Raw genomic sequence first — 142,714 nt, 5'->3', positions numbered from 1 at the left:
TGTCCTATATTCTATATTATTCCCGAAAAGCCTCCTTTATTTGATGGGTTAAATTTTATTTATTATCTATTTGTCTTTTTTATTACAGATTTGATGTTCTCAAACTCGAAACTTCCTCCAGTTTAATTCTAGTTTATTTTTTTACCTTATCGGACTTAGAAATCGCTTTACAGTACGTCATCCAAGGGTTATTCTGCTTTTTCTGATTATGGAGCTGAGTTATTTCATGACCTCTTTATTTAAGAGAACTCAACTTCTCAGGCTTCTTATTTATTTATTTGGAGGCCCGTTTCCTTTTGTTTCTTTTTATTTAAGATTGTGCAATAATACAAGAGAGGATTATTAGTTTGCAGTGGGTCAGGTGAAAAAAAGAGGGGTTGCAAAGTACAAGGAGATAAAAAAAAAATGTGTAATGATACCAAGCTAACGTTGTGCTGAATGTCTGCGGTGTTACAAGAAGGACTTCTGCTTTGCAGAAAAGCGTCAAACTTAATGCAAAAGCTCCTTTGGCACCTCTGTTACAGATTATGTTCAAGTCCTCACAAGGCCCTGTGCCACTCCAATGTTGTCTTTGCTGCATGCTGAGGGTCTCTGTCCTACTGGAAAGTGAACCTTTGGCCCAGTCGGAGGTCCAGAGCACTGTTCAGCAGGTTTTCTTTAAGGATATCCCTGGACTTTCTTTCATTCAGCTTTCCCTCAACCCTGACTAATATCACTGACTGCTACCGAAAAACAACCCCATGGCGTGATGCTGCCACCACCATGCTTCAAGGCTGGAATGGTATTGCACTGGCTTCCTCCAGACATGATGTAGCACTAGGGTGTTGTACCGTGTTAGCCATTATGGATGCTGTGAGACGTCAAGCAAAATGACTCCTTTTATTGGCTAACTAAAAAGATTAAAATTTGCAAGCTTTCGAGGCAACCCAGGCCCCTTCTTCAGGCTGCCTACCGTTTTCATTTGTACATATCCTACTGTAAATCTTCTTCTTCTTCTTTTTCTTCTTTTGGCTGCTCCCATTAGGGTTTGCCACAGCGGATCATCTTCTTCCAATTCTTTCTGTTCTCTCCATCTTGTTGTTAACCCCATCACTTTCATGTCCTCGCTCACCACATCCATAAACCTTTTCTTAGGCCTTCGTCTGTTCCTCTAACCTGGCAGCTCTATCCTTAGCACCCTTCTCTCATTATACCCAGCATCTCTCCTCTGTACATGTCCAAACCAACACAATCTCAACTCTCTGACTTTGTCTCCCAACCTTCCAACTTGAGCTGACCCTCTAATGTCCTCATTTCTAATCCTATCCATCCTCGTCACACCCAATGCAAATCTTAGCATCTTTAACTCTGCCACCTCCAGCTCTGTCTCCTGCTTTCTGGTCAGTGCCACCATCTCCAACCCATATAACATAGCTGGTCTCACTACTGTCCTGTAGACCTTCCTTTTCACTCTTGCTGATACCTGTCTGTCACAGATTACTCCTGACACTCTTCTCCAACCATTCCACCCTGCTTGCACTCTCTTTTTCACCTCTCTTCCACAATCCCCATTACTCTGTACTGTTGATCCCAAGTATTTAATCCACTTTTGTCAACTCTACTCTCCTCATCCTAACCATTCCACTGACCTCACTCTCATTCACACACATGTATTCTGCCTTGTTCCTACTGACCTTCATTCCTCTCCTCTCTAGAGCAGATCTCCACCTCTCCGGGGTCTCCTCACACTGCTCCCTACTATCGCTACAGATCACAATGTCATCAGCAAACAACATAGTCCACGGGGACTCCTGTCTAATCTCATCTGTCAACCTGTCCATCGCCATTGCAAATAAGAAAGGGCTCAGAGCCGATCCCTGACGTAATCCCACCTCCGTCACTCTCTACCGCAGACCTCACCACGGTCACACTTCCCTTGTACAAATCCTGCACCACTCTTACGTACTTCTCTGCTACTCCCGACTTCCTCATACAATACCACAACTTCTCTCGAAGCACCAAAATGATGCAATGCAATTCCTTCTGGCCTTCTCTATCTACGTATCATACTGTAAATAAAAGCATAAATATAGCATTCTGGAGTTTGCTCCTTGTTTCAGTTTAGAAAAGTTCATCTATTTCAAACTAGGTCGGGATGGGTCTTGGGGGCATCTGAGACTAACTAGCCAGACAGGGGTGGTAAGCTAAAGTTTTTTAAAGACATGGAGTTGGAGGGTACAATGCCTCAGCTATATAAGCTACTGTCTTTAGTGACAGCCATTGGCGCTACATCAGCAGCTGCAGAGAGGAGCTTCTCCTGCTTAAAACAAGTCAAGTCGTACAGCTGCAACACAATGGGCCAAAACCTTACTCTGCTGGCCATTAATAACAATAATAATACATTTTATTTATATAGCGCCTTTCCCATGCTCAAGGCACTTCACAGAGTCTCATAAAGAAACAGCGGGTATATGTAACATTGGATACAGATGTTTCCTGGGCAGCATGGTGTCGCAGTGGTAGCGCTGCTGCCTCGCAGTTAGGAGACCTGGGTTCACTTCCCGGGTCCTCCCTGCATGGAGTTTGCATGTTCTCCCCATGTCTGCGTGGGTTTCCTCCCACAGTCCAAAGACATGCAGGTTAGATGGATTGGCGAATCTAAATTGGCCCTAGTGTGTGCTTGGTGTGTGGGTGTGTTTGTGTGTGTCCTGCGGTGGGTTGGCACCCTGCCCTTGTGCCCTGTGTTGGCTGGGATTGGCTCTAGCAGACTCCCGTGACCCTTTGTTCAGATTCAGCGGGTTGGAAAATGGATGGATGAATGGATGTTTCCTGAATAGAACATTAAAGCAGACAGATACAGGATATGCAAGGGCATTAAACAGAATAAAAGACAATAAACCAGAGTAAAATATTACAGTCAATACTAAAAGAAATCCTAGTAAATAACATCATTTATGATATAACGCACACACAAATTATGCAATTAAAAAAGCGAAAGAAGTGTAAGAAGTGCAAATTTTAACACAAAAAGTGTAGCGGCCGCAACATGCGTGCGCTAGCATCCCCTCCGGAAACTGGTCAAGACTTTGAATAAGACTCCCAGTGGGTATGTCAGGGTCACAGGCCATTTTCTACAAAAAAGAAAAGGAGGGCAGAATTTGCATAGAAATAACATGGTGCAATAATTGACTCATTTTATGACGTAGGCCTAAAATGTGTTTCCCCTGTTTGAAAGACCACCAGCCCCTACCGGTTTGTCCTCATTTGCCCGGCTCATCCTCGGATACGTTATCGGTGGTTCTGGGTTCAAGGGGCACCCAGAAGCAATTAGTGATTGTGGAGCAGACCAGGACGGTCACACTGCAAAAATTTCTAAACTCCTGTGTTCACGTTGTCATCCTGTGATATTGAGTGTTGCTTGATTTTGTTTGGGGATTGAATTTAAATGATTTTTAGCACAACGTGATGGGGTCGGAATGCTTTCTGAATCGTCAAATTTACTTGTAATCAGAAAAAAAAAATTAAATCTGCGTTACAAAAAACAATCCAATTGTTTTTTTTGTGTGTGGCAGGTGTTGGTCAATGTTGCCCACCGTTACTTGGGCATGCTAATCTTTTGGATATTTCAGTATCTTTTCATTACTTCATATTAAAGCCTCTTTTTTCTTTTCCCTTTACATACAGGGTGGCGCATGAAAAACCGAACCATCTCCACTCTAACGTCGACGTACGTTTCTTAGCCCGTACATGAAATGAGCAATGGGGCCTGATTCTTTTTGCAGTTTATGACTGACCCAGTCTTACGCCACTTCTTCACCAACTCGTGAATACTGCTCTTTGCTAGTAGGTTTACGCCAGGAAACTTGTGTGTGAAAATGTCCCGCGTTTCCTTAAAAGAACCGGTAGACACAAACGCCTCCACTATTTCAAATCTCTGTTGCAGAGAATACATCTTCCGGATCTCTTTCACGCACATGTGTACCCACTGGCTCACAGCTTCCTTACTAGTGCACAGTTGGGGCTGCTGACCCCGTTGCAACAACGGGGCTCCATGTATAATAGTTCGAGCTAGCCGGTCGGAGACAGTTCGGTTTTCGTGTGCCACCCTTTATTTAGAGGATGGGGTGTCTAATGGGAATAAGGAGTAGTAAACCATGTTAATGTAAGTCTTACTGATCTTTCAAAATACTGTCAGCCACAGCATCTGACCGTGGCATCATTGGGGCAGCTCTCAGATGGTCTGAGTCTAACATCTCAGGCAGATCCTACATTTTATCCTGGGGCCTCATGTATAAACGATGCGTACGCACAGAAATGTTGCGTATGAACATTTCCACGCTCAAAACCTAAGCTTGGCGTAAGGCCACGCACATTTCCACGGTACCTCATACCCTGGCGTACGCAATTATTTCTCCACTCAGTTTTGCAGACTGGCAGCACCCAGCGTCAAAGCAGTGCTACTGTTCCTGTGTGGTCACCCTTTCTTTCTTAGATCCACATTCCTGACGTGGCTTTATAAACTAACTGCATATTGTTTATTAGTGTAATGCATCTGATTGCAATTAACCTGCAGCAATATAATGGTCCAGGGAATAGCCATAGTATTCCAAATGCCATAACTGCTTTAGTGTTGTTACTCTCACTGCATCTTCTTCTTCTTCTTTCAGCTGCTCCCATTAAGGGTTGCCACAGCAGATCACCTTTTTCCATATTACTTTCACTGCACCACTCGGAGTATTTATATCACTGTATCTGAGTGGGGAATCACAGCAGCAGCTGATTAGAAAGAGAATTATCGGTATACAGCATGAAGCAGACGCTGCCTGAGCCACAGAAATATGCTTCAGAGAATTTCCTGTACGGACTTCGCGGTTTACAAAAAGTTTCATCCCAAGAACTCTAAATGCACTCAATCAGTCCATCAAGTGCTCCTTGTAGAACTGTTTACTTATAAGTACAATTACCTCACTGTAAACTTGCACTACAGTTATAATATTGTACAATCTGTGCCACTTTATAAAGCGCGTATTTACATATGATGACAATATCATTTTTAAGATGAAATGCAGCAAAATATGTTGATTATATTATACAGATAAAACTTTAACTTCATTTAAATAATCTGTATTGTTAATAATTAAACATGTGAGGACACGGTGCCGCAGCGCTAGCAAGTTCAGGGATTGTTCCTGCATTGCGTTGTATTCTTGCTGGTGCTGACACGACACTGGAAGGATAGACGGATAGAATAATTAAACATGTACTACGAAGATATTTCAATGTTCCTTAAAAGTTTTGAAGAATCTGCGTTCTAAGCTTACAGATGGCTTGATTGTGTGGCGATTGGGTATTTGGAGAAAGAAAAGTAAGGACAGGAATTGGAGGTTAGTACGTTTGAAAGAGACAGTACTTCTGTAATAAATTATTTCATCGAAGGTCGCACATGGCGCAGCAAGCCTCTTGCGTGAGACATGAACAATCACTGCGCCACCGTGTTCCCATGTTTAATAACATGCTTTCATTCCTATCATCATGAAAAAGATATCACGTATACATCTCAGTATTTTAATTATTCAGAGAGCTGTAATATCACGAATGTAATGGATTATGTGTCCTGTTGGAGAAAGAGAAAGAACAGAAGCACGTAGTGATTCACACACAGAGCACATAGAAGATCAAATACAAAATAAAGCATTTAATGTGCTACTTTAGTTACAATGGGATTTGAGAAACTAGTAAAATAAACGATTTTAAGATGAAGTTTATGATGTTCTACTTTAATGGCAAAATAAACTACGTGATTAAAGTGGAAATTTCGAGATTAAAGTTGACATTTTGTGCTTTTTTCCCAGTGTGTGCCTATTTTTTTTGTCTGTACCCTAATAAGCTTTCATATGACACTCAGACGGTGGGCTACGACTCGCCTTTTCACGGAGACTTTGATATGTGATTTCTTTTTTATTTCGGGCACTGTGCGACTTTGTGAACTTGAGCTTTCGAGTTTCTCCGACACTCTGTCACTCGATCAACTTCCTTTTGTTGATTATCCCACTGTTTAAACCAACAAATAGTACGTTTTTCCTTTGCCTCCACTTGGTATTCGCTGAAATTGTTATATTTTCCCCTGTGCTTTTCCCATTGTCTTTTCACAGAAGGTTATTTATATTGATTTGCATATTCAAAGAGGCATAATTCTGGGAGGAGTTGGGGCGGGACAGCAGGCGCATGCACGTGCGTTACTTTTCACGCTGATCGGGATTTATGTAGCGGAAGAACGTGGAAGTTTGCGTGCGCACAGATTCCTGCATCTGGATTTTTCTGTGCATACGCACATTCCCGCTTTTGTGCTTACGCCATGTTATAGTGTGAATTCTACACACGAGGCCCCTGGTGAGGTGAGCTGTCAAGGCACACCAGACATGCACAGGCGTACCCCAAGGATCGGTGCTGGGTCCTCTACTTTTTGCTCTGTGCACCACCTCGCTGGGCTCCATCATCCAATCCCATGGTTTCTCTTATCAGTGCTATGCCGGGGATACACAGCTGTGAGGACTCTCTGCATGTCTTACTGACATGTCAACCTGGATGAAGGACCAACATCTACAGCTCAACCCATAATTTGGGTGTCATCTTTGATCAGCTTCTTACTTTTCAACCACACATTAGCTCAATATTACAGAAAGCTTTTTGTCATCTTTGTAACATTGCTCATCTGCATTCTTTCCTCAGTGTGAAGGACACTGAAACACCGATTCACGCTTTCATCATCACCCATCTGGACTATCGCAATGCATTGTTTTATGGCTTCCAGACTAAATATATCAATAGATTACAGTATGTTCAGAATTCTGCTGCCCGTCTACTTACACACACTAAAATATCTGGTCCCATCACTCCTGTCCTCTATGATTTATATTGGTTACCATTCTTTTTTAATCAAATGTAAAATTATTCTTCTCACCTTGAAATCCCTTCATGGTTTAAACCCTCATTATTTGTCGTAGCTGCTACTTCCTTAAACTCCTGCCCGTGCACTGAGATCATCAGACGCTAACTTACTCTCACTGTACCTAAATAAAGGTTAGTAACTATGGGTGGCAGAGCTACCCGCATGTGCTATGAGGCCGCTTCACATGGTCTTGTATTTAACCAGCCGAGACGGGCACATGTCACTCCTCTCATCAGGTCGCCACATTGGCTCCCTGTAGCATCACGCATTTAGTTCAAATCCCTGATGCTCGCCTACAGAGTAGTCAATGGGCCAGCACCTCTGTATATGATGACAGTGATGAGGTGAGATAGATAGATAGATAGATAGATAGATAGATAGATAGATAGATAGATAGATAGATAGATAGATAGATAGATAGATAGATAGATAGATAGATAGATAGATAGATAGATAGATAGATAGATTTTACTTTTAGCGTAGTAGGCAGGACAAGATAGATAGATAGATAGATAGATAGATAGATAGATAGATAGATAGATAGATAGATAGATAGATAGATAGATAGATAGATAGATAGATAGATAGATAGATAGATAGATAGATAGATACTTTATTAATCCCCAAGGGGAAATTCACATATTCCAGCAGCAGCATACTGAAAAAGAAACAATATTAAATTAAAGAGTGATAACAATTCAGGTATAACACAATAACTTTGTATAATGTTAACGTTTACCCCCCCCCCCGGTGGAACTGAAGAGTCGCATAGGAGGAGGAACGATCTCCTCAGTCTGTCAGTGGAGCAGGACGGTGACAGCAGTCTGTCGCTGAAGCTGCTCTTCTGTCTGGAGATGATCCTGTTCAGTGGATGCAGTGGATTCTCCATGATTGACAGGAGTCTGCTCAGCGCCCGTCGCTCTGCCACGGATGTCAAACTGTCCAGCTCCGTACCTACAATAGAGCCTGCCTTCCTCACCAGTTTGTCCAGTCGTGAGGCATCTCTCTTCTTTATGCTGCCTCCCCAGCACACCACTGCGTAGAAGAGGGTACTCGCCACAACCATCTTATAGAACATCTGCAGCATCTTATTGCAGATGTTGAAGGACGTCAGCCTTCTAAGGAAGTATAGTCGGCTTTGTCCTTTCTTACACAGAGAATCAGTATTGGCAGTCCAGTCTAATTTATCATCAAGTTGCACTCCCAGGTATTTATAGGTCTGCACCATCTGCACACAGTCACCTCTGATGATCACAGGGTCCATGAGGGGTCTGGGCCTCCTGAAATCCACCACCAGCTCCTTGGTTTTGCTGGTGTTCAGTTGTAGGTGGTTTGAGTCGCACCATTTAACAAAGTCCTTGATGAGGTTCCTGTACTCCTCCTCCTGCCCAGTCCTGATGCAGCCCACGATAGCAGCCCACGATAGCAGTGTCGTCAGCAAACTTTTGCACGTGGCAGGACTCTGAGTTGTATTGGAAGTCTGATGTATGTTGGCTGAACAGGACCGGAGAAAGTACAGTCCCCTGCGGCGCTCCTGTGTTGCTGACCACAATGTCAGACTTGCAGTTCCCAAGACGCACATACTGAGGTTTCTCTGTAAGATAGTCCACGATCCATGCCACCAGGTGTGAATCTACTCTCATCTCTGTCAGTTTGTCCCTAAGGAGCAGAGGTTGGATGGTGTTGAAGGCGCTAGTGAAGTCCAGAAACAATTCTTACAGCACCACTGCCACTGTCCAAGTGGGAGAGAGATTGGTGTAGCATGTAGATGATGGCATCTTCCGCTCCCACCTTCTCCTGGTATGCGAACTGCAGAGGGTCGAGGGCGTGGCGGACCTGTGGCCTCAGGTGGTGAAGCAGCAGCCGCTCCATAGTCTTCATCACATGTGACATCAGGGCGACAGGCCTGAAGTCATTCAGCTCACCAGGATGTGATACCTTTAAGGCCTGGGGTGATGCAAGATGTTTTCCAAAGCCTCTCCCCTGTTCCAGGCTGAGGTTGAAGATGCGCTGTAGAGGACTCCCCAGCTCCAACGCACAGGCCTTTAGCAGTGCTGTGTTCCTTTTCACCCACTCTTGTTTGCCAGGGATGCCGCCTCTGTGTGGTATCAACTCTCTATCCAGACGCTTTTCCTGTGCGTAGTTCCTAGTTGGTGGAACGAGCCGCCCACCTCCATCCGAATCTGCTGACTCCCTCAGTGTATTTAAGAAGCAATTGAAGACCCATCTGCTCTGTGAGTATCTGTCGAATTGATTAGAAAAATCCTTTGCTCTGTGATCCTTTATATTGTTGGCTAATTTGTTGTTTAAGTTTAATTGCTTTATCGATTATAATATATGGTTGTAACTTATCAGTTATCACATCTTTTCACATGTGGCAATCAACTTTTGTTAACTGTTGTAGGAGGAGAACGGGCATCCCGCCTGGAAAAGAGGATGTGTTGTTACCCAGATGGGAGGCCAAAACAGAAGGAAAGATGGGATGGCCGGCTGGACAAGGAAATGACTTTATGCCCGGCCGGACCAACATGTTGGACGGAGCAGCGGAAGCTGAGATTTGACAGAGGTTCCATTCCCCATATGCCAGGTGGCAGCGGTCCTCATATGTCAAAGTCAAAGTCAGAATCAAAGCGGACTTTATTGTCATCTCAACCATATACAAGTATACAGATAGACGAAATTGCGAAGCTCAGGGTCCACAGGGTAACAACACGAAGTGCAAATAAAAATAAAAAATTAAAACTACAATTACAATTACAATTTCAAATTAAACCTTACAATTTCAAATTAAAATTAAACCACAAACAAGACAAGACCACAGGGGTGCTTGGGAATTGGAGTCCGGAAGTGCAGCCCTGTTGGGGTCACTGGACCTCTCAACTTCCTTTATGGCCCGGAAGTGCATCCTGGAAGACATGGCCTGACCCCAGAAGCATTCCTGGGTTCGGCATAAACGGAAACCCGCTGCCACACATGAACGAGTCAGAGTTGGGACGCAACGGGTGAACCTCAATGGAGGTAGAGAAGGAGAGAGAATTGTTAATTTATTGGTCATTTATTGTATAATTGTGGCTTACAGCAGGAGAGGATTGTGGAAAATGGCTGGGAGAAGAATAGAAATCCTTTATTCTTATAACGTGTGGTGTATTGCTGGGTCTGTGGTTTGGGGCCCTCTAGCACCCCCTTGTGGTTACACTGTCCTATTACAGTTGCTTAACAAACTGACCCTAACCTAATATTACTTACTCGATTATGTTAACCTGTTTTGTAAGTCGCTTTGGATAACAGCATCTGCCAAACCAATAAATGTAAATGTAAAATGAAGGTTCAGGGTAAATGAGACAAGAATGGATGGATGGACAGGTGGGTGGACAGGCGAATAAATAACTGAAGAGATAGGAAAACAGCCAAAAATGAACCACCTGCCCTCTAACTCCAATAACCTCATTTTTTAGGAAATGTAAATGAAAGAGCATTTGCAACAAAGAGAAATTCAAATAAACAGCAAGCCATGCTGCTGACGGACTGGACGTGTTCCAAGTGTAGTTTTGGTTTCGTGAGCGCCATGAATGACAGATGCAGACGTAAATTAGAAAAAGCAAATTTACATAACGTACTGTACCGTTAAAATGTCCGACCGCTGAATCCTTCATAATGGACTCTGACAGACTCCAGATATTCTTCACGTAGACAGCTGCCTTAGACGGCAGGGCTTACATGGCGAGAAAGGATTTTATCAGTTGTGACTCGAGGAGCTCTAACACGTTTTCTAATTCTACATTTTATCCTTCAATAAGATAATTTCAGTCTGTATTTTGTCAGAGCGGATGACAGCAACACATTCTTCTGATTGAATATCTGTTTTACTTTTCCATTCCTGTCAGTTTGAATTATCCATTCTACGGCACGTTTTAAAGGAAGAAGAGCTGTAACTGTTTAACGCTTTGCTTATGATGGAATTGCAATGTCACAACAAAGCTGGGCTCCCACTGAGAATGGCTCCAACTCCCCCTTGACCTTTTCAGCAATACAGCAGCTATTCAAAATGGACGCCTGAAAACATTTATCATCATTTATATCTGTAACAGCTGTGGCAACACGCTGAGTAGGGCACACCAGACTTCCCTTTCCCCGGGGGCCATTTCCAGCTTCTCTTATGGAATATGACCACAACAGGGCCATCTTACTAGTATCATAGGCTCCCGGGCAAAGTAGTGTGCTGGGACCCCTGTTATTAATAGCAAAACAGGAACAGCCAAAGGCATCAGAACCATCGTGGGCCAATATGCTCCTATCCAGTGCCCATTGTGCCCATATGTTAAGACGGCCCTGAAGGGGAGCTTATTTCAGTTCCATTTCTCCTTTCATAGGGTAGTACTGATCCTGATTTTATGTTAGTATTGATCTTTTTTTATTAATATATTTTTCAGTTGATAATTATAGGATACCAGGGCTGTCTTAACAGCATCATAGGCCCCCCATGCAAAGTACTGCGCTGGTGCCCCTGATTTTAATAGCAAAACAGAAACATACGTACATAGGCATCAGAAACACCATGGGTCCCTAGCCTGTGCCCACATGTTAAATCGACCCTGGTCAGGAAGTGGGGTCTTCAGTATGTGGCAAGCGGCTGGGGGCGGTACCCAGTCAGGACACCCGGAAGGACCGAAGGAGGGAGTACGCCTCCTCCGGACCACGAGGGGGCAACCACCCTGGTGGCTATGGGGACCATGAAAAAGGAGCATGGAAGCTCAACCCTATAGGGTTCAGTGCCAGGGGGCACCCAGATGCCTGGACAGCCCTGGTCCTCAGCACTTCTGCCACACCGGGGAGTGCCAGCAGAAGCTCATTGGGAGGCACTTGAAGCACGTCCGGGTGAACATAAAAGGGGCCGCCTCCCACCATTCGAGGGCTGGAGTCGGGTGGAAGAGGACGGAGATGGGAGGAGAGGAGTGGAGGCGGTCACAAAGAGAGAGAAAGGCATTGAGAAGAGGCCAGGACTTGAAGGGTGATTGGTGCAGGGGCACTGGGTTGTGTGTACTGTACATAGGAAAATGTATAATAAACGTGTGTTGGTGGTTGAACCTTCGGTGTCTGCCAATTTGCATTGGGTGTGACGAGGATGGACAGGATTAGAAATGAGGACATTAGAGGGTCAGCTCAAGTTGGACAGTTGGGAGACAAAGTCAGAGAGGCGAGATGGCATTGGTTTGGACATGTGCAGAGGAGAGATGAGGGGTATATTGAGGGAAGGGTGCTAAGGATAGAGCTGCCAGGCAAGAGGAGAAGAGGAAGGCCTAAGAGAAGGTTTATGGATGTAGTGAGAGAGAACATGCAGGTGATGGGGGTAACGGAACAAGATGACGAGGACAGGAGGATATGGAAGAAGATGATCCACTGTGGCAACCCCTAACAGGAGCATCCGAAAGAAGAAGAAGAAGAAATGAAAAAAGAAAAGAAATTCATTCATGTTTAATATACGTTAAAAAAAGCATGCGCACCATTAACAGGACGTGCGGGCAACTGAATTTTTCTGCTGTGTGACACAAGATTTCGTCGACTTAAGGAGCTCACATTTCACAGTTCAATTATTTACTTAGCAACTCCCTAGTCGCATGGTGAAAATGTCGATTTGGGTTCTTTCCTTGTATCTTTCCTGAAGAGCCTTGCAGGCTTGGTTCCAAAGCCAACAAGCAAAATGAGCTACGGATGCCTCTCTGGGATTTCATACAAGAGCCCATCGAGCGCGGGGTTATTCTCGAACATGTGTAACACGTTAGCATGGACGCACTATCTTAACCAGAAATCTGCATTCGTCTAATTGTCTCCAGGTGGACGGCGTTCAGGCTTAATGTGAAGCTGAACAAACGACCCATTTACCCCCCTTTGGAACGCTGATCTTCTTCCAGGAATATGGAGCACTCAAACCAGTTCATTATTCAGGAGGGTGTGAGCCTAATTGGCTTTGTTAGAAGTATTACTGCTTTATCATTTACGTTTGTCACCGATTTATGCTCATCTTCTTGCTTTCATTATTTATGGTCTCATTACTTCCTGATTCTTTCTGCCTATGGCAGCTTACTGACTCTAATCTTTCTTTACTATTTTTCTTTTATTATCAATGGAAAATTAAATATATCTTTCAATTTTATTTTGTCACTCCTGACAGTGTTAGCTTATACAGTATGTCAATCCTTCAAACCCTTTTCTGATCTCGTCTATTTCCGTTACAGGCTTCTACACAGTCTGGTCTATGCTGCCATTCGGCATTAAATACCAAGTTCTGAACAGTCGATTGCAGGGAGCAGAAGAGCGGAGTTTGACATTTGAGCTTGGAGGTGGGCACAGGCAAACCACAAAGAGACAATTGCATTTTGTGAGGTTGCAACCATTGTGGTAAAAATAAGGCAGCAGACAAGAAAAAGGTTTGGGGATGGCCACCCCGTATACTGAGAAATCAGCAAAATAAAACAAGCGCGTCTTTACAGATCGCAGTTCACACCTGAAATGAACTAGCAGGATGAATCTGTTCTATAAAATATGGTGGATGGGAGGAACTGATGTGGCAGGAAGATGAATTCTGGGTACCAGAAGTGATGTCATCAGGGTGGCAGGAAGGCCGATTCTGGGTACCGGAAGTGATGTCATCAGGGTGGCAGGAAGGCCGATTCTGGGTAACGGAAGTGATGTTATCAGGGTTGGCTGGAAATGATGTTAGTGGGTGGACCGGTAGTGATGTCACTGAGAGGCAGGGCCTTCGGCTGAACTGCAGGGAAACAAGAGGAGAGAGGATCAGTTGTGAGCGCCAACCCCAGGTCTGGCTGATAAATAACACTACACCGTACTGTTACATTTTTTCGTCATATCCCAAGTCACGTGGCATATGTTTTTCATAACTTGAAGTTACATTATAAACTACTGTGGTCCACCAGCAGACATACAGCTCCCTCAACTCCAACACAGCACACATGGCACACACGTTTATTCTTCAGTGGGGAAGCGTTTTTCCTTCGCTCCCCACTACACAGCACAGTACAAAACACCAATATATATATATATATAAACACAATCATTTCTTCTTCTTCTCTTTATCTCTCACTTTTTCTCTATCTCTTCCTTGCCTCCAATCCTCCTCACAAGCTTTGTCCTCCACCACCCGACTCTGGCTCCCTGATTGGTGGTGAGGTGCCTCCTTTTATAGCACACTCAGAAGTGCTGCAGGTTTTTCTCAACCTTCTTCCGGCTGCACTTCCGGGTGGTTCCTCCAATGTCCCAGCAGCACCTGCAGAACCCCCTGGCAGCACCCAAGGAGCCCAACAGAGCTGTTCCAAACTAAAAGTCCTGACATGCCTTGTGGGGATCCGTGGTGTTATTGCAACCCAGGGGGGATGCCCTCTAGTGTCTTGAGGGAGATAAAGTCTTGAACACGATCTCTTCCTCAGTCTTTCCACCCAGCCAGTGTCCCAGCCGGGTAATGCTCCTGGCCATCCATCACACTACATTAAAATTTATTGGCTTGTTGTCCAAAGCGACTTACAGAAGAGGTCAACATAATCGAGGAACATTAAGATAATGGGCCTGTTTGTTCAGCAAGTGTAGTAGGACTAGTAACAAAAGTAGATTGCCACAAGTGAAAAGATGGACTACAATCGTACATGAACAATTGATAAAGCAGTTTAACTTGGTGTAACAATAAATCAACCAACAGATCACAATGGTTTTTGATTTTTTCTAGTCAATTAGACAAATATTCAGATATCCATTGAGGGTGTCAGCAGTTTCGGATGGAGGTGAGCAGCTTGTACCACCAACTGGGAACTACACACAGGAAAAGAGTCCTGATTGAGACTTGATGCCACGTAGAGGTGGCATCACCAGACATTGATCCCCTACAGACCTGAGTGGGTGAGAAGGAGCAGAGCACCTCACCAGTGTCATCATATACACAGGCATTGACCCCTTGACTACTCTGTAGATAAGCATCAGGGATTTGAAATTATTGAGTGCTGTTTACAGGGAGACAGTGCAGTGACCTGAAGAGAGAAGTGACATGTGCCCATCTCCGTTGGTAAAATGCAAGACAGGTTGCTGCATTCTGAATCATCTGCAGTGGCTTGATAGCACATACGGGTACGGAGCGAGTTGCAGCAGTCCAGACGCGACAAGACCAAAGCCTGGACCACAAGTTGTGCTGCTTATCCCATCAGATAAGGTCTGATCTTGGGGATGTTGTACAGTGTGAACCTGCATGGACAGTAGAAATGTGGGCAGACAATGATAGTTGATACTGACTTGGCAGGGGTTAGCGACATCGGCCTAACAAAGCTCGCCAGTCCTATCCACTTCATCTGGTACATTGTAGGACTTCATGAACCTTCATATCTCAACTTGATGTTATTTTGGAGGAATGAAGTGGATAGGACTGGCAAGTTTTGTTGGGCTGATCTCCCTGCTTTATTATCCCAGCAGGGACAAGGGTTGCAAGATGTCCCAGCTGGGTCACATCTCCAACTGTTCTTCCATTACAGCCCCATCAAGTTGAGTCGTGAAGGTCCCTAAAGTCCTACTGTCCACCACACTACTTGGCCACTAATTCCATGTGTCTCTGGTTCTCCGTATAGTGAAAAACTTCCTGTTTGTGCAAAATTTCAACTTAACATGTTTCCAACTGTGTCCCTGTGTTCTTGGTGAACTCATTTTAAAGTCACCGTCTTGATCCACTGGACTAATACCTTCATCATTTTAAACACTTCAGTCATGTCTCCTCTTAATCTTCATTTGCTTAAACTGAAAATGCTCAGCTCTTTCAATCTCTCTTCATAATTTTTCCCCTGTAGCCCTGAATCAGCTTAGTTGCTCTTCTATGGACCTTTTCTTGTGCTGCTATGTCCTTTTTGTAGCCTGGAGACCAAAACTGCACCCCGGACTCCAGATGAGGCCTCACCAGTGATTTATAAAACTTGAGCAGAACCTCCTGTGACTTGTACTCCACACATCAAGGGGCTATATAACCTGACATTCTGTTAGCCTCCTTAATGGCTTCTGAACTCTCTTTGCCAGTTGATCGTGTCCAGTCCACTGCGACTCCTAATTCCTTCTCATAAGGTGTATTTCGATTTTCAGACTTCCCATTGTGTATTCAAACCTCACATTTTTACTTCCTACGTGTAACACTTTATATTTACTGCCACAAATCTGCCCAAGCCTGTCTGCTGTCCAAGTCTCTCTGTGATGATACAATGGATCCTCAATAATCTGCCAATCCATCGGTCTTGGTATCATCTACAAACTTAACCAGAATGCTACTTATATTAAGGTAAGGTAGGAGAAAAGGTTTTTCTTCACACAGAGACCCATAGACAAATGGAATGAGTGATCAAGTCGTGTGGTGGACAGGAGGACTTTAAGGACCTTCAAAAGTCAACTTGATGTTATTTTAGAAGAAGTAAGTCGACAGGACTGCTGAGCTATGTCGAGTTCTCATCCAGGTTGTGCTAGTGTCCTAATGTTCTCACACTGGTCTCTCTGAAAGCTGTAATAATAAAGATGCCCTAAGTTATTTTTGAGGTTGGATGATCCCTCTGCCTTTGCCGGGACTTTCAATGTTCCACCGTCTTCTCTCTAGAACTGGAAGAACTGGAAAAACTGAGGTTTATTTAGGACTCAAATCCTAAACGGTAGGTCATCTGATGCTCTGCTTAACTTTAGGACTTGGAGGAGGAGGTGGTTAGGAGCAGGCGCTGAAGCAGCACGTTGCTACACCCACCATGTGACAAACCACCTCAGGATCCCAGATTAGGTCCCGAGTGCAGCTCTGCGATGGGTGACACCTCAGCACCCCGCTAGTTCTGATGGAATGGAACAGTGTGAGGCTTTTTATGGTGGCTGAGGTGCCAGTTCTACCACCAACCCCCAAGTTCTTGCAGGTCTGGATGTAGGTTATCGTCAACATTTAGGGCTTGGGTAGGTGAACATTACGTCTGGCACCTGTGACATTCAGCACCCGCTGTACAGCAGAGACACGTTAGCATCATTAAATGTGACCTTTCAGAATACTCTTTTTAAGCAAATCGACAAGTTTATTTTCATATCATTCTGCTGTGTTTTTGTTAGCTCCACTTTATCTAGCTCCTCCATCAGACTGCCATATCTGTCTCTGGCTTTCTTGTTCAGATTTTCCTCCTTTTCTCCCAAATCTGAACTGTGCATAAGATAACATCCCCATTCAAGTAAGCACTCTGGTGACAGGCTGACCTTCATGGCTGCTGCTGATAAGGTGCGAGAGAAACTCGCCCGCTACCTGGTTATTGACGCAGAGGTTTTGCAGACGTCGCTTCTGTGCTGTTAAGGTGCAAAATGGTATCTTGTGTGGCATCCGTGAAGGTTTCCTGCATTTGTTTTATAAAATGTCTTGCAACAGTCCAATAAAAATGAAAGATCGACAGATTAAACATTGCTGGACTTGGCAATTATTTATTTAATGCTTATGGGTTATAAAACGAGTTTTAATTTCCTTTCTGTTAATACAACATGCAGTTATTTCTAAACTACCTAAATGATAAGTCACAGTCTCGATTTATTGGACCAATTCCCTTCATAATTTTAAAAACTACAATCTTCTTTGCTTAAACTGTAAAGGCTCAGCTCTTTTAATCTTTCCTCCTAACTCACCCTCTGTAGTCCTGGAGTCAGCCTACTCGCTCTTCTCTGGACTTATGCTAACTACAGTAATTACCTTTTATTCTTATCATAACTAATAACTGAACCAGCTGACTTGATGCAGAAGTGGGATTTTTCCCATTTTATTTAGTTAAGCAATGGATTATTTTTCAATGATAGGACCCAATAAGACCCCAGTGTGGAAAGATGTGACCTCTACGTGTGTCAAAAGCCACTGAACAGACAAGGACTGGCCATTCAGTTGCTAGACACAAAGATGTGGCCTGGGCACCAGCATGTGGCATTTGCACATGACACAGAGAGTAGGCCCGATTACATGACCAGAACTCACAGGATATGTCAAATTAAATGGCCGCCTGATGACTTTCCAGCACAGTTCAGTCTCTGACAGCCAGTAATATGCTTCTTGACAGAGCCAGTGAGTACTCGACACCGTAGGTATGATCACACACGTGCTCATTTACAGGCTCAAATGTACGTGATTCTCCACTGCACCAGGGGTTGGTGCTGTCCTCTGATGCTTCTCTCTTTTCTCCCTCTGCAGAGCAGCAGAAGAACTCACTCATACAGTATATTAGCGGCCATGTGAGGGAATGACAGACAGATATATAATGATTTTGGGCGCCAACCGGGTTGCCCCTTTTAATCTTAGGGCAAAATAAAGAAAAATAACGCTTGTCATGCTGGGAAAACTAGCTCTGGGCCTTGGGATTTTAAAAGAAAAGAATAGCAGGCAGTCACTATTAGAGGTTCCGTCTGGCAGTAGCTTCCTGCAATCAATGACACTTCCTCCAATGGCTTTATTCTCATGGGACAGAAAGGGGCGGAGTCAGGTGCCCTCACTGGGTGGTTTCCCAGTGCTCCAGGGAGAGAAGGAGAAGATAATATTAGCGGCAATGCCCCTTTGTAGTTCGGCAGGTTGTTATGTACCTTAACAGAGCCCGTGAGGAGATCCACAGATGCACATGTATGACTGTATATATACACACACACACACACATATATATATATATATATATATATATATATATATATATATATAGTAAAAAGCCCCATTTAGGCGCCTGACCTGACACAGACTCACATCGGAGACACTTGTAAAACCCAAGAACTTTTTCTTCACCCGTGGGGCACGTCTTCCCCGTGACCCCCACAGGCACAACACAGTCCCAAGTACACAAATAAACACACAAGAACACTCTTCTTTGGCACCACCACTCCTCATCTAAGCTTTGTCCTTCTCTTCCTCCTGACTCTGGCTATTGAATGGTGGTTGCTGGCCCCTTTTATAGTCCACCCAGAAATGCTTCAGGTGGTTGACTGCCGAGTTGCGGCTGGGGCAAATACACTGCCCATATGGGCTCAGGAGTCCCAGCTGCAGCACCCCTGGCAGCACCTGTGGGCCCCAAAACGGCTGCACCCAACTCCAATTCCCATGGATCCCTGCGGGAAACCAAGGCACCGCTCCAACTCAGGGGGGCAGCCATCTAGCGTCCAAGGGTAGGTATTGCACACTCCATGGCTGCTCCCCCTGAACATATAACGAAGGGGCATCCTGGCCGGGCATGGACCCTGGCTGCCTGCCACAATATATATATATGTGGTTGAAATAGTTTTACTGTCAAATAATGCAAAGAGTACGCAAAACGTGTTTCACCCTAATTTTGGGCTCATCAGGCATACACCCTCACTGCACCCCCTCTTGGGAATCGAACCTCTAACGTCAGTGCCAAAGGCGAAGCCCCTAACGCTGTGCTTCGGTGTGTGGTTCGTTCATTTGACAGCATGTAGATTGGGGTAATTACATTCATGGCATTCGTAGTCTGAATCACAATCTGATTGTTTGGGTTTTACTGAAAGAGGGCACCGTGGCGGATGTTAGCCAACTTGCTGACCAACCACAAGCGTTACCTGGTAGGTAAACACCCATACAATCAGATTGTGATTCAGACTACGAATGCCATGAATATATATATATATATATATATTGTCACACACATGTGCATGGGAGCCAGTCACAGGGACCAAAAGAAGGGAATTCCATGCCCAGTCAGGGGGTGGTGGGGTGCATTTAACCCTCTTATTTTGTCCCCGCAGACCAGACACATCAAATTCCACCTGAATACGAAGACATCACTTCCGCCTCAGCTCTGAGGACATCATGTCCTGTCCCGGCCCTGAGGACGACATCACTTCCGCAAACCTCCCTATAAAACCCCACTCCCTTCCTCTGTTGATCAGTTCTGTTTTGGACTCCATTCTGTACAGTATTGTGCTGAATATTTTGCTTATTTTATATAAACATAGATTGTGTGGTGGGTGCAGTAACACACTGTGATCAGTTCCTGTTCCAAACCTCTTCCTCTTTCTTCTCCTCGGCTGTGGTGAAGACTGACGTCTATAACACCAGTGACGTCACTTTTGGTGTATACAGTGAAAGAAAACAGTTGTTTTGGACTGTGCAGACACAACAGAGACTCATCTGTCTGATGTCTCGTGTTTATCATCAAACGGCAGAATGGAAAACGGGAAAAAGAAAGATGCCGAGACTGTGGCTCAACTTGCTGTAACTGGAAAACATTGACAAAGACATGAGCCGTCACCACCGTCATACAGCACTTGAACTGGCTGTCAGAATGCGTCGAGCTGATGGAAAATTGAAACTGCGCTGAAAAGCCTCACACTGTCGTGTAAGTTCCCCAGCAATTTCAAATTGTGTAATCTGACTTTCTCAGGGTGATGAGATACCTGCAGTCCACAAGTGTTACATATACTCTGTGACTAGAAGTCATGCAACCGATGAATGAAGTTTGAGCAGCTGAGAGGGGGACGTGGCAGATTCCTAAGCAAACACCACAGGGTAATGTTGTAGTCTTCCATTTCTGAGTTTACGTGTCTATTTTTACTTTCTCGTATACAAAGTGTAGGGAAAGTATTAGAATCATTCAAAAATTTGATTTCGAGATTTTGATGAATCTAGACGTTTTAGACCTCCTTGAGTCCAATTTACTTTCTCATAAGATAAGTATTGTAATTGTTTAAAAATTCATCCATCCATCCATCCATTGTCTCCCGCTTATCCGTGGTCGGGTGGCGGGGGCAGCAGCTTGAGCAGAGATGCCCAGACTTCCCTCTCCCCGGCCACTTCTTCTAGCTCTTCTGGGAGAATCCCAAGGCGTTCCCAGGCCAGTCGAGAGACATAGTCCCTCCAGCATGTCCTGGGTCTTCCCCGGGGCCTCCTCCCGGTTAGACGTGCCCGGAACGCCTCACCAGGGAGGCGTCCAGGAGGCATCCTGATCAGATGCCCGAGCCACCTCATCTGACTCCTCTCGATGCGGAGGAACAGCGGCTCTACTCTGAGCCCCTCCCGGATGACTGAGCTTCTCACCCAATCTTTAAGGGAAAGCCCAGACACCCTGCGGAGGAAACTCATTTCAGCCGCTTGTATTCGCGATCTCGTTCTTTCGATCACTACCCATAGTTCATGACCATAGGTGAGGGTAGGAACATAGATCGACTGGTAAATTGAGAGCTTTGCCTTGCGGCTCAGCTCCTTTTTCACCACGACAGACCGATGCAGCGCCCGCATTACTGCGGATGCCGCACCGATCCGCCTGTCGATCTCACGCTCCATTCTTCCCTCACTCGTGAACAAGACCCCGAGATACTTGAACTCCTCCACTTGGGGCAGGATCTCGCTACCAACCCTGAGAGGGCACTCCACCCTTTTCCGGCTGAGGACCATGGTCTCGGATTTGGAGGTGCTGATTCTCATCCCAGCCGCTTCACACTCAGCTGCGAACCGATCCAGAGAGAGCTGAAGATCACGGCCTGATGAAGCAAACAGGACAACATCATCTGCAAAAAGCAGTGACCCAATCCTGAGCCCACCAAACCGGACCCCCTCAACGCCCTGGCTGCGCCTAGAAATTCTGTCCATAAAAGTTATGAACAGAATCGGTGACAAAGGGCAGCCCTGGCGGAGTCCAACTCTCACTGGAAACGGGTTCGACTTACTGCCGGCAATGCGGACCAAGCTCTGGCACCGATTGTACAGGGACTGAACAGCCCTTATCAGGGGGACCGGTACCCCATACTCTCGGAGTACCCCCCACAGGATTCCCCGAGGGACACGGTCGAATGCCTTTTCCAAGTCCACAAAACACATGTAGACTGGTTGGGCAAACTCCCATGCACCCTCCAGGACTCTGCTAAGGGTACAGAGCTGGTCCACTGTTTTCCAGGGAGGCTGAGGAGTGTGATTAATTTTAAAAATTCAATTTTGAGATTTTGATGAATCTCAACAATTTAGCCCTCTTTTAGTCCGATTTACTTTCTCATAGGGAAACTATTGTAATTGTCCAAAATTCAATTTTGAGAGTTTGATGAATCTCAACGTTTTAGACCTCCTTGAGTCCGATTTACTTTCTCATAAGATAAGTATTGTAATTGTTTAAAAATTCAATTTTGAGATTTTGATGAATCTCAACAATTTAGCCCTCTTTTAGTCCGATTTACTTTCTCATAGGGAAACTATTGTAATTGTCCAAAAATTCAATTTTGAGAGTTTGATGAATCTCAACGTTTTAGACCTCCCTGAGTCTGAAAATACCATTTTTGGAATTATGTCTGTGTGTGTGTGTGTGTGTGTGTGTAAACACGACAACTTGAGTACGCATTCACTTAGGTCAACCAAATTTTGCATACAAGTATTAGGTATAAAACATAGATTTCTATCAACTTTTGAGCTATTTCTGCTAACTGGAAGTAGTACTTTACCTGAAACGTCTCCCCAAAAATTTGGATCATTTCACATCATATTATGGTAAAGCACCACATTCTAAGCATTTTTCGACTCTTTGCATTTTTCGAAAAACAAGCAGTTTTCGAGATAATCGCAGTTTTCCATTTGATGATCAAATGGTAATACGTACATATTTGAGAACGTTCTTGTTTTAAGTAATCAAAATTTTGTGAACAAGTATTACATTACACACATTACTAAAGTCTCTTGCAACTTTTGACCCACTCCCACTTACTTACTGAAAGTGGTATGGTAATTTACCGGAATTGTTTGCCACAATAAAATTATCATGGCAAATTTTTTATTCATGCAGTTGCAGAGTCCGATTTATTCAAATTTATTTTATGATAATTGTTCAATATATTATTAATTTGATTTGATTAGTTGTTGATGGTTCTTCAAAGTACATAATTTAAAAATATAATCATTGTCTTGTGGTTTGCTCCTCAAATATCCATCCCCATATCTGAGTATATGAGAAAGTTGAGGGGAGACCACTCCCGATGTTTTTTTTTATATCAAGAAACACTGACATCCTCTAAATCAAATCACTGCAGAATCTGGAAATTCTTTGTTTCGTTTATATGACTGGAGACAAAAATCCAATCTGGACCATTGAAATCACTGAAGAAGTGATAAGTCAGAACAAGCCTAACTCTTTCCAGCACGATCACCACTATCCAGAACTGTTTGATGTGTCGGCCGTCTCTCTTTTCACATCACCTGCTTGTCCAACTCGGGGTCACGTGGAGCTGAAGCTCATTTACCGGCAGTTCTGCCAGCTGAATTCCATTAGTTCTCTCCTAGCCAGCAGATGTCACCAGACATTTGCAAAGATGACTCACAGTCTTGGCAGCAGGGCTTCGGCAGATTAATTTTTCATCATGTCAATGGTATAGTGATAAAAAAAAAAAAAAAAAAACAAATGATTAAAAATACGTTGTGCTCCCTAATTACATTTTTTCAGGTAGAAGTATTATAATAGACAGTCAGTGTGACCACAAATGACGAAAGTATTTGATAAATCACAAAGGAGACATAATAGGTAGGCATAAAAATAAAGAGATAATCAGGACTTAAAAACAACATCCACAGAAGCTCATTCTCTAGGCCTCAGGTGCCATCCTCCAAAGGCGGGGGCAAAAACGTCTAAGCCCTCGTTGAAAGCAGAGAGGGCGGTCATCTGAAAAATGTCTGCATCCTCGCCAAGGCAGGCGGTCATCTAGCACTGATTTTTTTTTTTGTTTCTCTTTTTCCAAATCCCTGCAATAGCAGGGAATCATCTAGAGAGAAGACGGTGGAACATGGAGGGTCCCGGCAAAAGCAGAGGGGTCATCCAACCTGAATTTTTCCAGTTCGTCCAATTCTAGAGAGAAGACGGTGAAACATGGAGGGTCTTGGCAAAAGCAGAGGGATCATCCAACCTGAATTTTTCCAGTTCTTCCAATTCTAGAGAGAAGATGGTGAAACATTGAGGGTCCTGGCAAAGGCAGAGGGCTCATCCAACCTGAATTTTTCCAGTTCGTCCAATTCTAGAGAGAAGACGGTGAAACATGGAGGGTCTTGGCAAAAGCAGAGGGATCATCCAACCTGAATTTTTCCAGTTCTTCCAATTCTAGAGAGAAGATGGTGAAACATTGAGGGTCCCGGCAAAGGCAGAGGGGTCATCCAACCTCAAATATTTTGGATTCCTGCAAAAGCAGATGGTAATCTCCCTCAGTTTTTTCCGTTTTCCAGAAAAGTCAGAGGGTCTTTCAGCAAACAGAGGCTGAAAAATGTCATAAGTCTCCAGAAAAGCAGAGGGTCATCTGAACTTCCCACTTTCTAAGCCCCTGTAAACGTAGAGGGTCACCTATTTTTAATTTTTCTAAGTCCCCACAAAGGCAGATGGTCATCCAGCCTCAGATTTTCCAAGTACTTGTCATGGAAACCAGGCATGGGCTGGGATTGTTCAAGATTACTTACCCAGCCTGGATGCCAGTTTAACAGAAGAGAAAGACTAATCACATGGACTATTTGTTCCCCCAGTACAATAGGTGGCAGTCTTCCTGGACTACGGTGCCTACATGGATACCCGCAGGGCAGGCTGGGAATTGCAGTCCCATGAGACAGCCCTGTTGTGGTCCATGGGTGCCACCAGAGGGAGCTGCAGGAAACAGACCATCCCCACTTTACAGAACTTCCTCGTGGATGTGATGTGGCAGCACCGGAGGTACTCAGGTCTAAAAGAAGCAGAGTTTCCAGGATGGGTAGTCAGAAATCGGGGGAGAGTGGAGGTGTGGAAGGAGACCAGAAGATTTGTATTACTGGAAGGAGATGTGAAGATTTTGTATTGTTCTGGTGTGCAAAGAATTTAGAGGTTCTAAAAAATAAAAAATATATATTTTCTGTTTGAACCCAGGACTGTGTTGTGTAGTTGTGTTTGGGAATTTGGGGCACTGCTATGCCCCCTACTTGTCACATCCCTGTAAAGGCAAAGGATTATGTATCAAAAAAAATGGAGAAGAGCGTGACCGGGCACCATTTCAGCCATGCTAAGGATCGGGGTCCTTCCAGCACTAAATTTGACTCTGAATATGTCTCATCCCTCACCTCAGAACTGGAATTAATTTGGGACATTCATGGCCACTTTTATCCTAGATGCCAAGCCCAGAGCGGGTAGGAGTCATTTCTGTTTCGCACCAAATCTGATTCTGGACAAGCCCCCCGAAACCAAAACCCCCCCCCCAACCCCTTTTATTTGGACACATACAGTGCATCCGGAAAGTATTCACAGCGCATCACTTTTTCCACACTTTGTTATGTTACAGCCTTATTCCAAAATGGATTAAATTCATTTTTTCCTCAGAATTCTACACACAACACCCCATAATGACAACGTGAAAAAAGTTTACTTGAGATTTTTGCAAATTTATTAAAAATAAAAAAATTGAGAAAGCACATGTACATAAGTATTCACAGCCTTTGCCATGAAGTTCGAAATTGAGCTCAGGTGCATCCTGACTCCCCTGATCATCTTTGAGATGTTTCTGCAGCTTCATTGGAGTCCACCTGTGGTAAATTCAGTTGACTGGACATGATTTGGAAAGGCACACACCTGTCTATATAAGGTCCCACAGTTGACAGTTCATGTCAGAGCACAAACCAAGCATGAAGTCAAAGGAATTGTCTGTAGATCTCCGACACAGGATTGTCTCGAGGCACAAATCTGGGGAAGGTTACAGAAACATTTCTGCTGCTTTGAAGGTCCCAATGAGCACAGTGGCCTCCATCATCCATAAGTGGAAGAAGTTCGAAACCACCAGGACTCTTCCTAGAGTTGGCCGACCATCTAAACTGAGTGATCGGGGGGGGGAAGGGCCTTAGTCAGGGAGGTGACCAAGAACCCGATGGTCACTCTGTCAGAGCTCCAGAGGTCCTCTGTGGAGAGAGGAGAACCTTCCAGAAGGACAACCATCTCTGCAGCAAGCCACCAATCAGGCCTGTATGGTAGAGTGGCCAGACGGAAGCCACTCCTTAGTAAAAGGCCAATACCATCCCTACAGTGAAGCATGGTGGTGGCAGCTTCATGCTGTGGGGATGTTTTTCAGCGGCAGGGACTGGGAGACTAGTCAGGATAAAGGGAAAGATGACTGCAGCAATGTACAGAGACTTCCTGGATGAAAACCTGCTCCAGAGCGCTCTTGACCTCAGACTGGGGCGACAGTTCATCTTTCAGCAGGACAACGACCCTAAGCACACAGCCAAGATATCAAAGGAGTGGCTTCAGGACAACTCTGTGAATGTCCTTGAGTGGCCCAGCCAGAGCCCAGACTTGAATCCGATTGAACATCTCTGGAGAGATCTTAAAATGGCTGTGCACCGACGCTTCCCATCCAACCTGATGGAGCTTGAGAGGTGCTGCAAAGAGGAATGGGCGAAACTGGCCAAGGATAGGTGTGCCAAGCTTGTGGCATCATATTCAACAAGACTTGAGGCTGTAATTGGTGCCAAAGGTGCATCGACAAAGTATTGAGCAAAGGCTGTGAATACTTATGGACATGGGATTTCTCAGTTTTTTTTATTTTTAATAAATTTGCAAAAACCTCAAGTAAACTTTTTTCACGTTGTCATTATGGGGTATTGTGTGTAGAATTCTGAGGAAAAAAATGAATTTAATCCATTTTGGAATAAGGCTGTAACATAACAAAATGTGGAAAAAGTGAATACTTTCCGGATGCACTCTAATTGTGATGCCCCATCTATTGGATTGACAAACTTATAAATATATATTTTCTTCTGATCCGACCAATTGACACGTTTTTGAGATCAATAAAAAGTTTTAAACACTGCCAACTCGTTTTTCTGGGGCCAGCTTCATCTTTACGTCCAGTCTCATGCTAACTGCACCTTGTGAAGTGCCGGTGTGCAGCGCCACTCCAGCAGTTTCTATCCGTATTGCGTCTTCCACCGAGTCTTTATCTCATGGCTCTCAGTTACCTGCATGAGTGATGCTGAATAGTTTGTCTTGTTTATAGTCTTGTTTCATGCATTTAAACACCTTTATTAATCCCACATCATCCATTTTCTTCACACTGGACATTAAAAGTCTGTCTTGCCTGAACTGATATCTTAATGTAGACTTGGTATCCGAGGAGAATGAGTGGAGCTTTTCTATGTAAATACTTTATCATGCATAAAGTCCATTTGAATTCTGCAGTCTGTGCAGGGTTTCCAGTTGATCTCTACAAAGCCACCCCATGTTAGAATAAATATCCATATTAGAGAACACACTTCAGACAAACAGTACAGTTCATAGTATTCGCCTTCTCATTTCTTCTGTTCTCGATTTGACTAAAGTCAATAACTCAGGTCTACAAAATGGATCTCCTAACAGTTGGTTTAACTGTGAATAGTTATTTTGATTTGCATTCATGATCACAATAAAAATATTATTCAAATATCTCCATCATGTCACATTTAAGCACAAAACTAAAAAGATGTCTAATTCAAATGTAACAAATGACACAATTTATTTCAGGGTGGCACTGCGTGGAGTTTTGCATGTTCTCCCCGTGTCTGCATGGGCTCCATTTTCCTCCTACTGTCCAAAGATGTGCAGGTCAGGTGACTTGATGATGTTTAATGGGCCCCAGTGTGTGTGTGTGTGTGTGTGTGTGTTTGACTTGTGATGGACTGGCACCCTGACCAGGGTTTCTTCCTGCCTTGTGCCCTATGCCCTGCCAGCAAACCCCACAGCCCTGGTCTGGATTAAGCGGGTTAGAAAATGACATGACATGACAATTTATTCATGTGTACAATATCGTTCAGAATCAATATAACATGGAAATATTTAGTCAATGAAGTCCATGGAAAGAATACAACAATACATATTTATTGACTTTTTGTCACTTCTCAAGGGTGGCATGGTGGCACAGTGGGTAGTGCTGCTGCTTCGCAGTAAGGAGTTCGCTTCCCAGGTCCTCCCTGCGTGGAGTTTGCATGTTCTCCCTGTGTCTGCGTGGGTATCCTCCCACAGTCCAAAGACATGCAGGGTAGGTGCATTGGCAATCTTAAATTGTCCCTAGTGTGGGTGTGTGTGCCCTGTGGTGGGCTGGCGCCCTGCCTGGGATTTGTTCCTGCCTTGCACCCTGTGCTGGCTGGGATTGACTCCATGACCCTGTGTTAGGATATAGCAGGTTGGAAAATGACTGACTGACTGACTCTCACTACTCATTTGTCCATTATTTGTCCACTTCTCCTTTCACATCGCTATGAATCATTCAGCAATAGGTCACCACCACACTGGCGCTTAGGAGTGGCAGGTTTTTGTTTTCATGATTTTCTTGAGGAGAAAGAAAAGATGGGATCACTGCTCTTGAGGGTACCTACCTTTCAATGCAAGGGGCTGCACTCAGCCCCATAACGGTGTCCTGACTCAGGAGTCTCAAAAGCACAGGTTAACAAAAGCACTTTCAATAATTGCCCACTAGAGGGGGGCAAAACAATGTCGAAAACTCCAACTAGACACTCAAAGGGCCAAGAAAAATCATTTTAAAAATGAAAGGTTTATTTCCACAAAAGGCTCTTGTTGTGGTTGGAAATTTTGCATACAAGTTGATAAATATTTTGTATGTCGTTATTTATAACTTAGGGCAAAGCAAATGTAATATTAGTGTTACATTAGTGAGAAGCATTCATGTTTACCCCCTTAGGACTAAGTCAGGATAGTGAATTTGATGACAGGGTTGGGTGAAGTGACTCAGACAAGTTTGGCTAATATTTCTCTGCTGGAGTCTCTCGGTCAACCCCCACAGGAAAGCCAGGCTGCCCAGCTGGCAAACTTCAGCTCAACAAATGGTTTTAGGGGGTGGCAGGCGTGAAGGTTTGTTCAGCTTAAAACTTTCACATCCCAACCCACCGCTGTTACTTCAGGTGGTCTCTGTCCTGGGGCCTGTCCTTTTCATTATTTACCTCCTTCCCCTTTATTATCTTTCGTAAATATAACATTAGCTTCCACTGTTATGCTGATGACACCCAGCTCTATTTCACTAGCAAACCCACTGCTTCCTTTCCACCCTCCTCACTTATTGATTGCATAGCAGAAATCAAATCCTGGTTTTCTTCAAATTTTCTTAAATTAAATAACAACAAGTGACAAAACAGAGGTTCTCCTCATTGGTACAAAATCAACATTATCCAAAAACTGATCATCTTTCATTTGTTATTGATGATTCCTCTGTCTCCCCTTCCCCACAGGTGTCATCCTTGACAGTATTTTATCGTTTCAGTCCCACATCAGTAACATCTCCCAGTGTGCGTAACATTAATCGTATTAATTCCCCTCTCCATCACTCCCCACACCACTGCTATCCTTGTTCATAGCCTTGTCACTTCTCGTCTGGATTATTGCAATTCCCCTTTTCTTTGGTCTTTCTCGCAAATCTCTTTATAAACTTCAACTGGTCCAGAATTCAGCTGCCTGCATCATTACTAGAACTCCCTCTATTCACCATATCATGCACGTTTTGCAGCAGCTTCATTGGCTTCCAGTTCAGTTCAGCATTCAATTCAAAATTCTCCTACTAACTTTTAAGGCTCTCCACAACCTCGCCCCTCCATATCTGTCTGACCTCCTCCATGTTGCCATTCCCTCCCACACTCTTAGATCCTCTTCCTCCATCCACTTGACTGTCCACTTCGTCCGTCTTACCATCATGGCATTCAGTTGCTCTGCTCCCCAGCTCTGGAACTCACTACCATCTGAGCTTAGAAATACTGAATCATTTTCACTTTTCAAATCTAAACTTAAAACTCATTTGTTTAAGACTGCTTTTTCTGTTTGATTTCAATTGCTCTGTCTGATTTTAATTTTTGTATTTTAGTTTTGTTTATAATCTGTGTTTCATCTATTGTTCGGTGTCCTTGAGTGTTTAGAAAGGTGCCTACAAATAAATAAAATGTATTATTATCTCTTATATATATTTCTCTTCTGGTTTGTCCTGCTTCCACTTCAAAACCGGTCCCGCCCACATGCAGCTGACACAGCATTTCTCGATTCCTATTCGTCCTCTTCCAAACCCTTCCCCACGCTACCTGCTTCTCCTCTTCAAAATCGGTCCCGCCCACACGCAGCCGACATGGCATTTCTCGATTCCTATTCGTCGTCTTCCTTGTCATGCACTATACTGGCCTGCTGAGCGTAATACATCCAACAAGTACTCGAGGTGCCACCACAATGGTAAAGTAGCTTTACCACCCTTGCGGGAGCCACCTGTGTCTTTACAACAGCTTCTTACACAGCAAACATCAGAAGCTAAAAATTATCGTGAACACATTCGAGAATACAACTCTTCTCTAGCGTTTGCTTCCATGGGTGAACAGATAACTCAACCTCATGACCACGGACCATACTGTTTTAAAATACACGGGCAAATTTATCACCAAACCTCTCCACTACACGCTAACACTTCTACCTCTCCAGGATATGGACAGTTGTATGTTTTTGACACAGTGCAAGCTACTGAAGTATGCTAACAAAATAAAGCAAGCTCTGCATGCAGCGAAAATGTACTTCTCCAGCTAGATTCCATGCTCAGAACCATCAACCCCTTCGCTAAGAAATGTCATGAAATCACTCAGTCCAATCCAACAGCATCTGTACGAATGTTTTTCAAGGAAAACCCTAAGCAGGATTTACGACGATACAATGCCCTGACATGTCACATAGATGTTGTAGCGATTTTCGTCGGAGAAGACAGCGAAACGCTTGCCGAAAGGGACATTTGCATCTATCCCATAGGCAACTCCTGTAAACAGATTTCCACGCTCAATATGAATTGCGATCCTATGGTTTATCCACTTTTATTCCCTTACAGAGACATTGGCCGGCACAAAGATTTAAAACATGTTCCCGATAAAAGAACCGCCAAGCGAATAAGGCTTACTCAATGTCAATTTTATGCGTACAGATTAGCAATGAGGAATACATTTAGTATTTTGCACTCCAGCGGCAAACTATTCCAACAGTACGTCGTAGATGCGTATGTTAAAACAGAGGGCGCGCGTCTCAACTATCTCAGATTACATCAACAAGATTTGCACGTGGAACTATCAGACGCACTGCAAGCAAACGCTGAAAATAACAACGTACGTGTAGGCAAAATGATCATATTACCGTCCACATTTCCAGGAAGTCCAAGATACATGCAACAAAACTATCAGGATGCCACGGCCATAATACGTAAATTTGGAAAGCCTAATTTATTTATCACTTTCACATGTAATCCTGCTTGGCCAGAAATTCTACACGCACACTGCGTCTTTCAAGAAGTATTTATTTCTTCTTGAATTCTGAATTGCTTTCTCACCGTTTTCCGTTTCTATTCTTACACCACCGTATGCTATGGCAGGCGTTGGCTAGTTATTATTATTAAGGTATTCTGTGCCCCATTGGTCTGAAGTATGGCTGTTTGGAATTGGCTTGTATCAGAGCCTTTCATGTACCATGACACCCTATTGGCTGTAGGGGCTGGACAGAAAACCCATAAACTTGCTTGCTTTATCTCACACTCTCTCTTTCTTACCAACTGATGAAGGAGCAGCTCACACACCATGAACAGAAAAGGACAACACAATGAAGAGCACAGCTCTGCAGCCATATTGAGACAGGCATGTGCGGCCTTTTCTGAAGAAAGCTAAACACAAAATGAGGACTGTCACACACGTGCGATTAGGAAGCAGCCATCAAGTCCAAAGGTGAGTGGTACTTCGCAAGGTAGAGGGTTGGTTATGTGCACTGATATCTCCTTCTCTTTGCCGACAGAAATAAAAAATAAAAATAAAAATGCTCTTACCTTTACTTCCGGGTCCACAAAATGGCTGCAACATCAACCCATGTAACTTCTGTGATGTCACTTCCTGGTTCCTGCACAGTGATGTCACTTCCGGCCACCTTTGATGACATCACTTTTGGCGCTACCATATGATATTAGACCTTAAGTCAACCAGTGCAATTTGTATATATAACATGTGCAATTTGTATATTTACTTTTATAAGTACTTTTATTACTATTTGGTTTGTTATTATTTTCTCTCTTCTTATCTTTTTAACTCTTATGCCTCACACTGAGTCGACTGCACCTTCAATTTCATTGTTCCTTTGTAAACGTGACAATGACAATAAAGATCTATCTATCTATCTATCTATGATGTCACTTTCCGGCCACCTTTGATGACATCACTTATCTCTCCAGATGACATCATTTCCTCATTGTCATTTCCGTCCACCATTTTCTATATAAACGCCTTGAACTAAATACTCAATGTCTTGTATGATCAATTTTGATTCAGTTTTGACTGTTTGACATTCCCCGACTCTTTTTGAGCTTTCAACAATTATTTCATCACAGGACATAACTGGAGACATTAAGTAACAAACAAGTCTGTGTGCCGCCTGAAACCACACATCACCATTTATCAGGTTGTATGGTTGCCAATATTCAAATGTACTTTGCATATTGTTATTATTTATGAATATTATCAATAATACATTATTTAAAGTGTAACTTAACTCCTGCTTGTCTTTTACTACACCTAATTGCCTGAAGTTATTGATGTAGAAGGGAAAGTGGGGAGAAGTTATAAAGTATAATTCCTTATAGACAGTGGTGAGTCTGTGAGATTTGAGGCATTCTGACAAAGGCTACATTATTAATAATACAAAAGGGGAAAGCAGAGTAATAATAATAATAATTCATATTATTTATAAGGCACTTTACATTTGTAGTAAATCTCCAAGTCAGTCATTCTCCAACCTGCTGTATCCTAACTACAGGGTCACGGGGGTCTGCTGGTGCCAATCCCAGCTAACACAGGGTGCAAGGCAAGAAACAAACCCGGGCAGGGCGCCAGCCCACCGCAAGGCTAAATCTCAAAGTGCTACATAAAAATAGTTACAATACATTACAATAGTCCAACCTGGAGGAGACAAAGGCATGAACCAGCTTTTCAGCATCACAAAGGGAGAGGCAAGGATGGAGTTTGGCTATATTTCGGAGATGAAGGAATGCAATTTTACAGAGGTGATGGACATGTGTATCAAATGACAGATGGGAGTCTAATTTGGCACCCAAATTTGTAACAGAGGGGAAGAGGGTAATGGTATGACCAGAAAAGGAAATACAATTTACAGAGGAACGAAGCTGATGAGGGGTACCAAATTTAAAGAGCTTCAGTTTTGGTGCTGTTCAGCTTGAGGAAGTTCTTGGACATCCAGGCCTCAATCTCATCCAAGAAAGAGGAAAGGGTTGATGGAGATGTAAGAGAAGTCGAATCCAGTCTTACATAGAGCCGCGGATCATCAGCATAGCAATGGAATGAAACTCCATGCTTGCTGATGATGTGACCCAGGGGTAGCGTATAGATGTTAAAAAGGTATTGGCCAAAGGACTGATCCTTGTGGGACCCCACAGGTGACAATGTGGGTACGAGATTTAGCATCCCCCAAGGTCAGATACTCTACCAAGACAAAACACGCTATGTAAGTGTAGCCATCCCACCCTTGAACTGGCATGTTACCTATGACCTAGGATGACAGTTCACTGGTGAGATCCAACATTAAACACATCCCAATAAATTTTAATAACCAATGGGTCCAATGAAACAATTACATTTATCCCTGCTGTTACAATATTTCAAAGTAATGATTTGTAAACACTCGCTCCTTTTATTAATTATTTGAATGCAACCACCAGGTAAGCACTCCACAGAGTCATGAATAGGAAACAACAAAACAAACAAACAAAAAATAATAATAAAACACATTTATTAAACACACCACAATTATTGCAGTATAACTTAACTCAATTAATTTGTCCGAGTTGCAGCACAGGTAAGGTTCACACATAGAAATCAACAAAAATATATATATTGTCATGCACGAGCGTTTAGGGAGCAGCTTCAGGACCCGACGAGCAGCACGAAATCGCAAGTCAGTGTACTAACCACTCTCTCTTTGTTTCGACAGGAAAGACGAGAAAACGGCACCATGAATACGGCCCGAAAACCCTAGCCAACAGGCCGAGCCACTTCCAGGTTCCTTCATTCCCTCTGGTCCCCCAATGATGACGTCACTACACCCCATGTTCCTCAGTGCCTCTTTTCCCAGCATTCCCCTTCCATTTCCGTCTCCACTCCATAAAATGTCCGTGTGTCAATGTATCTTTGTCTGTACCTGAGCTTTCATGTCTGACCGTTATTTGAGAAATCAATATTTCCACTATACGGGGACGGATTCCCCAACTCTTAAACTTTGGTTCCAGCAAACCTCTGTGACCCTGTAGTTAGGATATAGCGGGCTGGATAACGGATGCAAGGATGTGATGGATGGCCGGCAGCTCAACCTGGCCGGGACACATCTCCCTGAAGTGGAAGGATAGGATAAGGCAGCTTTTTCAGGACATTGCCTCCCCCAAAACGCTAGATGGCAGCTCCCCTGGAGTGTAGCTGTGCCCCAGATTCCCGCAGGGCATCCTGGGACTTGGAGTCCGGTTTCTCAGACCTGTTGGGTGCCGCCAGGGTGAGCTATTAAAGGACCTGGGGAGTCATGCTTCCCTTACAGCCCGGAAGTGCTTGGAAGTCATGAGGACGGAAGCCCCATAGTACTTCTGGGCTGATTAAAGACTCGGGATTCTCCATCTGACCCAGAAGTGCTGGCAAGTCACATGGGAGGAAGAGTAGGAGCACTTCTGGGTCAAGAACTATATAAAGGACTGGTGGAGACCCAGCAAGCAATCCGGAAGTAGTTGAGCTTGATGGGAGGTGTGGAAGAGAAAATTGTATTAATTGTGATTGGTTTATTTGTGTATGGTGGCTGTGGTGCTTTGAAGGAAGACAAATAATTAAAAGATCGTCTTTTTGCTTTTACCCTGTGTCTGCGTATCTGTCTGTTGGGTTCACAGGGCAACAGCACCCTGCAGCGTTCTTACAATATATATATGTATATATATATATAAAAGTGTTGGTGCACTTAGGTGGAGCTCATATGCAGTACACAACTTCACAGGTACTCACAGTGTCCTTACAGAACTTTCGCCTCACTTCACATCTACCTTCGTGGTGAAAGGAATCTCACAGCTCCGTCTTGAGATGACGCCAGTAGCTTTGTCTTGATGCGGGATTTATTTGTGTTCCCTTTTCATATAGCAAGGTATATTTATGTAAAGTAGGCCTCCGACTCTTCGTTTGTTTGTCCCTTATTTTTTTCAAAGCTGAGCTCTCATTTTCATCCACGTTTCAATGAGCAAAACCCGCTCAATGCCTCTCACGCTTAACACTCACCACCAAAAAAAAACTTTTCGTCTCATTTTTTTCTCGCTCTTGTGCTCTCCACAACCTTAGTACCCGGCTTTCTCTTTTCTTTTCTTTTTTGTTCTTACACACTCGTTCAACACTCTTCTCCCACCTCGCTCTGTCTCCACACACTCTTCCTCTCACCTCCCCAAGAAAAACAAAACTCCTTGGAGTACTAAGGCTGCGCTATACCTTGATTGGTCGTAAATAGCACCAATCACATCTCTCTCTGTTCCTGCTTTCCCCAAAGCAAAGAACAAAAAAAAACTTGTGCCACTGAGGGTTACTTCTAAGTTTACTATTACACCCAATGTTGTGAGGTACAAAATCCATACATTTTGGTTTATATTTCCATTATATTTTGTTCAAGACAAGACAACAGATGAACTACATTCAGGACAAATCAAAGCTTGTCTTCTTCCCAGTCATACCTCACTTTTAAAACAGCTGTCCCAACAAAGAAAGGAAGACATGCTGGTGGCTCAATTACTTTATAACCTGAGAAAGGATGGACATCTAATTATTTTACAGCCTGAGAAAGGAAGATCTGCCGATACCTCAGAGAACATAAAGTTTAATTGTTTGGGAAAACGGACAGGGAATTCATTCATCATATTGACAGCCAGCCAATCAGAATATCTAACTATCACATCTTGCAAAACCCCCAGTAGAATTTTACAATAAATATGGCGATATAGTAAGGAAGTAAGGAAGGAGGGAGGAGGAAGAAGGGATGAAGACGTCAGAGGAGGACAGAGCGACGTCAACGTGAAGCCGTTTCCATCTGATCGACAGAAAAGCATCATGAACAGCTACAAATGCTCGATCACAAGCTGCCTGCGACACTCATTCTAGTCATCTTTACTTGTTTGTAAGCTTTTTCTAAAGACTATATACTGTATATCTAGACTTTTCTATCAGTCCTATTTTCTATTATTTTTTGTTCCAGTGGTGTTATTATTAGTCCTATAATAAATACCATGCCACTTTTAACTTTCTATGCTTTGTCTTAATATCTATAAAGTGATTGAAGTAATAAGGTAGATGTCTTTGAGCACCCGGTGCAACCGGAGGTTTGCCATTACCTCTGTGCTGCGAGGTTTATTAAGGCTGAGGGTGAGAGCTCCACTCAATAGTAGGGAACAGTACATAAAGTAAGGCATTCTTGGCTGATAAATGCTGAGCCTTTGCAAATTTAAATGTATTCTTGGAGACCACAAGTATCATTAAAACATTGTATGTTGTTCATGCCGATAATAAGTAAGTCTCTTGAAGTGCTGAGAGCGTGACAGGCTGTGTTATTCCTAAGGCGCATGTGTGGTTTAATGTGCCAGAAGTTAACCAGCTGTGTGTTTGTCATTCATGGGGCAATGATGTGATTAGGTTCTGTGTGTCTGCGTATAGCTATGTATGTGTGTGTTAATCTTAAAGTGCAACAGTAGACCAACCCTGTAACGAACTTGACGAGTACACTTACCATTGAAGAAAAACAGGTAAAGGGTAAGTAGAGGGAAATACTATGATAATACACCCAACCAGGAGGGTGCTACATAAGCACCAAAGCTCCAAAGAGCACAAGCAATAACCTGAAAGGCAGGGTAATACAGTAAACAAAGTCCCAATAAAGAATCCAATAATTGCAGTCAAAAACAGAGCAGAGGCTCAAACAAACAAACAAAAAAAGAATCAATAAACACAGTCCCAAAACAGAATCCAAAGACGCAGTGAAAAAACAGAGCACAGGGTCGAAAATACCAGAAAATCAATAATCAAGGCGCAGAAAACACAAGAAAACACTCCGCTCCCTAGGGTGTGTGAAATGAATGGCCAGGAACTACGACAGGCCCTCCCATAAATAGGGTTGGAGGGCTGTTCCTGGGAGTGATTGGCAGGTGGGCCCGCCCACTGGGGGGAACCACCCACAAAGCAGATGGGACATCACCGAGGCCATTCCCCTTTTCCAACACACACAATGAAAAATGTACATAATAAACAAAATAAACATGAATACAAAGAAATGGCATCAAATGCAATACAATAAACAAGAAACACACCACGAAAACACCAGCCAGGCTAAAATGAGACACAGTCTCTTGCGGGTTCATTCGAATTCACTTCGGAGTAGTGATTTTTTTTGTTTCATGATTTTCTTGAAGAGTAAAGAAGAGCTGGGCAGGTAACCCCAAGAGGAGGTGGGGACCACCGGCCCATCACCGGAAGGGACTGCCCTCAGCCTGTGTAATAGTGGGGGTAACCCACAGTCCCTTGCGGTTCATTCGAAGGCGCTTTAGTGTGACGGGTTTTTGGTTTCAAAATTTTCTTTTGCTTTGTTAATTGCTGGATTTGTGACTTCTGTTCAGGGCCGGATTTTCCTATAGGCTAACTAGGCTTCAGCCTAGGGTCTCAAGATCAAGAGGGGCCTACATTCAAATTGTTAGCAAAATTAAAATTACACTATTCTAAAAACAGTGAACACTAAAACACTGAACCGAAAATAAGGAGAAATTCTACGCATATGACTAATAAACAAACATAAAAATGTATTGGTTAATCACAGTAATGATGTATTTTATTATCTCTCATGTAATTTACAAACTTAAAAATGGAAGGTGAAAGGGCCTCATAAGTGGAATAGCCTAGGGCCTCTTTTCATATAATTTCAACTATTCTTTGCATTTCATATTGGGACTTGATTCCCCTTAGATTGCCTGTGTGCTTTCTCAGAGCTGGTTCTTGTGTTACGAAACGTCTTTTCTTATATATGTATAAACATCTACGCATGGAAGTGTGTGTGTCTGTCCAGCCCAGAAGTGAGAGGTGGAGTCGGGGTAAGAGCTCCGCATCCAAGGAAACAGAAAACTCACTTAGCCGCTAATAACACAAGTGAGGCAAGTACATCAGCAAAACGAATTCTCCTAGGAGAGAGATGCCAGGAGTAGTTCCTTTCAAATACCTGACATCTCATAGCTTCTAGGACCCCGGGCGTTTTATAGCACGGGCTTACACGGTTAGTTATTTATAAAGATTCTATGTGGCCCTCTGCGTTACTTGCCGGGGTTTTTTTGGTGATGTTTCTCCCTCTAGTGTGCGTTTTTGGAACTGTTCGGGACTTCCATGCTTGGGAAATCTCACGCTCATAACACTGAGTATCTGAGCATGCTCAGAAGAATTTGATGTTTTTTTTTTGGATTGCTTTCTGATCTGCTGCTACACTTTTTGGAATTGTCATATTTATAAAATGATTTGTTCTGATATTTCTATGTTTTCATTACAAAAAGAATGCACAACTTTTTATTGTGTTTCATAGATAGGGAAGCAGGCCATAACCGTCTATTACTACAGCTTTCTCTGAAGTTCACGCCATTTTGGATGGACATCATAATCTGAATGTTGGACACCAGCCCAGACAGACCAGCCCTGAGTTTTCGAGTTGGAAATCTGACTAACGGGGGCATTCCAATTGAAAAACAGTTGTGTCTGATGGTGACGTATCTTTGTGACTGATAAAAAGCTCAGTTCTGCTGCACTGAAACATTTCTTTGTTTAAGTGCTTACATAGCCACCACATGCCATTAACAGGAAGACACCGCTTAAGCTTTATTCCCAGCTATGTGCAATAAAGCATACCAGGTCGGAAATGGATTGTGATTACAATGCCAAGCACTGATTGAGTAGTTTGAAAACACGGTGCGTGCTGAATGTGACGCTGGAACGCAAGTTCCCATAGTGACTAATATACTCGGCTGAGGAGCACTCATTAAACCCTGATTTCTGATTGATTCATTTCTCAGTGAAGCAGTAGAAGCAGGTTCTTCAGAAGAACAGTCCATTTGTGAAGCCTTTTTTATCGTAGCCTACTTATTCCATTACAAAGTCGCAAAGTGCTAAAACTTAATGCCAGCAGGATGACAGGAGCAAATTCTGGATGGGACGCCAGTCCATTGTAAGGCACTGTATTTGTGAGACTTACCTGAAATGTTTACTGCGTTCATCTACTCCCACCCTTGTAGATTAACACACACACACACAGATCCTCATGAGTGCACACACAAGTGTGCTGCACACCCAGACTCTGGAGCTGTCCAGGTGCCCCCTGGTGATGGCCACAGACCCCCAGCGGGTTGAGCTTCTGAGCTCCAAATCCGTGGCCCAGATGTAAACCTAGGGGGCTGCCCTCTCGTGTCCCGGGGGAGATACTCCTGGTAGTACGCCCGTACCCCCGGTCTTCTCTTATAAAGGGCATCCCGTCCGGGCAGGATCCCTGGCCATCCATCACAACGGATATATTGTAAATTGAAAAGACAAACAAATATTCAATAATATCTATGTGTGTGCACAAAATATAACTATCCAAACAACACCAGTGACTAATTACTGTATAAGATATTTGCCCAGATGCCATCAGACAGACACCACATCTTTATAAACGACATGCTTCTTTATTTTCTTCCAGTTAACACAACACAACTCAATCCCGCACAACTCACAGTGCCTCTATCCCCAGTCACCTTTCTCCTGGGCCTTTCTCTCTCTTAACGTCCCTGGGCCACCTGTCTTCTCTCTCCAGGAGCTTCGTCCTGCTCCTGCTCCCGAATCCAGCTCCCTGATAGGAGGCCCCATTTATCCTCACCCGGATGAGCTCCAGGTGCTGTACCTGACGTCACGTTCTGGTGTGGCGGAAGTGCCAGGAGAGCACCCAGAAGCACTCCGGGTGACCCTGGAAGGATCGTCCTCCATGGGTGTGGCAGAAGTAAATAAGTCCCGGGCTCCATGAGGCTCGGGGCGCCCCCTGGCGGTGGATACGGAACTCCACGGACTTAAGCCTCCCTGCTCCCCTTCTGTGGCCCTCTTCTGCTCCAGGGCGGTTGCCCCCTCGTGGCCCGGAGGACAAATATGCCACCTCTTGGGCCCTCCAGGCGTCCCGGCCGGGTCTGACCCCCAGCCATGTACGACAACACGAATATACAAATATTTACATTGAACCCTCCCTCACCCCTAAACGATTAATAGAAACACGTCACACAAATACAAACACGGATTAGGTAAACACAGCGATTGAAATGTGGTGAAAAATGAGTCCAAGTCTGGCGGTATTTAAACTGGCTGTAGTGTTATTGTGCTCCTTCCCGAAAACAAAAGGACCTCCCTGTGAAAAGTCCTGGCAATGGCTGGTATGAATCCAAACCCCTGGGTTTTTTCGGTTCTGACTATCATGATGTTGAAACGGTTGTTGAAAACGCAAGCAGTGATGAGATGAGTTTGTAAATGATCGGGTAAATTGTCTCCTTTCTCCTCCCTCTTTCTCCTCCTTCCCTCTCGCCTTCGCTCCTCTTATTTAAATACAGAATGTCCCGGATGTAACTGGTGGATCCAACAGGTGATTTCTGTCTCGGGGCTGCGGTCTCTCTCCATCACTCTTCTCTTCTTCACTTATGGGGACAACATTTACTGACGGACAGTAAAGGGGACGATGAAAACAAAGCGCACTCAGCACAGACAAAAACAAATACTTATTATTATGTAGCCCCGCTACAAACTAATTCTGCAATGCCTAGTCCTACGTCATTATAAATTGCCTTCTTTTCTCTCCCCCAATTAATAGCGACTAGCACAACACGGGAAAAATGTACAAGAAGGGACACCTGCAAATGCCTGTAATTAAAGGCCTGTAGAATCCCAGTTCATTAGAGCTAAATAATTCAACTTTCATATAAATGGTGTGCAGTTCAAAAATTGAAGATCTTTCGCTCCAGGACAGCATCCATCCACTGGCGTTTGAGCGAGTGTTCAGAAACAAATGTTAATTCAGTCTTTAATTGATTACTGTAAGGAGATTTTTGGATGGTGGGAGAAAATCGGAGACGCTGAAGAAAATGTCCACATACACAAGTAGAATGAATTGACGCCACACAGGCAGACCCCGGGTTTCGATTTATCTGTAGGTCTCCAAAGCTGAGAAGCAGCAGGAATTCAAATGATATTTTAGCTGAGCAATTTACTTCCCATTTCTGTTCATTTCTCTTGATGGATTGAGAAAGGTAACAGCAGCACCAGCAGCTCTTTTAGCTTTGCTCGGAATGATGGGCCTTCATGTCTGAACAGCTGCACTGATGGGTATGAATACTCAGCGGTAGATTATCATCATTAATTTGGACTCGGTTGTAAGTTTTATTCGACTCGATTGTTATTGTTATTTACTTTTTTAAAACTCATACCAGCTGACAACTGACAAGAAGCACAAACAGGCCAGAGTGGCGTAGGTTGTTGGCATTGTGTGCAGTTGATGAAATGCTACATTGAAGGACTCCATTTCCCAGCAGTCCCAAAGGGGATTGCCCTCATTGGATGTCTGAAATGGGTGCAGGGGTTCCTGGGGACAAGAAGGGCCAGCAGGAAACTTGAAAAGGGGTCAGGAAGCAGGAAGGGGAGGTTGGTGTTTCTGTGTATCCCATCCAGTGTAACCACTGTGAAGTCGTTTGTACGCTTTGATCATTTCTCGCAAGGATGAATAGACTGTCCTGTGCCTGCCTGTCATGTGAATAGTGGTGGATTAGTCGTTGTGCGTCTTCGGAGGGAGCGCTCCTGCAGATCCCACCCCTCGCCGCTCAGGACTACCGGTAGGACTGTCTGATTTATTTATTACAGAAGCTGTTCCAGGGATCGTCATCATCATCTTCACTCCATACCATTTCGTCCATTTCTGCCACGTTGGAACTGTGATGAGGACATTGTCATGAGCGTTTATTGTCGTTTTTGATTGTTGTGTTAATATTTGTATCGCTGAAAGGGAAGAGGAGGGTTGTCTGAATTTTTGTGGTTGTTAATTGATTTTCACTCAATATATTTCACAGATTTGTTTGATTCGTGTCTCTATCTGTGAGTGGGTGCGGGTTGGGCCAAGGCTGGGTGCGTTCCTGGAATCCCCACCAAAAAAATAAATAAATCACCATCCTATCGACGGAGTGAATCTGAGCGGAACCGGATCACTGCAACATGCGTTTAGTAGGTTTGGACGGTGTTATAATTAAATTAATTATTAGGATATACACTGTGATAGTTGCCCGGACACCACCAGTCGGAGACCACATCTTTATAAAAGACACATGTTTATTTTCCATTAAATAAACACAGTTCTTCACTAACACACAATGCACTCAGCAATAATCACCACTATTTCAGTCCTTTGCCGCCTCTACTCCTCCAGGGAGCTTCGTCCTTCTCCCACTCCCGACTCTGGCTCCCTGACTGCAAGGAGTCGGCCCCTTTTATCCCTGCCCGGATGTGCTCCAGGTGGCTGATGACGTCCATCTTGCAGCACTTCCTGGTGTAGCGGAAGTGCTGCCCTTTGACCCGGAAACACTCCGGGCGTCCCTGGCCGATCCCTCCGCCATCTTGCAGAGTGTGGCGGAAGTAACAACATCCGGGTCCCACGAGGTGTAAAGCGCCCCCAGGCGGTGGCCACGGGTCCCAACAAGTCCGACAGTTCGTTCTCCTTTTCCGTGGTCCTCTCCTGCTCCATGGCAGTTGTGTCCTCGTGGCCCGGAAGTTATTCTTGCCACCTTCCGGTCCTTTCTGGCGTCCCGGCCAGGTAATAATCCTGGCCACCTGCGACAACACATAGATGTACTGACAAGAAAACAGGATCGAGTAGCACTTGAAAGTAGGTTTCATAGTTTTATAATTATGGTTGTGCTGAGCAGATGTAACCGAAAGCCAAATACACGCTCAAGTTTATGATGAGTAGAGAACTTCTCCTCGGATCCACCATGATGAGCACCATTGACTTGATAATTGATGTTGCTGTAGGACCTTAAGGAACGTTTATATTCCAAAACTGAATGGATGCAAAGAGCTGCAGATGCAATTGCGGACAAAGGATCATGCGTGGGTGGCACCATACAAAAGCTTGTCTTCCATGTTTTGTTATCCAGATAGGCTGATTAGATTTTTATTCTTCCATAACAGGACACAATTCTTTATTGCTAGTAGGTGAGTGTGATAAACATCGAGACGCAGATCAGATTGAAAAGCTTTGAGTTTCGTATGCCTTGTAAAAGAGGATGTTGAAACAAATAGCCTTTGTTTCCCCTTCGAGCTCCCAACTAAAGTGATAAATTTTTTAAAATTTTGCCAGTTGTCCGTGGACGCCACTGTACAAAGCTTATCTTCCATGTTTATTTGTCCAGCTAGTCTGATCAGATTTTATTGTTCCTAAACAGGACACAATTATTTATTCCTGCGAATGAGTGTGGTAGACCTAGGGACACAGATCAGATCGAAGATCTCAAAGGTGCATTATTACATTATTAAGAGCGCAAAAGACACAAAAAACAAAAATGTGCTATCTATCTATCTATCTATCTATCTATCTATCTATCTATCTATCTATCTATCTATCTATCTATCTATCTATCTATCTATCTATCTATCTATCTATCTATCTATCTATCTATCTATCTATCTATCTATCTATCTATCTATCTAATTAACCTGCCATGTTTTTCTTCAGATGTAGTAGCCACATTGTCTAACAAAACAAGTATTAGCAGATCTTGCAGGAGAAGAAGGCTATCACATAATAATGGATCCCAAGCTATAATTCTGAGTGTGAACTTATTAAGGAGAAGGAGGTTTCAAAACTTAGGAGCTCTGCATTTCAAGGCTTTTGTTTTTTTATGAAACAAGGCAACCTGTGATCAGAGAATATTTTTTGTTATACACGTTCATCACAAGCTTTAGCAAACCAGGCTTTCTTCAAAGTAGTAAGAATCAAGAGCCAATGGAGTCCAAATTGATTCCAAGTTTACAAGCTCAGAGGCATTGGTGTCAGCATCCAGATTTATGAAGTGGTTGTGTCATCTTCATCAGGACGCCGTGTAAATGTGCCTGATCATGTGACGGCAATGAATGAGGAGGTTAGCATGACAGATGGGCCTGCCATGTGTGCATAAGAAGGTGTCCTTGAAGAAAATCAAAGTTGTCTTGTGTGTTGCTTTTTGAATCAGTTCAATTTATTTATTTATTGATTGATTGATATAAAGTATGGTGTGATAAAGATTTCAAAAAATGCAGAGCAATGTTCCACTGGTAGCCTTGACCTTGTGAATATTATAGAAGGGGGGTTTCTCTGGAGATCTTCTATAGAAGTACATAAAACTGACAATGCAAATGATGAGATGCCCAGCGTCTTAAATAAAATGGTCAGCTGAGGACCAATCTGTTGGATACAGAAATTCAAATGAAGTGATCACGCACTAGATGATGATAAGCATATTATCTTATTTATATGACCATCTTGAAGACATGACTCACATTTGACAGGTCGTTTTCTTTCAGTAATCAGATTTCGTCATGTATGCGTTTGTTGTTTCAGTTGTTTTTCCTCGGACTGCGGTTAACAGCCTAAGGAAGAGTGTCAGTCGATCACAGCCAACGCTGCATTGTCAAAACCCCATTAACGTGTTGTCCTGATTCATTATGTTTAAATTCTTGCATTGTTTCAGTGCTATTTTTGCCGCTGTTTGACAGGAGAAAATTAGGAGAAGTCGCGTTTTGTTCACTTTTTTCAATTTTTTGCTTTGTTTTGCAACCTTGTGCTAAAATTGTCTCTCTATTATAAAAGGAAATCCTGAGACAAGATAATTTCAACTTCCGCGAGAGATCATTTCAGGTCCTGCGAGTCGAGACTTTTTGCCAAGAGATTTTGACAAGTCCCGCCCTCTTCTCAAACATTTACACCCACACCCACGGTCCACTCACTTCTCATTTGTGTGAATGCTATTGTCAGTCTCAGTTCCTGCGCTCTCAGCTCCAAGTTGGGTCGGAAATAAAAGACAAAGAGTAGAAGACAAAGTAGAACGTCGTAAAGAGGTTCAAAAACGTTGGCGCAATACACATGGAGAGCAGGTTAGAGATTATGAAAGTAGGAAAATTCGAAACTCTCAAAAAACTGATATTAAAGATCGCATTAGCGCTAACAAATGAAAATTATTACTCTGTGAAATAACGGAATAGCGAAAAGAGATTGAAAATATGGACAAAGGTGATATGACAGAAGTATGTAGGTATTGTTTGGGTTTAAACTTTAAGTCGGAGACCTGTAGATCGTCTAATTCGTGTTGCCATCAGGGAAATGTAGTGTTTCTTCCCAATGAAGAGGCGTATCCGCGAGAATTAAAAGATTGGTTCTTTGTTGAAAGTGAAATCCCACGAGAGAAAATTTCAAGCCCCGCGAGATGAGACTTTATGCAAAGAGATTTTGACAAGTCCCGCCCACATCTAAAACATTTACAACCACGCACACGGTTCAATCATTTCTATTTGTGTGAATGCTGTTGTCAGACCCAGTTCCTGCGCTCTCAGCTCCAAGCGGGGTCGGAAATAAAAGACAAAAAGTAGAAGACAAAGTAGAACGTCGTAAAGAGGTTCAAAATCATTGCCACGATACACAATGAGAGCAGGTTAGAGATTATGAAATTATGAAAATTCGAAAGTCTCAAAAAACTGATAGTAAAGATCGCATTAGCGCTAACAAACAGAAATTATTACTCTGTGAAATAACGGAACAGCGAAAAGAGATTGAAAATATGGACAAAGGTGACATGACAGAAGTACAGTGGACCCTTGACTTAAGAACTCAATTCGTTCGCGAGCGCTGGTTGTAACTCAAGTTGGTTGTAAGTCAAGACTATTTTCCCATAAGAAATAATGGAAATACCCATAATGCGTTCCGAACCTCCAACAGCAACACTTACTTAACCTTTTCATAATAAAAAAGGGTTGTATAATGTGCATAATTTACCAAAACACCAATATTTTTTCTAATGTACTAACCAAAAAGTTATAAAAAGTGCCTAGCCTACCAGAAACAACAATTTCATACTGTACTCACCATTTAATTTGACATCTTTGGGCTGCAGGAAGGGAGGAGGAGGAGAATGAAATGGAAGGTGATTATTATTTGGAAGGAGCCTCCTTATACAAATATTTTCTTTGTAAAATTGTCGAGATGGTGGATTTCGACATGCTGTACATATTAGCGAGATCAGTCACACGGACACCACTCTCATATTTCCGCACAATTTCCTTCTTCGTTTCGATTGTGATCGCTTTCTTTACCTTCATTACCTTCTCTTCCTTCCTTAGCAATTATCGAAATAAATTATATAAATCACTGCACTGACCGAAATTACGTCCACAAACACGTGTCTGGGCTCCGACTGACGCTTACAAACGCTCTTTTGCTGTTTGTTTACAATCGCACAAACGGATACATGTGATCGCATCCGGGTCGTAAATCAATAATAAAATTTTGTTCATAAATCAAGTTGTTCGCATGTCAGGCCGGTCGTATATCAAGGGTCGACTGTATGTAGATATTGTTTGGCTTTAAACTTTAAGTCGGAGACCTGTTGATCGTCTAATTCGTGTTGCCATCAGGGAAATGTAGTGTTTCTTCCCAATGAAGAGGCGTATCCGCGAGAATTAAAAGATCGGTTCTTTGTTGAAAGTGAAATCCCGCGAGAGAACATTTCAAGCCCCGCGAGACGAGACTTTATGCAAAGAGATTTTGACAAGTCCTGCCCACATCTAAAACATTTACAACCACACACACGGTTCAATCATCTCTATTTGTGTGAATGCTATTGTTAAACACAGTTCACGTAGAGAGAAAGAAACGATATCCACTCACGGGCAGTTATACGTTGCATTGTCACGATGGAATTCCAAACACAGAAACAAAATTCAATGCGATATCGACGAAAAGCTAAAAGCGAAAAAAGAAATCGAATATATGGACACAGATGATATGACAGAAGTATGTAGATATTATTTGGCTTTAAACTTTAAGTCGGAGACCTGTAGATCGACTAATTCGTGTTGCCATCAGGGAAAAGTAGGGTTTCTTCCCAATGAAGAGGCGTATCCACGAGAATTTAAAGATTTGTTGTTTGGTGAAAGTGAAATCCACATACGTGAGTGGCAGAGACGTGAAGGGAGCAGGGGGCGGAGCTACTTGGACTTAATTAATTTCTTTCCTCATCAACCAAAACTCAATACCCCCCATAATAACAAAGCAAAAAACGGGATTTTAGAAATTTTTGCAAAATTAAAAAACTAAAAAAATGAAATATTAAATATTAGATAAGATTAGATAAAACTCGATTAATCCCACGGAGAAATTCAAATGCATACAGCAGCAGAAACATGAAAAAAAAAAAAAACAAGAATGCAGACTCACAGGAGAGATAATACAGCCGATCAATCAATAAACTGATCGATAAGTAAATAAATAAAAACAAACTTAACGAGTTTATCGAGTGGAGGCATTGAATTGCCTGATAGCAGTGAGCAGGAAAGACCCCCCAGAGGTGCTACTTAACACAGCGTGGTGGAATGAGCCTGTGGCTTAAAGTGCTCCAAGACAGCACCTCCTGGTGGGGATTTTCCATGATGGCATCCAATTTTGCCACCATCTGCTTTTCCACAACAGCTTCCAGTGTGTCCAGGGTTCACCCTTTGATGGAATAGGCTTTCTTTGTAAGTTTGTTCAGTCATTTCAGCTTCCCCCGTAGACCGTCACAGTGGCTACTATGACCTGGTAGAACATTTCCAGCAGCTCACTGCACACAACAAAAGACTCAAGTCTCCTTAGCAAGTCGAGTCTGCTCTGGGCCTCCTTGTGTTGTCAGACCTGTCCAGTTTACTGGTACTTGTAGCTCCACACCACTTCCCCCTGAATGTCGACTGGTCCCAGGGGCTTCTTGGCATGTCAGAAGTCCACTACCAGATCTTTTGTCTTGCTGATTTTGAAATGCAGGCCGTTGCTCCCTACGCCTCAAGATGTCCTCCACTAACTTTCCTGGACTCCGACTCATCTCCATTATTAATGCAGCATATGATGGATGAGTCATCTGAAAATTTCTGTAGATGGCAAGCACTGGGATTGTGCTGGACGTCAGTTGTGTGGACGGTCAACAGGGAAGGGTGGACAGGACAGTCCCAGTATGGGACTATACAGTATGGGTGTATACACACCACCATTTCTGACCCTCGGTCCCAAAAAACTGCTGTCTGTTGGTCAGGTAGTCCACGATCCATTAGATATCACATCGACAACAAATATTGAGACCCTTGTTGAAGCCCCCTTGGCCGCGATTACAGCTTGGAGCGTCATGGGTTTGATGTGACAGCCTTCACATACCTGGATTTGGATGATTTTCTGCCATTCTTCTCTCTGTGGATTCAATCAGGGCCAATCAGACACCTTCTACAATTATGAAGGACACATAATAAAATGGCGTGGACAGTTGCACAACAATTGAAGCAGAAACTTTGACAACCTGGATGGATGAGACATCGGGACAGCTAATGGACTGAATGGTCTCCTCTCGTTTGCCAGATTTCTTCTGTTCCTTATGTCACACCCACCCCATATCCAAATTCTGATAATAATTACACTGCGGTTTTCGAAATAAAATCTTCCAGGAAGAAGCTGGTTAATTGCATTTTGTGTATTAAGCCATCTTAAGATGCATTTACAAAGATAAGACACTGCCGACATTTCAGGATTAAAAACCATACTATATATACAAGCAATAGATAATCTGTGTTCTTCCTCTGATCCCCTCAATACTTGAAGATTGTGTCTCACGTCAGTCAAGTCCCCCTTTAGCGATTCCAGCAGACATTTTCTACGACGGCATATTTTGTTTTATTTCGCATTAATGTAGAACTCAAAATCAAAGCTGACTGATGGACTCTCTAATATTTAGATCTGTCAGGCGTGAGACTTCACTGAAATCAGGAGCGCAGTTTAGAGATAAGAGGGAAGATTATGATGAAAAGCTGGAACTGCCTATTTATAGGGTAAGAATTAATTTTAAAAATGTTCCTCTTTCAGGTTTAATCAGCTGCTCTCCACTGCCTGTTAAGTCCTGCGTATCATTTTACAATTCAATTTATGTGTTTCAGTTTCAGCCACCACCATTTAGTATTCAGCTTTGTGTGTAAGAAAACAGCACTAAAAGCTTCTTGCCTTTGATTTATTGTTCTGGAAGATTCCAAAGCATTCCGAAGGGACTTTTCAGTTTTCACGCTGTCCCTCCATTGGGTAAAGGAGTAGAGGTTTGCATAAATGATTTCTAATTCTTTACTGTAATTGCAGGCTCATTTCGTCTTTCCCCTTGTTCAGTGTGCCTAGCTGAAGTCACACTGTCCTTCCCTTACACTTCCGAGTGGTTCTGTACACAGACAAAAAAACACAAGCAGGCATAACAAAAACCAGCAATGGGGATGATCACAGGGAAATATATTGGTGAAGAAAAGTCCACCTTAAGTGGGGAGACGGTTGTCAGTCGAACAGTTGCATAATTAGATCTGGACCACCCTGTATTTTCCTGCCAGCTGCATTGTAAGACGATGCCAGCTCTACTACATGATCAGTTATTTAAACATTATGGTGCCCTTAAATGGGGAGGGGAGTGCAAAGTATTGTATGCAAAATGTATGCAAATCCCCTTAAATGAAAGTCTGCCATGTGAAGTTTAACCACGATGACTGAATTGTCAGTCAGTCATTGTCCAACTCGCTATATCCTAACACAGGGTCACCTGTTATATCCTAACACAGCACAGGACGCAAGGCAGGAACAAATCCCGGGCAGGGCACCAGCCCGCCACAGGGCACACACTAGGAACAATTTTATGCACCTAACCAGTGCAGGATTTACGTATAAGCTACACAAGCTATAGCTTAGGGCCCCTGCCTTCTTGGGGGCCCCCAAAACAAATTGTCCAAGTGAGCAATTGTCATATATACTTAAATATACTACAGCATTATTTGTCCCAATCAGGCCCGGCCTTAGGCATAGGCGAAGTAGGCGACCGCCTAGGGCCCCGGCATCCGGGGGGGCACCGGATCGACTCCTTGGTCTAATTTTCACGCATTTCACAGAGCTTCCAGGGGGGCTCCACCCCCCTCAGGGGGCCCCTGGACCCCCCTTTCGCCTAGGGCCCCATAATACCTAAGACCGGGCCTGCACCTAGCCTGCATGTCTTTGGACTGTGAGAGGAAACCCACGCAGACACGGGGAGAACATGCAAACTCCACGCAGAGAGGACCCGGGAAGCGAACCACAGGTCTCCTAACTGTGAGGCAGCAGCGCTACCCACTGCGCCACCCTGTCTGAATTGTTTGATTTGTAATTTTAAACTGTGGAGCAGAGGGCTAAATCAAGAGACAATGAGTCTTTGTCCTAAATGTTACGGGGGGCACTGTTTGTGTGTTATGTAAGTGTTACTTCATCTATATAAGCTTAGCACTCCTTGCATTAGTCAGCCTCAGCTGTTATGAACTGAGCTGTTCAGATGCCAGGCTCCCTCTGACCCTTTGAACTACAAGGATTTATTCAGAACCATTGCAGGGTGAAAATGCACGACAGCTTAAAGGATTTTTATTTAATATTGTGAATGTGTGGGGGTGCTCAGCATACCACGATGACACCATTTAAAACCGGTTTATTAAAGCTTGTCAATCACTGTATCAGCCTCTACGGCTTTAATAACAATATATTTGGCCTTCAGACTCATTTATTTTTAAGACTTTTGGCCAGTCTTTCCTGATCCTGCTTTGCAAAGGTTGACCCAAAACTGTGGAACCCTTCTTCTAGTTCTCCCTTCCCAGGAGGCCACAGGCGGATTCAAAAAGCATTCCGACCCCTTCGTTTTCTGCACACTTTATTGTGTTATAGATGTCTTTACAAATGGATACGTTTGCCATGTTTGCTCATCAATCTACACTCAATAATCCGTAATGACAAAGTGAACGCATGTTTTCAGAAAGGCTTGCAAGTTGAATCAAAGTCAAACAATAAAATCTGTCATTCATAGAAGTATTCAGAACATTATTTCTGTACATTGTAAAAGATCCTTTGGCAGCAATTCCAGCTTTGAGTCTTCTTGGTAAGTCTCTACAAGTTTGGCACACCTGTATTTGGGCAGTTTATTCCATTCTTCCTGGCAGAAACTCTCAAGCACCATTAGACTAGATGGAAAGCAACTGTAAACTGTCATCTTCAGGTCTCTCCACACATATTCTATGGGATTTAAGTCTGGACTTTGGATGGGCCATTCAACAGTCAGGACTCTTAAAAGAAATAAGAGATCTGAAGACAGCCGTTTACAGACACTTCCCGATTAATCTTAACGGAGACTTGAGAGGATCTGCCAGGAAGAATGGGATAAAATGCCCAAACACAGGTGTGCCAAGTTTGTAGAGACGTACCCAAGAAGACTGAGAGCTGGACTGGCTGCCAGATATAGATAGATAGATAGATAGATAGATAGATAGATAGATAGATAGATAGATAGATAGATAGATAGATAGATAGATAGATAGATAGATAGATAGATAGATAGATAGATAGATAGATAGATAGATAGATAGATAGATAGATAGATAGATAGATAGATAGATAGATAGATAGGAAAGGCACTATATAATAGATAGATAGATACACACACATACTCCAGCAGCAGCATACTGATAAAAACAATATTAATTAAAGAGTGATAAAAACACAGTGCAAGTTAAAAAATGCAAGATGGAGAGTGTGAAGCAGGTATAACAGACAGTAACTTTGTATAATGTTAACGTTAACCCCCCGGTGGAATCGAAGAGTCGCATAGTGTGGGAGATGAATGATCTCCTCAGTCTGTCAGTGGAGCAGGACGGTGACAGCAGTCTGTCACTGAAGCTGCTCCTCTGTCTGGAGATGATCCTGTTCAGTGGATTCTCCATGATTGACAGGAGTCTGCTCAGCGCCCGTCGCTCTGCCACAGATGTCAAACTGTCCAGCTCCGTGCCAACAATAGAGCCTGCCTTCCTCACCAGTTTGTCCAGGCGTGAGGCGTCTTTCTTCTTAATGCTGCCTCCCCAGCACACCACTGCGTAGAAGAGGGCGCTCGCCACAACCGTCTGATAGAACATCTGCAGCATCTTATTGCAGATGTTGAAGGACGCCAGCCTTCTAAGGAAGTATAGTCGGCTCTGTCCTCTCTTACACAGAGCATCAGTATTGGCAGTCCAGTCCAGTTTATCATCCAGCTGCACTCCCAGGTATTTATAGGTCTGCACCCTCTGCACACAGTCACCTCTGATGATCACGGGCTCCATGAGGGGCCTGGTCCTCCTAAAATCCACCACCAGCTCCTTGGTTTTGCTGGTGTTCAGGTGTAGGTGGTTTGAGTCGCACCATTTAACAAAGTCCCTGATTAGGTTTCTATACTCCTGATGCAGCCCATGGTAGCAGTGTCATCAGCGAACTTTTGCACGTGGCAGGACTCCAAGTTGTATTGGAAGTCCGATGTATATAGGCTGAACAGGACCAGAGAAAGTACAGTCCCCTGTGGTGCTCCTGTGCTGCTGATCACAATGTCAGACCTGCAGTTCCCAAGACGCACATACTGAGGTTTCTCTTTAAGATAGTCCACGATCCATGCCACTAGGTATGAATCTACTCCCATCTCTGTCAGCTTGTCCCTAAGGAGCAGAGGTTGGATTGTGTTGAAGGCGCTAGAGAAGTCCAGAAACATAATTCTTACAGCACCACTGCCTCTGTCCAAGTGGGAGAGGGATCGGTGTAGCATGTAGATGATGGCATCCTCCGCTCCCACCTTCTCCTGGTATGCGAACTGCAGCGGGTCGAGGTCGTGGTGGACCTGTGGCCTCAGGTGGTGAAGCAGCAGCCGCTCCAAAGTTCTGAACTAAGGGTCTGAATACTCATCTTCTTCTTCTCACTTCTTTCGGCTGCTCTCGTTAGGGGGTCACCACAGTGGACCATTTTCCTGTCCTTCTGTATGACTTTGACTTTCCAGTTTTTGATTTTTAATACATTTCTTCCTGAAGGAATGTTTTCATTTTATCATTATGAGATATTGAGTATAGCTTGCAGAATAATATAGAAAATATTCACTGCAGAAGGATATACTTCACCTAGAGATTCAATATTGAAAACAAAACGGATTATATTAGCACGAGAATCTTTTTTCCTACATGTTGTGATGTGGCCAAGCACGTATTGAAACAGAGCCGTGACAAGCGAAGTAGATTTCGGATGCCAGCCGGGTCGTCCCTTTTAATCCCTGACTTTTCTTCTTTAAACTTAAACAAGTGTCTTCTGGCAACAATCAGCATAAGCCCAGAAGCTCTGGTCAGCCTTCTTAACAAATAGCAGATAGATACCCGCCAGGCATCGGTCCCAAAAGACATCTTAGTGGAGGCAGTCGGGCTTCTTATAATGGGAGAACCAGAAGGGGCGGAGCTAATTTTCCTCACTATGTGGAGCACAGTGAGCGACAGCGCCCCCTCCCGCCCTGGCAGGTTACCACCTACCTCGAGTAAACCAGCAGGGAGATCCCCCCGATACACACACGTGACAAGGTACAAACACCTTCATTCAAATTATCGGCCAATAAAAAGTGAAGAATTGAATTGTGCACTGCACTATATGAGAGCAGGTGTCTCATAGTGGTTATGGCTTCGGACTGGTTCAAATCCCCCATGAGCAAGTCACTTCACCTGTTTGAGTTTAAAGTGGGGAAATAGAAATGGAACCAATTGTATTATAGATTTTCTTGCATGGACTGGTGCCCTCTCCGGGGTTTGTTCCTGCCTTTCCCCCTTTGCCAGCTGGAATAGGCTCCAGGATCCCCCAGTGCCCCTGTTCAGGACTGAGCGGGTTTACTATACTTTATCTCGATACACTTAATTTGGTAAAATTTGCCTTACTTCAGTGGTGGATGCCAAAGACATTCATTATGTTACTTTTAATTTTCCTACACTCCTAATTGATAGTTAGCAATCAATAATATTGATTTGTAAATCTGGCTCCGTTTCCTCTGAAACGTGTTATAAATAAGCTGGTTTCTACACAATCATGACCTTGAGTAGCATTTATTTGTCTTCTCTCTTTATGATGACACAAAAACATTTGACAAGTCAGCAACTGTACTCCATATTGATTGCAAATTGAAAGCACATCTGCTCAGCCAGCATGGCCTGTGGGTGTCTTTCCTTTTCCCTTTTCTCTCTCCATTCTCTCTTTGGTGTCATTTGGGCAACTGGTCTGCCCTCACACTCCTGCCTGCAATCAATCAGTCTCAGCAGAATTCACTTTTTCTGCGTTACCCTATTTGGCAAACCTTGGGTTATAGGGGGGCACTCTGCTAGGTCTAAAAAATCTCAGCTGTGCCACACAGGAAGGGGCTGCGTTGAACGCTGTTTTAACAGCTGCTTTACAGCCAGACGTCAACCAGAAAGAAAACCACCCTGGCGTTTTGGTGACCAAAAGGTACTTCTTATAATGGTTATTACTACTGAGATGGGAACTATAAGGGGGATTCAGATTTTATATTTCAAAGTAAATGGACAATTCATTCTTCTAGAAATCAAGCGGGAATTCACTTAGTTAGGTTAGCCGGCAATTCTAATTGGCTCTGTGTGAAGGTGAGGGTGAGTGTACCCTGTGATTGGTTGGCAGCTCATCCAGGGCTGCTGGGATTGGCTCAAAACAATGGCCCTGAACTGTTATTTTAAACTTTATGACATTTGTTAATTGATTCGGGAAAGGCTTATGATAGCGAGCCACGTCAAGAGGTCTGGAGGTGCATGTGAGAGAAAGGAGCACCGGACAAGTGTGTGAGGAGGGAGGACTCGGATCTGAGTTAGAGGAGGCCAGTTCTAGCTTTGTCACTGCCTAAAGCAAAAGTGGAAATGTTATGCCCACCCAAACCAAGAACCTTGAAGACAATTGCTGTACACATAATTGCAGATTGCAGAGCTGTGGGGTGTGGTCATCCACTTTGAGGTTTCATGCAAGTCGTCCATGGATATCATATCAAACATCGAGATGAGGGGCGTCAAACACTTGTGCTTGGGAGACAACTACAGTATAGGGCTCTGGTGATGGCAGCTAGCTGCTGAATCAGGGGCTGGTGCTGCTTGCTAATGCCATCTCTATGTCTCCCTCTGCAGAATTGATGACTGACGGTCAACCTGTCTGTCTGTCTATCTATCTGTCTATGCAATTTAGCATGTTATATACTTATCTATTTTAGACGAGTGGAAGGACAGTCATGGACATCAAGGAAGGGTCAGGGTACCAGCTGAGTCACCCTTTTCAATCATAACATAAATTAGACCAAACAAAAACAGTGCTGGGTTGTGTTACACACACTTTAACAAAAGATAAATTAGTCTTTGTGATGTTTTGTAATGATATTTAACTCAACAAAGGAGGTCTTCATCAGGACCTCTGTGCTGCTGGGAGTTTGGGTCTGACATGAGACGCCTTTCTTTGGGGTGTCTGTTCTTTTATACTCCTCTGGCTGGCATTGGAGGAGTCAATTGCTCTCACTGGGCATCTTTTTAGTACTGTTGGTGACAAAAGACACGACACCCTGGGGAGCATCGCTTACCTCCAATAAACCTGAACAGTGATCTTCAAACGCACATGTGAGACGCTATCTGTCTATCATATAGTGCCTTTCCATTCTATCTATCTATCTATCTATCTATCTATCTATCTATCTATCTATCTATCTATCTATCTATCTATCTATCTATCTATCTATCTATCTATCTATCTATCTATCTATCTATCTATCTATCTATCTATCTATCTATCTATCTATCTATCTATCTATCTATCTATCTATCTATCTATAATATAGAGTACATCTCCATTCCATCCATCTATTTATTTAGCGCCTGTTATATCTGTCTATCTGTCTGTCTGTATGTATGGTGACAAACAGCCACACTCATTACTCAAGAAAACGCTTTTTCTTTACTCTTTTGTTAATTTTGGTGGTGTTGTACCTTCAAGTAAAACAATCACTACAAACGGCAATATTCAAATTAAGGTCTTTTTTTTATTATTATCGGGACTCATACACCAGGCAACATCGGATAGTGGTGGTTGGCAAACTCGATACCCCCCCCCCCCTTTTAAATTTCAATAAAACCCTCCCATTGCCAAAAGCTACAAACCAACATTAAACACAACTGTTTGAAACCCAACATGAAAGAAAACATAATTAACAGTCTAATATTAGGTGCAGCACCACAAAGCCTCCTGGGATGTCAGTGCCGTCCGATGCTAAAGTATCTATCTATCTATCTATCTATCTATCTATCTATCTATCTATCTATCTATCTATCTATCTATCTATCTATCTATCTATCTATCTATCTATCTATCTGTCTAATCCTGCCAACTACGCTATCTATCTATCTATCTATCTATCTAATCCTGCCAACTACGCTATCTATCTATCTATCTATCTATCTATCTATCTATCTATCTATCTATCTATCTATCTATCTATCTACCTATCTATCTATCTATCTATCTATCTATCTAATCCTGCCAACTACGCTATCTATCTATCTATCTATCTATCTATCTATCTATCTATCTATCTATCTATCTATCTATCTATCTATCTATCTATCTATCTATCTATCTAATCCTGCCAACTATGCTATCTATCTATCTATCTATCTATCTATCTATCTATCTATCTATCTATCTAATCCTGCCAACTACGCTATCTATCTATCTATCTATCTATCTATCTATCTATCTATCTATCTATCTATCTATCTATCTATCTATCTAGCTATCTATCTATCTATCTATCTATCTATCTATCTATCTATCTATCTATCTATCTATCTATCTAATCCTGCCAACTACGCTATCTATCTATCTATCTATCTATCTATCTATCTATCTATCTATCTATCTATCTATCTATCTATCTATCTATCTATCTATCTATCTATCTATCTATCTATCTAGTATATGCCTACTGACATTAAAGATAACAGATTCCTGACAGTGTGTGTTTGATATATAAAGGTTAGGAGGTCAAATGCTGGGTCAGGTCGTCAATAATTATTCAGTTACTGTAACTCACATCCTGCTTTTACTCGGCTCTGGTTTCTATTTACTGGTTTTTATTCCGCATTGTCTATTCCCACTGTACACGCGTAAAAGAAAACGTGAACAGGTAAAATAAAAAGAAGCTGAAATAAAGTAATAAACGATGATTAAATAAGCATGATTTCTTTTTTTTTTTAAGGTACGCTTTTTAAAAGTGCGGAGCAGCCTATCAGTCTCCCTGTCTGCCTTCGGCGGTCTGCGCTGTGCTCACGACCCTCACAGCTGAAGACATCAGACAGGCGGAGTGACGCCGACGTCCTCCTCGGACCCCATAGTCCGGACACTTCTGATCTTGCCGCTTTAGAAGATGTAATGAATTAAGCGTTATGCAAATGCTTGAACTTATGAACTTACTGGCTTTTTCATGTGTTTATTTGTTATTTGTTGATTCATGTGTTGGTTTTTAATTCTTACAGAATCGCGGTCATGCTGTACATTCCTCCTTGTAATAATAAAATCCCTTTTTCCATTCAGCTCCTGCACCGTTTCATTGAAGTGTCGAACATCTGAAGTAGACTGGCTGATCCCACCGTTAAGTACCGTAGCTAAACCTCGATAACACATCGCCCACCCCCTCCACCACACTCCGCCCCCCTTTCTCGTTCCGACTTGTCGCAGTTCCTCCAAAGCCCAGGAGCTCAGCCCGCTCTGCTTTTATTGCGCCCTTCTACTTCACAGTTTTAATTCCTCGCCTGCGACGGACCCTGAGAGCAGATCATAAAGAACAGCCTCCGGAGCAACGGAGGATTCAGTGAGACCGCCGGACATGAGGAGATCCGAAGTGACAACGCGCGGCTATCGTTCGTGCACTTGACGTGTCGCTACGGAGAAAGTTCTGCAAATCTGACCGGAGCTGTCACCACGGAGAGTGTTTTGTCCGTTATGTTTTATTGCATCCCCTGACTTTATTTCTATACGTCTTTATTGAACACAATTCAAACTCTCTCAGCATTAAACAAGACACATTTTTATTTCGCAAAATAAGATCTCATTGGTTTCCAGAGTGAGCGAATTTTACATTTTTATTCGGTGAAGTCAAAACACAAAAGGATTGACAGCGAGGATCAAGACAAGCACAGCTGCGCCCCGTGGACACCTGGGGGAGTCTCGTCATTCAAAAGTCAAAAAACGGGACGGGTTCAAGCGTGCAAAGGCATGGGACAAAATGATTATTTTACACTCTCTTTGATCATATAAAGGACCTCATGAAATAATTGAATTACAAATTTTACTAAACTATCGGGGAAAAGAAAGCGGTGACAAAAATGAAATTGTTGGAGTTTTTCAACCACACGACACCTTACGACAACATTTCGTTTGATTTCAACTTAACGGGCGAAGTGGTACCCAGCGAGAGGGACACTGGCGACTTCGTCCTGAGATGCGTTATCTGCTTCATGTACGTTTTCATCATTACGGTTGGATTGCTGGGGAATATCACCTTGGTAAAAATCTTCATTACTAATAGCGCCATGAGGAGCGTGCCTAACATTTTCATATCCAGCCTCGCGGCGGCTGATATTCTGCTACTGGTGACTTGCGTTCCCCTGGATGCCTACAGATACAACTTTGAGGACTGGATCTTCGGCGCCGTGGCGTGCAAGCTCATCCCGGTCATTCAGCTCACTTCGGTGGGGGTCTCGGTGTTCACGCTGACGGCTCTGAGTGCCGACAGGTAAGAAGGTGAGCGCAACGCGTCAAGCGCAACGCAACGCACCGAAGCACGGGTCTTCTCGAGCCGTATTTAGGCTTTCTTTCCACGCCGCTTAAAATGTGGGCGTTAGGCTAATAAGACACACTGACTTAGATGGTGTGCGCGGGGCTTTGCGTCCGATGATGCAGGATTGGCTCCGGGTTCGACATAAGAGTGGATGGATTGCAAAACAGGAGGCTGCAGGTTCGGTTGTCGTTCCGTGGCACCTAGGCTGGTGGATGCCACTCGTAAAGAAAAATGAGAACTGTGGATGAAAGGCACTATAATTAAGAAAGGGTTGGCTTTGGTCTTTGCTTTCTAGGAATTCGTATCTCCATCCATTCATCCATCCATTTTCCAACCCGCTGAATCCGAACACAGGGTCACGGGGGTCTGCCGGAGCCAATCCCAGCCAACACAGGGCACAAGGCAGGAACCAATCCCGGGCAGGGTGCCAACCCACCGCAGGGAATTCGGATCTCCACATTATTATTATTATTATTATTATTATTATTATTATTATTATTATTATTATTATTATTATTAGTAGTAGTAGTAGTAGTAGTAGTAGTAGTAGTATTAATAAACTAGAATAGATCCTATATATGTGTTTCTAAAAGTCGATTACTGATACTACGAGACTTTAAAATCTTTTATTTAATCTAAACTTCCAAAACTTCAATCCCAAATAGGGGCTAACTACAAAGACCTTCACCTTCACACAGGCTTTGTGGTACGTAGGATGAAGTTTTCCAATTGGTGTTTTTGTCAATCACGGGGCGCGACACTTCTCTAATTGGGTCGTGCTGAGTCGGGGGTTACAACTGAAGTGAATGAGAAAAGGTCGCCAGCGGTTTGTGGAAAGCCCCGCGATGAGTCGCCGCTTGCGTGGCTGAAACAAACTCAACCAAAAAAAAGAAACATTTCCATTATCAGCGAGCAACTTTGCAGCGGCCGATCATCAAGCCGTTCCCCTAAACTTCACCAATTGGTCCCCTTTGAATATCGCCGCCGATCGTCGTCTGCGGGAGGGACCCCCTTGGAAAATCGCCACTGATTGTCGTCGTTTGGTTCTCCCTGTGGGAATCACGTTACGGGTCGCGAACGCAAGTAATAATCCAAATTGGGTCGCGGAAAAGAAAAGAATTAAGAATCACTGCCCTGTAGCAAGTCGTTAAAGTTCGTATTCTATCATCCATCTTCCAGACTCGCTTATCAGACGGGTCGTGCGGTGGCTGTTCCCAACAAGCTTAGGGAGCAAGGCAGAAAAAATGAGTGGACTGGGTGTCAGTCCATCACAGGGCGAATAAACACACACACACACACACACACACACACACACACACACACACACACACACATACGCACATAACGCCAATCCACCTAACCTGCATGTTTTTGGACTGTGGGATGAAACTGGAAGACCTAAATGAAACCCACACAGATACAGGGAGAACATGCAAAGTCCATGCAGGGAGCAGCCAGGTCGTGAATCCAAGTGTCCTTAATGCAAAGGCAGCTGCGTAAAAACAAACACCCCCCATCTTTTGTCTCTCGCTCACACACACATCAGGGACCAGTTTAGCAACGCTAATCCGCCTAACCTGCATGTCTTTGGACTGTGGGAGGAAACTGAAGGTCGTAAACGGACCCACATGAACACAGGGAGAACATGTACAACACATGCAGAGATGTCCTTAATGTGAGGCTGTGGCATGAAAACACACATACTCTCTCTCTCACTCTCTTTCTCTTTCCTTCTCTCACTCTCTCTCTCTCTCCCTCTCCCTCTCTCTCTCTCTCTCTCCCTCTTCTTTCATTCTTTCTCTCACTCTCACTCTCCCTCTCTATCTTTCTTTCTTTCTCTCTCTCTTTCTCTGTCTCTCTCCGTCTTTCTTTCTCTTTCTTTCTCTTTCACTCTCCCTCTTCTTTCTTTCTTTCTTTCTTTCTTTCTTTCTTTCTTTCTTTCTTTCTTTCTCTCTCTCACACTCTCCCTCTTTCTTTCTTTCTTTCTTTCTTTCTTTCTTTCTTTCTTTCTCCCTCTTTCTTTCTATTTCTTTGTCTCCCACTCTCTTTCTTTCTTTCTTTCTTTCTTTCTTTCTTTCTTTCTTTCTTTCTTTCTTTCTTTCTTTCTTTCTTTCTTTCTCTCTTTCTCCCTCTTTCTTTCTATTTCTTTGTCTCTCACTCTCACTCTTTCTTTCTTTCTTTCTTTCTTTCTTTCTTTCTTTCTTTCTTTCTCTCCCTCTCTCTTTCTTTCTTTCTTTCTTTCTCCGTCTCTTTTTCTCTCTTTCTCCCTCTTTCTTTCTATTTCTTGTCTCTCACTCTTTCTTTCTTTCTCTTTCTTTCTTTCTCTTTTTCTTTCTTTCTTTCTTTCTTTCTTTCTTTCTTTCTTTCTTTCTTTCTTTCTTTCTTTCTCTCCCTCTCTCTCTTTCTTTCTTTCTCTCTTTCTCCATCTCTTTCTCTCTTTCTCCCTCTTTCTTTCTATTTCTTGTCTCTCACTCTTTCTTTCTTTCTTTCTTTCTTTCTTTCTTTCTTTCTTTCTTTCTTTCTTTCTTTCTTTCTTTCTCTCCCTCTCTCTCTTTCTTTCTTTCTCTCTTTCTCCGTCTCTCTTTCTCTCTTTCTCCCTCTTTCTTTCTGTTTCTTGTCTCTCACTCTTTCTTTCTTTCTTTCTTTCTTTCTTTCTTTCTTTCTTTCTTTCTTTCTTTCTTTCTTTCTTTCTATTTCTTGTCTCTCACTCTCACTTTCTTTCTTTCTTTCTTTCTTTCTTTCTTTCTTTCTTTCTTTCTTTCTTTCTTTCTTTCTCTCTCTCTATCTGTCTCTCTCACACACACACACACACACACACACACACTAACACTCTTAAAAAATAAGAGGTGCCAGAGTGATTTTCCAGAGTGATGCCAAAGGGGAACCATTTCTGGTTCCGAAAAGAGCCATTCACATGAAAGTTCCAGAAAGAACCATAAGCGCTCCATAAACAATCATGAATAGAAGATAACAGGTTTATGCATTATCAACATCAATACCAATACCAACCGATTTTAAAAGGACTCTAACTGCATATATAACAGGCTAAATTCAGATTTTCTTGTTCTGATGTATCCCAGGTAAGCATACAGAAAAATAGTATATTCTGTCCATATGTTAGTAAACTCAAAGAACCAATTTCAAGTGCAAATAACTCTTAACAGAATCAAGTGGTTCTTAAAGGTTCAACGGGCAACCACACAGCCCAGTGACGCGCCATTTTAGACCCATTATGTTTAAGAATGTAGGGTTAAGTTATTGATAAGTCATTAAAACTCGTATTCAACATCCATCCATCTTCCAAGCTGAATTTATTCAGAGCCTAGGGGGGCGTATAACGAGACTTTAAGACCTTCAGTTTGCATTTGATTTCTAAAAAATCCACAACAAACTAAGGGCTACCAACATTGCACATATACTGCCACGTAAGAAGACCTTAACTCAAGCCTTCTGTTGTATTTATTCAGTTATCAATGCACCATAGAAGGTCTTTGAAGCTCGCATTCTACAGTAACATCCATCCATCTTCCAAACTGACTTACCCAGAGGAGGGAAGCACGGGCTGCCAGTCTATCGCAGGGTGAGTTTAGCATCGCCAGTCCACCAGACCAGCGTGTGTTTGGACTGCGGGAGAATGAAAACCACGTGGGCAGGCAGACTCAAAGCACGGCGCGCTTGGCACGCAAACCCCGGGCTCCTTATAGCGAGGGAGCAGATAATAATAATTCATTACATTTATATAGCGCTTTTCTCGGTACTCAAAGTGCTATCCACACAGCAGATGACTGTACGGTTCATATTGCATGTCTTTCGACTGTAGAAATAAACCGGTGCATTGCGCAGTTGTAAGGCAGTCATGTTTGTGGGTGAGAAGAGAGCATAGTCAGGTTACACGGTGAGGGAGCGGTAGGACTACAGCCTTCCGTGTATCTTCCCGTCTACAACTGTTATTCATCGATGGCTAATGGAGATCAGTCACGTTCAGCGTCTAAAACCCAGTTCGGACGGCATCATTTGTATAACATGCAGGAGAAGGGATAAAGAAATGAATACCGGAGAACATGTCATTTTAAAACTCTATTCGCACGAATTGATGTGGGGATAGTTGCAGAGCTTGAGGTGGGCCGGTACTCAGTTCCCCGTATTCATGCGTACCCTCGTGTAACCTTGGGTGCCGTCAGTTCGGACCACATTAGCAACCCTTACTCGTAACAACAGTATATCCGCACGCGCCTCTAAGGGGGACTCTCCCTCGAACACACCCACCCGCTTTCAATATAAATCATGTATATCAGCGCGCCTTCCGGCCTCCGATGGGATATGACAAACACCGCCGTACACCCAGTGCCCATGCCCCCCGTTATTGACTCCGTAAAACGTGAAGTACGCCAGCAGTTCTTTTTTTCCAGTTTAGGCACTGGATTCCAGAGGCAAAGCTGGTCAAGCCATTAGGTGACATAGACGGTCACCTGGGGCGCTGTTTGTGATAGTTTAAGGGGCAGACTTAACAGGCAATGAGGGAGTATATTGGTAAATTGGTAAATTTAATAATAATTACTGGGCGCCGTTATCTACTGGAGACACGTTTACCAAAGTACTAGTTGTGCTAAGTCGGGTTGAGATCTAAGGAATCAAATCACGTTTGCAGCACACCATGCAATGTGAATGTTACTGTATATGCCATTTGGTATGGGATTTGTAGAAGAAGTGTTAATATTTGTAATATACCATCTGTTGGAATGATAAATGCAATAGATATGTCTCTGTTAAATGCCATTTGGTATGGGATTTGTAAAAGCAGTGTTAATGTTTGCGATGCACCATCTGTTGGAATGATAATTGCAATGCATATGTTTCTGTTATGTGCCATTTGGTGGGATTTGTAAATTCAGTGTGAATATTTGCAATGTGCTATGTGTTGGAATGATAAATGCAATGCATATTTCTCTAATTTATATGCCATTTGGTAGGGGAAAGCAATGTTAATGTTTGTGATGGACCATCTGTTGGAAAGATAAATGCAATGAATATGTTTGTGTGAAATTCCATTTGGTATTCGTAAAAGCAGTGTTAATTGTTGTGATGCGCAATCTGTCGGAATGATAAATGCAATGCATATATCTCTGTTATATGACATTTGGTATAGGATTTGTAAAAGCAGTGCTAATGTTTGTGATGCACCATCTGTTGGAATGATACATGCAATGCATCTCTCCCTGCAATGCATATCTCTCTGGTATATGTCATTTCGTTAAGACATTGCTAATATTTGTGAAGCACCATCTGGTTGAGTGATAAATTAAATGCTTTTTTCTCTGTTCTATGCCATTTCGAATGGGATTTGTTAAAGTCTGTTAATGTTTGCAATGCACCATCTGTTGGAATGTCAGAAACATAGCAACTGGATGGACACACAGACAATTATCACTTTAAGGTGAAAAAGTGAATCAACGGAAGCGTGCTTCATAAAATCCGATGTACACAGAGGTGCGCCGTAATGAAGGGGGGCACATTCCGGACACCAAGGGGCACAAACAGGTCCTCTAATTAGTCTAACAATACTGCCTACACCGAGGGGTGGCATCCGTCCATCCCACCTAGAGGTTCAAATGGGCTTCGACCAGAACTGACCACATGGAAGACCTGTAAAATTTTAATCTCTTTCGACTCACTGAAATGACAGAATTTTACTAACTGACAAGGTTAAACTGCGATTTTTTGTTTATGGACTCTTTTTCTTTTTTTTTTTGGAAGATGAAACCCTCCGTAATCTTTTCCGAGACTTAAACGCACAGTCCGTCAGAACTTCCTGACATGAGCAGCGATTCGAGCGAAACAAATGTCCTTACCGCATCTCTTGGTGTAAAAATAAACTCGTCCGAGCAGGACTTTACTCGAAGTCGCACTGCCAGCCGCAACAGAACCCATAACTATGTGGACTGTAACCAACACCTTTAAACTGCACCCCACGTTGGCACCGAAGCTGCCAGCCATCCTGCTGCAACGGATGTTCGCTCCGTTAAATGCATTTACTGAATCATTTTCTGCCCATAAACCTTAAAATCAGTTGAATGGGCAAACTGCTTTCCGCAACGTACTGTAAGCGCCTGCTCATTCATGAAAAGAAAAAAAATCTATACCCAGCAAACAATCACACAGTGCTCCCCTGTGGTGTGGGTAGACCAAGGGCAGCGTGGGCTTAGGAAAATCTAATCAAATACCACACTGATCCAACGTGAGGGCTGCTGCAAGGGGCAACTTAGCAAAGTTCACCTATGGCCCCATCTGGGTTAATCGTGGGTAGCCCAGGTCAGTAAGCACCCATAGCCCAAATCTACCCCAGTGAAGAACTGGTAATTCTGGCCGTTGTTGTCACTACCGTATAGTTTCTCAATTTTTCATGTCGTCGCTGAGTAAGTAACGCAGTGAAATTGTATTTTCAGTGAGGTTTAGATTTTGATTGATTTTTTTATATCGGCTAACATTTCAGAATTTTTATATAGTATTGGTAATGTTTTTGTGATGAGGGTTGTAACAATGCAAAAAAAAAAAAAAAAAAAAGCAAAGGCATTTTGTAAATGAGTAAATAGTTTAAAGCCACATTAGTATTGTATTGTTTTAATGAATAAATTGTAAATCTTTATAATTACACATATTTTAATTGATTAAAAATAAACAACATAATCACTAGGATAAGTTTAAAAGAGGAAACAGTAGGGGGTGACACCGTGGTAGTGCTGCTGCCTCACAGTAAGGAGATCAGGGTTTACATTTCGAGTCATCCCTCCACGGCGCTTGCATGTTTTCCCCGTGTTCATATTGGAGTCATCACACAGTGGAAAATCATGAAGGCTAGGTGGACAGGCGGTGCTGTGAGTGTGTTCAGCATGTGCTGGCCTTTTGTCCTTTCCGGAGATTGTTCCTGCTTGTATCCATTGTTTGCAGGCTAAGCAAGAATAGAAAAAGGGATGGACGGACTAGTTAGGTATGGACTTCTTCAACTTCATGACCAAATTTGGGTTCCCTGTCTGTTTGGCCACACTGGGCAGGTGTTTTGTGGCCAATGTTTTCCCTTATGTGCAAATCCCAATTAGCTGCCCACATGCAGTAGTGCCAGTATGTTTGCCATCCTGTCAATCATGGAGAATCCACTGCATCCACTGAACAGGATCATCTCCAGACAGAGGAGCAGCTTCAGCGACAGACTGCTGTCACCATCCTGCTCCACTGACAGACTGAGGAGATCGTTCCTCCCCCACACTATTCCCCCACTCCCCCACACCCGGGGGTAAACGTTAACATTATACAAAGTTACTGTCAGTTATGTGTTTTTATCACACTGTAATTATATATATATATATATATATATATAATATATATATATATATATATATATATATACATCCATTTTCCAACCCGCTGAATCTGAACACAGGGTCACGGGGGTCTGCTGGAGCCAATCCCAGCCAACACAGGGCACAAGGCAGGAACCAATCCCGGGCAGGGTGCCAACCCACCGCAGGACACACACAAACACACCCACACACCAAGCACACACTAGGGCCAATTTAGAATCGCCAATCCACCTAACCATCATGTCTTTGGACTGTGGGAGGAAATCGGGGTGCCCGGAGAAAACCCACGCAGACACGGGGAGAACATGCAAACTCCACACCGGGAGGACCCGGGAAGCGAACCCAGGTCCCCAGTTCTCCCAACTGCAAGGCAGCAGCGCTACCCACTGCGCCACCGTGCCGCCTATATATATATATATATATATATTATAATATATATATATATATATATATATATATATATATATATATATATATATATATATATATATATATATTTTTTTTTTTCGAAGTCTGTGTCACAATCTGATTGTATGGGTGGGTTACCTACCAGTAACGCTTGTGGTTGGCCAGCCGATCTGCTAGACATCCGCCACGGGTGCCCTCAGTTTGTGAGGAGCAGATCATAGAATGGTTGAAAATAGTTTACTGTCAAATAAATGCAAAGAGTACACGACACGTGTTTCGCCCTCATTCTGGCTCATCAGGTGTACACACTCCACTGCACTCCCTCTCGGGAATCGAACCTCGGACGTCAGAGGTGATGCCCCTAACGTTGCGCCACGGCGTGTTGTTCATTTATTTGACAGCATGTAGATCGGGGTATATTACATTCACGGGCATATATAATATATATATATATATATAATACTATATATATATATATATATATATATATATATATATAATCAGTTTGCTGCTGCTGGAGTATGTGAATTTCCCCTTGGGATTAATAAAGTATTGCGGTCGGCTGGCACCCTGCCCAGGGTTTGTTTCCCGCCTTGCGCCTTGTGTTGGCTGGGATTGGCTCCAGCAGACCCCCGTGACCCTGTAGTTGGGATATAGCGGGTTGGAAAATGGATGGATGAATTAATAAAGTATCTATCTATCTATCTATCTATCTATCTATCTATCTATCTATCTATCTATCTATCTATCTATCTATCTATCTATCATTATTTTATGTTTTTATTTATAAGGTTGATAATGGCTCTTGATATTCTGTAACGGTCTGCTACTTTAAGTCGTGTTATTCTTGCATAAACGAACATTTGCACTACGATTGCTGGAATGCAAACGCAAACCCTGCATCTTTTGGATTTCCGCTAACCTCATGCTTATTTCAGAGACACGAATCACATTGAAAACATCTCCGGTCTTTAAAATATCGCTTTGTGGCAGCCACGCCGGGTGATTTCCGCGTATTTTTAATCCCTCGAATTCCATGCGCACTCATTACTGCGCTGTGCGCTGCAGACGCCACACACTGATGAAGCTCTTCCGCTGTATAACAGTAGTAGTCTTGTCGCCTCTTTTTCACTTGACTGCATGAAGGTGCTTTCGAGTAGTGACAATATGAACGAAACCTGATTTGTTTTTTTTTCTCAGATCAAAAGTCCATTGTTTTAACTGTTACACATATCTGTTCGTAATGCGTATTGTGGAATGCTTCCTCAATATGAACTAACATGTCCAAGTCAACGTGCGCATTGAGAGGACGCACTATCCGCGCGCCATCACTTTAGTGCTGTGATGGTACGACGTTTGATCGTCCATTTCACGGGGCACCGCTCTTTGTTTCTGGACACAATCGTGTGTGTTTTGATCGACCCGATCGCTTGTAAATTTATCTTTTTTTTAACATGGTCAGCTGTAATCCGATTCAGAGTTATTATTATTAATATAATGCTAATACTACTACTACTGCTAACAAAAACAACAGAAACAACAACAATAATAATAATACTTCTTTACATATGTTAGCACTTTTCTCACTACTTTTTCAAAGCGCTTCAATGAGAGGGGCGACATTTCAACCACCACTAACGTGCAGCACCTGGATGAAGCGATGGCAGCCGTTGTTACGCCAGTAGGTGGTGAAGTCATGAAGGAGATAGCCAATCAGAGACAGGGGGTGATCAGGGGGTCAGAATGGACAAGACCGTGGTGGTCAATTTATCCAGGACATCAGGATGCCTTCTACTGTTTTAATGAAGGATACCCAGGGATCTTAAGGCTACATGTTAATCCTCAACTCGCGAGATTCCCAAATTACCGACAGCGGACGCTCATCGTGACTGTCACACGTAACGGTCCTTTAATGGTACTTTATGATTTTTTACTGGGTTGTGTGGTTCCTCGTAGAGCCATTGCTTGACAAAGGTCTATTTCATTCTGGTAAAGGTTCTTTGCATGTGAAATTGGTTCCTTGTACTTTGCAAAGCTTTTTAATATGTAGAAAAAAAAGAGAAATCTTATTAATGTAGAATATCATATTAAGAAAAATTGCACTTAGCCTGTGTTACTGTATGCAGCAGAAGTGCTTTTCAAGTCATGAGCCTTTGGTATTTCACAGGTCTGTTACTATCAAGTCATGATTATTTACTATACCGAGCCTGTTGGATCTAAATAAATAACAGTTCTTTCTAGAACTTTCACTTTTGGGTACCGCTCTTATGAACCACTATGGCACCTTTATTTTTAAGAGTGCACAGCATTTCATGTAGTTAGATCACATTCGTACCTCAAGTGTATCGCTCCGGTCCCCTCTGCGGTATCTCACCGAGACCACCCTATCTAAAGAGTCTCGTTATGCCGGTTTTTGGTCCACACCAGAGCGCGATTGGTGTGTTCACATCTTACTGAAACAAACTGAACTTAATGGAGAAATCGAACCACAGTTAGAAAAAAAAAGGGTGGATTTTTAAACCAAAGTTCTCTGTAGCAAAATAAACTCCCTGAAGCAGACTGGCCTGAGAAGCCGCAGGTAATCCAAGGCAAACACAGTCCCAGTACAGAAATGAAAATCCAGTAATCATAAAAGGTACCAAGCACAGCAAAACACAAGGAAACTGTGAACCACAGTTAAGAAAAAGAAAGTCCAGACGAGTGGGGGCGCAGTGTGTGCCTCACACTAAGGGTTTACACCCCCTGTGTGAAGTTTGCATGTTCTTCCCATTTCTTTAATGGGTGTCCTCCTAAAGACCTGCAGGTCAGGTGGATTGGCGACACTAAGATTGTGTGTGTGTTTGCCCTGCGATGAACTGCATGGCGTCCTGTCCAGGGTTTATTCTGCCCTGTGCCCTGGGTGAAGCTCCGGCACCCTGTACAGATCTAAGTAGTGTAAGGGACGGCCGTGACCCCCAAGAAATAGAAGGAATGGGGAATGCAGTTTCTTTAGGGCACTGCCTTCCTCAGAACAGTAAATGTAGCTTGTCCCTCGGTTGCAACAGTACCCAGAATTACCACAGGGCATCTTGGGGACTTGGAGTTCTTTAACTCAGCCCTGTTAGGGTGCTGTTGGTTACCACCAGAGTAGACTGCTGCAAGAACTGAGTAAGCCCTCAGGCATGGGGTTTTCACCTCAAACAAGGAATGCTGATGGACCACTATGTTGTGGGAAGACTGGAAGCCTTTCCCGGGTAGATAAATAAAAGATAAAATAAAATGCCCGCCTCACATACTGTAGATGAGCTGTGTCGGGAGGAGTAGGAATGGGAGAAGAAAGGTGACCCAAGAAAGAAAAAGGGAAAAGAGTTTTATTTGGTGCTCTACTTGTGCTTTAGTGTGTATGCTTGCTGTTGTGACGGTGGGAAATGCATACTGTGAAGAGTTTCCCACGAATAAAGACTCTTTGCCTTTTAATTTGTGTCCTGAGCCTGTTTGTGTTGGGGGTTTTGGGGACGCTGGGCGCGCCCCCTGGTGTCCACAGCGGGTTAGAAAATGACTGGCTGAGTGCAGTCCAGGACGAAGTGGGTGGTGAAAAACGCCTTAGGTGTTAAGTCTGAGCGAGGGGAGCACTGTCAGCCAACGGGATAACAGTCAGGGTTCACTAACACCGTCCTTTTCAATCATCTCTCTTGTGCTGCTTTAGTATGCCATCATCATTCGTCTTATTTGCTCTTTTGGTCAATTTCTTCATCAGAGACCCCCCACCGCCATCATTTCTCTCTCTCTGTCCGCTTCATCACTTTGCTCTTCTTCACTTGCAGTGCTGACCAGCTGGAGTTGTCGGTTGGCTTGAAGCAAATAAGCTGAGATGAGCAGAATCAGAGTTGCTGTTTTGGTGCTGCCGTGTGCGTACCCGGGATGGCATGTTGGGGGAATAGTCTTGTGTGATGACGTGATGCGTTTATTAAATGACAAAATGCAATCTTGTAATATATTTATATAAAGGGCCTTCAGAAAGAGTTTTGCTAGGTGTACCTAATAAACTGGGCCAACTCGGCTTATATTTTATTTTTGTTGCCTTTTCTTCTGTTTGTAATGCTTGTTTGGAACCGTGGGCTGTGATTTTTTTTTCTTATTATTGATCATAATACAAATTTAATCTCAATACAATTGGCTGAATTACCAGTAGGTGTCACACTTCTCTCATCAGCGTACATTTCAATATGGCCAACTGAGTGGGTGTCATTACACTGCCATGCAGGCCAAATTACAGAAGTCAAGACTTCGAAGAGTTTAGATTATTTGTGTAAATTAATATAAGATTAGATACACTTTATTAATCCTTAAAGCAGAAATGTCTACCAGAGCAAGACAAAAAAAAAAAAACGTAAAATACACGAAATTGACTCAAAGTACAGTATAAGACTATAGAATTAATACGAATAATACAATCAATATTATGCTAAAAAAATGACTGGAGTAAATTCATGTTTGTACTGTTCCCCTATGGCTTCTAGATGGACTGAGGGACAGAACATCAGGAGGAATTGTTGAACGGGCCTAATGGCCTCCGGCAGAGAAGATCCCCCAGAGGTGCTTCTTATTGCACCCTGGCAGGTACGAGCCTGTTGACGAAAATTACTCCAAGAAAACACCCAATGGGCCGAATTGTTCAAGATGGGCATCCAGTTTTACCACCTATCTTCATTCCAACAACCGCCTCCAACTGTCGAGGGTTAGCCGGCTTTTCTGATAGGTTGTTCAGGCATTTTGCATCACCTAAACTCAAGGTTGCTTCTTCAGGAGACTACAGCGTAGACACCACACTGGCTACTATGGTCTGGGTAAAATTTTTCCAAAAGTTTTGCTGCACAAAACAAAAGTCCTGAGTTCGTCCACTCTGGCCCTTCTTATACAGCACCATTGTGTTGTCAGACCAGTCTGATTTGCTGCTAATATGGACCCCCCACGTAACTGGCTTTTTGGCACGTCGGAAGTCCACCACCAACTCTGCACCATTTTCCATGTACGCCTGTGGAATGGTCACTGGTCCTCAGAGACTCTTTGGCATGACAGAAGTCCACCACTAACTTGTCTTGATGATGTTGATCTGCATGTGGTCCTCCCTGCACTCACAAGACAAAATCTTTCCAACAACCTCCTATACTTCAACTCGTCTCCATTATCAAAAAACATGGAGGAGTCATCTGAGAACATCTGTAGATGACAGGAGCTGGTATTATAATGGAGGGCTTGGTAGGCTTGTTCAGACAGAGAGTAAAATATGGATAAAGCAACATACGGGGAAATTCTGGAGAAAGTCTATTTCAAGTCCATTAGGTAGAGGGTGAACGGGATGGAAGAAGGCATACCATAATCTCGTACACACAGTCCCTGAGCTTCACAAGCTGTCCGACTGTTGGTCAGGTACTCCATGATCCAAGAGACTGTGAGATACTCAAGATTCATAGCCCTTAGCTTGTTCCCTAGACGTGGGGCAGGATGGTGTTACCGACACTGGAGAAATCAAAGAACATGATCCTGCTTGTGGTGCCAGCTTTGTCCAGGTGTGAGTAGGTTCTGTGGAGCATATAACTCAGAGCATCCTCCACACATATATGAGCATGGAAGGCAAACTGCAGAGGGTCAAGATGCCGTGTAACCAGTGGTCAGAGCTGTTTCATGACCAGCCTCTCAAATGTCTTCATCATGTATGAAGTGAGATCCACTAGTCTAAAGTCCTTGATGGTGCTGCAGTGCCCCTTCTTTGTCACTGGGACAACACAAGGTGCTTTCCTCAGTAGGGGAGCAGTCTGTAAACTCAGGGAAAGGGAGAACGGGCATTGAAAGATCCCAAAGAGCTGGTTGGCACATGTTTTCAGCACCCTGGGTCTGATTCCGTCAGGCCCTACAGCCTTGTTCATGCCTGAGTTACATCAGCTCTCTCCTCACACCGGTCATCAGATGGTGTGTAACTGGAACAGTCTGGGATTTGGTAGGTGGGTGGAGACCACTGGTGTGAAGTCCTTAGGGGTGCTTTGAATGGCACCTTCAACCCAGGACAATCTGGGGACGATGGTAGGTGGGGTGGCGGAGTACCACGTGGTGTAAAGTTCCTTGGGGGTGCATGAGGTGGAACCTTCTTAGACACTGAGACCACACAGAATGTTTTCCACAGCAGTGGGAACCTTCTGTAAACTCAATAAAAAAGGAAAGCAAGCACTGAAGGACCCGGAAAGAGCTGGTTGGCACATGTTTCCAGCATCCTGGGGCTGAATTCCATCAGGGCACCACAGCTTTGTTTCATGTTGAGTTTTGTGAGCTCTTTCTTCACCTGGATAGAAGAAGGTCCTGTAACCAGAACAGTCTGTGCCGAGGGTAGGTGGGTGGAGACCACTGGGGTAAAGTCCCTGGGGGCGCTTGAGTGCCACCTTCAACCAGGACATTCTGGTGCCATGGTAGATTGGGTGGAGTCCACTGAGTGCGAAGTCCTTAGGGGTGCTTGAGTGGTGCACCGTCAACCAGCGACTAGCTGGGACATGGTAATGGGTGGAGACAACTGGTGTGAAGTCCTTAGGGGGTGCTTGAGAGTGGCACCTTCAAACCATATCAATATGGGACAGGGATGGTAGGTGGGCGAGACCACTTGTGGTAATTTCCTTGGGGGTGCATGAGTGGCACCTTCTTTAGCACTGAGACCACACAGGATGTTTTCCACAGCAGAAGGAACCTTCTGTAAACTCAATAAAAAAAGGAAAGCAGGCACTGAAGGATTGTTGCATGTTGGCACATGTTTTCCACACCCTGGGGGCTGATTCCATCAGGGCACCACAGAGTTTTGTTGGGCTCTCTCTTCACCTAGTCAGCAGATGGTCTGTAACCAGGACAGTATGGGGGACGTGGTAGGTGGAGACCACTGGTGTAGTGTCATCAGAATGGAGATCACAGGGCGCTAGAAAGGTTGTGAAGGGCGGAAGTGGAAAAAGGATGCCCGAGACCTCCCCAGCTGTTACACCAGAGGTTTGTGGCGTTGGAGAGGACTGGAGTGACAGTAATGAGTCAGACGTGTTTAAGAAGTGGTTCAGTTCATTCACTCCTGTCCTTGGTTGCCTTCTTCTGCAGATTGTTAGAGCCTTGATAGTCCTCACTTGTTCCGATTACGTTCTTTAGGCTGGTCTGCGGTAGCTGGTGCGCCAGTTTGTGCCAGCACAGTCAAGGCTTGGTGCCACCATGAAGGCAACTTGAGTATTTGCCCTAGGGCACAGATTATAAGGGTGGTGGGAACCAGCCACATGGGTTGAGCTACCGATGCAGTCTTGTGTTGGCAACACTAATAAGTTTGGGCCCTAGGAGCACAAAATAACTTAGCACTGGCAGTAGTGAACTTTCCAGTTCCAAAGCTGTTGCCTACCTGACTACGTTCCACCACAAAACCTACCAACCCTAAACGTATGAATTGTACAAACTACACCCTCCTTAAATTTCCTTTAGAAGACATCTCCTTAATTTTTCATTTCCCCTTGACATAAATAATTGAACACCCATCTCATCCGTCTGTTGATATAGGTAATGAATTAATAAATGTTGGGTGTCAAGTCATTAACATGCCCATTTCCGTGCGTAAGATACAGTCAGAACAGCATATATTTGCATTAGAATTATTCAAATTTCTGTTCATTCAGCTTCTGTAGAACTTGTTGATTTCTGTTTGGAGGATCAGGGGGTCAAAGCTTTTCCCAGCAGCGACATCCTAAAATATTTAAAGAGGGAAAAAGTAGTAACGGCCCTTAAGTGCTTAATAAATTCAAGGTGCTATAACACAACTAAATTATTAAATGAAGTTTTTCAAGAATGCCAGCTCTGGAGATGACCCTGTCTATTGAGGAGACATAAGGGGGTGGGGGGGGGGGTCAACATTTCTAGCAAGCCAACATGGTATTATTTATCACTTCACGAAGAAGGGTTGCAGCCACAGCGGGAGGTCAGGCTAAACAGAGACAGCGTGGAAATGATTTGCAGACACCAGACAATGCTTTGGAGTGGAAGTGCTCATCACGCCAGGCCAAGCAGACCCCATTAGGAAAGTGCACCCCCCCCTCCACCCTCTCCTTATTCGTCTGACAAAATGTCGACCGCCTTAAATCTCAGCGTCATTCCCTTTGGACGTCATTCTGACCTAAATTAACGTTGCACGTAGCAGCTGGAGACGGTTACCCTCAGGACTCAATCTAAACTCTTATTGACCACCGTGTCAGCATTCAGCATTAATGCAGCTATTACAGAATTCAACAGCTTTCACATTAGGTAAGAGGGCAAAGAGGTCTGTCCTCCACGTCTGTATGGGTTGGAGGGTATTGTGGTGGGGAATTGAATTCTCCTGCTATATCCCCCCCCCCCCCCCCCCCCCCCCCCCCCCCCCGCCCCCCCCCCCCCCCCCCCCCCCCCCCCCCCCCCCCCCCCCCCCCCCCCCCCCCCCCCCCCCCCCCCCCCCCCCCCCCCCCCCCCCCCCCCCCCCCCCCCCCCCCCCCCCCCCCCCCCACCATCACCACATCCAACTCTTTAAATGATGTGAGCACACTTTTCATGGTAGCAGGAAGGACCTTCATACTAAGCATTCAACGCTGTGATTCTGAAGATAGACGTGGTTTTAAAAAAGATTATTTCTTAAATAAACTGCTCAAAAAAATTAAAACACATCAGATCTCAAAGGGAAATACAAATCCTGCTGGATATCTCTACTGATATGGACTGATATGGTAATGTGTTAGGAATGGAAGGATGCCACCTCGTATGATGGAAATAAAAATGATCAACCTACAGTTGGCTGAATTCAAAGACACCCCGAAAATCAAAGGGATAAAATGATGCGGCAGGCAGGCAGGCAGGCAGGCAGATGAGTCCATTTGGCCAAAATTTCATTGCAGCAACTCCAAATCGTACTCAGTAGTTTGTATGGCCCTCACGTGCTTGTATGCTTGCCTGACAACGTCCTAATGAGACAATGACGGATGGTGTCCTGGGGGATCTCCTCCCAAATCTGGACCAGGGCATCACTGAGCTCCTGGACTGTCTGAGGTTGCAACCTGGCGGCGTCCGATGGACCAAAACATAATGTCCCAGTGGTGGTCTATTGGATTGGGGTCAGGCGAGTGAGCGTGGGGGCCAGTCAATGGTATCAGTTCCTTCATACTCTCGCCACATCAGGCCGAGCATTGTTGTGCACCAGGAGGAACCCAGGAGCCACTGCACCAACACAGGGTCTGACAATGGCACCGAATGACAGTCAGGGTGTTGTTGTCTGGCATGTAGAGGTCTGTGCGTCCCTCCATGGATTTGCAACCCAAGATATACCATCACTGACCCACCACCAAAGCGGTCATGCTGAACAATGTTATAGGCAGCATAATGTTCTCCACAGCTTCTCCAGACCCTTTCACATCTGTCACATGTGCTCAGGGTGAACCTGTTCTCATCTGTGAAAAGCACAGGATGCCAATTGAGCTCACACGGTGCCCACTAGAAGACATTGTCAGGCCTTCAGGCCACCCTCATGAAGTCTGTTTCTGTATTGTTTGGTCAGAGACATTCACACCTGTGGCCTGCCTACCTGCTGGAGGTCATTTTGTAGGCTCTGCCAGTGCTCATCCCTGTTCCTCCTTGCCCAAAGGAGCAGATACCGGTGGGTCCTGCTGATGGGTTAAGGACCTTCTATGGCCCTGTCCAGCTCTCCTAGAGTAACTGCCTGGCTGTCTCCTGGAATCTCCTCCATTACCTTGACTCTGTGTTGGGAGACACAGCAAACCTTCTGGCAATGGCACGAATTGATATGCCATCCTGGAAAAGTTGGACTACCTATGCCACCTTTGTAGGGTCCGTGCTACCAGTAGTGACACTGACCGTAGCCAAATGCAAAACGAGTGACAAAACAGATGAGGAGGGAAAAATGTCAGTGGTCTCCAGCTGTTAAACCATTCATTCCTGTTTTGGGGGTCATCTCATTGTTGCCCCTCGAGTGCCCCTGTTGTTAATTTCATTAACCCCAAAGCAGCTGAAACTGATGAACAAGCGTCTCTGCTACTTCACTGACAGATCAATAGCCCAGAAGTGTCACTGACTTGATGCTGTACTCGGATTTAAAAAGGGGTCCTTTCATTTTTTTGAGCAGTTTGTATATATGTGTCTGTGGTGGCACATCAAAAATGAATTCCGGACAAGTCAGTCGCCTTTGGATTTTGGGTGGCATGGTGGCGCAGTAAGGAGGCCCGAGTTCACATCCCAGGTCCTCCCTGCGTGGAGTTTTCATGTTCCCCTCCGTGTCTTAATGGGTGGGCTCTGGTTACCTCCCACCATCCAAAGACATGTAGGTTAGATGAATCTGCGATCCTAAATCATCTTGAGTGTCTGTGTTTGTGCCCCTGTGATGGACTGGCACCCTGTCCTGCCTTGCACCCTATACCATCTGGGATAGGCTCCAGCAGACCCCTGCAGTTCAGGACAAAGCAGGTCAGAAAACGACTGGCTGATGACTCTTTGATTTTAATCGAAATCTGCCGCTTATTTAATTATATTCCTTTGCAGCCCCCATTTATTATTTTTAACCAAGGTTTCACTTCAAGACTGCGAATTGTATAAATAGAACTCATTTTACTCTACAATTATACAAACACCTACTTATCACATTAAATCAAAATGTCATGAGGCACTAATTATCAATGAATGTAAGCCTAAGCATTATGGGTTAAATATAAAAATGCTTAATTTTATAGCCAGCTAAATGAACAGTCAAAGTGCAGCAATCGGGAGACGCAAATTAACGTCTCCTGCCTGCATGTGAGCAGTTTGCCAATGACCTTGCGGTTGATGTTTTTGTAAATTAAATGTGAGCATTAGCCTCATGTGCTAAATCCTGGCCATGTTTATTTAGTTTATACAGTGGATTCAGAAACTATTCTGCACAACTTTATTGTGTTTATACTGTAGATTTTCATTTTAAATAGCTGGCCCCAGCCCTAATTATGCAAGGACTTTATTTGGGAACTGCAAAGGCATTTAGAGAAGCATGCAGGGAGAGCGAATTGTATTGTTTTGTTTTTTATTGTTTTAAAGCTAATCATAATGGATAGTGTATTTTTTTCATGTCCGATGTGAAGCCTGTATAGAAGTACGTACGTATCGTATGTGGATTACGTGCACCGGTCTCATGCCTTCAATGGATATAGCGTGCGTGTGTGTGTACGTGTTAAGGAAATGTGCCATACCTCAGGTGGCATTTGTAATGTGCAGGCAGTGGACAACATTTATAAAAAAATTTCACCTTTCTCAGCTATTATACATTATATATATCATATTATACATAATATATATATATATATAGCTGTATACCTGCATTGTTATCACTCTTTAATTTAATATTTTCTTTATCAGTATGCTGCTGCTGGAGTATGTGAAATTCCCTTTGGGATTAATAAAGTATCTATCTATCTATCTATCTATCTATCTATCTATCTATCTATCTATCTATCTATCTATCTATCTATCTATCTATCTATCTATCTTTGACATCTGTGGCAGAGTGACGGGCGCTGAGCAGACTCCTGTCAATCATGGAGAATCCACTGCATCCACTGAACAGGATCATCTCCAGACAGAGGAGCAGCTTCAGCGACAGACTGCTGTCACCGTCCTGCTCCACTGACAGACTGAGGAGATCGTTCCTCCATCACACCATGCAACTCTTCAATTCCACCCGGGGTGGGGGGTGGGGGGTGGGGTTAAACGTTAAAATTATACAAAGTTATTGTCTGTCAGTATACCTGCATTGTTATCACTCTTTAATTTAATATTGTTCATTATTGGTATGCTGCTGCTGGAATATGGGAATTTCCCCTTGGGATTAATAAAGTATCTATCTATCTATCTATCTATCTATCTATCTATCTATCTATCTATCTATCTATCTATCTATCTATCTATCTATCTATCTATCTATCTATCTATCTATCTATAATATAGAGTACATCTCCATTCCATCCATCTATTTATTTAGCGCCTGTTATATCTGTCTATCTGTCTGTCTGTATGTATGGTGACAAACAGCCACACTCATTACTCAAGAAAATGCTTTTTCTTTACTCTTTTGTTAATTTTGGTGGTGTTGTACTTTCAAGTAAAACAATCACTACAAACGGCAATATTCAAATTAAGCTCTTTTTTTTATTATTATCGGGACTCATACACCAGGCAACATCGGATAGTGGTGGTTGGCAAACTCGATACCTCCCCCTATCTATCAAGTTCATTACTATTGTTATTATTATTATTATTATTGGTATTTGGTACACTTTATTTCCAGTCAGTTGGGATGATGCCAGTCTCCTCCAAACTGACTGGAAAACAGGACTTGTCGTCCTTATCTGGAAAGGGAAGGGTGATCGCCTGGACTGCAGCAACTACAGCGAGGTAACACTGCTGTTGGTAAGGTCCTTCCTAGGGTCGTCCCCAATAGATAGATAGATAGATAGATAGATAGATAGATAGATAGATAGATAGATAGATAGATAGATAGATAGATAGATAGATAGATAGATAGATAGATAGATAGATAGATAGATAGATAGATAGATAGATAGATAGATCTTTATTGTCATTGTCACTTTTACAAAGGAACAACGAAATTGAAGGTGCAATCGACTCAGTGTGAGGAATAAGAGTTAAAAAGACAAAAAGACAAGGAGAGAAAATAATAACAAACTGAATAGTAATAAATATACAAATTGCACTTGTTGACTTAAGGTCTATATTGCACATTGGTAGAATAATTATGGAGCAGTTTTATTCTGAGTTCAGGGCCATGATTGCTTTTGGATAAAAGCTGTTTTTAAGGCGGTTTCTCTTGGTTTTCATAGCTCTGTATCTCTTGCCCGATGGCAAAAGCTGGAAGAGGCAATGACCAGGATGTGATGAGTCCTGTGAAATGTCAATTGCTTTTTTGCGGCATTGGGATGTGTAGATTTGTTCCAGAGTGAGGAGGGTACAACCAATTGTTCTCTCCGCTGTCCTGACGACCCTGTGGAGCACTTTCTTTTCTGAGGAAGTGCAGCTGCCGTACCACACACACAGTCCATACGTGAGCACACTCTCGATGGAACAGTGATAAAAAGCAAGGAGCAGATTTTTTGGGAGATGGTTCTTTCTGAGAATTCTCAGAAAATACAGTCTCTGCTGCGCCTTCTTTAGCAGCTCCTTGGTGTTGGCGCTCCAGGTCAGGTCATCCTCCAGCTCCATACCCAGAAACCTGAACACCGGGACCCTCTCCACACAGGCCCCGCCAATGATGAGTGGCTGGATGTCAGTTTTGTTTTTCCTAAAGTCAATAACAAGCTCCTTTGTTTTTTTGGTGTTGAGGAGCAGGTTATTGACTCTGCACCATTCTGACAGCTGCTCCACCTCGTCCCTGTATGCCAGCTCACCCTCCTTGCCCGAGATGAGTCCAACCACCGTCGTGTCATCCGCGAACTTTATAATCTTGTTGCTATGGTGAGTGGGTACACAGTCATATGTGTAGAGAGTGTAGAGGAGCGGGCTGAGCACACAACCCTGCGGCGTCTCGGTGTTGAGGCTGAGAGCAGTGGATGTGTGGAGACCCAGCCTGACCCTCTGGGAGCGACCAGACAGGAAGCCCAGTATCCAACTGCAGGTGAGTGATGGAAGTCCCAGATCTGCCAGTTTGGACACCAGTCGTTGTGGGAGGATGGTGTTAAACGCCGAGCTGAAGTCTACAAAGAGCAGTCTGGCGTAACTCCCCTGCTGCTCCAGGTGGGTCAGGGCAGCATGAAGGGCTGTGGCCACAGCATCCTCCGTGGATCTCTTTGCTTTGTAAGCAAATTGAAATGGGTCCAGGTCTGCTGACAGGCAGGCGATGATATGACTCCGCACCAGTTTCTCAAAGCACTTCATGATGACCGATGTGAGTGCCACTGGGCGGAAATCATTCAGACTGTTCATGTTGGATTTTTTCGGCAGCGGAACAATGATTGAGGACTTGAGGCAGGATAGGGACAGTGGTCTGGGACAGGGACTGGTTGAAAATCCTGGTGAAGATTCCGGCCAGTTGATCTGCACAGTCTTTCAGCACCCGTCCAGCCACACCGTCGGGTCCTGCAGCCTTCCTCGGGTTCACCTTCCTCATCACCCGCCTCACCTCACACTTCCACTGTGAGTATGTTGCTGTTGTGAACAGGCTGTTGTGATGGAGCTGCTGTTGGTGTCGCCTCAAAGCGGGCAAAGAAGATGTTCAGCTCCTCTGCCAGAGAAGCGTCTCCCTCAGCGGCCAAGGAGTTGCTGGATTTGTAGCTGGTGATGTGCTGGACACCCTGCCACACCTGCCTGGTGTTGTTACTCCTCAGATGGTCTTCTATCCTCCTTCTGTATGCTGCCTTGGCCTCTCGGATGCCTCTCTTTAGGTTCGCTCTGGCTACACTGTAAAGAGCCCCATCCCCAGACCTGAAAGCAGTATTCCTAGCTTTCAGCAGACTCTGGACATCCCTCGTCATCCAGGGCTTCCTGTTAGGATAAATCCTTATGCGTCTGTCCCTGGTGACGTTGTCCCGTGCAGAACCTGATGTAATCCAGGACTGCTGTAGTGTGGTTCTCCAAGTCTTGGTGATAGAAAACCTCCCAATCGGTTCTCTGGAAGCAGTCCTGCAACTGTTGGGAGGCCTCCTCAGGCCATATGGTAACAGCCCTAAGGATCCATGATCACCTGCTCACCTACCAGTCTGGTTTTATGCCTAAGAAGTCTACCATCGACCGCATCCTGGCACTGAGGGTTCTCATGGAGCACAAACACAAATATCAGCAGAGTTTCTTTGCAGCCTTTGTCGATTTTCGTAAAGTGTTTGACTCGTTGTTGATTGAGCTGCCCTGTGGGACATCCTGAGGGTTTGAGGGATCCCCTCGAGGTTGCTGGATATCATGGCCGGCCTGTACACTGGTACTGTGAGTGCTGTGCAGGGTGGAGGCAGGACCTCTGCGTTTTTTCCCAGTTGATTCTGTGGTTCATCAGCGGTGTGTTCTGCTCCTACTCTGTTCAATGCTTGTATGGACTGGGTGTTGGGCACGGTCGGGGGTCCGGCGGCTGTGGGGCATCTGTTGGCGAAGAGAGATTCACTGATCTTGATTTTGCTGATGATGTGGTGATCTTCATGGTGTCAATGGAGGCTCTAGAGAGACTGAGTGAGGAGTCTGAGGGTCTGGGCTTGTGAGGGTCCTGATAAAAACCAACATGCAGGCCTTTAATGACCTCTTGGACTGGCCATCAGCAGTGTGTCTGTCTGCGGAGAGAGTGTCGACCTCGTCGAGAGGTTTACTTACCTCGGCTGTGACATTCATGTCTCTGGTGACTCTTCCTATGAAGACAGTAGGCGGATTGGGAGAGCATGGGGGGTCATGAGGTCGCTGGAAAGGGGTGTGTGGCGCTCCCGATACCCATGCAAGTCTTGAAAGTTCTGGTGCTTCCTGTTTGTGAGACATGGATGCTATCCAGTGATCTGAGATGAAGACTGGACTCCTTCAGTACTGTGTCTCTTCGGAGAATCCTGGGATACTGCTCGTTTGACTTTGTGTTGCTCACGACGTCCTGAATTAGGCACAGAGCCGGACTTGAGTCCAATTATGAGACCTGAAAATATCCGTCCACCGGTGGCCACCATCCAACCTGACAGAGCTGGCAAGAATCTGCCGAGAAGAATGGAAGAAAATTGTCAATTTCAGGTGTGGGAAGCTTGTCACGTCAGAGCCAAGAAGGATCCAAGCTGGAATTGCTGCCAAAGGGGCTTCAGCTAAGCACTGAGTAAAGGGTATGAATGCCCACGTTGATGGGATATTTCACTTTTTTTTTTAATGACCTCTTGGGTACAGCCATCAGCAGTGTGTCTGTCTGCTGAGAGAGTGTCGACCTCATCGAGAGGTTTACTTACCTCAGCAGTGACATTTGTTTCTCTGGTGACTCTTCTTATGAAGTCAATAGACAGATTGGGAGAGCACGGGAGGGTCATGAGGTCGCTGGAGAGGGGTGTGTGGCTCTCCTGATATCTCTGCAAAAGGACGAAGGTCCAAGTCTTTAGAGTCCTGATGCTTCCTGTCTTGCTATGTGGTTGCGAGTCATGGATGCTACCCAATGACCTGAGATGAGGACTGAACTCCTTTGGCACTGTGTCTCTCCGGAAAATCCTTGGGTACCACTGGTTTGACTTTGTGTTGCTCATGGAGTCCCGAATAAGGCACATAACCTGCATTGTGAGAGAGTGTCAGTTACGCCACTATGGCCATGTGGCGCGATTACCCGAGGATGATCCGGCTCATTGTTGAGGACACGAGTAGCTGGACCAGGCCAAGGGGTCGCCCACGTAACACCTGTCTGCAGCAGATAGAGGGTCATTTCCGGAGGGTGGGACTGGACCGCGTGTCTGCCGGGGGGTTGCAAACCAGGATCCTGAGTTATTTCATCGTGTGATGGGTGTGGCAACACGCTGTACCAGTGCATGCTCCCTAACCTAACCTGACTTGACTCGTACACTTTATTAATCTCTGAGGAGAAACTGTCTTTGGAGGTCAGAGTGTGAACTGCGCCCCTGGAGCAACGTTAAGGTTAGGGGTCTTGCTTGAGGACCCAGCGGAGTAGTATCCCTTCTGGCAATAACCTTTCAGATACCAGCGTATCATGACAGTTGTATATAGTTAGGTCCATAAATATTTGGACAGACAACGTTTTTCTAATTTTGGTTCTGTACATTACCACAATGAATTTGAAATTAAACAACTCAGATGCAGTTGAAGTGCAGACTTTCAGCTTTAATTCAGTGTGGTGAACAAAACGATTTCATAAAAATGGGAGGCAACTAAAGCATTTTTTGAACACAATCCCTTCATTTCAGGGACTCAAAAGTAATTGGACAATTGACTCTTTGGCTATTTCATGGGCAGGTGTGGTCAAGTCCGTCGTTATTCATTATCAATTAAGCAGATGAAAGGCCTGGAGTTGATTTGAGGTGTGGTGCTTGCATGTGGAAGATTTTGCTGTGAACAGACAACATGCGGTCAAAGGAGCTCTCCATGCAGGTGAAAGAAGCCATCCTTAAGCTGCGAAAACAGAAAAAACCCATCCGAGAAATTGCTACAATATTACGAGTGGCAAAATCTACAGTTTGGTACATCTTGAGAAAGAAAGCAAGCACTGGTGAACTCAGCAACGCAAAAAGACCTGGACGTCCACGGAAGACAACAGTGGTGGATGATCGCAGAAGCATTTCCATGGTGAAGAGAAACCCCTTCATAACAGCCAACCAAGTGAACAACACTCTCCAGGGGGTAGGCGGGTGTATTGATATCCAAGTCTACCATAAAGAGAAGACTGCATGAAAGTAAACACAGAGGGTGCACTGCAAGGTGCAAGCCACTCATAAGCCTCAAGAATAGAAAGGCTAGATTGGACTTTGCTAAAGAACATCTAAAAAAGCCAGCACAGTTCTGGAAAAACATTCTTTGGACAGATGAAACCAAGATCAACCTCTACCAGAATGATGGCAAGAAAAATGTATGGAGAAGGCATGGAACAGCTCATTATCCAAAGCATAGCACATCATCTGTAAAACACGGTGGAGGGAGGCAGTGTGATGGCTGCCAGTGGCACTGGGACACTAGTGTTTATTGATGATGTGACACAGGACAGAAGCAGCCGAATGAATTCTGAGGTGTTTAGAGACATACTGTCTGCTCAAATCCAGCAGTCAAATTGATTCATGATACAGATGGACAATGACCCAAAACATACAGCCAAAGCAACCCAGGAGTTTATTAAAGCAAAGAAGTGGAAAATTCTTGAATGGCCAAGTCAGTCACCTTATCTTAACACAACTGAGCAGGCATTTCACTTGTTGAAGACTAAACTTCAGACAGAAAGGCCCACAAACAAACAGCAACTGAAAGCCGCTGCAGTAAAGGCCTGGCAGAGCATTAAAAAGGCGGAAACCCAACATCTGGTGATGTCCAGGAGTTCAAGACTTCAGGCTGTCATTGCCAGCAAAGGGTTTTCAACCAAGTATTAGAAATGAACATTTGATTTCCAGTTATTTCATTTGTCCAATTACTTTTGAGACCCTGGAATGAAGGGATTGTGTTCAAAAAATGCTTTAGTTGCCTCCCATTTTTATGCAATTGTTTTGTTCACCCCACTGAATTAAAGCTGAAAGTCTGCACTTCAACTGCATCGGAGTTGTTTCATTTAAAATTCATTGTGGTAATGTACAGAACCAAAATGAGAAAAACGTTGTCTCTGTCCAAATATTTATGGACCTAACTGTATAAAAAAAAGTATTGTCAGTAGCTAAAACATGCAGGTAATATAATATCCAATATCCCTTTAACTCTTTGCCAATTTCTCTTTTCACTTTCTCAATCAAGTGGCAGTCTTAGATGTTTTCTCTGTGTGGTTTAGAAAAAAAAACGGGTCTTCCTTTCCTCAATGCACTTTTTTTTCCCGCTTTTCCTATCATCAAGCTCTTCAATCCAGAAAGAGAGGAGCTTTTCTCTTATCACTCTCCATATTAGCCGATCTAGCAGCATGTAATGCGATTAAACAGCTAATTGGTTTATCTGTGTAATTATTTCTGATAGTATCTCGGTAAAGGGATGACATTTCTCCAATAGATCCCCTCTTATGGATATACAGGACGGTATCCGCTGCCGTGTCGCTCCATTCAATGATTAGCATTTGAGAACACCGCACAAGTGGTCCCGTGGTCTCTCACATTCCACGTCGCTTCCCCGCAGGCAGGCTTCAGATGTGAAACGAGGGTCTTTTTCTATGTGACTGTGATCTACCATAATCACCCAGAGGCAAATAATGACAAACTCCCTTTGGGTCATTCTGCGCAACATGCCTGGCTCCAAGATTTCCACTTCCAGGTTCCTGAAAGAAATTAGAGCAATTAATCATCATTGAATGAGCTCATATCCCGGCGAGCCATCGTAAACATCTCGCAAATTGGCTGCCACATCTAATCATTGCTGTATGGGATATGCATGCTAATATTCCGCCAGTTTCAACGCAGGGTTTTCCATGTAAGAGACAGACAGGTCATTTGAAAGTGTGGACTCCAGAGGAGTTTGTCGTTTTGCATGTCAAATATTTGTGGAAGGTTTTTAGGCAACGAAAAGTTAAAAACATATACGGTAGAATTTACTTCAAATTTTTTTAACGGTACAAAAGAAAAAGGATTTCTGCATCTGTATTTGAAATGGAATAACCAAGTCAAGTCAAGTCAAGTCGGGGAGCATGCACTGGTACACGGCGAAGCAACTCCGGGATCCCAGAGGGCAAACCCCCCCAGGCAGACACGCGGTCCAGACCCACCCTCTGGAAATGACCCTCTACCTTATGTGGGCGACCACTTGGCCTGGTCCAGCCACTCGGGACCCCAACAATGAGGACCTTACAAGCCGGATCACCCTCGGGGAAATGCGCCACATGGCCGTTATGCCGTAACTGACGCTTCCTCACAACGCACTGTAGCAGTAGAGGCTTTTATCGACATCTTGAACCCTCAGGTACCACTCCAAACACCAGGTAAAAGTATAATTATTATTTATTAAATAATAATACAGTGCACCAAGCACCATCCACTCCACACTACTCATATAATCAATAAACAATGCAATAACCAATAATCACCAATCCTCCTCTCCCAGACGCGTTGCCACCCTTCCACCCAGCTCAGCTCGACGTCTGGGATTTCCCATAGTTCTTTTATAGTCCTTGACCTGGAAGTGTTTCGCCCTGTCTGTCCACGTGACTAGGAACACTTCCAGGTCATATAACAACTCCATTTCTTCACCCCGGAAGCACGCCGTTCCTTCCGGTCATGTGTTCATGACAGACTTCCGGGTTATAGGGCACATAGCAATCTGAGAGCCTCCCCAGAGCCGCTCCCGGTGGTCCCCATGGTATCCAGCAGGGCTGCGCATACAAACTACAAGGTCCATAAGGCCCTGCTGGAATTCGGGGAACCTCCATGCTATTGGGAGAGCTCCACCTGGCAGCCTGGAGGTGTAGGCCGGAATATATGGCCGGCAATCCCTCACAGCACGTAACCAAGGACATGAATGAATGAATGCACGAATGAAGAGACGAATATACCTGCTTGATATTGAATTCCCTCATTTGGTCTTCTTTTATTATACAGAGATTTTCACAGCATACAATTAAATACATTTGGAAAGAGGAGATCAGAGGACAAAGTTTCTATCTGCGCACACATTTATTTTATTCCGTGCAGAGTAACAAGAAGTTTCGAATGTTACTTTTTATGTAATTATGTAATGAAAGGAAATAAAACTTACAAAATGTTACATTTTGAAGTACCTTTGAACAAACAGTTCAAACACTCAATTTGTTATTAATAAAATGCATTTTTCCTTTATACTGTAAATGATCTAAAGTGTTTTACATTAATGGCATAACAACAGTCCCTTTTGATTAAGTGATTTGCCCAGGGCTGAACAATGAGACACCGATGGGACCAGAAACAGCAAGCAAAGCATACATTTCTTCTTAATAAATATTCTTACAGTATTACATTCATATTATTATAAAAATACTTTAAATACCCACCTTAATAAAAGGATAAGTGTCTGTCTTTGTCGCCGTTCCGGTTATCATGTCTCTGTCATTCCAAAAGATGGCGCATCACAAATGTTAACGCTAATTTTATGATCTCATAACAAAAATGTATATAACAGAGAGATAAGTATTGCATTTCAGATGGCACATTAAAAGCATTAACAATATCATACTAAATGGCATAAAGCAGAGACACATGCATTGCATTTGTCATTCCAACAGATGGCACATCACAAACATTAAACAATAGTTTTATGATTGAATATCAAATAGCATGTAACAGAAACATAAGCATTGCAGTTTTGATTAAAATATATAGTGCCTTACAAAATATTTCCTACAGATGGCGCATTACAAGCATTAACATTGCTTTTATAATTTCATACTAAAGGTATAAAGCAGAGGGCGGCACGGTGGCGCAGTGGGTAGCGCTGCTGCCTCGCAGTGGGGAGATCTGGGGACCTGGGTTTCGCTTCCCGGGTCCTCCCTGCGTGGAGTTTGCATGTTCTCCCCGTGTCTGCGTGGGTTTCCTCCCACAGTCCAAAGACATGCAGGTTAGGTGGATTGGCGATTCTAAATTGGCCCTAGTGTGTGCTTGGTGTGTGGGGTGTGTTTGTGTGTGTCCTGCGGTGGGTTGGCACCCTGCCCGGGATTGGTTCCTGCCTTGTGCCCTGTGTTGGCTGGGATTGGCTCCAGCAGACCCCCGTGACCCTGTGTTCGGGTTCAACGGGTTGGAAAATGGATGGATGGATGGGTATAAAGCAGAAACACATGCATTGCATTTGTTATTCCAACAGATGGCACATCACAAACATTAAACAGTGGTTTTATGATACAATACCAAATAGCATATAACAGAGGCATAAGCATTGCATTTGTAATTTCAACAGATGGTGCATTACAAACATTTCCTACAGATGGCGCATTACAAGCATTAACATTGCTTTTACAATCTCATACCAAATGACATAAATCAGAGATATATGCGTTGCATTTGTCATTCCAACAGATGGCACATCACAAACATTAAACACTGGTTTTATGACCCAATACCAAATAGCATATAACAGGGACATAAGCATTGCATTTGTGGTTCCAACAGATGGTGCATTACAAACATTTCCTACAGATGGTGCATTGCAAGCATTAACATTGCTTTTATAATCTCATACCAAATGGCATAAAGCAGAGACAAATTCATTGCATTTGTCATTCTAACAGATGGCACATTCACAAACATTAACACTGCTTTTACAATCATATTAAACAGCACATAACAGAGACATTTCATTTCATTTATTTTATTAACCCACTTAATCAAGAACAGGGTTACAAGCAGGAATGGGGGCTGGATGCCAATCCCACCTAGCATAGGGCATAATGCAGGAAATAACCCTGGATTAGGCACCTGTCAATCACAGGTTGAACACTTGCATACAACCTCCAACACGTCAAACACATGCTGGGGCAAATTAAGAGCTGTCGAACCACCAAACCTGTATGTCTTTGGATAGTGGGAGGAAACTGGAGCAGACATAGGGAGAAAATGCAAACTCCATGCAGGGAGGGTGCATGACGTAAACCCTGGTCTCCTTACTGCATGGCAGTAACATTAATACTGTGCCACCCTGAACAGATGCATATGTGTTGCATTTGTCATTCCAACAGATCGTACATCACAAACATTAGCACTGCTTTTACAATCCTATACCAAATGGCCTATATGAGATTGCAAAAGCAGTGTTAATGTTTGTGATGTGCCATCTGTTGGAATGACAAATCCAATGCACTTGCCTCTGTTATTTGCCATTGGGTATGGGATTGTAAAAGTAGTGTTAATGTTGGTGATGCACCATCTGTTGGAATGACAGAAACATAATTGGAAACAATGCCAGAATACCAGAATATCAGTGTGTTCATTTATAAGGATACTGTGCCTGTATATTGGAGCTTTAAATTGGCCCTAGTGTGTGTTTGGTGTAAGGATGCGAATGTGTATGCTTGCCCTACGATAGACTGTCGCTCTGTCCAGGGTTTGTCCCTGCCTTGCAACCAATACTAGCTGGGATTGGGTCCAGCCCAAACCCAATCCACCCCCCCCCCGATCCTGTAACTCAACCCAAACCCCACCATCCCCCTACATCCCCCCACCCCCAATCCCGCAACATTGGTCTGGATTAAGTGAGTCAGTATCTCAAATGAAATTAAATGTCTCTGTTATATGCCATTTGGTATGGAATTGTAAAAGCAGTGTTAATGTTAGTGATGTGCCATCTGTTGGAATGATGGAAGCATAATTTGGAACAAAGATGCCAGAATGTCAGTTTGTTCATTTATAAGGATACGGTGTTTATTGGAGCCTTAAATTGGCCCTAGTGTGTGTTTGGTGTGTGTGTGTGTGTTCACCCGGTGATAGACTGTTGCGCTGTCCAGGGTTTATTCCTGCTTTGTGCCCTATGCCAGCTGAGATAGGCCCCAGTCCCCAGTCTGGATTTAGTGGGGTTAGAAAATGACACGATATGACTATTAACAGCTAGCATAATTTAATGCAAAAATACCAGAATATCAGCGTGTTCATTTATAAGGATACAGTGTCTGTTCACTGGAGCCTTAAAACGATTTCCAGACGACTTCAAGGTGGACGAGGTCGATTAAGCAAGAAACGTCATACACTTAAGAGGGCAGCTGGGCAGTAAACGCCTATCACTGAGGCAATAACACCGTTACGCGAGAAGTCGTATATCCCAAATAATAAATATTTCACAAAATAAGTGCATTGTTTGGTTTAGCTGGCTGCCGCACTGCAAAAAGGTATAATGAACGACTTTATGGAGGAAGCAATCAAGTGAATAAATAAATCAATTAGAAATAAATAACAGGATGGCAATAAATACAAAGAACAGAGAAATATCGCCGTGTGTAAAAGCGTCACGGAGTCTGACGTGAATCAACACTCGAGGCTGCGCAGCGCTGCGTGAGTTGCCTGGTTAAACGGGAGAAATTCCACATGTCGTCCATTCCATCCATCATAAAAGGCAACATTATTGACTGCGAGGGCAGAGCCTGCCAAAGTAACGCGATCCGTCTGTCACAACAGGAGCCTTCTACTTGTCAACGGTGTAATGCTAATCACCTAATCAAGCAGCACGGCTTTTTTTCCCAGTCAAGTGCTTCTTTCCTAAGAATTACTGAAATACATTTCAAAGGAGTCTCCATCACATGTGGGTGCATCGTGCTGCTGCTGCTGTTTTCCTTTTTTCATTTCTCTTCCCTTTGCCAAATTTTGTACACTTGTGCTGCACGTACATGCGTAGAGCGGATTGAGAAAGCCTTCAGACCCCTTCACGTCTTGCCCACTTTATTCATTTTCCAACCCGCTATATCCTAACACAGGGTCACGGGGGTCTGCTGGAGCCAATCCCAACCAGCACAGGGCGCACAAACCCCGGGCAGGGCGCCAGCCCACCACAGGGCACTCACACACACACACCAAGCACACACTAGGGACAATTTAGGATCGCCAATTGAACCTGACCTGCATGTCTTTGGACTGTGGGAGAAAACCCACGCAGACACGGGGAGAACATGCAAACTCCACGCAGGGAGGACCCGGGAAGCAAACCCTGGTCTCATTACTGCGAGGCAGCAGCGCTACCACTGCGTCCACTTTATTGTATTTTCAAAACGACGTTTTGCTGTTCATGCTCATCAATCTATACTCAATAACTCTGTCTGTGGACCACCCTCCAGGCTCATCTGAAGCCGGTAAGACCACCTTGGGTCGAGAGACGCTGATATTCTCCTCTTTTCTTCCTTCCGCAGTACTGACAGTACACCCGGTGAGGGCAGTTGACTACACCCCTTTGCCGGGAGGAGGCGTTCAGTTGGGAACAGAGCGCACCGTAGGACGGACCTCCCAATAACTTGGAAAAAGAGAGGAATCTCGTTATCGTAGCAGACAGCTTTCCAATTTGGTTTTTGTTGCTTGTACTTTCGCATGTAGTAGCCCTTTTCATTCATTTTGGTTGGACGCAATATAATGGGGATGACCAGGTTGGTCTGTGGGACGTGCATTTCCTTACATCAGGGGGTCCCCAACTCCGGTCCTGGAGGGCCCCAGTGGCTGCAGGTTTTCATTCTAACCGTTTTCTTAATCAGTGACCAGTTTTTGCTGCTAATTAACTCCTTTTCCATTCATTTTAATTGACTTGTTTCCCCTGAATTTCTTCATTTCTTTCCTTAAATGGCATCCAAACAAATGAAATGTGAAGCGAGTGAGCCAACAGAAGACCAACTAAGTCGGCCTGGCTCTAGCTAACTTTCAATTTTATTACTGGGCAGTGTCACACACGTGCACATGGGAGATAGCTAAAGGGCTTGAGTGATGGCAGTTCTGAGGCATGCCGGGAGCTGGCAGAGTGCACTGAGTCTTCTTCTCTCTTTCCTGTAGACCATTCCCTGGAGATTCCATCTGGCTCTCTTGATGTCACTTCCGGGACCGAGTCAATGGAAGGAGACCTTACCGGCTCCGGCCCCTCTGACGTCATGTCCGGCTCCGCCAATGTCACAAAAATGAGACATACTCAGATAAAGGTTTGGGGCAGCCACCCGTATAATATGGTATCCTGGCTGCAAAGTCGTTTTTCATCAAATAAACAGCACTGATGTGCATACAACGGAGTCCAAAACAAGACTGAGGAATTAGGAAGAAGGGCAGGCTTTTAAAGGGGAAGACAGAAAGTGAGGTCATAAGGATCAGGCCCATGTTCTTTAGCCATTGGTTCGAGCCCGGACGTGACGTCAGAGGGGCCGGAGCCGGTAAGGTCTCCTTCCATTGGCTCGGTCCCGGAAGTGACGTCAAGAGAACCAGATGGAATCTCCCGGGAATGGTCTACAGGGAAGAGAGAAAAAGAGTCAGTGCACTCTGCCAGCTCCCGGCATGCCTCAGAACTGCCGTCACTCAAGCCCTTTAGCTGCCTCCCATGCGCACGTGTGTGACAGCAGCAAATATACAAGCTATTAAAACCTGGACATGGACACAAATAGATGAACAGACACAGGCTTAGTCAATAATAGAAATAAAATCCTGCAGTACTTCTTTATATTCTTTGCTTTGTACCCCAATAAATGCAAGTTACAGTATCGCCAACATGCTAACAACCCAATTGTGCTTCACTCAATCAGAATATGGAACCAATGTAGGAAGCATCTTTCTATATAATACACCACCGGGGCTGTTCGTTTGTCTGTCCAGGATTTTAAATCACCTGTCTCTCGCAAACCGTTTGACCGATTGACCTGAAAGTTGGTACACGTGTACTACGTGACGTCTACTATCCACTTTCAGGGTGATGATTTGTATTACTCTTTTTATTTTTATTTTATTTTATTGTAGAATCAACTCTCGGCAGTGCAGAGCAGGGCAGCCATGCGGCGCATGTGTACGGGCACCGTTCTCATTCCCTACCACCTTCGTCATCACTTCCCCTGCCTCTTCATATCTTAAATCATTCTTGAGGAAGATTGAAGACTTACTGTAAGTGCCAGCTTAAGTGAAAAATTAAGAAAAACATACTAAGTAATTCCATCCATCCATCCATTTTCCAACCCGTTGAATCCGAACACAGGGTCACGGGGGTCTGCTGGAGCCAATCCCAGCCAACACAGGGCGCAAGGCAGGGAACCAATCCTGGGCAGGGCACCAACCCACCACAGGACACACACAAACACACTCACACACCAAGGCCAATTTAGAATCGCCAATCCACCTAACCTGCATGTCTTTGGACTGTGGGAGGAAACCGGAGCTCCCGGAGGAAACCCACGCAGACACGGGGAGAACATGCAAACTCCACGCAGAGAGGACCCGGGAAGCGAACCCGGGTCTCCTTACTGCGAGACAGCAGCACTACCACTGCACCACCGTGCCGCCCCACATACAATTATCCAACTCAAAATTATATATCGAGCACATCTGTCTCACTTAAAATTGTCCAAAATGTTTCCAGGGCGAGATCCAACCTGCGAACGTTGCAATCGAGCTCCAACCTCACTAGGCCACATGTTCTGGAACCTGCACCAAATTAACAACATCCATCCATCATCCAACCCGCTGAATCCGAACACAGGGTCACGGGGGTCTGCTGGAGCCAATCCCAGCCAACACAGGGCAGGAACCAATCCCGGGCAGGGTGCCAACCCACCACAGGACACACACAAACACACTCACACACCAAGGCCAATTTAGAATCGCCAATCCACCTAACCTGCATGTCTTTGGACTGTGGGAGGAAACCGGAGCTCCCGGAGGAAACCCACGCAGACATGGGGAGAACATGTAAACTCCACGCAGGGAGGACCCAGGAAGTGAACCCAGGTCCCCAGGTCTCCCAACTGTGAGGCAGCAGCGCTACCCACTGCGCCACCGTGCCGCCCCAAATTAACAACATTCTGGACCAAAATCTTTAAACGCCTCTCAGACAGCCTTGGCGTCACAATCCCTCCTATACCATTAACAGCTGTGTCTGGTTGGCTCCCAGGTGGGCTTAAAGTGGAGGAGAAGGACAAACAAACTGGAATGGCCTTTACTTCACTATTGGCACATAGAATTGTCTTTCTCAACTGAAAGAATCCGAACCCTCCTCTGTTAAGTCAAAGGGTAACTGAAGTTATACACGATTTGAAATTGGCCGTGTTGCCATCGGGGAAAAGTAATGTTTCTTCCAAATGAAGAGGTCTCTCTGTGAGAATTAAAAGATTTGTTGTTTGGTGAAAGTGAAATCCCACGAGAGAAAATTTCAAGCCCCGCGAGACGAGACTTTTGCCAAGAGATTTTGACAAGTCCCGCCCTTCTCTCAAACATTTACACCCCACGCCCGCGGCCCACTCACTTCTCCTTTGTGTCAGACTCAGTTCCTGCGTTCTCAGCTCCAAGCGGGGGTCGGAAATAAAAGACAAAGAGTAGATAACAAAGTAGAACGTCGTAAAGAGGTTCAAAAACGTTGGCGTGATACACGTGCAGAGCAGGTTAGAGGCTATGAAAGTACTAAAATTCGAAAGTCTCCAAACGAGGAGTCCTGAAAATTGCGGACTACTAGCACAATCACCTCTTCGTCATAAAAGACATACAGTCAGTCTTGCGCCATGATACAATATAATAAGTCCTTTGAAATAGCTCACCCGAGTCCGTAGGAATTAGCAGAACGTTCGATTCCCCGATGAAAAGAATACCTTCCACCTTCTGGCAGGACTGTAGGAACTCCTGGACTTCTTACATGGCCCGTGCAGTAGCTGATCTGTTTTTTCTTCTTCTCTCTTTAAAACGGCGCGCTTTACGCAAATCACTCCCCGAAAGAAAACAGTAAAACCGGAAGTTCCACCTCTGGGGCACCGCTGTCGATCTCTGGATGTAAGAATGTTCCCCACAACACCCGATCGACAGCAGAAAACATATTATCTTTATGTGGTAGCGCTACATAGATCCCCACTCCCAGTTGGCGGAACGGCGGGTCCAAAGTAGGGCTTGATATTGGCCACATGAATTGTTTCCACTATGGCATCTACACCACTACCCCATTGTATGCGGAAATTAACCGGTCCTAAACGTTTTATAATTTTTACAGGACCCACCCATTTGGGCACTAGCTTAGCAGCAAACCTGTTGACAGCACTGGAGAGTGGGTGAGTCCTAGTCCAAACCCAGTCCCCGACAGCAAAGGGTACCGCTCGCCATCGTGCATTATAATACTTAGCCTGCCTGGATGTCGCACTCAACAACCTCTCTTTGTACTTGCTGCTTTAATTTTTCGAGGATCTGAATTGTGACTGTATGTCTTTTATGATGAAGAGGTGATTGTGCTAGTAGTCCGCAATTTTCAGGACTCCTCGTTTGGCCTGCCGACAGTTGCGGGGCAGAACAGTGGACAACTGTGGATCTATTTATCATCTCTGGAAGAGGAACTTGGGGAATGAATATTGTTATTGTGTATATTGTCGCAGATAAGACTTTTGTCCGCCTCTTGAACCCTCAGGTACTACTCCAAATACCAGATAAAAGTGTAATTATTATTTATTAAATAATAATACTGTGCACCAAGCACTCTACACTCCTCACTACACATACAAATCACTAATCAATAAACACCACAATAATCACAATTCCTCCTCGCCCAGACACTTCGCCACCCTACCTCCCAGCTCAGCTCAGTGTACTGGGCTTCCCAGAGTCCTTTTATACACCCTGACCCGGAGGTGTTCCTGTCCAACAGTCCACAGTTCCTTATTCCTTCCGGGTCAGGGTAAACAGTCCTTTTCTTCACCCCGGGAGCACCTCGTTTCTTCCCGTCACGTGACCATGACGTACTCCCGGGTTATAGGGCACATACGAGCCTACGAGCCCCCCTACAGTGACGCCTGGTGGCCCCCAAGGTATCCAGCAGAGCTGCGTATACAAACTACATAGTCCATGAGGCCCTGCTGGAACTCGGGGGACGTTCACGCTGTTGGGAGAGCTCCTCCTGGCGGCCTGAGGGTGAGAGCCGGAATCGAAAGCCGGCAATCCACCACAATATATATGTATATATTTGTGGCGCTGCAATATAAGGGTTATTTTGCATGTATAAGGGATTGTATTTTTTTTTTGCTGTTTATTTTATGTAATGTGATGATAGATATTGACTATAGTTTTGTGGGCTATAAATGCATTGGTATTAAAGGACTGTTCTGTGTAGAATAAAGGGTATACGGGAAATTTATTGGGGTGTGATACTGGCCTATTCTTTTATCATCTGCCGTCACCTAGGACAGATTAGTGGTAGCAATTGTCTCATGTTAGTGCTCGGGACAAATTGTTACAAGATGACAAAGTAGAACGTCGTAAAGAGGCTCAAAAACGTTGGCGTGATACACGTGCAGAGCAGGTTAGAGGATAGGAAAGTACTAAAATTTGAAAGTCTCAAAAAACTGACAGTAAAGATCGCATTAGCACTAACAAACGGAAATTATTTATCGGTGAAATAACGGAACAGTGAAAAGATTGAATATATGGACAAAGGTGATATGACAGAAGTATGTAGATATTGTTCGGATTTAAACTTTAAGTCGGAGACTTGTACATCGTCTGATTCGTATTTGCCATCAAGGAAAAGTAGTGTTTCTTCCCAGTGAAGAGGCGTATCCGCGAGAATTAAAAGATGAGTTCTTTGTTGAAAGTGAAATCCCGCGAGAGAACATTTCAAGCCCCGTGAGACGAGACTTTATGCAAAGAGATTTTGACAAATCCCACCCACATCTAAAACATTTACAACCACACACACGGTTCAGTCATTTCTCATTTATGTGAATGCTATTGTCAGACACAGTTCGTGTAGAGAGAAAGAAACGATATCCACTCACAGGCAGTTATACATTGCGTTGTCACGATGTAATTCCAAACATGGAATCAAAATTCAATGCGATATCGACGAAAAGGTAAAAGTGAAAAGAGATCGAATATACGGATATAGGTGATATGACAGAAGTATGTAGAGGATGTATGGGGGACAAGAGAGACAAGGCAGTGTGACAAAAGGACAGCTGCTGTACAGGCTTTTAAATGTTCGAAGCACCACGCGAGATGAAGATCACGCAGCACAGCAGCAGCAGCAAGCCAGCAGCTGATCAAGCAAATAGGAGGTACAAAAAAACAACTGCATTTGTTTCCCATTGTATCACCGTTTAAGAGGGGGTTTCAGAGGAGCGACCGCGTCTCCTTGGGATGCTAAGTATCATAGTTCCCTTGCAGTACCGATTTATTTGCGTGAATCCGAGAGACATGCAGTGGGCTGAGAGGAGGGGGGCAAGGGCCTCCTCACTCAAGCGCCAGCCTCGGGGCATGTACCTTAACTCCTCTTAGCTAGTGAACGAGAGACTACTTAACGGATTTAGATTGGTTTTTTTTCTAGAATTTGCTTGAACATTCCAGTTAATCTTGCCCCCCGCGAGCAGCAGAGCATGCGAAGTGGCTGGCGCGTAGCGCAGGCCCGGTGGTTGGCGAGGGAAGCGAGCAGAGGGCAAAGCCCCCTAGTTTTGAAGAATAAAAATAAGTTACATCCGTATGTATGTTATCTCTGCTTTATAATAGTTGTCTAAAACTTTTGGGTTTCACCTTGTAGATAGATAGATAGATAGATAGATAGATAGATAGATAGATAGATAGATAGATAGATAGATAGATAGATAGATAAAGGCACTATATGATAGGTAGGCAGGTAGATATGAAAGGTACTATATAATAGATAGATATGAAAGGCACTATATGATAGATAGAGAGATAGATAGAGAGAGAGATAGATATGAAAGGCACTATATAATAGATAGATAGATAGATAGATAGATAGATAGATAGATAGATAGATAGATAGATAGATAGATAGATAGATAGATAGATATGAAAGGCACTATATGATAGATAGAGAGATAGATAGACAGATAGAGAGATAGATATGAAAGGCACTATATAATAGATAGATAGATAGATAGATAGATAGATAGATAGATAGATAGATAGATAGATAGATAGATAGATATGAAAGGCACTATATAATAGATAGATAGATAGATAGATAGATAGATAGATAGATAGATAGATAGATAGATAGATAGATATGAAAGGCACTATATGATAGATAGAGAGATAGATAGACAGATAGAGAGATAGATATGAAAGGCACTATATAATAGATAGATAGATAGATAGATAGATAGATAGATAGATAGATAGATAGATAGATAGATAGATAGATAGATAGATAGATAGATATGAAAGGCACTATATGATAGATAGATAGATAGATAGATAGATAGATAGATAGATAGATAGATAGATAGATAGATAGATAGATATGAAAGGCACTATATGATAGATAGAGAGATAGATAGACAGATAGAGAGATAGATATGAAAGGCACTATATAATAGATAGATAGATAGATAGATAGATAGATAGATAGATAGATAGATAGATATGAAAGACACTATATGATAGATAGAGAGATAGATAGATGGATAGAGAGATAGATATGAAAGACACTATATAATAGATAGATAGATAGATAGATAGATAGATAGATAGATAGATAGATAGATAGATAGATAGATAGATAGATAGATAGATATGAAAGACACTATATAATAGATAGATAGATAGATAGATAGATAGATAGATAGATAGATAGATAGATATGAAAGGCACTATATGATAGATAGATAGATAGATAGATAGATAGATAGATAGATAGATAGATAGATAGATAGATAGATAGATAGATAGATAGATAGATAGATAGATAGATATGAAAGGCACTATATGATAGATAGAGAGATAGATAGACAGATAGAGAGATAGATATGAAAGGCACTATATAATAGATAGATAGATAGATAGATAGATAGATAGATAGATAGATAGATAGATAGATAGATAGATAGATAGATATGAAAGACACTATATGATAGATAGAGAGATAGATAGACAGATAGAGAGATAGATATGAAAGGCACTATATAATAGATAGATAGATAGATAGATAGATAGATAGATAGATAGATAGATAGATAGATAGATAGATAGATAGATAGATAGATATGAAAGGCACTATATGATAGATAGATAGATAGATAGATAGATAGATAGATATGAAAGGCACTATATGATAGATAGAGAGATAGATAGACAGATAGAGAGATAGATATGAAAGGCACTATATAATAGATAGATAGATAGATAGATAGATAGATAGATAGATAGATAGATAGATAGATAGATAGATAGATAGATAGATAGATAGATATGAAAGACACTATATGATAGATAGAGAGATAGATAGATGGATAGAGAGATAGATATGAAAGACACTATATAATAGATAGATAGATAGATAGATAGATAGATAGATAGATAGATAGATAGATAGATAGATAGATAGATAGATAGATATGAAAGACACTATATAATAGATAGATAGATAGATAGATAGATAGATAGATAGATAGATAGATAGATAGATAGATAGATAGATATGAAAGGCACTATATGATAGATAGAGAGATAGATAGACAGATAGAGAGATAGATATGAAAGACACTATATAATAGATAGATAGATAGATAGATAGATAGATAGATAGATAGATAGATAGATAGATAGATAGATAGATAGATAGATAGATAGATAGATAGATAGATAGTTTTATGTGTCAGCGCATACCACATACATTGAATGGCCAGAGTCGGGAGGAAGAAGACAAAGCCTGAGGAGGAGTGGAGGCGGATGGACTGTATATAGGTAGATATGTTTGTGGTGTTGGTAATTTGTGTACGTTTTGCTGTAAGTAAATACGGGTGTTGAGTTGAACCTGTGTCCTGCCTGTGTGTGTCCGGGTTAGGGTTGCTGTACGCCCCTTGGTGGCTTATCACACTACTTATCTTTACTACTGAAGCCATAATGTAATCAATCAATCAGTCAATGATTTGTTTAATTCCTATCCACATTCTCAAGGTTTGTAGGCAGTTATTAGTTATATTTAAAGACCTAAAGAAAATGACATCCTTTTAATACATTTAATTCAAACCAATTATTCCAGTTTTAGGGTCAATTCATGTAATTATTCTGGCATGCAGTATTTAATTTATCCTCTTGTAGGTAATTTTAGTGGAGAATGTTCCGGGAAATGGAAAGGGGGAACAAGCAGAACATTTTTTTTGACAGAACGTACTCTGAATAAACCCACTCAGCCATCCATCAATTATCTAAACCCATTTATTCCAACTTCAAGATCAAATTGTACTTTGGACAGGAAATTATATCATATTGTCGTAAATAATCTTACTGGGGAATGTGTAGTATAATGGAAAGGAGAAACAACAGATTGTTATCCCTATGTTTGGAATTAAAATAATAAATCAATGCACTCATCCATACATGAATCCATATTTTTAATTCAGTCATTGCAAAGCAGGCTTATGATGGACCCCATCCCTATTAGATGCAAGACAGCAACCAGTCTTAGATGGGGTGCCTATGACCGCACTCAATGATCTTAATGTCACTAGAAATAGGTGGGGACGGAGTGAGAGAGAGAGACAGAGCTCAGGTGACATGACCAGGAAGCCCTCCACTTGTAGTATTCAGAAGTGGTAACACAGTGGCATTCTCCTGTTAGCTCACGCTGTGAGGAGGCCCCATCTGAGTCAGATGCAGTGAGTTTGTGGATAACCATTAGCAGTTCACCTCATGCTGTGAGTCCACAGGATTACCCTTGGCGATGAGGATGGGATTTGCACTGTGGATGGGCAGAGTGTAGTGTAGTGTAATGGCAGTGGTGAGCAGAAATGGTGGGGCCTGAGAGAGAGAAGGTTCAGCTGACATCACTAGGAAGTACTTCACTTACAGTAGTTAGAAGTAGAATCTGCATGCCTGAGTCAAGGAGTTCTTCTGTTAGCTCACACTGTAAAGAGACCATTTCTGAGCCAGATATTGTGGGTTTGTGGCCAACCACCAACAGTTCACCTCATGGTGTGAATCCACAGGAACACGTTTGTCGACAAGGATGGGATCTGCATTGTGGACGGGTGGAGTGTAGTGACAGTGTGGAGCAGAAATGGTGGAGTCTGAGAGAGACAGAGAGCTCAGCTGACGTCACTAGGGAGTGCTACACTTACACTAGTTTGAAGTGGTACATGCACAGCTAACAGAAGGACTTCTTTTTAGCTCATAATATAAAGAGACCAATTCTGAGCCAGATATTGTGGGTTTGCAGCTAACCACCGGCAGTTCACCTCATGATGCGAGTCCACAGGAATACATTTGCCGACAAGGATGGGATTTACACTGTGGACAGGTGGAGAGTAGTAGCAGTGTTAAGCTGAAATGGTGAGAGAGAGAGAGAGAGAGCTCAACTAACGTCACTAGGAAGTGTTGCACTTAAAGTAGTTTGAAGTGGCCCATACACGGTTAACTCAAGGACTTCTTTTTAGCTCGTGATATAAGGAGACCAATTCTGAACCAGATATTCTGGGTTTGCTGGTGGTGCTATTCTGAACTGAGATGTTTTGTGGTCTGAGTACATGGCATTACTCTTGGCAAAAACTGTTGGATTTGCACTTTAGTGGGTGGAGTGTAGTGGCGGTGTGGCAGCTGACGTATCCAAGAAGCACTGCGCTAGCAGTGTTCAGCAGTAGGATATTCACAGGTAAGACAAGGAGATCTTCTGTTAGCTCACACTGTAAGCAGACCACTTCTGAGCCAGATATTGTGGGTTTGTGGCTAACCACCAACCGTTCACCTCATGGTGTGACTCCAACAGGGACACGTTTGATGACGAGGATGGGATTTGCACTGTGGGTAGGTGGAGTGTAGTGGCACTGGTGTTGAGCAGAAACATTGGGGACTGAGAGAGAAAGCTCAGCTGACATCACTCGATTAGGAACTGCAGCACTTACAGCAGTTAGAAGTGTTATCTGCATGTCTGAATCAAGAACTTCTATTGGCTCACGATGTTAGGACACCAATTCTGAGCCAGATGTTGTGGGTTCATGGCTAACCAATGGCAGTTTATCACATTGCAAATCTGTGAAATGAGATACTTTATGGTTTAAGTCCAAAGGAATACACTTGGCGACAAGGATAGGATTTTCACTGTGGACGAATTGAGTGGTAGTGGCAGCGTTGAGCAGAAAAGGTGGGGACTGAAAGAGACAGGGAGCTGAGCAGATGTCACTAGGAAGTGCTGCACATACAATAGTTAGAAGTGTTATCTGCATGTCTGAGACAAGGAGTTCTATTAGCTCATGATGTAGGGAGACCAATTCTGAGCCAGACATTGTGGGTTCACAGTTACTCACTAGCAGTTCAGCATACTGCAGATCTATGAACTGAGATGTTTAATGTGTGATTCCATAGTAATACTCTTGGCAACAAGTGTTGGATTTGTACTGTAATGAGGGGATTGTAGTGGGGGTGTGACATCACCAGGAAGCCCTCCGCTTGCCATGTTCAGCAGTGGTGTGCACATAGTTACAAGAAGGAGTTCTCCTATTAGCTTATGCTGTAAGGAGATCTTGTCTGAGCCAATTTTTGTGGGTTTGTGGCCAACCACCAGCTGTTAACCACATGACGTGAATCCACAGGAATATGTTTGGCGATGAGGATGGGATTTGCACATTGTGGGTTCACAGTTAACCACTGGCAGTTCAGCACTGTGCAAATCTGTGAACTGAGATGTTTGGTGGTGTGAGTCCACAGCAAAAATCTTGGCAACAGGGGTTGGATTTGCACTGTAGCGGGTGGAGTGTAGTGGCGGTGGGACCTAACATAACCAGGAAGCACGGCGTGTTCAGCATTGGAATGCTCACAGCTGGGACAAGGAGTTGTTCTATTAGTTTACACTGTAAGGACACCCCTTCTGAGCCAGAGTATGTGGGTTCGTGGCCAACCACCAGCAGTGAGCAGAGAGTCCACAGGAATACGCTTGGCGATGAGGATGGGATCTGCACCGTGCCAGACGTTGTGGGCTCCCGGCAGCTCACCACAGTGCAAATCTGCAAACTGAGATAGACATCCACTAGTGACATGGAAGAAAATTGAGCTGAGTTCCTTGGAACTGTAAAACAGTAACACTAACCAATGCATCGCTGTGTCACTGTCATTATCAATTAGATTCAGCTAGCAACTTGTGAGATCTGAGAGGAGACCAGGGAAAACTTTGAGAGCACATGTGAACTCCACACAGACAGAAATTAAACCCGAGTTCATGGAGCTGTAAGGCAGCAGTAACAGGCAAGCATGCCACACAACTAGGAAAAGAGCAAAAATATAGAGATGACCCCAAGATTGAACTGTGCCACAATGGTATTTCCAGAAAATTGTATTCTCCACTGCATGAAGACGTAGAGTTCTTCTTACAGAACTGAAATGCTGCTACTCGACCCTCTGCAGTTCGCATACCAGGAGAAGGTGGGAGCAGAGGATGCCATCATCCATATGTTACACCGATCCCTCTCCCACTTGGACAGAGGCAGTGGTGCTGTAAGAATTATGATTCTGGACTTCTCTAGTGCCTTCAACACCATTCAACCTCTGCTCCTTAGGGACAAGCTGACAGAGATAAGAGTAGATTCATACCTGGTGGCATGGATCGTGGACTATCTTAAAGACAGACCTCAGTATGTGCGTCTCGGGAACTGCAGGTCTGACATTGTGATCAGCAGCACAGGAGCACCACAGGGGACTGTACTTTCTCTGGTCCTGTTCAGCCTATATACATCAGACTTCCAATACAACTCGGAGTCCTGCCACGTGCAAAAGTTCGCTGATGACACTGCTATCGTGGGCTGCATCAGCAGTGGGCAGGAGGAGGAGTATAGGGACCTAATCAATGACTTTGTTAAATGGTGCGACTCAAACCACCTACAGCTGAACACCAGCAAAACTAAAGAGCTGATGGTGGATTTTAGGAGACCCAGGCCCCTCATGGATCCCGTGATCATCAGAGGTGACTGTGTGCAGAGGGTGCAGACCTATAAATACCTGGGAGTGCAGCTGGATGATAAATTGGACTGGACTGCCAATACTGATGCTCTGTGCTAGAGAGGACAGAGCCGACTATACTTCCTTAGAAGGCTGGCATCCTTCAACATCTGCAATAAGATGCTGCAGATGTTCTATCAGACAGTTGTGCCGAGCGCCCTCTTCTACGCAGTGGTGTGCTGGGGAGGCAGCATTAAGAAGAAAGACGCCTCACGCCTGGACAAACTGGTGAGGAAGGCAGGCTCTATTGTAGGCACGAAGCTGGACAGTTTGACATCTGTGGCAGAGCGACGGGTGCTGAGCAGACTCCTGTCAATCATGGAGAATCCACTGCATCCACTGAACAGGATCAACTCCAGACAGAGGAGCAGCTTCAGCAACAGACTGCTGTCACCGTCCTGCTCCACTGACAGACTGAGGAGATCGTTCCTCCTCCACACTATGCGACTCTTCAATTCCCCCCGGGGGGGTAAACGTTAACATTATACAAAGTTATTGTCTGTTATACTTGAATTGTTATCACTCTTTAATTTAATATTGTTTATTATCAGTAAGGTGCTGCTGGAGTATGGGAATTTCCCCTTGGGATTAATAAAGTATCTATCTATCTATCTATCTATCTATCTATCTATCTATCTATCTATCTATCTATCTATCTATCTATCTATCTATCTATCTATCTATCTATCTATCTATCTATCTAATTTGTTTGTTCCGTTCAATACAAATCTGTTTCTGCGGTAGATCTATTAAAAACGCAAGTCTAAAAATGGAATAAATAGCTACAACTCCACATATTTGTTGGCATATTGATGAATTGCCCCTTCCTGAAATGCCTTACCCAAATATGGAGTGGAATTGCCAGAAGTGGTACAACCTGGAATGAACAAGGACCATCTAACAGAACAGACGTCTCAAGACGTGCGATTTCCTCGCGATGTCAACAAACAAGCAAAAAAGTGAACCGTGTGAAGGAGTGAGCGCCCGAGTGCGTCACTTTGGGTGATTTGTTTCAATGGGCACCTTCTGACAGCTTCATCTGCCTTTTGTCCTGAAATTAAACACATTGCGCATATTGCTGTTCAAGGCTGCAGCTCGCAGCTTTCAGTTTGAAATCCCTTTTCCCGGAAAACTCAGAATATGATCAAAGAAAAGTCTTTGTCAAAAATGTAGGAACATTTTGTATAACGGCAGAGCAAATAAACAAACAAAAAAGTCAATTATTTATCACTGCAGGGCTTTACTTGTTTGTGAAAGGAAAGAAATAACAAACTGTGCTGTCAATATCTGGCAAAAAAATAAACAAGTTTTCTTAATGTTGGCGTTTTATGTAATAAATGATAACATTTAACACTGCAAAAATGTTAAAGAATTTGCCCTTCTTCCGACTCTTCTTATTCTCCATTTTGCTCTCAGCTGGCCACTACTAAAATGAACATGCTTTCCCTAGTAAATGGTGTCAGTTCTTTTCTTTTCCAATGGATTTCCCCCAAATTAGACCCCATATTTCTGTAACACTCCTAAGCACAAAACACAGACCTGACAGGAAAGTGTCTCGACCAGACCTGGAATGATACCGACTGGCTCTGTGCCCCCTCCCCACCCAGGGCTACCCCCCCCAGGAAGAGGGCATCCATCCAAATCCATGCAGTGCTCCATCCTAATCAAGAAGACCCGACAGAAAGCACGGCTCTCATTTGTCTACTCAGGTTATTTTCTTTTCCTTTGGACCTTAGTGTGGGTTTTGCCCCATTATGCGCTCTTTTTTGTTTGCATTTTAGAGCAATTAAACGGGACGATCTGGCTGGCACCCCAACCTTTCATATCTTTGGGCTGTGTGATTCCTTTTCTTGACGACACAATACTTCTGTCCTGACCATAAATCTTATAGATTTTTCCAATAGTAGATGCCATTTTGCACAACCATCGTTAGAGACACATCCTACGTTTCTAGGGGCGTGGTCTCTGGGGTCGTGACCTCGAGTTCATTAGCATGTCGGGATGATAGAAGGTCAGCGGTTGCACTAAGCTTTATCCGATCTGCAGATAAATCCTTTGAAACTCCTATAGAAATTCTTTCTTTGTGATTGATTTTCACGTCTTGCCTGGTTTTCGACTTCTTGCCTGAATTCTGATTGTGATTCAGTCACTTCACTTATTTTTTAATTGTTTTAAGTTGTCTTTTGCATGCATCTCCCAGTTCGACTCAAAAATATAGATATGTGCTTCCTGCTGATTTAGTACTGCTCATTAACAATCATGTATCATCTGCAGAATAAAATCCAATAAGTTGTAACCGGGGGGGGGGACCAAGTCCCAAACCTTAGACTCAATAATGCCCAGCATAATATTTGGTTCAAATAATGGAGTTTTAAGCCAACAAACACATTTTTACAATGACGCACAGCTAATAACCGTATAAGTAATAGACCTTTTTTTTCTCTCCTTCCACCTCCAGTTGAGCGTTGGCTTCTTTTATACTGGACGTGGAATGGCTTCTGGTGGCCCAACATGACTTGTGGGAAGCATTTCCGAATTGTTTGGGCAGTCCTCCCTCGACTGTGCCCTTTCTTGTAGCACCTGGGACCCCAAAAGGGTTGTACTTCTGGACTCCAGTTCCCATGAACCCCTGTGGGTGTCCAAGATGGGATTTCTCCAGCAGACCACTGCCACCTGATGTATAAGGGGAATGGAACTGCTCCTGGCCCCCGGCTTGAGCTTGTCCGTCCTCTAGCACCTTTCATCTTGGAAAGGACGTCATGGCGTCGTCCAGCGGGAATGTCCGTCTGTGCTCTATGGCACTCACAAAGTCTGTAAACTGTGAACTGAATGGAAAATAACCGAGAAATCTCATTTCAGGTGCTCACCTCACTTTTCATCTGCTTACTCTTTATTTTTCACATACAATAAGAAACTGTTTTTTGTTAACCAGTCCTAATAGACCTGATGTTTGCTGAAAAAAACAAAAAACGTTTGCAGAATTCATTACATTTGTAACAATTTCTCACATTTAATGAATAACAGAAGTCAAATATTACATAATATCCCTCTTGTATACATAAAATATAAAATTATTCCAATACTTTTCTTGCTTTATACAACGTTTTACATAATTTTATATATACCTTACATGTATTTATTTTATTTACAACACCATAAAACGCACAGCTCATGTCAGACTTGCTCGCAAGTTTCTAGATTGTGTGCAGTTTTAATATTCTATCAGAACAGGAAAACCTTTCAATGATGGACTCATTTAGGACGAGCTGTCATGTGTGTCAACTGCTGTCAGATTTACAAAGGTGTTATTGACTGTCTGCGTTAGATGGAAAAGAAAAAAATATCAGTCATCACATATAATGTGTTTCAGATTGCTTTTCTAACTCTTAAGTGTTTTTTAAAGAAAAGTACAATCAAGTGTACAATGAATACATGTAAAGAAATTAGAAGCTAAAATTACAGGCAAATCAACACTTAGTTACTCGTAAAGTAATCTCACTTTCCAGATTGTTCAAGGGTTAGTAGATAGATAGATAGATAGATAGATAGATAGATAGATAGATAGATAGATAGATAGATAGATAGATAGATAGATAGATAGATAGATAGATAGATAGATAGATAGATAGATAGATAGATAGATAGATAGTGTGGCACATGGCTGGGGGTGGTACCCAGCCGGGACGCCCAGGAGGACCGGAGGAGGGCTTGTGCCTCATCCAGACCACGAGGGGGTGACCGCCCTGGTTGCTTTGGGGGCCACGGGTACCGAGCTTTGGAGCTCCACTCTGTAGGGGCCCGTGGTCACCGCCAGGGGGTGCCTGGATGCCTTGGGAGCTCTGGACCGGGGGACACCCGGGAAGAAGAGCAGGGACACCCAGAGTGCATCCAGGGATGCAGCCGGCACTTCCGCCACACTGGGGCATGTCAGTGGAAGATTTCCAAAAGACACCTGGAGCACATCCGGGTGCTTATAAAAGGGGCCACCTCCCTTCATTCAGGGCTGGAGTCAGATAAGAAGAAGGACGAGTTCTGGAGTAGAGAGAAGTAGGCGGCCTGAAGAAGAGGCATAGTGTGGTGTTGGCCTGGACTTTGTGGGAGTCTGTGGTTTGTGTTGCACATTTGAAAATAGTGGATTGTAAAATAAACGTGTAGTGGTGAATTTACCAAGTCTTCCTGTCTGTGTCCGAGGCTCGTTCCACACTGGCGTAGTCAACAGGATACTCTGCCTGGTTCAAGGCGGGAACCTGGATTCAAAAATAATGTTGTGGACGGCCCGGTGCAGCAGGGGAGCCCACTCACGTGCCGCGGGAGCGGCATGCACACAGCCCCGCGAGAGGGACTCGCCCCACGAACTGCCACTGGTCCACAGAATGGCCATTTTCCCTTGGTGCAGGATGAAGACATCGGGCGTTACTGGAGTGCTGCAGGCAGCATGTCGCCTAGTGAGGCCACGCCAGGGACGTTTCCCTGGACAGACAGGACCCGGGAGGTAAGTTTCCTGCTTGCAGGCAACAAGCCCTGCAGGGCCGCGTGTGTTTTGTGTCTAGCAGGCAGGGGCTGCCCGGATCCTTGTCAGTGGCAGGCACAAGTCGAGCCACGGTACTTCGTTGACGCGGCGGCAGCTGGGAGGACTGCTGAGAGGGAGACGCTGCAACTCTAAGAGCCAGCATGCCGCCGCACAAGGAAGAAAGGAGCCAAAATGGCCACGGACCGGAAGTCCCTCCACGTGACAGGCACGGGATTGGACAGTGTGTCTTGGGTGCCCACTGATGATTGGATGGAGGCGGGACCAAGGAATGTCCGTCTCGTGCCGAGGAGAGACCCGATTGGGCCGGAGAGAGAGGCCCACAGAAAGCAGTTGACGTGTGTTGCTGACGGACCAATGTGCTAAATAATAGTGTTTTTGTTTTGTATTTTACATAGCCTGATTCTACTTTGTATTTTACGTAGAATGTAAAATCACGTAAACTCTCTCAAACCCAATTAAAAACACATTTTAAACAAGTGTTATATTTCCATCTCTTTTCCAACAGTATTGACCAATATTAATCAATGTGTTGAGTAAAAGTTTTTTGTTTTGTGTTTTACATAGCCTGATTCTATTTTGTAATTTACATTGAATGTAAAATCATTAATGCAAACTCATTAATTCAAACAAGTGACATATTTTCTTTTCTTTTCCAACAGATACAAAGCAATTGTGAATCCAATGGACATCCAGACCTCCAGTGCTGTGTTCTGGACTTGTCTGAAAGCAGTCACCATATGGATCATCTCAGTGCTGCTGGCTATTCCAGATGCTGTGTTCTCTGACCTGGTCCCGGTCAAAAACAACAACGTCAACTTCACCGCCTGCATTCCATATCCGTACTCCAACGAGATGCACCCTAAAATTCACTCCATCTTGATATTTATGGTGTACTTCCTCATTCCCTTAACAATCATCAGTGTCTACTATTATCACATTGCAAAGACGCTAATCAAGAGTGCACATGACATGCCGGGTGAGTTCAGTGAGCACTCCAAGAGACAGGTGAGACAGAGTTATGTTTTTCTGCCAGTCTTTATCTTGAAACATGTACTTAGTCATTTAAATGGATTTCTTCTATTTGATTTGTTTCCGGTGGACACTGCTGTAGTAATGAGTGTTATTGTTTGATTGTGATATCAGGTCACCTGTGATATGCACCAAACACCAAAGATCCCAACTAAATAGATGGGGGACTAAGAAAAAATGTCAAAATGTATTATGTACTGACCGCCTGTAACCTCTTACCTGTTTGTACCCCACGTACAGTATATGAGGCACGTGGTATAGCACAGTGGTTAAGGATTTGGACCTCAGAGGTTGTGGGTTCAAATCCTGTAGCTGACGCTGTGTGTCCCTGAGCAAGTCACATGACCTGCCTGTGCTCCAATTGGATAAACAAATGAAATGGAACCAATTGTATCATTATAGGCATTGCTCATTAAAGTACATGTAAATGTATTTCAATCTGGGGCTGTCATTACTTTCAGACCTTTATGTCAACCCAGTTTACCACTAGTAGAGGGTTAAGGAAATGTAGATATGAACAATCTAACCTTCAGCTCCATTAGTGTCTCAGACATGGCAAAATAGATGTAAAGCCTCCATAAGAAGCTATTAAAGCAGGCCAGGGCTTTTACTAGCAAAGAGGCTGACCCAGTTCAGCTTACTCCAACTGCAGGTTTTGGACTCAGTCTGACGACTCTCGTTTATTTGGTTTGTGAACAGTCGCACAATCCTCATTCACTTGTGACTCTGTAACGAAGCATCTTTACTTTCTCATAGGGAAAGTATTGTAATTGTCCAAAAATTTGATTTTCGAGATTTTAATGAAATCTCAACATCTTAGACCTCCCTGAGTGTGAAAATACTATTTTTTGGAATTATGTCTGTGTGTCTGTCTGTCTGTGTGTGTGTGTGTGTGTGTGTAAACACAATAACTTGAGCACGCTTTCATTTCAGTCAACCAAATTTTGCATAAAAGTATTAGGTACGAAATGTAGACTTCTATCAACATTTTAGCTATTTCTGCTAAACGGAAGTGGTACTTTTTAATTCATGTAGCTGCAGAGTCCAATTTATTTAATTATGCATTGTACGAGAAAGAAAAGATCACAATAAAGAGTTTGGGTGCAACCCTGGTGACCTGGTATAATTAAATGGGATACAAACAAAAAAGAAAACGCACGACAATTGAGGAGAGGTCTTCACAGATGCTAGTTCAGAACAGAACTGCCTCAATCTTCTGGTCTTAAGTCCTTGTGGCAAGAAGTTGCAGGCCCAGGTGGACTGACACCAGACGTGATGACGTCAGTGGTGTTACAGCCGTCTGAAGATGGAGGAGGAGAAAAGGCATTAGGGCACGGCACCAGAGTGGCGGAGGATTACAAACATCAGAGCCCCTAAGCTGTCTCCTATGTCCATGCGCGTGGGGGCATCTTAAATGTGTTACCAAGTTTTGTATATGAAAACAGCATATGAGGTATAATTATTATAATTCCTTATGTATTTACTAGTTCTCACCACACAAAAGGAACTGTAACCTTTTGGCAGAATATGTGATATGCAGAAAAAAGTGATGTGCTGCTTTTGGGAGTTCACAGGTGATCCTCTCCCCCAACCTAGTACTTTGATGCGGTGCTTGGTGTGGCACACCAGGGTGGTAGTTATGAAGAATGATGAGGTTCAAAGTGAGTTGCATTCAGGAGTTCCACCTTATTGCTCTGAAGAAATCGAGACTTCACAACGAGAGATTATTGCTTTGATGCTGTGTATGGAGTAGCGCACCAGGGAGGTGGCTATGAAGAGTGATGTGGAGCAAAGTGCGGCACTCCATCTACACTGAGAACTTTCCAGTGTCCAAACTATTAATCTATATAAACAAAATTCTTTTTGCGTTTGAAATGGAAATTATGTATGATCAGGCGATATGGAAATTACGTATGGAAGGGAAATTACGTATGACCACGCGATATGGAAATTACATATGAAAGGGAAATTAAATATGACCACGCGATATGGAAATTACGTATGAAAGGGAAATTACGTATGACCACGCGATATGGAAATTACATATGAAAGGGAAATTACATATGACTACGCGATATGGAAATTACGTATGAAAGGGAAATTACGTATGACCACGCGATATGGAAATTACGTATGAAAGGGAAATTACGTATGACCACACGATATGGAAATTACGTATGAAAGGGAAATTACGTATGACCACGCGATATGGAAATTACATATGAAAGGGAAATTACGTATGACCACGCGATATGGAAATTACATATGAAAGGGAAATTACGTATGACCACGCGATATGGAAACTACGTATGAAAGGGAAATTACATATGACTACGCGATATGGAAACTACGTATGAAAGGGAAATTACGTATGACCACGCGATATGGAAATTACGTATGAAAGGGAAATTACGTATGACCATGCAATATGGAAATTACGTATGAAAGGGAAATTACGTATGACCACGCGATATGGAAATTACGTATGAAAGGGAAATTATGTATGACCACACGATATGGGAATTACGTATGAAAGGGAAATTACGTATGACCACGCGATATGGAAATTACGTATGAAAGGGAAATTACGTATGACCACGCGATATGGAAATTATGTATGAAAGGAAAATTACGTATGACCGCGCGATATGGAAATTACGTATGACCACAGAACATATTATAATACAAGAACTAATCACTTCGTTTGTGGACGCCATTTTTATATCGTTTTTACGAATTGCTATTATTTGTGTGAGAGTTATTTTACTGATATTGAAAAGAAGTAAACACAAACACGCCAATCTATCCCATAGAAGTGCACCCCGTGTCGCCTTCTCCCAGCCCTCCTCTCTGGACTACAGCGCTGACCCACCCACCGCCAGGCGCGTTCTGATTCGTCCACGTGACTGTTGCAGAAACTGTCACATTGTAACTTTTTTTAAGTTGGCAGTACTTGATAGTAGAAGAGATGAGGAAAACAGCTTTGCGTCTTTCTACTTTGTAACTGTGGCGAGCTGTAAACAATGTGCGTGAGAACAAAGTGGACGCTGGGAGGCGCGGAATGTCGGGCTGCTCCGCGGGGTCGAGAGCGTCACAGTTTCGGGCAGCGTCCTCTCTTCTCGCACTGTTTGTGACACTTCAAGTGCCCCGTCGGCTCCTGGGAGAGTGGAAATCTTTGTGAATGAGTGTAATCGGCGCCATCGAAGCAGGACTCTGTTTGTAAATTACCCTGCACTACTACTTACTGTCCCTTAAGGTTGAGTTCGGGTCACTAAAACCCTGCAACATTCAAAGTTCCTTTTGTGATGAATTATTTTAAGAAGTAAATCACAGGCACGTAGTGCAAGGTTGTCAGGCAGAAATTTAGACGATCACATAGAAAATGTAATTTCTATACCACAGCAGTCGTGTAGCGCCTTTCACAAGGGATCTACTACCAAGAGATGATCCAAATACATTTGAGCTACTGTTAGTACTACTTACCTGTTGTGTTATAGCGCCTTTAAAATGTAGTTTACCCCAAATCACTTCAGTAGTGCTCAATATATCTTTACTTCTTAAATGTTAATGTTTTACTGTTTAATAACTTATAGACTACATTTTATTTTTTTCCCTTGCACTCAATGAGCGAAGCCACTGGGTAATCAACTAGTAATTTTATAAGATGGTATCAGTGTTTGTAGTCAACCAATCAGCACAATTCATCTCCTATGCTCCACCCACGTTAATCCCTCCTGGTTGAACGATAATTACATATCTTTGACTTGGAGCTGAAATAGCAGGAATGACCTGAGTTCCTGTGGTGGTAATGCTACAAATGTTCCTGAGTTTCTAAAATCATAGACATAAAATAATGATGTATATATTAGGTTCCCGAAAGATCTTTTACTTGGTGGGGTTTATTTTATTATATCTGTTTTATTAAAAAATACATTTTCATTTAGGATTTAGCGTAGGAAGTATGACCCGTTATTTTGATTTTGCTAATCTGACTTCTAAATTTCTCTTTTTCTCCCTTAGATGGAAACAAGAAAACGACTTGCAAAAATTGTTCTTGTCTTTGTGGGCTTGTTTGCCCTCTGCTGGTTTCCTAACCATGTCCTCTATATGTATCGCAACTTCAATTATAAGGAGATCGATACCTCAGCAGCACACTTTGTGATCACCTTGTTGGCAAGAATGCTGAGCTTCTCCAACTCCTGCGTTAACCCATTTGCATTGTACCTGCTAAGCGAAAGTTTCCGAAGGCATTTTAACAGTCATTTGTGCTGCAGACGGAAAAGACATCGAGAAAGATCCATGAGTTACGCACAAAGTACGTCGGCAGTAAGGATGACATCGCTGAAAAGCAACATGAAAAATACCTCTTCGACTTTACTCAACGGGAACAGCCTCCGACATGAAGTATCATTGTGATTCGGTTATGTGGCTTTTCTCACCAACTGGACCAGGAAAATTGTTGCCAAAAATAGTGAAATGATTTGTGGTTAGGGCCCGTCAGGAAAATTGATAACAAAATATCCTAATACAAATCGTAAAGTTTAAAATAGGAAAGCTGTATATGGCATGGCTATTGACGGAATATTTATACGCATCAGATGGGTTTCATAGGCATGGACAAATTCATCAAGAACATCGTCTTTTATTGAAGTATCCATTTTTGTCTCTCGGAAGCTCGGAAGAGACGTATATGTCAACCGATATCGTAAAATGGTTATTTTATCTTAAGCTTATGTTAATTTATTTTACGGCAAAATGTATGTGTTGAAGATGAAGACTATTAAGTGATAATGTATTTTGCAGAGACAATATGCGGAACAACATGACAAATTGTATTCCCAATTATGGGAAGAAGATAAGGAGCACATCCTTATCGTCGATCTCACAAACAAGGCAATAGATTGCGCACAAATATACTCATTTATGGGAATTTTTCTTCTTAAACGTTCCTCTTTGCGTCAGTTTCAACGAACTGAAAAATGTAACCTGGGTATCCACTCAAGGGACACTTAGAAATGTTACGACTGAATAACAGCATGGTGCCATGACCCTTGAGCAATTTCAAAAATGAGCGGATGGAGGAAGTTTTATGGCAGCTTACACTGTAGATCGAATTTTGGACATCATAGTATACGGGGAAATTCTTTGTACTTTTTTGCTTGAAGCTTTTCTTGTGAATGGCAGATACTTTTGGACAATCAGTACTGTTCAGAGAATGAATAGCCCTGGTGTGGTAGTTATCGTTGTAACAGTTAATACATTGCAGTTATTTGGGTTTACGTCATCTAAGGAATCTGACATTAAACGTCTTGGTCGATCTTGGCGTTGAACTCATTCACACACATAGACAGCTGAAGCATCCATTGTGCACACTGATCTTGGACAGTTTACAGGATAAGATCTGCGTCACACCTCTCTTTCCGTAATTATCTCTAACCCTTTAATTTTCCGCACGTTCTTAGGTTTTCTACCGTGACATTACACGCTATTATTCCACACTGCAAGAGTCACTTCCCTAACTATCGTTTTTAATGACGTCTGTCCCACATAGGCAACGTCTTACAACATCATCAGTACTGTTTGTCTTCTGCGATGATATCGTTCTGGACAATAAGTACTATCTAATAAAGGGTATTTCAACATGTAAAAAAAAATTGTGTCAGGGACGATACGTATTTTCCAGAACAACAACTTCTAATCAAGTCATACAAATAAAAGAGAAAATGACACAAAATATAGAAGTTGAAGTGGCCTCTTGGAATGAAAGTTTGAAACCATAAATTAGTCTGTAGTTGAAATACTCGCGGAATGTTTCTCTATTTTAATACAGATGAGTTAGAACATTTGACAATGCTTTTCGAAAATTGTCCAGTGTACCGTACTTGAGATATCTCAATGCAAATTGGACTTTTGTGACAAATTTCCTTAAAGTATACAGTAAGAGAGCCAAACTTCAACAAAATCGGTCCACTAGGAGTCAAGATGTTTTTAGATGTAGACAGATATGACGATTGCAGTTAGTACTTACCCCATTATATTCGAAAGCACCAAAAAACAATTCAGCAATATCGGTCCATTGCAACTTGTGTCGTTTCTTGCAGACAGACAGACACGGTGATCGCAGTCGATACTTTTCAGGTTAATAGGCAAAAACACTTAAAAAAAAATATTAAAGCAATATTAATGCATTGCAGGTTGATGTAAAGCCAATGTCACATTACGCGACTTCTGGTGGTAGGGCATGTCAGATTAATCGAACACGGTTGCTGATCTTGTCGTTCGACCAAGTTAATTTAAGTGACTGAAAATCACTGGGCATACTAAATTACGTGACTGCGTGCCGACTTTCAGTTGTGCTACCCCTGTGCTTCTTGAAGGAGCTGGTGATGTATGAAAGGTTAACAGCTACAGCAATTTCAGACGCAATCTTTTTTCCATCCTGTCCTAGAATGTAAAACACAACACATCAGAATGACGAGTGTCTCTTCTGTTTGTGAGTTCCTCATTCCTCGTCACTTCATTTTGTGCATTGTACTTTAGGATGAGCATTCATTGATTGTCACATCTCATACACACAGAGCTTGCCCATACGACTTAAGACAAAATCAAACCGATTGATTCTGTCAGGGTGAGTCGTGTATTAATCAAAGTGAGTCGCTGAGTATGTCACACTACATGACTGCCCTTCACAGGAGCACGCTGATGAATGCCTCCGACTCACTAAAATTAGGTAAATGAAGGCTACGACTTGTGACATTACAGTTTAAAATACGGGGTGTCCACAAAGTCTCTTTACAATTTCAAAAAAATGACTTAAAAGGCAATTGATGAGATATGTTAATCAAATTTGTCCTATGTACTCAGTCATTATCAAAGTTTGTAATCACACTGCATTTGGGTATTTCAGGTACCCTGTTGATGAAAAAGAGGCTGTTGAATAAACACCTAAAAAAAATGGCTACTCCACAAAATGTATCGTGGTTTATTGAAACAAAATTGGATCCGCAGACTCAGCGAAACTACAGGACTAAGTATGGAAAACATCCACCGTCACGTCCGTCAATTCGTGCATGGCACAAGAAATTTATAGAGACAGGGACAGTATTGGAGTGGAAGACAAAGAATATCGGAGGATAAAGGCAATCCTTTGCTCGTTCTCCTACAAAATCCATCCGTACTGCTGCCAGACAGTTACAGCTACCACGTTCAACAGTGCACAAGGTCCTACACGAGAACTTACGACTGTACGCTTATAATGTGCAACTCTTACAGGCACTCGAGCCAAATGATAAACCAAGATGAAAACAGTTTGCAGTTAACATGCTGGAATGAATGTCTGAGGATGCAGCGTTCCTCACCCGAGTTTATTTTAGTGATGAGGCAACCTTCCATGTTTCAGGGAAACTGAACACACATAATGTGAGACTCTGGGGCTCAGAAAACCCCCATGTGATATCGTGTATCGAACAAAGATACGGGACATTTAATGACCTGAAGCAAAAGATCACTGATGACATTGCCACCATTGATGACGCTATGCTACAGAGAACATGGCTAGAAATCGAGCACCATCTTGATGTGCTTCGTGCAACTAATGGTGCCTATATAGAGGTGTATTAAATGAAGCAAAAAAAAAAAACCTCATTATTTTGTAATAATTTCCACAGATTTGTCTATTCATTTGTTTTTTTAATAAAATTTTGAAATTGTAAAGAGAGTTTGTGGACACCCTGTATATGTAACATATATTCAGAAACACAGAAAAACGTACTTTTTACGTTTATTGAAAGCCATTATTGATAATGAAAGAGAAATATTAGTGGAGCTAAAAAGACAAGTACATGTCGTACTGATCACACTACAACGCTAACTGCACTAGTGAATGCCTTGCTCTCCAAATATTATCATACATGCTGTAAAGACAGTATATTGAGGAAAAACACCCTAGTACCGCTACTCCACCATTCCCGAGTCCTTAGTTCCTCAATAATGGCTACTTCACTCTGTGGAATTTGCAAGCTCACCCCACATGTGCCTCAGTTTAAGAAGCTACTCAAATTTTCTGCTGCATCTCAATGATGTGCTTGATTAATAACCCTGAATGAGTGCTTTGTGATGGTCTGGTACCCCCTTCACGGTTGGTTCATAATGAGAACCCCGAGGCTGCTAGGAAAAGCCCTGGCTGCCCCAACCACACGTGAGAGTAAGTGGGGTCACAAATGACGGAATGAATAAGGAAATTTGAAATGATAAACTAATCGATAACTGAACATGAAGAGAACGTTTCTCTGTTTTTAGGACAGAGTTGCGAAATCCGCATATGCTTTTCAAAACGAGATTTCGAAATGTATGGTGTGGTGTATTTGAGACATCTTCTCAACAACAAAAAAATAATAATAATAAAATCTAAATCTAAATAATAATACAATACAATAAAAATTGAACTTTTGTGACAAATTTCCTTGAAGAGCAATGCGTGCTTGAATTTCAAGAGCATCAGTCCACTGCGACTCCCATTGTTTCTTGCAGACAGACAGACAGGCATGGTGATTGCAGTTGATACTTTTCAGCTTAAATGTAAAAACACCTAAAAACAAAAACTTAAAGCAATCTAGTAAATGAATGCTTTGCAGATTGATTTAAAGCCGCAACTTCTAGTCGTAGGGAATGTCAGACTTACCAACGGAGGCTGCTGATCTCATCGCCGGGCCGCATCAATTTAAACAACTGAAGGCATATGGAATTACATATTTAACAGTCATTTGTGCTGCAGACGGAAAAGACATCGAGAAAGATCCATGAGTTACGCACAAAGTACGTCGGCAGTAAGGATGACATCGCTAAAAAGCAACGTCTCGACTTTACTCAACGGGAACAGCCTTCCGACATGAAGTATCATTGTGATTTGGCTCTGTGGCAGGGCATATGGAATTACGCAACTGTAGCATAGTTGTGCTCACGTCTCAAAAACGCTATGTCTCTTACTAAATAATAATCTAAAATCGCATATTTCACTGGCCAGCCATTGTTCAGTCTTTTTCCAGGAATGAACCTCCTGCAGAATGCACTAATATTGGGCGTCCATTATGGTATCACTCCAGGATTTGCACTGAGCCATACACCTTTCCCCTAATATCTTCGTTCAACTAATTTTGATAATGATGCCTGTTTCTTTTTTTTTTTTTTTGACGTGAACACTGACGCACGTTGTAAAATATAGAAACAAGACCATGACAACAATTTACGAGTGTCTGTCCACACACTGAGCCGCATTTAATTTCAGAAGGACTTTGCTGTATATTTATAATGCATGGACCTCATTACTGTTATATGATACATCAACGAGGGAAATTGGCCCTGAATGCCTGCAACTTAAAATATCTACTGTTTTAAATAGTTCCTTCATAGTGTTTTAATTTATGGATGTTGTCGATGAACTGTTTTGTTTAACCAAATATCGGGACTTGGGTCAGCCAGACCATGTTTTTGCGGTTTGGTCAGCAATTCTATATGTTATAACTGTATTTGTGATTAACAACACTGGCATGTTATACCATCCACGGACATTCGGAATGAGTGCCTGACAAGGTCAGAGTAGAAAGAGGGTAAGCATCTTAAATTATTAGAAACCATAAAAGACAAAATGTTGTGGACTAGTTGGAGCGAATTGCTGAGTATTTCAGACTACATGACTGCCCTTCATGGCACTACGCCGTCCATGGATATTTATGGATAATTAACTCCTAATTAAATATGTAATTAAATGCTAACTTTATTTCTATGTTATGAATATGAATCTAATTTATGACTTGAAACCCCTATAATCGAATTCCGTCAAATTACTTTTAATTCACATTTTCTCCTTCTCACGGTCAAAAAGAGATAACGGCTGTCTTGGCAGCACTAATCCACTGCATGGCTCATACATGCATTTATTTTGGCATATGGAGAGTCACAAATCAATTTGACCATCTTAGTTTTCTGAGAAAAAGCCTGCAAACTCCAGACAGAAGGCACTGGAGCTATAAATCGGACTAGAGCTTAAGAGCTGTGAGGTCCCAGTGCTGCCATGGTGAAATAATCATATCATATCATGTCATATTAGGGCTGTCAGAGATAAAGCGTTAATGCATGCGATTAATTTCAAACTTATAATGTGTTATTTTTCCTTAACAATATCAGAGAGAGATGAAGTTTATGATGGTTGCTTTCAATTTAAAACTCCCCTAGATGGTCCAAAGGATAAAAATGTCGATATTTGTGAATTTAGTTCTGGCAAATTTAAATATTGTAAAATGACGCAGAGAACACAGATAAAGAGCTGGACCACCACCTTGGTGACCCCATATAATCTGACAGTAAATTTGTGTAAATTAACACACAGTTAGTTACAGGGATGTCTTTATAGACAGGAGTCCAAACAGAACCAAAGTAGGTAACTGGGTGGCCGGTTTATGAAAGCAGACGGTAGGAAGGGGCGGGTCCAGCAGGGCAGACACAAGAGATGACATCACTGATGGGCTGTCAATCACCCTGTCTGCAGCTAGAGAGAGCGAGCGAGAGAGAGAGAGGGAGGGAGGGAGGAGCAGCGAAGAGCGCCACCCCATGGCTTGGCAGGTAATTAGACGAGATTAGATCTTCTTCTTCTTTCTGTTGCTCCCGTTAGGGGTTGCCACAGCAGATTTGATCAACTTTATTAATCCCAAGGGGAAATTCAAATGCGTATAGCAGCAGAAACATAAAAACGCAAGAATACAATACCCTGGGCTGATAAATCCAATCAAATAAATTGATAAATAAATAAAAATAAACTTAATGAGTATGTCGGCCGGAAGGATTGAATTGCCTGATAGTAGTGAGCAGAAAAGACCCCCAGAGGTGCTACTTTGCACACCATACTGGAATGAGCCGGTGGCTAAAAGTGCTCCAAGACCGCACCTCCTGGAGGGGATTTTCCATGATGACATCCAATTTTGCCACCTTCCCCTTTTCCACAACAGCTTCAGGTGTGTCCAGAGTTCCCCTTGTGATGGTGCAGGCTTTCCCAATAAGTCTGCTTCTTTTGTGCTCAGGTTGCTTCCCCAGGAGACCACCACCCTGGCTGCTATGGACTGGTAGAACATTTCCAGCAGCTCACTGCATACATCAAATGACCTGAGTCTCCTTAGCATATCCAGTCTGCTCTGGCCCTCCTTCTGATGTCAGAATAGTCCAGTTTGTTCTTCATATGAACCCCCGGGGTCCTTGTAGCTCTGCACCACTTCCACAAGTCAAGTCAAGTCAAGTTGGGGAGCATGCACTGGTTCAGTGCGCTGCCTCACCCACCATACAACAAAACAACTTGAGATCCTGGTTGGCAACCCCCTAGGCAGACACATGGTCTAGTCCCACCCTCCGGAAATGACCTTCTATCTGCTGCAGTCAAGTGTTACGTTGGCGACCCCTTGGCCTGGTCCAGCCATTTGGGTCCTCAACAATGAGGGTCCTGTTAGCTGGATCACCCTCTGGGAATTGCGCCACATGGTTGTAGTGCCATAACTGACACTCCATCACAATGCAGGTCATGTGCCTCATTCGGGAATCCATGAGCAACGCAAAGTCAAACCAGCGATACCCAAGGATTCTCCGAAGAGACACAGTACCGAAGGAGTCCAGTCTTCCTCTCAGGTCACTGGATAGCGTCCATGTCTTGAACTCTAAAGACTTGGACCTTCGTCCTTTTGCATAGATATCAGGAGCGCCACACACCCCTTTCCAGCGACCTCATGACCCCCCATGCTCTCCCAATCCGTCTACTGACTTCATAGGAAGAGTCACCAGAGACATGAATGTCACTGCCGAGGTAAGTAAACCTCTCGACAAGGTCGACGTTCTCTCCGCAGACAGACACACTGCTGATGGCCATGCCCAAGAGGTCATTAAAGGCCTGGCTGTTGGTTTTTATCAGGACCCTCAGAAGCCCAGACACTCAGACTCCTTGCTCAGTCTCTTGAGCGGCCCGATCAGATCCTCCATTGACTCCACTTCCACATCCCGCCAAAAATGGTGATTGGTCTCAGAGGCTCCTTGGTCCACCTAAAGTCCACCACTAGCTCTTTTGTCTTACTGATGCTGAGTTCAGATTGTTGTCCCTGAACCACAAGACAAGGACCTCCACGACTTCATTATTAATGCAGTCTTTGACGGACGAGTCATCTGAAAATTTCTGTAGATGGCAAGAGCTGGGATTGTGCTGAAAGTCAGTTGTGTGGACAATAAACAGGAATGGAGACAGGAGAGTTCCCTGAGGGGTTCCCAGTGTCTCCCCTGTGCACGTGCTTGGCAATATTAGAGTAGTAAAATGTCTTTGACATATTAAGAGCAAAACATGCTGCTGCTAAACTAACATTAAATTAGCAAAATCCACCCCAGGCTACAAGCCATGAAAATACACAGGTAGATCCGTGTCTATGAATGAAACGAAATCTAAAGCATTAACATCCGCAATTGAAAAGCGGTCTGTGTCTGAGGTGTAAATATCGATTCAGATAATGACGAGTTCTGACAATTCTTACACCTTACAGTCACAGAGCAACAATTTATATGAAAGTCAGACGTCCTCACAGTTAGTGCAGCGAAGAAGATGTAAGGCAGTGGCATTCACAGGTGATGAATGGACATCACTGAGCAACCAAAATCGCCTTAATCGATTAATCGCAACTAGCTGAATGTAATTTCGGGACTGATCACGATTAAAGAAATAAATCATTTGACAGCCCCAGATGATATGATATGATATGATACAATATTTGATATGATGCTGTGTTTGCTAAAAGCACCACTACTTCATGCCAGCTTGGTCTACTTCATTATTTTACAAATCAATTCATGTCGCTAATGTGAGGACTGTAGTGTTACAGTAAGTGATTTTTGGGAAACAATGTAATTTTTGTGAAACCGCTCAGAGTTTTGTAATTTTGCTTAAATATTTATAAATATTTATGTTTGTATTTGTTAAGTGTGCCGTATCAATTTTGCTGAATTCCTCCATGTAAAAGCCCTCAGAGAAGCATTAATAAATAATAATTTTATGTACAGATTTGCAGAGTTTGTATTCAGGTTACATGTACTGTTAAAACGTGTAAATCCTCATTGGTTCCATGCTTACAGCATGTTGGCAAAAGTGAGAAAGTGATTTCAAAAATGCAGCAGACGTCTGAGGCCACTCTGTGGTGGTGGTGTGTCTTAGGCATTGGATGGTGGGTCCTAGAAATGAACCTCAATAGAAAGCCCAACAGTGGTGCAGCCATGCCACATGCACTTCAGAAGAGGTCGTCCAAAAGAAGTTAAGCTTGTTCGGGCCCGGCTGGTCCCTGGATGGGAGACCATGTAGGAAAAGCTTGTTTTGATGAAGGAAGAGGTGTTGGTGAAGCCAGTTGGGGGTGCTTACCCAGTGGTCTGAATGCCTCAGTGTGGTGACAGGAACACTGCACTGTAAAAATGGCGCTGTCCTACGGATGAGATGTAAAACTGAAGTCCTGACTCTCTGTTGTCATTAAATATCCCAGGGCATCTTTCAAAAAGAGTGAGGTGAATCCCGATGATCAGGCTAAATTGTTCACCACGGCCTAGTCATTCTGGCCTCCTAATCATCCCATGTCTCTACTTGGCTGTCTCTTGCAAACCACATCAATGGAACTAGTTACAGACATATGTCAAAACTTCTAAATCTTCCAGTAAGGACCACTGGGGCCATTAGCTTCACTCCACCATCAACCAGAAGCTCCTTGCAAGATTTCTGACCAGGGAGTCAGAAGGATAGCCCAAGAGCCAAGGACTACTCGAAAAAAGCCCCGGAAAGACTTGGGAGACAGAGGATACAATTGTTACAGAGAAAACAATAGGCATGGTCTCTATGCACACTCATCCAACACAAGACTCCATTATTGAAGCTCCTTTAAAGTTTGCTACACAACACTCGGACAAGCCTGTGAAATATTGGGAAAATGTAGTCTGGTCACACGAGACCAAAGTTTTTTTGCCTGTCATACTACACACCATGTTTGGAGGAGAAATGGGGCTTCACATCACAGGAAAAACACAACACACGAACGGTGAAGTTTGGAGGTGGAAGTGTCATGGTGTGGAGCTGCTTCTCATCGCACGGTGCTGGCAGACTTCATGGAATTGAAGGAACGATGAATGGGGTCGTGGACCGGGAAAGTCTTGAAATTAATCTGCTGCCATCCAGCAGGATGATGAGGACAAGATGTCCAGCTGGACAACCATCCAAAACATACAGCAGAGGAAACTCTGAACTGGGTTTGGAGAAAGAAAATCAAGTTGTTATTTAGGCCCAGTCAATACAGCGGACTTCAGTCTAATTGAACATTTGTGGAAGGAGCAAAAGATGAGGGTGCACAAGAGGGAACCCCGAAATCTTCAAGCTAGAAACTTACAAAAGGGGCTCCCCGGAATCTTCAAGCTAGGAACTCACAGATGGGCCCAATGGAATCTTCAACCTAGGAACTCACAGAGGGGCTCCCTAGAATCCTAAAGCTAGGAGTTCACAGAGGGTCTCCCCAGAATCTTCAAGATTTAAAAACAATCACTTTCGCAGAAGGGGTCAAACTCACACCTGAGCACTGCAGGCGATTGGATTCTTCATACAGGAGGCATCTTGAAGCTGTCATTACAGACAAAGGCTTCTCCTCTAAGTGTTAAATTAATGTATTTGATATTGTCTTCCTGTATCATTCCACTTTATCGCACACACCTTTATTTATGGCCTTTAATGTTGTGAATCTATACTAATAAAAGGCAAAGCCCTCACTGACTCACTCACTCACTCACTCACTCACTGACTTACTCACTCATCACTAATTCTCCAACTTCCCGTGTAGGTGGAAGGCTGAAATTTGTCAGGCTCATTCCTTACAGCTTACTTAGAAAAGTTAAGCAGGTTTCATTTAGAAATTCTACGCGTAATGGTCATAACTGGAACCTCTTTTTTGTCCATATACTGTAATAGACTTCAGCTCGATGGCCGTGGGAGGCGGAGTTGCGTATCGCGTCATCACGCCTCCCACGTAATCACGTGAACTGACTGTGAACGCAGTAGGAAACAAAGCACGGTGTAAACCGTAAGTTTAAATTAAGTTTATAGAAACGCTCCCGCTGCCGTTTGCAATACCATATTCGCGACATACAAGTTTAATGAGAAGACACGAGGTATAAACGAGACTTTGGATCACTTTGTAACGGAGTTAAAATTGCTGTAGCGAGAAACTTTTAAGTGCCGGGTCTTAGCTAACATTAAATAAAGCCGTGGACATCGCAACATCACACAAGAGAGCGTATGTGGATGTGTATATGTATATATATGTATATGTAGTTATGTGTATATGTAGATATGTATATGTATATATATGTTTACATAACCTCTTTAACACACTACTTCTCCGCTGCGAAGTGCGGGTATTTTGCTAGTTCTTTATATTTGTGGATTTCTGGAGTTATTAATACCAAAGTCTGGGGAGAGTTTCATGGGAATATCCTCATTGGAAATATATTTACTGAACAAAATGTTGATGTTTTCAATACTTAGGTCCCCCCCTTGTGTAATTTTTTTGTTTTGGTGGCTCATGTGATTGTTGTTATTGCTTCCTGCTTTGCTCCTATTGCGTCTTAAATAGGCTCAGGCATGCCATGACTCAATACACACGTAACTGGGGTAAGAAAAAGGATGGAGGGCAACTTTGCCCAAAATCTCATCGTTTCTTTGGTATTTACTTAATAACTGCTAATGTATAATCAACACATTATAGTAAGGGATGTGCAATAGAATATTATTATCGCCATTAACAAATCCATTCAACGAAAAAATAAATATTTTCACAGTCTAGAAAGAGTTAGCATTTAACAATGAGAGGAGCAGCTACCAAACTGCTTTAACTGGGGGAAATGTAGGAATAAACAGATGAATAAGCTTAATTTTGTCTAAAAATTATTGTTCAATGACTGCAGGTCCGCATGTAAACAGTTTGGCCTTGTGGTTAAGGTGTCGGACTCTCCAGGCCCCACCATTTACTCGTTACGGGGCTTCACCTGCCCATTCTGCAGCTGGACAAATTCGGAAATAATTGATATATAAGTCAGATAAAAGTGTCAGCTAAGCAAACAAATCTAATAACACATCACCATGAGTGAGGTGAGACTGATGGCAACCCTCAGCTTCAGTCTTGTATAAAATAAACAGAGTGAGGAGCGTGTTAGGGATAAAGATGGGGCCTGGGCTGTAAAGAAGTCAAGAAATAACTCATAAGACACTGCAAAGAACGAGAATATTACTATTAAACCCCCATTAATCTCCTGCTTTCAAGATGACACCAAGTTTCATTTTAGGAGCTCACCCTCCTCCCTCCCTCCATCTTCTGTCATTCTGACCTGAGGATTAATCTTATTGTTAAACTACTTTTCTCCTGTTTATCTCTTTGGCTCAAGGGAAACATTTGCTAATCGCTGTAAGTCTACGGCAATTGTTTCAGAAGGTCACGTAAAACGAGTCCTCGATTTCATCTCATCGTTGCTGTTAGACTAGGAAACCATAGAAACAGACTCTGTAACTAAGTCATCGATACATTTTTGCTCTGAAGATGTCACTTGTCCATTTTTGACTACGCTGGGTGTCCGTGTTTAAAAGAAAAATAAGACTGCTGTACACCAGAATTTCATTTTTGGTATTCCTTAATCAGTCAATGTTCGACTTGTATTATGCTCACAATAAACAGCACCATTTAACTGCTACCTGCTTAAATCACCTGAAGGCTCTCTTCCAACTGTTCCCTTATTTGACCTTCTTTTTAATAAGAAAATAATCCTTGTAAGAAGTGCTGACCTAAAGTCAATGTCATCTTTGTTAGGAATATTAACACAAGTGGTGCCAAGTTGAACTCCCATCTTAAGCTACACCGCTTAAAGCAACACTCCAGCAAAGAGTGACTCCCAATTGTACAGGCTGCCTTGGAGACAAATAAAGTCTATCTAATCCTGCCGACTACACTATCTATCCATTATATTAGTGCCTTTCATATCTATCTAGCTATTTAATCCTGCTGACTACACTATCTATCTATTATATAGTGCCTTTCATATCTATCTAGCTATTTAATCCTGCTGACTACACTATCTACCTATCTATTATATAGTGCCTTTCATATCTATCTAGCTATTTAATCCTGCTGACTACACTATCTACCTATCTATTATATAGTGCCTTCCATATCTATCTAGCTATTTAATCCTGCTGACTACACTATATCTATTATATACTGCCTTTCATATCTATCTAGTTATTTAATCCTGCTGACTACACTATCTATCTATTATATATTGCCTTTCATATCTATCTAGCTATTTAATCCTGCCGACTACACTACCTATTATATAGTGCCTTTCATATCTATCTAGCTATTTAATCCTGCTAACTACACTATCTATCTATTATATATTGCCTTTCATATCTATCTAGCTATTTAATCCTGCTGACTACACTACCTATTATATAGTGCCTTTCATATCTATCTAGCTATTTAATCCTGCTGACTACACTATCTATCTATTATATATTGCCTTTCATATCTATCTAGCTATTTAATCCTGCTGACTACACTATCTATCTATTATATATTGCCTTTCATATCTATCTAGCTATTTAATCCTGCCGACTACACTATCTATCTATCTATTATATAGTGCCTTTCATATCTATCTAGCTATTTAATCCTGCCGACTACACTATCTATCTATTATATATTGCCTTTCATATCTATCTAGCTATTTAATCCTGCCGACTACACTATCTATCTATTATATAGTGCCTTTCATATCTATCTAGCTATTTAATCCTGCCGACTACACTCTATCAGCTTCTTTCTCACTCCTGCTCTTTCCTTATCTGTTTTTTTTCAACAATATTCCAGGCTTTTTTTACTTAGACAATAAAATTCTACCTGAGTAGCTGATGATTGGGCGGCACAGTGGCGCAGTGGGTAGCACTGCTGCCTTGCAGTTGGGAGACCTGGGGACCTGGGTTCGCTTCCCGGGTCCTCCCTGCGTGGAGTTTGCCTGTTCTCCCTGTGTCTGCGTGGGTTTCCTCCCACAGTCCAAAGACATGCTGGTTAGGTGGATTGGTGATTCTACATTCGCCCTAGTGTATGCTTGGTGTGTGGGTGGTTGTGTTTGTGTGTGTCCTGCGGTGGGTTGGCACCCTGCCCGGAATTGGTTCCTGCCCTGTGTTGGGTGGGATTGGCTCCAGCAGATCCCTGTGACCCTGTGTTTGGATTCAGCGGGTTGGAAAATGGCTGGATAGCTGATGACGATTTACTGGTTAGTTTGGAAATATTTTCATTTGATTTGATGATAAATCAACTTTTCATACTTTTGTTTTGTTTTGTTTAAACTAAATTATTAATCCTTTGTCTCATTTGAGTAAAAGCGCAAATTGCTGGGAATCCACTCTTCTTTTTTTAAGTAAAAGAGTATTCGCTGGGAACGTTTCCGTCTGCTCCTTTTTTCTCCTTCTCCCTGTTGCCGATTTAATCAGAACTGGCATCTTCAGAGCCCTCCACTCGCCTGTCTTTATCTTCATGTTTTGTGCGTTTTCTGTTCTTCTCTTTTCTTATTCACAACGTTTGTCCTTTTCAGAAAGAGTGGATGTTGAAAAGACTTTTTTTTTTTTAGCTCGAGGTAAAATTGGGTGGCACTTCATGAATTTATATGATTTAAGAGTAAACAACATCAAATGTGTTGGTGCAATTTGTTGACATTCAGGACACCTAAAGCCAATAGAAAAATGTTTAAATTTTCTGTTTGATGCGTCTTATACATTGCAGTCGGAGAAAAACGTTTGCCTCAACATCAAAGCAACTTGATTTTATTTCTCTGTATCTGCTCAGGCACCTCATTTTTGAGTTAAACACGTGAACGGTTTGACTGCTGACAGCTTTCTGACCTCGTCTTCTTTTAAGTTTCTATTGCACAGCTGTTTAGTTACCCTTAAGTAGTTCTTCATTGAAAAGCACCACTAAACATGAATGTTTGTTAAATGTCACACATTAATTGAACTTAATCACAAATGGGGGAGATCCATTATCTTATCAATGAATATACATAAAAATCCGGGTTATTCTACTTATAACATCATTTCCGATATTTTAGATTTTTATTTCTTTATAGAGATGGAAAATATCCCAGTTAATTTGGCAAGTTTATGGTTAGGTGGAAAGCAGAGAAAGAAAAGTGCAGCTTTACTTTTTAGGAAAAGCAGGAAATAATATCAACACACACACATTACATTTTAAAATATTGTTATTTAATGTTACATAAAATAATTTTCAAGGTTAATGTTAGGAAACTATTCAAAGAAAGTGAACTACAAATGAAGAGAAGCTATAATTAAATTACAGTGAGCAGGAATGGCATCTTTAAGAAAGCCCCCTGACATAAGGCACATTTTTGCCATCCCAGACCTGCCCCCTTCAGTGTACTTATTAAGCACAAGGTGATAAACTAAACCGCCATACAATGCATATTGCAATGCAGCATCCATGGAATATTGGACAACCCACCTTAATAACATGACACATGTGAGTGTCTGTGTACCTGTATGTCCATCTGGTGTGCGATGTCTCTGTTATCTGCCATTTAGCATGGGATTTGTGCTATTTTTATGATGCACCATCTGTTGGAATAAAGAATGTGATGTAAGGTATTATTACACACATTACAAAATACATTCCACTGCAAACTTAGATTTTAACTCATCTTAAACAGGTAGCACAGCTAGTCCACCTTAATTAAAGGATAAGTGTCTGTGTGCCTGTGTGGTTGCTATGTCTCTGTCCGTCCAAAAAATGGCGTATCACTAACATTTTTAGTAGTAAAATACATTGCATTTGTCATTTCAAAAGATGGTGCATCACAAAAATTAAACACTGCTTTTATGATCCCATACCCAATGGCATATAACAGAGACACATTCATTGCATTTGTCAATCCAACAGATGGTGCATCTCAAACATTAAGACTGCTTTTACGAATCCCATAGCAAATGGCATATAACGGGGACACATGCATTGCAATTGTCATTCAAACAGATGGCACGTCACAAAACTAAACACTGTTTTTTATGATCCCATATGAAATGGCATACAACAGAGACACATGCATTGCATTTTTCATTCCAACAGATGGTGCATCACAAGCATTAAACACTGCTTTTACAATTCATACCAAATGGCATATAACAGAGACACACATGAGCTGTATTTGTCATTCCAATAGATGGTGCATCACAAACATTAAAACTGCTTTTACAAATGCAATACCAAATGGCATATACCAGAGATATACAGTATGTATTGCATGGTGCTGTTGGAGTCACAAACAATGAAGAATTCCAAAGCACGTAGTTGCAAACACTTCCAATAATATCCACTAGAGGGGGATATCACCGTCAAATACCAGCTAGTAATAAGAGCAAGGACTGAATCTTTATGAAATACAAGATCTCTTCCTCACCAAAAGGATTCCGATCATTATGAAGCCCCATGGAGTACAAAGGCAAAATGGAATTTCCTGTAACAAAGGTATTCCAAGTTGAACAAAATTCCAATGCAGAAAAAATTTGAAAATACATAAAGGGCAGAAACTCAGCAAGACACTGGCAACTCATCGACTCCAGAGCACATTCACAATGAACCGCCAGGAACTGTGGAAGACCCTCCAGATTTACAGAGCGGAGGGCACTTCCTGGCAGTGATTGGCAGGTGATCACCCACAAAACACATTGGATATAACAGAGACAGCAAAGAAAAACCAAATGGTACACATAGAATCAGAATCAGAATATCTTTATTGTCATTGTAACAAATACAATGAAATTAGATGCAGTCCCTGGGGTGTCAAAATATAAATAAATATGATTAAAAAAGGATAAGAAGAAATAAGGTAGAACACAAACATTCAACATAAGACCTTAAATGCACATGAACACTATTGCACAAGATGTCATCTATTGCACTGCTGCATTGGAGGTGATTAGGTGGCATTCAGTGTCCTAATAGCAACAGGGTAGAAACTGTTATTCAGTCTCTTAGTCTTTGTTTTGATGTTCCTATATCTTTAGCCTGATAGCAACAGTTGGAACATGTCATGAGCGGGGTGTGAGCTGACATAAACAAAAGAGTTCAAAATGAACAAAGGATAGATAGATAGATAGATAGATAGATAGATAGATAGATAGATAGATAGATAGATAGATAGATAGATAGATAGATAGATAGATAGATAGATATTTTATTAATCCCAAGGAGACCTAAAACATGAATTTGAACCCCAGCCAGAGGAGGACGGCACATGCACTACAAACGTCAAGGGTGAGGTCAGCTCTGATGACTTAGATTTCAGCCTGCCCTAGATGGGCAGCGTCCTGCGGTGGGTTGGCACCCTGCCCAGGATTGTTTCCTGCCTTGTGCCCTGTGTTGGCTGGGATTGGCTCCAGCAGACCCCCGTGACCCTGTGTTCGGATTCAGCGGGTTGGAAAATGGATGGATGGATGGATAGATGGGCAGCACAGCTTGTCTACATATAAAATGCTAAGTGGGAAGTCCACCTGTCACGTGATTACTCATTAACCAATCAGGAGCACTACTTACTAAAGTTACACTGCTCACTGTGAGCCGGTATCTTTTCATTTGGAAAACTAAAGAATGTGCGGCCAATATGGAAATATTCAGCCTGTTCTGTATGAGGCACCTATATTTGTGGACCGATGGCATTAAAGTTTTATTAGGAAACACATAAATAAATAATAGTGTAACGCCAGCCCGAGGAGGAAACCATGCAGGTTAGGCTTAGGGTGGTTACATCAGCAGAGAAGGGGGTCAGGGCCACGATAGACGAGTGACATAAAAAGGGGGCCAAGACAGCAGCATAGCACACCATCCTTTTGGTTATCAAAGAAACCGCGCTGAACAACACACGTCTCTCGTGGCCATACAGTCGAGAGAAGACTGCGAATGCGAGTCTACAACAGGACATTTATTAACTATTGTCGGCGTCTCTGTAGCAGTCCCTCTTACCATCAGGTTATATATTACAATATATTAGGGAGAGATTAAAAAAAGATTAGCAGCTCTAAAACAATACAACACAGAACAATAAAAATGTCTAATATGAAACTGAATGCAGAAGATGACTCGGCTGGATCGCTCGTCCTGCTTACTTCTTTAAATACCTTGTCGGTTTCAAACTCTATCCTGCGAGCTAACTGATGTTTAACGACCCGATGGCAATGAAGACTGCTGAAGAGACACCAGTAACTGTTAAATGCTTTCTTTATTGTACGCCCGGCTGAGATGCTAAATCGCCGTCTCAAACTCCCGTTGTATGACTACAGGCGATGCCGCCGCGGCCACGTTTGATCAACAGACTTCAGTTGTCACGCGCCGTCCGGCAGCAGCGCTGTACCAATCGCGCAGTCTCTCCTCCACAGACGCTCAAAGGAGGTCATCTCTAGGTAGCTGTCCTGGTCCCTTTTGTGTCACTCATCAGTCACAGCCCCGCCCCCTTCCTCAGCTGCTGCACGGGTGTGGATTCCTCGGAGGTCCGGTGTTACAGGTGCCTGCCCTTTCTAACTAAACACGCGCGGTGCAGACTTACAAGACTTTTAACGGACGCGGTGTAAGTGACTGACACACTTAATCAGAGTCCCGAAATAGCCGCAATTTTTACAAAAATGACGTATTCAGTAAACACAATGTATTATGGGGCAGCAGTTAGGAGACCAGGGTTCGCTTCCCGGGTCCTCCGTGCGTGGAGTTTGCATGTTCTCCCCGTGTATGCGTGGGTTTCCACAGGTTTTCTTCCAAAGTCCAAAGACATGCAGGTTAGGTGAATTGGCGTGTGTGCGCCCTGTGGTGGTCTGGCGCCCTGCCCAGTATTGGTTCCTGCCCTGCACCCTGTGTTGTCTGGGATTGGCTCCCGTGACCCTGTGTTAGGATATAGCGGGTTGGATGATGGATGGATGGACAATGTATTATTAAAAATGCCCTGTGGCGACAGGTAACTTTGAAATGACCAGGTGCCGCTGTGATGTCGGAACTTTACTTGTAAACTGCGTCGTGCGAAACTTGAGAATTTAAAAATTCAAAAAGTAATACAGTTCTAGAACAGTAAGGCACTGAATGTGTATGAAATTCTTAAAGCAATAACACAAAATAGAATAAGTAGAAACCTAACAAAATTCTATATACTGAACAATTAAACATTTTAAAGTATCAATCAGTTATTAAATACAGAAGAACCAATTTATCAAAGTATATAATTCATCCATCCATCCATTTTCCAACCCGCTGAATCCGAACACAGGGTCACGGGGGTCTGCTGGAGCCAATCCCAGCCAACATAGGGCACAAGGCAGGGAACCAATCCCGGGTAGGGTGCCAACCCACCGCAGGACACACACAAACACACCCACACACCAAGCACACACTAGGGCCAATTTAGAATCGCCAATCCACCTAACCTGCATGTCTTTGGACTGTGGGAGGAAACCGGAGCGCCCGGAGGAAACCCACGCAGACACGGGAAGAACATGCAAACTCCACGCAGGGAGGACCCAGGAAGTGAACCCGGGTCCCCAGATCTCCCAACTGCGAGGCAGCAGCGCTACCCACTGCGCCACCGTGCCGCCCAGTATATAATTCCAGTATGTATATTGTTTATAATAAATGAAGAACATTTTTTACATTAGAAAAACCTATTATATATAAGACAAAGAAACACAGCTCAAAACAAAGGCCAAATTAACAACACAAATAGAATTACGATGAAAAACATATAATAGTAGGGCGGCACGGTGGCGCGGTGGTAGTGCTGCTGCCTCACAATAAGGAGACCTGGGTTCGATTCCCGGGTCCTCCTTGTGTGGAGTTTGCATGTTCTCTCCGTGTCTGCGTGGGTTTCCTCCGGGCGCTCTGGTTTCCTCCCACAGTCCAAAGACATGCAGGTTAGGTGGATTGGCGATTCTAAATTGGCCCTAGTGTGTGCTTGGTGTTTGTGTGTGTCCTGCGGTGGGTTGGCACCCTGCCCTGGATTGGTTCCTGCCTTGTGCCCTGTGTTGGCTGGGATTGGCTCCAGCAGACCCCCGTGACCCTGTGTTCGGATTCAGCGGGTTGGAAAATGGATGGATGAAAAATCTATTATATATAAGGCAAAGAAACACAGCTCAAAACAAAGCCCAAATTAACAACACAAATAGAATTATGATGAAAAACATAATAGTAGAGGGGCACGGTCCTCACAATGAGACCTGGGTTTGCTTCCCGGGTCCACCCTGCGTGGTTTGCATGTTCTCCCCATGTCTGTGTGGGTTTCCTCCCACAGTCCATAGACATGCAGGTTAGGTGTATTGGCGATTCTAAATTGGGCTTGGTGTGTGTGTCCTGTGGTGGGTTGGCACCCTGCCTGGGATTGGTTCCTGCCTTGTGCCCTGTGTTGGCTGGGATTGGCTCCAGCAGACCACCCATGACCATGTGTTCGGATTCAGCAGGTTGGATAATGGATGGAACATTGGGGCGGAGTGGTGGCTCTGAGGCTAAGGAGCTGCACTGGTATCCCGAATCCCCGTCACTGCCAAAAGGCCACTGCTCTGCTGGGCCCTTGAGCAAGGCCCTTAACCTGTAATTGCTCCAGGGGCGCTGTACAATGGCTGACCCTGCGCTCTGACCCCAAGGGGTATGCGAAAACTAACAAATTCCTAATACAAGAAATTATATAAGGCGAAATAAAGAACAAAATAAAATAAAAAAAAAATAAAAAACATATAATAGTAAACAGGTTAGTTTGTATCTTTTGGCGCTTTCAATGTTAGTTTTGTTCAACTGTAATTCTTAAAGTTCAAACTTAATTCTCTTTTTTTTGTATTATTGTTTTTTTATAATAAAGAAGAAAAAATACCATTACAATAAAATGCTGCTCTTTCCGACGTGTTTCCTCGTTGCCTCACACTACACAAAAGTTTAGACATAGTAGGAAAAATACAATGCCAAAAAAAAATAAAGAAAAGAAAAGAAAACAGAATAGGAGTCATAATTTGTAGTGGTGACGTGGACACTAAGATGGACACCGATCCTAAGATAGTAATTTTATTATGGGGACCCCAGGAACACATCCAGCCTTGACACGGCACACACACACTCACTCACAGAGACACTGATAAGTGGCTCAATGACTTGGCCAATAATAAAGATGATAAAGTATATATAGATCAAATAATGAAGAGGTAAAAAAGAATATTAAATTAAAACGCATACGCTAAAGCCCTGCTCAGTTCCCCGCAGGTGATAATTATTTACATACACTGCATACATGAAACTGAACAACACAACTGACACAACTCAGTAAACAACCGGCGCTAATGCTGATAAAAGTCCAAACACAATCCAGTACAGCGTGAGGGGTCCATCTGCACACCTCCGCGATTCAGTACAGCAGGTGCAGATGACGATGCCTGGAATGACAAACCCTCCAAATGAAACGTAACGTTTTGTCTTTGGTTCCCTATGGCTCAAAGTGAGGGGTACATCCTGTCCACTGTCCTATTCTAGAACTGAAGTACGACAGTCTCTGGGCCATATAAATTTCTCAACTGCACCTTTGGTGGTCCAGGGTTTGTGTCTTATACCAGCTGACATAGGCTCTGGCACCCCCCATGACCCTGTTCAGCACTAAACTGGTTAGAAAATGACTGACTGAGTTTTGGGGGTCTGCCTTGTGCTCCTAGTGCATTCAGAATGGGGAGCCAGAGCAAACTTTCACAATGTCAGTAAGAAAGTCGCCCATAAAGACTACCATAAAGTCCAAATAATTCAGATAGAGGGTCTATAAATGCAATGCATTACTTAGTTTTAATATTCAATATAACACCTAAAATGACTTGATATTAACTAGACCAGCGCTTCTCAACCTTTAAGTATTTGTGGCCCGAGTTTTCATAACAGTTTTAATCGCGCCCCCCTAAGGTTTTTTTGAAAGGAGCCCACTAATACCAATTTGTTCTTTTTTAATTAATGATATATCATAGATGCATATTTTATTATACCTACTTAACTTTTATCAACATTTATCTAACTTTTCTAGTATCAGAATATAATTTAAGTTACCGTAGATAATCGCATATAAGTCGAAAAATTTATGCCTTTAAATTCATTCAAAAAAGCAGAATCGACTTATCCGCGGGGCAACACAATTGTCCATAGAATTTGGGTAATGACATTGTACGCTCAATGCTTCACGGTGTTAAGTCACCGGTCATCTGCCGTTTCCCATGGTCTTTGAAATTATAAGCCAGCAATACTATTGCTAATTAGCTAGTTTTTTTTCTAATTTCATTAAAAAATTCTTTAAACTGTGAAATACTTGAATTTGAGCATTAGCTTTTGCAGGTTTTGGATAACAAACATACCATTAGCTGCCACGTGCAACCAGAATTGGAATCAAAAGAACCAAGGCAACGCACGCTATCAATGCGATGCAAGCGCAGCCCGCGATTCAAAAAATTTCTCTGCCTACCTGTTTGTCTCGTCTGACAGTAGCTGAAAAGCAGCATCAGGAGACAGCAGCCTGAAGTAGTCCAGCAGCGAGTGATCTGTCGTGTCCAACAGCAAGCCATGCTGTCTTGTAAAGTCCGGTAGTTAGTTCGGCTCCCACGGATCAATCTCTGGGTGTTCCTCCCACGCGAACCTTGCCGTAGCTGCATCGGCTGCGCGAATGCATTCAGCTGGCGCGCCATCGGCTGGTGTCCGATCAGCTGATGCCGGCTTCTCACTCTCTTGCTCGATTCCTGATCACTGTCAATAAAATCCGATTCTGAAAAATCTGAGTCCGACTCAGTGATAATGTGCAAAACATCGTCTGCCGAGTGTTTTCTTTTCTGCACTCGCTTCGCTCCCTTGTGACATATCGACGCCATCTTGCCTTTGTTTACATTTCACAACTCATGCTCACGCAAGGGTTAGTTGCAGAGTCAACGAGTCTAGCATTTCTCCAAGCACAGAGGGAATGCCTGTGACATGACAGTGAGTTTTGTCGCCATTAGCAGCTGATTGTCGCCCTCTGTCTCTGATAGCTGTCAAGTTTTACCCTCGACTTATATGTGGGTCATAACAAATTTCGTAATTTTTGGCTTAAACAATACACTCGACTTATCTGCGAGATCGACTGATACGCGAGTATCTACGGTAATTTGTTTTGGTTTCAATAGATGTATTTTTCATATTTTTGATTCTATTTTTTTTTTTTATTTATTTTTTTATTTTTCTATTATTTTTTTCACATCTTCACGCCCCCTTTTTATTACTCCGTGCCCCCCTGGGGGGGGGGGGGCACCCCACAGTTTGAGAACCACTGAACTGGAGTTTTAAGACAAACATGAGGTTGATTATTTTAGTCGTCAATTGAAATACAACACACTCCCTTGTGGTGTACGATTTATGAGAAACGATAAAACAATATCGCTAGGCCTTTGTCTAACGAGGAAGCAGCCTTTATCTTCAAGTGTGAATGAAGTTACTAAACAAAGATCTGACTTTGCATGACAATAATGAACCTGTAGACGTAATATCATCAACCAGAAGACCATTACAAGCCACGGTATAACAAGTAACATTTGAAAAGGAGTGCATTTTAAGTAATTGCCTGTTTTGTTAAAGTCATTACATAAAGTAGTTTATTTTTACAGGTTGGAAGAATTCAAGTTCTTTCTATGCAACATTTTATTTTATTCATTTTTTTGTTTTGGAAGAAAGCAGAAAGGACAGACTTATATGGCGTTCGTTTATAAAACAGCGGAGAAGCTGTGTAAAGACAGCTTCACAAAAAAACAGATCCTTAACAAATTGTTATTGGTATATTTTCCCTCAGTTTAAAAAGGTTTTCTTTTCTTCTTAATAAAAATTTAAAAGCAGTACTTCGCCACTGCAAAGCGCGGGGATTTTGAAATATTATATATATATATATATATATATATATATATATATATATATATATAGATGTGTATATATATGTGTATATATATATGTAGATATGTATATATGTGTGTGGATATGTAAATATATATATGTATATGTGTGTCTGTATATTTTTATATATATATATATATATATATATATATATATATATATATATGTATGTGTATATATATATTGATATGTGTATATATGTATATATATGTGTATGTGTATCTGTATATATATATGTGTGTATATGTAGATATGTATATATATGTATATGTATATATATGTTTATGTGTGTCTGTGTATGTATGTATGTATGTATATATATATATGACAGCAAAACTCATAACAATGACAACACAATTACATTGACAATCATGTTATGTTATTTTTAAAATGTTTCCTTTTCTTTTTCATAACCTCTTTAACACTCTACTTCTCTGCTGCGAAGTGCAGGTATTTTGCTAGTTGCTAATAAAAGAGCAGTTCAAACAATTAGTACAGCTGTTTTTAAGACTAAACTAAGCAATTAAGGGTTTAAAATCTTAACCAGCAAGCAGTAAAGTGTCACCTGAGCAATAAGAGTTTCATCAGCAATGAAGGATTTTTCATGAAGCAATTGGGTTAGAACAAAAAGCTGAAGTCACTGCGGCCCCCCAGGATGGATGTTGCTCAGCTCTGGTTTAAAGGTTCTGAGTCTTAAATAGCAAATCAATTAAATTAAGTTAATTAGTAAAATCAATTAAATTAAGTTAATTAGTAAAATCAATTAAATTAAGTTAATTAGTAGCACAAACTAGTCACTAATTATTAAAATGATTACGATGAAAGGCTGTAGCCACTGTGGCTCTCCAGAATCGGAGTTGGCCACACATGGCATGTATTTTCACAATTTCTCAGCTTAGCCATGTTCAATATCATTTATCCTTCAGATTTGTTTTCTCTTTTCTAATTGGCTACAACTGTTCATAGAAAGCGTCACGGAGTACAGATGAGAGCGCAGAACATTTCTTTATTTACACAAACGCCACAGTCCATGGCCAACAATTCATCCTCTTTTATACTTGTTTTCCTTTATATCCCTTCTCTCTCTTCTAATTGGTTGCAACATGAAATAAAAAATGTATAAATGTAAGACACTTTTGTTGTTTATAATTTATTAAACATTCCCTTTATAAATCACTCTCATGGTCAAATGCACAACTATTTCCTGCTTACTGTCGATGCCCTGCAATTTTTACATTCTTCAGCTAATTCAACAGTGAAAAGACTTTTTGTGACCCTTTTCTGCTATAATTTGGTTCTGATGCAAAATGAGTGATCGATAAATCACTCATGTGATATTAAAAATGCTAACATTTACAATTAAACACATGCTTCTTTGGTTTCATGAAGTTAAATATCCATCCATCCGTTATCCAACCCACTATATCCTAACTACAGGGTCACAACTACAGGGCTCTGAACACCAGGAAAACCAAAGAGATCATTGTCGACTTCAGGAGGCACAGCACCAACCTAGCCCCCCTTTACATCAACGGCGAGTGTGTGGAGAGGGTCCATACCTTCCGGTTTCTTGGCGTCCTTATCTCCGCTGACATCTCCTGGACAGACAACATCACAGCAGTCATCAAGAAGGCTCAGCAGCGGCTACACTTTCTGAGGGTCCTCAGAAAGCACAACCTGGACTCCAACCTGCTACTGACCTTCTACCGCTCGTCCGTCGAGAGCCTGCTGACGTACTGTATCACAGTATGGTACGGCAGCTGCACCATGGCAGACAGGGAGAGGCTTCAGCGAGTAGTAAAGGCAGCACAGAAGATCATCGGCTGCCCTCTCCCCTCCCTGATGGACATTACACCTCCTGTTGTCTCAGTAGAGCAAAAAACATCATCAAGGACAGCTCCCACCCTGGCTCTGATCTGTTTGACCTGCTGCCCTCAGGGAGGCGCTACAGGTGCATCACAACAAGGACAAACAGACTCAAGAACAGTTTTTTCCCAAAAGCCATAACCATTCTAAACTCACACATGCACTGACTACACAGTCTAACCCCCCAACCCCTGGACTTCCTTCTATTTATCAACTGTGCAATATCCAATATCTAAATGGTACTGATAATAACTGTGCAATATCTGTATACTGTACAATATCAATACTCTAAGGGTCCAACATCCACTACTCACTGCACATGATCATCATTATTGTGCAATATTTAAATTATGTGCAATAACCCAATAGTGCAATAGTTTTTTATTCTTTCCAGTAATTAAATAATGTGTAATAACTCAATTTAGTTATTATTCTTTCTATTTGTATATAGCGTCGCAGAACTTTTTTGTTTTGCAACTTTTTGCACCATTTGCTTGTTGTGTTCTACATATATGTCTGCTCTGAGGGAGCTGCTTTTAATCTCATTGTAAATGTGTATAGCGACAATAAAAGGCATTCTGATTCTGACAAGGGTGTGCTGGAGCCAATCCCAGCCAACACAGGGCACAAGGCAGGAAACAAACCCCAGGCAGGACGCCAGCCCACCACAGTGCGAAGTTAAATATACATTTTGTATTTTTATTATGGTTCAATCCTGGCCTATTTTTGATCCGCCAGTTCAAAATGTGGTATTCTTATCACCTGCTGTTCTATTCTTGAAATGTAAATGTGGAGTTTATAAATGTAAGCTTATTTTGTAAATTGAGTTTTGCATGTAAAAAAAAATTGGGAGTGGTCTCCCCTAGACTTCAAAGTCAAAGTGAACTTTATTCTCATCTTAACCATATATAAGTATACAAATAGATGAAATTGCGAAGCTCAGGGTCCACACTGTAACAACATGAAGTGCAAATAAAAATTAAAATTAGAATTAAAATTAAAACACAAACAAGACAAGACATTGTGCAAAGATGAGACAAAGGAGTAGCAGCAATATGACTTGTAGTAAGCAATATGAATATTGATGCAATGTATGGTATTGTGCAATCTAGATACATAAATATAGTCAATAGATATGTAATATAATAAATAAATAATAGATATAGATAATACAGCACAGTGTGAGGTAGTACAGAAATAGCAGCATGACTCAGCGTATGATAATAGTTGTTTAAGACGTGTAAACAATGACAGGTCACAATGTTTCGAAGAATGTCAAAGTGCAGTGTGCAAAATCCTTAAAGGTCAGTAGGAGATTTTCAGTTCTTCTCTACCTGCACACTCGTCTTTACAGGACAGTGGCTCGCATGTAAAAACGTTCTGTTTTTAGAGGTGGTTGAGGACGTGTGGAAGGTCCCAGGAGGCAGCCTGGTGTTAAGGAGTCTAACAGCTTGGGGGGAAAAAACTCTCCTGCAGCCTGGCAGATCTGGCTCTGATGCTGCAGTATCTTCTCTTGGATGGCAGAAGTGTGAAAAGTCCATGTGAGGGGTGTAAGGGGGTCCTGCACAATGCTGGCAGGCCTTGCGGACACTGCGTTTGTAAAATATGTCCTGTAGTGAAGAGAGAGGCACCCCAATAATGTTCTCTTCTGTCTTCACTATCCTTTGCAAGTGCTTGCGGTCGGATATGTTGCAGTTGCCATACCAGACAGTGATGCAGGTGGTCAGAACACTCTCAATGGTGCCTCTGTAGAACATGGTGAGGATGGAAGGGGGAAGACTTGCTCGCTTCAGCCGCCTCAGGAAGTGTAGTCTCTGCTGGGCTTTCTGGATTAGTGATGAGGTGTTATGCGTCCACATAAGTTCCTCAGTTATGTGCACATCGAGGAACTTGAGACACTTTCTTGTATACTCAGATATGGGAATGGATGTTTGATAGATAGATAGATAGATAGATAGATAGATAGATAGATAGATAGATAGATAGATAGATAGATAGATAGATAGATAGATAGATAGATAGATAGATAGATAGATAGATATGAAGGCACTATATGATAGATAGATAGATAGATAGATAGATAGATAGATAGATAGATAGATAGATAGATAGATAGATAGATAGATAGATAGATAGATAGATAGATAGATAGATATGAAGGCACTATATATGATAGATAGATAGATAGATAGATAGATAGATAGATAGATAGATAGATAGATAGATAGATAGATAGATAGATAGATAGATAGATAGATAGATAGATAGATATGAAGGCACTATATGATAGATAGATAGATAGATAGATAGATAGATAGATAGATAGATAGATAGATAGATAGATAGATAGATAGATAGATAGATAGATAGATAGATAGATATGAAGGCACTATATGATAGATAGATAGATAGATAGATAGATAGATAGATAGATAGATAGATAGATAGATAGATAGATAGATAGATAGATAGATAGATAGATAGATAGATACTTTATTAATCTCAAGGGATTAATCCCAAGTAAACTGCAAAGCAATGATTATATTTTGATATTATATACATTAAAGAACCATCGACAACACAGCACATCTAATTAATTATATATTGAACATCTATACTAATAAAAGGCAAAGCCCTCACTGACTCACTGACTGACTGACTGACTCACTCACTCATCACTAATTCTCCAACTTCCCGTGTAGGTAGAAGTCTGAAATTTTGGCAGGCTCATTCCTTACAGCTTACTTACAAAAACTAGGCAGGTTTTATTTCGAAATTCTACGCGTAATGGTCATAACTGGAACCTGTTTGACTGACTCATTCATCACTAATTCTCCAACTTCCCGTGTAGGTAGAAGGCTGAAATTTGGCAGGCTCATTCCTTACAGCTTACTTACAAAAGTTAGGCAGGTTTCATTTCGAAATTCTACGTGTAATGGTCATAACTGGAACCTGTTTTTTGTCCATATACTCTAATGGAGGAGGCAGAGTCACGTATCGCGTCATCACGTATTACGCCTCCTACGTAATCACGTGAACTGAAAATGAGGAAGAGATTTACAGCACAAGTCAAACGCGGGAACGAAGGTAAATGACGTTAATTGTTGACTGTCTTTTAATACTGTGTACTTGTTGAGTGTCTTTTAATACTGTGTAAGCATACATATTAACACATGTGCAATTAAACGTGTGCATTTACGGGGTGATTTCTCAGGCTTAAAAGCTCGCCTTTTTTTTTTTTTTTTTTTTTTTTTTTTTTTTTTTATATT

General features: G+C 42.9%; 1 protein-coding gene across 1 annotated transcript; it reads left to right on the top strand.

Moving 5' to 3' along the window:
* Positions 1-58,212: 58,212 nt before the first annotated feature.
* On the top strand, positions 58,213-115,048 carry nmbr (neuromedin B receptor). Its single transcript, XM_051919530.1, has 3 exons — positions 58,213-58,927; positions 109,149-109,494; positions 113,539-115,048. Exons 1-3 carry the CDS (start codon positions 58,518-58,520, stop codon positions 113,932-113,934), a joined length of 1,152 nt encoding a protein of 383 aa, XP_051775490.1. The 5' UTR covers positions 58,213-58,517; the 3' UTR covers positions 113,935-115,048.
* The last annotated feature ends 27,666 nt before the right edge of the window (positions 115,049-142,714 follow it).

Source organism: Erpetoichthys calabaricus, chromosome 15 (genome assembly GCF_900747795.2).
Source record: "Erpetoichthys calabaricus chromosome 15, fErpCal1.3, whole genome shotgun sequence".
Lineage (NCBI taxonomy): Eukaryota > Metazoa > Chordata > Cladistia > Polypteriformes > Polypteridae > Erpetoichthys > Erpetoichthys calabaricus.
This window is presented reverse-complemented; position numbering and strand designations above follow the sequence as displayed.

Excerpts from the sequence above, each read along its gene's own strand:
- nmbr (XM_051919530.1), top strand. The coding sequence starts at position 58,518 with ATGAAATTGTTGGAGTTTTTCAACCACACGACACCTTACGACAACATT. Across the intron at positions 58,928-109,148 it reads ACGGCTCTGAGTGCCGACAG|ATACAAAGCAATTGTGAATC; the intron begins GTAAGAAGGTGA and ends CTTTTCCAACAG. Across the intron at positions 109,495-113,538 it reads GTGAGCACTCCAAGAGACAG|ATGGAAACAAGAAAACGACT; the intron begins GTGAGACAGAGT and ends TTTCTCCCTTAG.